Genomic DNA, 125589 nt, shown 5'->3' on the forward strand with positions numbered 1-125589 from the left:
TGAATGAATGAGGGAATGAATGACCTCTCCAGGATGACATTGGCTTCTCTGTCAGATGAGCAGACTCAGACTCCAGGTGGGCACGGACATGGCCAGACCCAGAGCTCAGAAGGTTCTGGTGCGGGATTGGCACCAAACCCCTGGGCTCTGACCATTTGGCTCGCGAGATGCCCAGGACGTGCCCGTCACCCCTCCTCCCCACCCTCGGAGAAGGGTGGCTCCCTCTCGGCCTCTCCCCGCTGGAGGCGTGGGTAGCAGCTGGGAGAACCGGCTGGGAGCAGCCCCTCCCCTTGGGCGCAGAGGTAAGCACCTGGCGGGCTCCCCGGGTGGCAGACGCCAACACCGCCGCACATACCTGGTCCCCGAGCCGAGCCGCCTGCTCCCTGCACGTCCTCCCCTCCCCACCCTCGCCCGGCTGCCATGGACGGGCCCGCCGAGCCCCGGCCCCCGGCCTTGTGGGGCGCCTACGAGAACAACCTGTCGGAAATCAGGTGAGGCCCAAACCTGGGCACAAGCCGCGAGGCCCCCTGGAGCAGGTGGCCTGAGGGAAGAGCCGGGGGCCCCTGCGAAGCCGAGCCCTGGCCTCCTGCAGCCTCGAGCCTGGCTGGCTGGGCTGGCTCGTCCACCCCTGGGTGCAGGCCCCTCCTGGAAGGGAGCGGGGGCATGGGTGTCCCTCCTGGAAGGGAATGAGATGCTTGGGTGTCCCTGTCCCTCTAGGGGCCTCAGTTTCTCTGTCTGTCAAGGGGGCCGACAAGCTTGCTGTCTCCCCGTCACGGGTCTGAGGGAGGGCAGAGAGCTTGGAGGGGATGAGCCGCTCGGGAAACACAGGGCCCTGTTGTACGCTATTCCTTCCCAGACACCCCAGAAACCCTCCCCGTGGAGGGGCTTTGCCTCCCGGGGGCTCAGAACATGCCGCTGGTTCCGTCTGTCTGGAGGAGGGTCGGGGAGCAGAGGTGGGCAGGGTTTGGGATGAAGTTAAGCCCCAGAGCCCCAGCTGTGTCCCAGGGGGGCCGGGGGCCAGCAGGGAGGGACAGAGGACTCCCTACCTCCTGCGTGTGACTCTTTCATTCTGGGCACGAGTCAGACACTCGCTTTCCACATGGGGAAACCAAGGCTGGGAGAGACAGTGATGCTGGTCGCATGGCCAGAAGCAAATCTGAGCCCCAGAGTCTGTGGCTTCTCCCCCTCCTCCATGCCGCCCCCCATTGGCAGCTCCGGCGATGCCCCCACCCATGGCTGTTCTTTGGGGGAGTGAGCAGAACTCAGAGAGGGCAGGCTGCCCTCTCTAGATCACACAGCGAGGCGGAGGCCGATTCTGGCCCTCTCTCGCCCTTCCTCGCCTGGATCGGGGGGCGCAGGCCGACAGGCCTCCCGGGCACCTCGGACCTCAGATGCCGCAGCAGCTGCATTCCGATGGCTGTGACATAGACCGGCTTTGCGGTGTCTCCAGCCAGGCCTCTCGGTCTGAGCATGGCCCCCAGGCTGGTCCCCGCTCTTCTGGAGAAGGGCTGCAGTATTCTCTGCTCTGGGCCCCCTGGCTCCGCGGTTTCTCCAGCTCCTGGCCTGGGTTTCCCGCCTCTAGGAAGCTTCAGCCTCAGTTTCCTCATCTGAGAAACAGAGGTGAACAACCCTCACCTGTAAGACACTGCTAGGCGTGAATGTCTGCGGTCCCCGGGTGGTGCCTGTAGGACCTTGAACTTTCTTCTCCATGAGCTTCTGGCATCCCCTGGATTCAGAAGGATGCCTCTCTTCTGGGCCCCAAAAGCCCTTCTGGGTTCCCCTCCCAGGCCCCTCAGACACACACCATCCTTGCTGAACTCAGTGGCTCCCTCAGACTTGCTCCTCCTCCTGGCTTGCCATCTCAGGGTGGCCCCATCCGTTGCCAGGTCAGACCCCCAGACTTTGTCCTCGTCCGTCCCTTCCCCTGTCTCCCACAGCCTGTCACTCCCCAGCCCCACCCTCCTGAGATTGGACTTTCTCCGTTTCCATGGCTCCAGCTCAGGCCTCCTCTTTGCTCCTAGAGCCTTGCCCCAGCCTCCCGGCCTCCAGGCTGCCCCTCCCCTCCCACGGTGACTCCAGGGCCTGGCACTCTGGCCTCCCGGCTCTTCTCCCCCGCCTGCATTCCGTCCACCCTTTAAATTCCCCGGCCATGCCTCACTCATCCCTGCCTCAGTGCCTTTGCATATTCTGGCCCCTGGCCGGGATTCCCAGAGAAATCTTTTCTAACCTCCAAACCTACCCCCGGCTGTCCCCAGCTCAGGCCCCTTGCGTGGCCCATGGTGACGGTTTCCCAAACCTTTTTAAGACACCGGTACCTTCTGTCCAAGAGAAATAGAACTCCCAAGAGAAACTGCAGCATAGAAACCGAAACGGAACAGCTCTCGTTTAATGAAAGGGGAGAGAGGGGCCGGGGTCCCGCTGAGTGAGGTCCCCGCTCCCTCTCTGGGCAGCCTCGTGCTCCCACATTCCCCATCCTCGCTGCCTGGGCTCCACCTGGCTGCCTCCAGCAGGATGGAGAGCCTTCCTTCGCCTGGGGACCTCTCTCCTCTGTGGCAGACTCCATCTCACACATTTTAAGATTCTCGGCCACCACCAGTACATGCCTCTGGCTTTAAACCTGTCCCGTGATGCCCAAACGCTGACCTGTTCACAGACAGAGACACTGATCCCTGGCTCAGGGGGCCTATGACGTCTCTGAGAAAGACGTCAAAGGATGAACGGGGGTGAGATGAGGCAGCCTTTGGGCCGGAGCTCGTGAAAGGCTGGTTGTGATAAGGAGACATACGAGGGAGGGCAGGGAGTGTAGGGAGAGGGGGTGGGAGGGACAGACGGAAGGACAGCGGCTGTTGGCGGGAAACGAGAGGCCGAATGGATCCGAGGGGATCAAATGGGCCGTGGAAAATTCCCACGGGGACCGTTATTCTATAGTAGTGACATGAGCGACCCTTCATGTCAAGTGCGAAAGGCAATCCTTGGATACCGTCTGCAGTATGGTTTCATCTTTTAAGCCCCATCCTCCGCCAACAAGAAGGGCTAAGCAATGTAGTGTTTTGGGGACACAAGCCTATGTGACAAAACTACCCCCTGAAAAAGTGGTTGCAGGGCGGAGGCCCAGGGGGCCAGGAGGAGCCCAGAGACCCCGGCGAGACACGCCGTGCAGCACGTTCTAGTTCCCGGGGTTTGTTATCAATTACACTTATATGTATACTGCGGACTAAAAAGGGATAATGGGGCCAAAATAAAAACTTTAAGAGGAAAGAGTGAGAAGCAGAGACAGGCAGGAGTTACATGGAGTTGCAGTGGGTTTATAGGCGGTGGAGACAAACGGAGGCGGGCCCAGGGGACAGGCATCCCTATTTCTAGTGCTCGGCTCGGTGTGCGGTGCCTGGCTCGTATGACCTCATTCCATCCTCACAAGGACGACCGTTTGAGATAACTATTATCCTCCCATTTATGACCTTAGCCACCGAGGCCCAGAGAGGTTGGGTGGCTTGCCCAAGGTCACACAGCTGCCAAGTGGGGTGGAGCCGGGATTCCAACCAGGGCAGCCTGACTCTCTCACACCCGCCCTGAATGGGATGGGCAGGTGCGTAAGGAATTAGAGGATGAGCAAGATGAGGGAAGGGCTGGACCCAGGAGGCTCACTGGGCAGCCTCTGCGTTTCCCGGGAACTCCGGGATATTGGTGCATGGGCTGCACCGTTCCCAGCCCCCTCTGCGGAGGGACAAGGGGAGAAGCCACACCGGCCTCTGGATCCACAGTTGCTGCTGCTCCCCTCCTTTGATCTCGGAGGCCACATGCAGGCCCCCTCTGATCTTGGCCCCTGTGTGGCTGAGGTCCTCTGCACCTGGTTTTACAACCAGCCCCTCCTTCCTGGAGGAGGGCCCGAGCCACTCGAATAATTTTATGGCTACAGCCCTGCCGGCCACAGAGCTGCATTTTAGATTTTAAGCAATAAAGAAATAATAAGACTGTTGGCCCTCACAGCCCGCAGCCCGGGTGGAATGTGGGCAGGCAGAGAGTATTCTGGGCCGCCAAGTAAATAAGGCGCCTTGGCCGAGAATTAGAAAAAGATGCTCACGGCCCCCCCGTCCCTCGCCCCGCCACCCCCTGAGAGGGACCTGAGCGGAGGGAAGTGTGTTTCTGTTCCCACTTGCTCTCAGAGGCGTCCTGGGCACCCGAGCCTGAGCCAAGGACCACGGCGGTGGTGCCCACGCTGTCCCCACCTGTGGACAGGTCAGCGGTCGGGCATCACGTGACAGGTTTGAAGCCAGAGGTGCGATGAGGGAACTGCCTGTGATGGCTAAGAATCTTAAAATGTGTGAGAAGGGCTGTGTGTGGGCTGGGGGGCCGTGTGCCTGCTGGTCCTGGGTACCATCCAGGAAGTGGGACCAGCCACTCCCCACCTGGGAAAAACCAAGCTGCCCAGTTTGATGAAGAGAGGCTCTGGGGGAGGGAGACAGGGAGCTGCAGACCGGGACGTGGGCCAGGACCCCCAGGACCCTGCTGCTGCAGGCGAGGAGGCCCAGGTGCCCGGCATGCAAGCAGGCAGCCCTGAGTGCCAGCCCTGCTGAGTCGCACCCATGTCCGAGGTCAGGGACAAGGCCCTGGGAGCTGCGTAGCCGCGCATCCTTGAAGTGGGTGCGGTGGGCGACGCCTGGGGCAGGGCCGGCTGGGCACTGCCGAGTCAGGCGCATACGTCTCTCCCTTCCTCCTCCTCCTCCCCTAATTCCCGTGACTCCTGTGACTCCTCTGGAGCCAGGAGAGCCGGTGTCTGATTGGGAAGGGTGGGGCCAGGGTGAAGGATGGTGGTAATTAGGTCCTTTCTGAGTGCGCGCCAGGCTCCGGCCAGTCCACGGGCTTCGCGAGGGTTTCCCGCCCTCGTGAGGCTGCTGATGACGTAATTCCCAGTTCACAGATGGGAAAACTGAGGTCCAGAGAGAAGCCGCACATCTGAGGTTTGCTCCAAAGACCTTGTTCTTACACGCCACCCTAGAGAAAGGGACCCCTGTGGCCATAACCTCCACAGGAGGCTAAGCCCCCTATACGCAACGCATCGAGGGTCTGCAGTCCACGCTCCAGACCGACACTGACCCATGGATGTGTCACGTGAGCCCTCAAATCAACAGTTACTGGTAGCCAAGTCGCAAAAAAGTAAAAGACGCAGGTGAAATTCATTTCAAGTATACACTTTACTTAACCCAATATCTCTGAAATACTATCATTTCAGCCTGTAATCAATCGACAGCCGAAATGATCAACAATCTATTTTACACTCTGCTTCTCATCCCGAGCCTCCGAAACACTGTGTGTGTTTTTCCCAGCTCTGAGGCTGACCTCCGATCAGGCGACTCTGTCTGTATTCAGACCTTGTGGCCGAGGCCCGAGTTAATCCAAACCGGCCTCGAAGGTTTTCCAATAATCGGCTTCAGCACCGGTGTTTCTGTTGAAACCAGTAATCATTAAACACAATGAAAAGTCGAGGTCCCTGATGGCACTGGTCACATTTTAAGGGCTCAAAGGCCACATGTGGCTCAGAATGGCCGTCATCACCAAGAGTTCTAGGGGATGACAAGGCTCCGGTCACAGCGCCCCAAGGGCAGGAGAGAGGCACACAGTAGGAGCTTCCTACATGTCTGTTGGGAGGGAGAGAGAGAAAGAGAGAGGAAGCCCAGAGAGAAAAGAGAGAGAAAGTTCTAGAAGCGCCTTCAGGCTAAAGGCAGGGCACAAGCAGAGATCCCGGTGTGGTGGAGCAGAGACTGTGTCGGGAACAGGTAGAACCTGGCGGTGGGGACAGAACAGCACTGGCCGTGCTGGCGTGGGGCCCCAGGGGAGGCAGGGCCCAAGGGGGACAATGAGTCGGCTGGGCTTCGAAGGGGCACAGCTGGAGACGCAGGACAGAGCACCCTGAGAATTTGAAGAGAGAGATTCATTTCTTTAGCTAGATTTTTGTCTATTATTATTATCACCATAAAAGTAACACATCGAAGTGATATATCTCAACCGTGTTTTTTTTTTAATCATTTAAAAATCTGTCTAGCTTTTAAATGTGCAAGAATTGTCAGTGGCGGGGGTGGGTAGGAAGGGGAGAGAGAGTTTTACCCTGTAAGACCTTAGAAACTACTGTAAAGTTACTAAAATTCAAACACAGTGGCCCCCATCCGGTGGCTTTAGGCAAACTAGCCCAACCAGGGAGCAGCCACGAACAGGCCAACAGCTAAACACACTGTGATTCACTCAGACGGTAGAATTCTACTCAGCCATGAAAAAGAACAAAGTCTAACATGCACACAAATGGATGAATGTCAAGGATGTTACGCTGAGCAGAAGAAGCCGGATTCCAGAGTACATTCTAGATGACGGTTTGAGAATGCCCGAGACCAGCCAATTCAATGTATGATGAGACAACTCGGAACGGCGCTGGCCTCTGGGACCGGAGAGGGGACCACTCAAGAAAAGGCACGGGGAACCTCTCTGGGGTGGCAGACTGCTCCATATTCAGGTCGTGGTTTGGACGGCAAGGGCATCCTGAGCATTTGTCACCATCCACTTAAGATTAAATGTGTTTCCTCAAAAGGAAAATAATTTTAAGAGGACGGAAGTGGGACATCTTGCAGGTGTTTTTAAAAAGAATGAGATGGTCGAGGTCTGACCTGCAACCATTATCATGACGTAGTAACTGAAAAGTAAGCAGGGCGCAGAGCAAGGCAGGAGGTGTGATATCAGAACTGTTTAGCAGGAAGGGAGGGAGAGGAGGAAGGTGGGGAGGAGGCATCCGAGCCCCCCGGCTGTGAGCACGCGTGCGTGTGCTCCTGCAAGCACCGTTGGATGACACACCACACTGGTGGTGCCGGGTGGTGCCGGCATCCCCTGAGCTGGCATGGCAGCTTTGGTGCGGACCATTAACTCATTAACAAACGCAGATTACGATGTGTGTGTGTGTATATGCATATGTATATAAATATATATAAATTTATTAATAGTCCCAGATGATCAATAGGTATAGAGATAGGGTCCAAGAATTAAGGCAGTTTAGCAGAGGTCACAGACATAGTCCCCCAAATTCCACAGCTTCCCAGCTGCACAGTGGGCTCCCCTGGTTACGCTCTGCCATCCTTCGCCTGTGGTTCCCAAGTCCCCCGTGCCAGCTCCGGTCCCGCCGGCCAAGCAGACAGAGGGCACGCATGCAGAGTTACTGTCGCTCACTGTGTTCACAATTCGGGATTCAGGATTGACAGTGGGAAATTCTAGTTCCCACCCCTCCCTTCTAGCCAGAGTAACCACTTTTAACACGCTTACCTGCCAGAAAATTTCTCTGTATCTGTGTATCTCATATTTACTTATTTTTTAAACGTCAATCAGGTATTACTTCATATGTGGCTCTCTCCTCGCCTTGTCACTGTTTGTGACATCTCAGACATCTGGCCAAATAATTGCCACCTCTTCTCTCCGCTCACCTTTTATTGTGAAAATTTCAAAACATGTAAAATCGTTGGAAGAATTATCCAGTCAACACCACTAACATTTTACTATGTTTTATTATTTTATTATATCTGTGCATCCATTAATCTTTCTTATTTGTGATGCATTTCAAAGGAAGTTGCAGACATGATTAGAACATCTCACCCTAAGCGTTCCAGGCTGCCTATTGGTAAATAGACTTTGATATTTTTTGGTGGGTTTTTCTTTTAATAGACGATGTTTACGTCCAATAGACTGTGCAGATCTGAAGTGTGCCAGTGTTGAGAAATATGTGTGTTACCCAAGTCCCTGTGGAGACATAGCAGCTCCTTCTGCGTGGCCGGGTTCCAATATTTGTGGGGCCCTGATTTATTTACCTTGTTCTGATCTATTGATCCATTCCGCCCATCGTTCCAGTACCTCTTATAAATGATGTGATAATTAACATCCTGGTGTATATTTCACTGGGCATTTTCCTCCAGAACACCTCTCTATTCCATACACTTCTGGGAGTCACGTTCATTTGTGCATCAAAAAAAAAAAAAAAAAAAAAAACCACTGGCGTGTTGCCTGCGTGGCAGATGCCCGTTCTTTGGAGGTGGGACAGAGACGAGGGAGAATTTCTGTTCCCTTTGCTCCTCTGCTTCTCTGCTCCCCTACTAGTGTGGAAGACTGGATGGATTTTAAAAAGTTAATAGACAAAGAAAATAGTTACTAAGTATTAAAAGGGCTGTGCAGGAGGCAAGCAGGATGCTGAGAAGGGCAATCACGCATCCGTCAACGGGAGTCTCCTGCTCTGGTGGAGGTGGTCTGCGATCGAAATGTTGCAGAATGATCTGGAAGAGGTTGCTCTACTCCGGCTCCCACCGCTAAGAGAACAGACAGGTTCTTTCTCTGCTCTCTGGCGGGAGTCGTTTTCCCAGCGAAGGGGCCCAGAGGAGCCAGGGGAGCTCGCCCAGACGGTCCTCCAGTGGGATTTCAGGAGGTGAGGGAGGGCTCTGCTGTCAGGCAGGGCGGCTGGATGCAGCGCAGTGTGTTCTAGAAACGAGGCATGCTGAACCAGCTCGGGTTCCCGGAGTCTTGGCAACGCTCCCCAGAGAAAGGCAAGTTGACTCCAGGAGCCAGGGGTGACTCAGCAGGACATTGGGGCTGCTGACAAAGTCATCATGGGCGTGATGGCATCCACAGGAAGGGGGACGCGGGTCGAGCCCCACGCAGACCCCGGAACCCCAGCAGCCCGCACACTCACGGCCTGTGAGCTCTTGACCCCCACCCCCGCTCCCACGCACCACCCCTTCCTTCGCCCCCTGCAGGGCTGCTGCAATGCCACCTCCTCAGGGGCCCTCCCCCACCTCCATCCTCTTGAAATTGCAACGCCCCTCCTCCCAGACTCTCGCTCTCCCCGACCTGCTTCATGGTTTCCCCATCACCATCTGTTCAATATACTACTGCATTTAAAACATTTTGAGTTAATTTTATTGTTCATTCGAAAGTAAGTCTCAGTAGGGTTTTTTGGGGGGTCAGTAGCGCTCCCTGTTGTATTCCCCAAGCGCCTGGCACATAGTAGGTGCTCAGTAAATATCTGTGGGCTGAATGAATGAATTTGCCCCATGTCAGGCAAAAACAAACAAACAAAAAAAAGGTGAGACGCTCCTGGGAGCTCTCTTCGGACGTCAGACCCGGAGGTCCCTGGAAAAGGGGCCTCCGTCACGCCCTGCCGCTGCTCATTCTTCAGATGAGACCAGAGAGGGGTTGAGGGTGGCCTCAGGTCACGCAGCAAATCCAAGTCAGGCCTATGACCGAAGCGGAACCTGCTTCTGCGCATGTCCGCGCGTAGCCAAGATGGACAATGGCCCACTGGGCGTTTAATTATAATAATAGCTAATGTGCAGTAAGCATTTATACGATGAGGTTCTTTTTAAAAATCATGCAGTAAAATCGATTTTTGTGTGTGGGGGAGGGCATAGTTCTATGATTTTTAACACCCGTACAGATTCGTGTAAGCAGCGCCAGAGTCAGGGGACAGGACGGTCCCGTCACCCCTTCGTACTCGTGTCCTCCCCCATCCCCACCTGCCCCCTCCCCGCGCCCCACCCCTGCCGCTGGTCTACTCTCTGTCCGTACAGTTATGTCTTTTTGAAAATGTCATTGTATTAGTTTCCTATGGCTGCTTCAGCCAACGACCGCAAACGGAGCGGCTTACAACAACACTAATGTGTGCGCGTGCACTTCTGGAGGTCATTAGTCTGAGGTCAATGTCACTGGCCTAAAATCAAGAGTGTCAACGCGGCCGGTTCCCTCCGCCCCCGGAGGCTCTTGGGAGGGATTCCGTGTCCCTCCGCGCCTTTTCCGGCTTCTGAGCCACCTGCACGCCTTGGCCCCTTCTGCCACATCCTGAGCCACCGCGTGGCACCCTCCCGTCTCTGTTCTCTGAACTCTTCTGCTCTTTCTCTCCCTGATTCCAGCCCTGCTGCCTCCCGCTTGATTACGTCTGGCCCCGCCCCCCATCTCGACATCCTTTCTCACAGCTGCTGAACACCCCCCATCCCCCCACCCCCCGTTCACCTTGCCGTGGAGCATACTCCCCACATTTGGGGGTTGGGGACGTGACCTCTTTGGGGTCGCTTTTCGGCCCACCGCAGCCATATAGAGGGGATTAGAGACTGTAACCTTCTGAATCTGCTTCTTTCGCTCAGTGCAATGCCTTTGAGACTGCTTTGTGTGGCCGCAGGTCTCTTTCTTGTCACTGCCTAGTAGGATCGCGTGTGTGCAGGTCCCACTGTTTACCCATTCACCTGCTGAAGGACATTTGGATTGTGCCTAGTTTGGAGAGATTATAAATAGTGTGACTATAAACATGCGAGTATGATGTTGGGTGTGAATGTAAATTTTCATCTCTCTTGGGCGAGACTTTTAAAACCTCTGCTTATGTTATGGTATTTCATTGAGGGCATATAATGTACAATGTGTATATAATACAATGTAACAATAATATACCCCTAGGAGTTAAATACTCATGTGACCACGGGGTGGAGAGAGGTAGAGACCGGAGACTCAGAAAGGTCTTGTGAGTCACCTGGGGTGAAACCTGCGTCTTCTTGACCACCCCCAGCCCCACCCCCCTGCAGCCCCCCGCACAGAATGAGAGCTGTGTGTGTGAGGGCGCCACGGCCCTGGGTGGTTAGGGGTACAAACCGCCAGGGCCACATCGCCTGGGTTCGAACCCTAGCTCTGCCCTCTGCAACTGTGTGACATTAGCCAAGTGACTCTGCCCTCTCTGTGCTTCGATGTCCTTGTTTGTAACACAGAATGGCGATAGCAGTCACCTTCTGGGGTTCTTGAGGAAGTAAACGCGTGGAGGGATGTGATGTCATGGGGATGACTGTGCCAGGGAGTGCTCTCAGTGTTATTTTTATTTTTTCAACAAATTTTTATAGACCCTCTGTATATGCCAATGTTTTGGATACACTGGCAATCAAAACAGACAAAAAAATAAAACACCCGCAAACCTCTGACATCATGGAGTTTGTATGCAACCTGAGAAGCAAGGCAAACAGTCAATTTAACGTGTGAACAGTCAGAGCTTCTCCAAGGTGACCAGTACCATGGGAAAGCAAGCACGCGGGCGAGGTGGGCAGGTTCGCTTGTACACGGAGCTTCATGGGAGGTCTCGGTGACAAGCGGTGACGTGGGAGCGAAGACTCGCAGGAGGCGAGGGGCCCAGTCACAGGCCGGAATGGAAGACGGAGAGGACAGGCCGTGCAAAGGCCCTGAGGCGGGGCCTGGCCCGGAGCAGAGCAGCGAGACCAGTGTGGCCAGCGCTGAGTGGGGGGGTGGAGGAGGCAGCGTGGGGCCGGGGCCGATGGTGCTGGGCCCTGCGGTCATGGCGAGGACTCTACTTTCACTGAGTGAGACGGGAGGCTTTTGGGCACATGAGGGACAGAAGTCCTCTCAGGCTCTACCCTGATGCTCCCAGCAGCCGTGTGGGGAGGACAGACTGTCGGCGGCAGGGACGGAAGCAGAGAGGTCAGCAAGGGGGCGACCGTGATAGTCCGGGACAACGGTGACAGCAGCTTTCAATCCTGACCCAGTCCCTTTGAGGGAGACCTTCCTTCCAATTCTCCGTCTCCAGGCGAGCAAACCGAAGCCCAGAGGGGTTAAGCTGTGTATTCAAGGTCACACAGCTAGTTGGTAGCAGAGCCTGGGTTCAAGTCCAAATCTCCCCTGTGTCGGCTGGGCTGCCTCCAGATGGGTGACAGCCCCCACTCCCAGAAGGTCTTTACTGCACACCTGCCGCATGCCAGGCCCTGGGGATAAGACACTAAATGAGACAGACACAGTGTCTCTCTCAGTGGCAGAGGGAAGGGTGGAAGCTCAGACAGGAATTTGCCGAGCTCGCCTTTGAAGACTGCTGTGTGATCTTGGGGAAATACATTAACCTCTCTGGGCCTGCATTTCTTCTGTCACAAAGCGGTGCTCTCAGCCTCCACCCCATAAGGTTCTGGGAAGAGTCTGCAATAACACATGTCCTTGACATAGAATTTCCTTCCCCTGGGGCCGAAGGAAACTCAGACGGGGTCTTGGAGGTCTGAGGAGGCGGGAGGAGGGGCCTTGAGTTCCAGGCGAGGAGCTACGGCCAGGCAGTGGAGGTCCCAGGGGTGAGGAGGAGACCTGAGCTGGATCAGGGACGTGGGGACAGAATGGGAGGAGCAGGGCTGGTGGACTGTGGGAGGCGGGAGACAGAGGGGTCCACACATTGGACCATTCTGAGAGTCTCGGGTCCTGGGGTCCCTCGGAGCGGGCAGGCCAGGCGCCTTCCAGGAGTCCAGGCAGGTCCTGTTGTGTGGGCCGGTTCCTCCTGTGGCAGCCTCCGACCCAGGTGGAGTGTCATCCTCATTCCTCTGTTCCTTGAGCGGCAGCCACAGGCCGGGCCCCGGATGTGGCCTGGAGACAGAACAGGCTTGTGACCTGGGGAGAGGAAAGGTCCCCTTGGGGCCAGATTGGATTTTTGAGGTAGGGAGAGAAGGCGCACAGCACCTGTTTCAGGACACGCCCGTGCGTGCGTGCCACTCAGCCAGGCGGGGGCCCAGGCGGGGACCTCCCCGGCCTCAGTGCTCAAGCTCAGAGCTGGCAGGGGACTGCGTCCCAGCAGGAGGAGCAGAGGCTGCAAAGGCCTGGGAGTGGGAACAGTGCTCAGGGCCTTGGAGAACTGAGCTGGAGTGTAGGATCCCAGGGGACGGAGGGGCCGGCACGGAAACTGTCCATGGGGCTGAGGTTCCGATCTCACCTCTGCCTGGTACTTACGTGTGGCCTTGGCCCGATCGCTCTGCCTCCCTGAACCCCCATTTTCTCACTGTAGCATTGTAAAATGGAGGGAGACCCCAGCTCACCACATTCGTGCCTTGCGCTTGGTGAATATCAATGCTTGGTTATTTGTTGAGCGACTGGCCGTTCTGGGCTCCTGGGGTCAGTGGTCTGGGCTCTGCTGGCCTGGGGTGAGGCCAGGCTTTGGGTGCTCTGAAGGCTCCACGAGGAACTGTAAAATGCCGGGACTGAGAGCCTTGGAGGCGGGCGGAGAGCATAACCACTGCTCCTTGACATTCCTTCTCTCCCTCCTGGTAAACCCCCTTGTGCATCACACACTCGTGCATCACACGCGCGTGCATCCACACGTTCATTCATCCAAACGCGGCTTGAGTGCCAGTGACGTCCCAGCATTGTGGACCACACCCTGGCCGCCTGGGTTGCAGCTGGGACCTGAGCTGGAGATGACGGGTGCTCACTTACGCATCCAGTGACTATCCATGGACTCCCGAGGGGCCCAGGGTCTTTCCCTAGTCAACGTTTTCCTCTCCTGTAAACCTGGAGGAAACATTTCCCCAGGAACTGTCCTGAGATCAAAGACGGAGATCAAGCCAACACCAACGGCAGCTTTAGTTTCCCGAGCACGTATCAGGAGCCAGGCGCTTTGCATATTTCATCCTTTTAATCCTCGGGTAGGAGTAAAACCCTGAGGCAGATGTTACCGTTATCCTCAAGTGACAGAAGAGGAAACTGAGGCTCGGAGAGGGGCGACTATTGCCCGAGGCACAGAGACAGCCAAGTTCTAGGCACTTACCTGCTATGCTAATCTGCCTGGTAACTAACTGATGACCTCGCAGCTCCCACAGCAGTGACATCACTAAGACCATCACCCACCCTCCGCCATTGGGGTACCCGATGACATCACCAAACAATAATGTAATTACTGTGCGCTGAGGACCTACTGTGTGCCAAATGCTGTGCTAAGCGGCCCCTCCTCTGGGCTCAATGTCCAGTGTTGCCTCTGTCACTGGATTAATAATAATTTAGCCCAGACGTATTAAATGTGGACCATCAGCCAATCATTTTTACTGGTATTGACACATTAAACCCTCCCACTATCCCTACTGTCAAAAATGTGTTTGAATGTCCCATAGTTGGAATCCTGGGATCTGGATGCTCTCGCATCCCTTATCCTCCATCCAACGTTAAGTTTCTGAGTTTCATCTGTGCAGCCGGAGCCCAACCCTCTATATACCAAGGTTGGGAACATCCTTCTCACACCTTGAAATGAAATCCGCAGACGACCTAATCTACCTACATTTTTTCCTCCCAGTTCAATGTATTGTCCCAGGTGAACTACACAGACACACACGGAAGGTCGCGAAGCGCTGGCGGCTAAGCCTGGACTGCTTTGGGTTTTGTGGGACCTGAAGCTCATATCGTTTTGAGGGGATTCTCCTTAAGAAAAAGAATCAAGGCAGGCGGCAACAACCCCAGGTAGAGGAAATGTTTATTTAGAAAGAGAAAAGACATCACAGCAACTCGCTTCATTCAAAGCTGACAAAACGCTTGAAACGTTCCAGAAAAATAATACACCAGCTTCTGGGTTCGCACATTTCAAACCTAAATCTCCTTTTCCACCACATACTTTTGGTGCCCGGAGTCCTTGAAGGCGTGATATTGTGATCCGACTTCTGTCCCCAAGTTTTCATGTTATTACACCCACGTCCTGCAGCCCATTAGCTCGCTGTAACAGACACAGACATGACTTTGAACTTTATCAATATCCCACAAACACCCAATGAAATGTGTCCCCAATTCGATGTTATCTTAGCCAGGTCCCCCAGATACCCAGCCCTCTCCCACACCACAAACAGGAGACCCCAGGGGAGAGGGAGACAGAGAGAGACGGTGGATTAAAAGGATTGCTCTTAAAACCTCTCACTTCAGATCATTGTGTTCCGTGTCTGGCTATGTGAGCACGTGACAGGGGATTTGGAAAGCACCCTGAGCCAGGGCCTTGCACCTTAAGACGGTTCGAGCTTCACAGCGACTCCATGTCCGGTTAGCACGTGGCCTCTGCCTCTCCACTCTGTGGCCGGGGAGGGGCGGGCAGCAACTCTGACTTCTTTGGCCTCATTTTCCTCATCAGTAAAACGGGGTGGTGATTTAGGGTCTTCCTCGAGAGTTGGGGGTAAAGAGTAAATGTGTGAAACATGGTTGGCCCCACTTTGCAGACGTAAAGTGCTCGAAGTCCCGCCAGCCGTGTGGCTTTGGGCGAGTCAACCACCTCTCTGTGCCTTGCTTTCTTCGTCCATAAATTGGGGATAATAATCGTTGTCACCTCAGAGGATTGTTGCAGTAAACCATCTTCACTTTGCAGATGAAAAAAAAAAAGAGGTGCAGAGAACGTTCCTTGCCAGGGTCCCACGGGCGAGTGGGGTGCCCTTCACCTATTTGCCGGACGGCCCGCCCTCCTCTCCTGACATTCCTCTGTCACTTTTTCACCACCATGTGTCCTGGAGGCCTCAGCTGTAAAGCTGGAAGCCGGGCAGGCCCCTGACCTCCCACCCCGACTCCGGGTGACCTGTGTCCTCGCCTCCTCCAACTCCTCATGGTGTCCCCTCGTCCCACAGCCAGAAGCTGTCAGGAGAATACTTCCGGTACAAAGGCATACCCTTCCCAGTCGGCATCTACTCCCCCGAGAGCATCAGTATCACGGAGAACGCCGAGGTGGAGGACGACGACATCTTCATCATCACCTACCCCAAGTCAGGTACTCGCTGCGCGGGGCCAGGGCGCGTGGTGCTGGGGAGAGGGGCGCATACGTGGCACAGAGGCTGGGAATCGGATCCGGGGTGACCCTGGCCTTTGCACTGGAGAGTCCCCTGACCCCCCGCCCCCCAGCATCCTTCCTCAAGATCCCCGTCCTGCCCCGGATCAGCTCTCACGTGTCCAGGGCAAGGTCCCTGACCTCCTTGGCTAAAATAGTGTCCCTCTCTATCCCTTTAACTAATCACGTACTTTTCTTCATGAATCAACTACCGGCCGCTGTACTATATTTATGTGTTGACTTAGTCTCTGGTTTCCCCGCTAGGCCGTGAGCTCCAACGGGGCAAATATTTCAGTTTGTCTTGTTCACTGCTGTGTCCTTCCAGCCTAAAACAATGCCTGGCATGTCATAATTATTCAGTAAATATTTGTGGAAGGGAGGTTGGGAGGATCTGCGGTGACTTTACTCAGAGTCCCTTGGGGAAGTTTTAGTGAGAGAAGGAACGGACTTCGGCTTTTTATTCTTTAAAATGATGGGGTTGACTATTTTTTTTTCCAAAATAGTTTTGAAAATTTTCAAAATATGACTTTCACCCTTTCAGCATGGAGTTCTATGAGTTTTGTGTGTGTGTGTGTGTGTGTGTGTGTGTGAGTGTTTTGTTTTTGGTAAGAGCTTTGACATATAATTCACATAACACACAATTCACCCATTTTAAAGTGGACAATTCTATGGCTGTCGTACATTCACAGAGCTGTACAACCGTCACCACTATCAATTTTAGGATATTTTCATCAGCCCAGCAAGAAATCCCGCCATCACCCATTAGCCATCACCTCCGGATCCCCATATCCGGGTCTCCCAGCCCCTGGCAACCACTAATCTACTTCCTGTCTCTATGGATTTGTCTGTTCTGGGCCTTTCCTGGAAAGGAATCCTACACTACGTGGCCTTCTGTGATCGGCTTCTTTCACTCAGCATAGTATTTTCAAGGTTTGTCTTAACCAGCCCCTTATCGGATTAGCATCTACTAGTTTCCAATCCTTTGCTTTTGTGCACAATATAAACTCCAGACACAGTGACTCCTTTGGTACGTGTATTGTTTACACGCCTACGAGTTTGCACCTGGGTTTATCTATTATGTAGACTAAACCCCTAGGTATGGTCAAATCGTCCGTGCATTTGCAGTTTTGATGGACAGAGTCCAATTTCCCTCCTTCGAAGCTGCAGAAATCCGTTCTGGGAGCAGCAGGCTGCGTTTGAAACAGCTTGGGGCACGGGCGGTGGTGACGGTTGCACAACTTAACGCCACTAAACTAGACACTTAAAAAAGGTTAAAGCGGTCAATTTTATGTTCTCTATCTTTTACCGCACACCTATAAGAAAAAAATTATGAATTAGTAAGCAGGGGTTCAACTACCAAGGGTTAAAGAGACCCCTCAACGGACACAGGAATTGCTGAGACGGGGAGCAGCCACCCTCCTGGGCAGAGCGCCCAGGGGAATTTGCCGCGAAGCTGGTGGGGAGTCAGAGTCACTCGCGTCCGTAGCGCTGGGGCCGCTGTCCATCAAAAGGGGGGGGCGTGGAGAGCAGCGGATCAAAACCGGGAGCAGAAACACCGTCCTCCGGCGGGGCTCCTGCAGCGCCCTCTACTGACAGAGTTTGGCATTGAGCTAGCTGGCAAAAAAAACAAAACAAAACAAAAAAACAAAAAACAAAAAAAAAACCGTGTTGGCAGGGTCCAAGCTCCATCATCACAGAACAGGGCAACCAAGTGTGGCTCTGGAGCCCAGACACAATGCACTGAGAACGGGCACAGGCTGGCTGCTGTCACCCAAGGCAACACGATACTAATATCAGCAGGTCACTAACATGAATATATTATTTCTCGGCCGACTTGCCGGTAGTCTGCTGGAACCAGGTCATCAATGAGGTCCCTCACTTCTACATGTTGTTTGTGGCTCCCCGCAAAATCAGGGCAGCGAAAAGAGCTGAGATTTTAAGTCCAGACGCCTGGACCTAGTGCCAGTTTCCCCATATGTACAACCGCATAAGCCCCAGCAGCTCAGAAGCTGGACCCAAGAGTTTATTTCTCGTCCTATAAACTCCAAACAGTGCGGGATGGGTGGAGGGAAGTGGAGTGAATCCGGCGGTCTCAGGCAGCCCCGGGAGCCCCAGTTTCCACTGACGTCTCTGCATCTAACCAGCAGACAGGAGAGAGACAGAGTGGGGGTCACATGGGGAGCATTTATGGGCCAGGCCTGGAAAGGGCTGCATATCGCTGCCACCTGTACTTCCCCAGCCAGACCTCAGTCACGTGGTCCTGCAGGGCTGCAGGGGAAGCTGGAAGAATGTGGCCCCGTCCTATTCCAGGTAGGAAAGAGAAATGGGGTTGGGTGGACAGCTAGCCAGTGTCTGCCACTCTCCACTTCCCAGCTCTGTCGCCTGGGCCAGCGACCTTGTTTCTCTGGGCCTCAGTTTCCTGCGCTGAAAAATAAAGCCAACCCCACCTCTCCCGCCCGTCGTGAAGAACCCGTGCAATAAAATACCTAGCCAATTGTGCAGTAAACGCAGCCATTTCTAAATCCGATGCTTAAAAAAAAAATTAACTAATAATAAATAAATAAATAAGTCCGATGCTATGCCCCGTTCGCCCTCGCCCACCTCCGATTCATTTGTCTCATTTCTCCCGCCAGGCACCAACTGGATGATCGAGATCCTTAGCTTAATTCTGAAGGACGGGGATCCCTCCTGGATTCACTCCGTGCCCATTTGGAAGCGGGCACCCTGGTGTGAGACCATCATGGGTGCCTTCAGTCTCTCAGACCAGTCCAGCCCCCGCCTCATGAGTTCCCACCTCCCCATCCAGCTCTTCACGAAGGCCTTTTTCAACTCCAAGGCCAAGGTACGGCAGGAGCGCGGGCTGGGGAGGGGGGGCAGGGAGCACGTAACTAACTGATGAACTTGGAGCATATTTATTAAGCACCTGTCAGAGCTCTGGCCCCGATCTAGAACGGCGGTAAATAAACACAACGCGAGCCCACATTCTAAAGGGGGTACAGGCAGAGAGTGCATGGAATAAATAAGGAAGGAATTCAATACATCCAAGGTGATAAATTCACATCCCAAAGGAAGGGGCGTGGTTAGAGTTAGGGCTGGGGGTTGCAATCATGAATAAGGTGGTCAAGGGAAGCCACAGTGAGAACGTCCCATTTGAGGAAAGACCTGGGTGGGAGGCGAGGGAAGAGGTGTGTGTGTGTGGGAGAAGGGGGGTGGTGTCTGGGGGAAGAACATTCCAGACACCCGGTAGAGCAGGTGCAAAGGCTTTCGGGTGGGTGTGATATCCCGGGGTGGCCGGAGCCAAGTGACAGCGGAGAGGCGTGGGGACGAGGTCAGGGAGGTAACAGGGGCCAAAATGTGCAGAGCCGTGTTGGCTGTTGCGGAGACTTGGCGTGTCCCCTGAGCAAGACGAGGTCAGCGGCGGGCCCTGGGCAGGGGAGAGATCGGAGCCGATTTGAGGGTTTCACTGGCGCCCTCTGGTGGCGAGGTGGGGAACGGCGCGGCGCGGCGCGGGCAGAAGCCGGCAGGAGGCGACCATGAGAGGGAGCCCCGGTGGGAGGTGGGGACGGAGGCCACCAGGGTGGTGGCCGTGAGAAGAAGGAAAACGGCCGCTTTGGAGTGTCTTTTGAAGGTGGAATCAGGAGGATTTGTTGACAGATTGTACGTGGGTGTGAGAGAAACTGATGAGTCAAGGGTGTCTCCAGGGCGTTTAGGAAGTGGGAGGATGGGCCTGTCATCAACTGAGATGGGGAGGACAGGGAGGAGAGGTTTGCGGGGGATATGGGGCGCTCTGCTGTGGCCCACCGACATCCAGGTGCTGGTGGGCAGTGAGAGAGACAAATCTGGATTTGACAGGAGAGATCTGGGCTGAGCACATATATTTGCAATTTGTTGCTGGATGCATAGTTGCTGGATGATAGATAGATAGATAGATAGATAGATGATAGATATAGATAGACGATAGACAGATAAATTATAGCTGGGTGGATGGCTGGATGGATGGAAAGATAGATGATAGATAGATGGATAGATAGATGATAGGTAGATACATAGATAGATAGTCATTAAATCCAAGAGGCTGGTGGGGTCACCAAGGAAGTGACCGTAGATAAAGACAAGATGGGGACCTCAACCCAGAAGTCCCCAGGACTCCTCTCAGGCTCCATGGTTCACTAGAAGGCCTCAGAACTCGGCAAAGCCATTAGACTCACGGTTACAGTTTATTACACTGAATAGATACGGATTAAAATCAGCGAAAGGAAGAGGCGAGGCGGGGGTCAGGGAGAGACCAGGCCCCAGCTTCCACGGTCTCCCCCAGTGGGGTCACATGGACAGTGTTTAATCCTCCCAGCAACGGTGTGTGACGACAAGCATGGAGTTTCACCCATCAGGGACGCTCGCCCAAGCCTTGGTGTCCAGGGTTTTCATTGGAGGTTAGCCATGTAGACATGGCTGACTGCCACGTGGCTGACCTCGGTCTTGGGGAAGGAGACGGTTGCCAAGGAAGGACATATCTGAGGGGGCTGGAAAGGGGTTGGTTGCGGAAGAAACCTGTTAAATATATCGGAGCCAGGTACGTGGGGCCTTGAACGCCAGGCCCAGGGCTAGGACTCTATCCTAAGCTGCTAGAGAGCTAAGGCGAGCAGGGTCAGTTATGTGTGGAGGTTGGGAGGCCAGAGAAGAGGCTAGAGTGAGGGTCCAGGAGGGAAGGGATGAAGCTGGCTGCACCCTCGGCTCTGGGAACAGGAAGGAGGGGCGGCTTCTCTTCTGTTTTGGTCAACGCCTCTCGCCCCGATTCCCTGCGTCTTGACCCCCACGCCTTCCTCCTCCCCTCTCTATTCCCTGACCCGAACTGTCCCTCCACCCAATCCAGGAATGCCCCCTCTCTCCTCCCTGTCCTCTGGGATGAGGTGAGATGCTCTGAGCTACCGTTAGCAGGGGAGCCTCTGAGAAGTCTACCCAAGTCCTTCCTGTTGGGGGGCCAGAAGATGGGGCTCGACGCATGCAGCCTCAGGGGCCAGGGTCCCCGGCCGTGTCCGATGTCTTCTCCCCTCCCCTCCACTGACACGCACAGGTGATCTACATGGGCCGGAACCCCAGGGATGTGGCAGTGTCCCTGTATCATTACTCCAAGATCGCCGGGCAGTTGAAGGACCCCGGCACACCTGACCAGTTCCTGCAGAACTTCCTCAAAGGCGAAGGTGAGAACAGCGGCAAAGTGGGGCCCGGGGCAGCCCTGGTGGATCCAGACAGAAGAGAGATGGAGGAAGGATGAGAAGGAGAGAGAGAGAGGCAAAGATAACAGGAGAGCCGTGGAGACAGAGAGGGGACCAAGAGGAACAGTGAGAGAGACAGAGGGAGCGAGAGAGAAATCAAAGAGGCTGAGAGAGAAATCGAAAGACAATGGGAGATACGGGAATGGGGAGAGAGACTGAGACACACAGAGTGAACCAGAGACACAGAGAGAGACAGGCAGACACATAGATAACAGAGAGACAGAGAAAAAGAAAAAGACGAAGAAATAAATGGAGAAAGGGACGGAGACAGAGAGTCAAGGAGACAGAGGGCAAGGAGGCACTGGATGCAAGGGGCTGGGGGTGGGCAGGCCTCTGGCTCAGAGAGGCTGGGCCTGGGGCTGAGCAGGCCGGTGAGACTCCTCTGGGCCCCAGCAGGGGGCCCTGCGCCTGGCCCTCACCCCTCCACCCCTCCGCCCCGCCCGCAGTGCAGTTCGGCTCCTGGTTCGACCACATTAAAGGCTGGATTCGGATGCAGGGCAAAGAGAACTTCCTGTTTATCACCTATGAAGAGTTGCAGGAGGTGAGCCCCCTGCCCCCAGCAGCTCAGCACCCCCACTCCTCCCCTCCTTAGACCTCCCACTGCCCTTCCAGTAAGGCCTGGGACACGCCAGGTACTGGGGCTATGGCAGTGAACGGAACAGGGTCCCCGAGCCCGTGAGTGGGAGATGGACCCTGGACAAATTAAATAGGTGGCCGCTAAGGAGGACAGCCAGGCGGGAGAGGAGAGGGGAGAATGTGTCCTCAGGAGCAGTTTTTAAGTAGGGCGGTCAGGGGAGGCCTCCAGGGGAAGGTGACCCTTGGGGAAAGGCCGCAGGGGAAGCAGGAGACACAGTGGTGTCTGGGGACAGTGCCCAGGCAGAGGGACCAGCCAGTGCAAAGGCCCTGGGGTGAACTGTCGTCCAGGGATTGGAAAGAGGCTTCGTGGCCGCAGCTCGGTGAGTGGGGGTGAGGGAGGGAAATGAGACCCAACAGCGAGGACTTGGGCTTTTCTCTGAGAAGGTGGCAGCCACAGGTGGGCCCCGAGCAGGGGAAGGTAATAGGCTTGATGAGGTCACGTGAAACAGTGGCACATGGGAAGTGAGCGTCAACGATGGTCGTGGCCTGAAGGGCAGAGGGAGGAACCTGGAGTTAGACCTGGATCCCCTCTGGACCCCCATGACGGGTCAGGCATCCAGGAGAGAGATGCTGGCTGGCTGGGGCAATCAAGAAGGCCTTCCTGGAAGAAGAGGCCATGCAGAATGTCTACGACTTTGCCTGGCTATGAGGAAGATGCTGGGCTTGTAGCTGGAGCAATCCACAGTGACTGTGCCCACCTTTCTAGGATCTGTCCCAGGAGTCCAGGGTCCCAGGAGCCTCCCAATATGTGTCCCTTCACCAACGGCCACCCACGCATTCCCACTTCGTGCATTTTTCGTATGCTCCTCTCCATCGGCGCTTTTCCTAGTGAAAAGAGCCTGGATTCTGGTGTCCAACGCAGCCATTAAAATCCTCTTAAAAACCCTTGGGGCCTCGGAGCTCTGATCCATAAAATGGGTGGAAAACACCAGCCCGTGGCCCTGGCATACTGTGACCCCTGACGAGGTCAGACACCGAGGCGTTAGCGCCGTGCATCAGGAAAGAGTGGCCGACCCCAGCCAGGGCTTGTTCCTGTCTGACGAGCAATAACAATAATGGCCGCTGCCGTGTATGAAGCACGGACCGAGGAGCTACGTGTGAGGTCGAACCCCATGAACCTGCCGACACTGGGTAATTTTAAATGGTTCACCCCAATGCTGCTATTCTACCCATTTTAAGAGAAGGAAATTGGAGGTCCATCCCCTAGAGAGAGTTGATAATTTGTCTGGGGCACACAGCTCTTCACCGTGGACTCCATGGGTTGTGTGTGTGTTTTTCTTTTCATCTTTTGATGGAAAGATCCAGAAAAGATCGTGTTGAGACTTGGCATTGCCCCTCCTCCTCCTTTTCCGTCCAGCTTTATGCTCCAACCAGAAACTGGGCCATGCCGCCTGGCAGAGGTTCTGGGCTGCCCTTGGGTGTGAGAAACTGCCGACACGTGACAATTTCTGGGACACGTCGGTGGTTCAAGATGAGAGAAGGATGGATGGTTATGAAACCAGGAATGACCTGGAAAATTGGGGCCGTGGGGTTGGCGGAGCTGACCGGAAGTCTGACTGTCCTGGGCTCCCATCAGAGAAGGCAGCAAGATAGAGGCGGGGACTGTGGGCTTCCGGGACCCAAAGCTGAGCTCCTCCCCAGCTGTGTGACCCTGGACAGGCGTCTTCCCCTCTCTGGGCTTCTGTTTACCGATTGGGGTGCTGATACCTCTGTGCAAAGCTGTCAGCCAGCATTGGCACAGATAGACACGAGGGGTTTGGACCAGAGCTGAGCGCACAGTAGGCGCTCAGTCCACAGTGGTGGAACTGTCACTGTCGTGAGGGAGGAAATACTTGTGCAGTTTCTGATGGGGGAGTTTGACAGGGGGCACAGGACGGTGCAGGGCTTCCCTGGGCAGCCCTGTGCCAAGGCCTGCAAGGAGGAAGGTGCAGGGGATGGACAGTGAGTCTGGAGGGACAGTGTAGGGAGCAGCGGGAACAGGCTGCCACACCTGTCGTCCGGGGACTAGGGTTCGTGTCCCGGGGCACTGGGGAGCCTCCCAGAGGCTGGGAGCAGGCTCGGCTCTAGGCGTGGGGGACAGGAGGCCGGGAGGCCAGGGAAGGGGTTGGAACAAGGGTCCATAAGGAGAGAATGAGGCCTGACCAGTGCTGGGGCTATGGGGCCACAGAGGAAGGGACATAGTGGAGAGTCAAGGACAGAGGGCTGGTGGCGGACAGGGTGTAAGGGGAAGAGATGGAGGAGGGATGAGGCGGGCAGGGGTCTGGCCGGGAGACGGGGTGAGTGATGGGGCCATGCTGGGGTGAGGACCTCAGGGACAGGTTTGGGGCACAGACTGGCTCATGCCCCTGAAGGCAGTGACTGTGCATGAGGTGCTGGACTGACCTCTGCCCCCTGCTGTGACCTCTGACCCAGCCCTGCCCCTTCCTACCTACCCACAGAACCCTCCAAGACCCAATACTGCAAAACGCCCTTGAGGCCATAGTCCAGTCCCTCGGGTGGAGGTGGGGAAACTGAGGCAAAGTGGCAGAATCACCCAGACAAGCCTGGGTTGGGGCCCTTGGCTCCGCCTCCCGCTCCCTCTGCCTGGCTTCCTAAGCCCCGCCCCCTGCCCGCAGGACCTCCGCGGCTCCGTGCAGCGGGTCTGTCAGTTCCTGGGCAGGCAGCTGGGCGAGGAGGCGCTGAGCTCCGTCGTGGCACACTCGGCCTTCGGGGCCATGAAGGCCAACACCATGTCCAACTTCACGCTGCTGCCACCCAGCCTGCTGGACCAGCGCCGTGGCGCCTTCCTCCGGAAAGGTACAGGGGTTCTGGGGTTCCGGGAGCCCCCTCTGCCGCTGCCTAGCTGTGCGGTGGGCGAGGTACTTAACCTCTCTGGGCCTCAGTTTGCCCAGCTCTGAACAGAGCTGCCATCACAGGGTCACTGTGGGTCCGTGGCTGACTCTACCCGCAGGGCTCAGCACCGGGTCTGGACGCAGCAGGTGCTTCAGCCAGGCCTGCACCCCAGGCCCCCCCCCCCCCCAGATAGCTCCAAACCGGAACAGGACGCCTGCGTGCACAGCCATGGCTGCTCTGAATTGCTAGGCGGCCGCTTGGGGTCTCTGTGAATGCTTCTTGACCTTGACGTTCACCCAGAAACACTCCAGTGTTGATCTCGGGGTGAGGGTAGGAGTGTATGAGTCCCCTGTTGCTGCTGTGACAAAATACCGGCAACTGAGTACCTTCAAACAGCACACGAGGACTCTCTCATAATTCTGGAGGTCAGAATCCAAAATCTGTCTCATGCCGGAGGGACCATGAGCCGCAGGGACCACAAGCCAGAGGGACCGTGTCCAGGATCCCCGGGCAGACGCATCCCTGGCCTTTTCGGGTTCCAGACGCACCTGAATTCTCTGGCGTTGGCTTCCCACCCCTTCCTCCCTCTTCAAAGCCGGCAGTACAGTGCCGTCCCTGACTCCCACCCTCCTGCCTCCTCTTATAAGGACCCCTGTGATTAAATGGGGTCCATTTGGGTGATCCAGGATCATCCCCCCACACTCCCATCTCAGGATCTTTTATCTAATTGTATCTGCAAAGTCCCTTTTGCCACGAAAGGTCAGCCATTCATAGGTTCCAAGGATTAGGATGTGGACATCTTGGGGGAGGGGTCGTTATTTGGCCTACCACGGGGAGACCCCCTGACCTCCCCAGGGGTGTCATGTCGTAAGTGGCACGTGCACTTGCTAAAATTCAAAATATGGTGATCCAAGTGCCATTGGCCCCAGGGTGCCAGATAAGGGTGGACCTCCGGGATGAGATAAGCAGCCTCATACTTAGGGGACCCCACGCGGGGGGCACGGGGGACTAGCAGGGTTCCCACCCCTTGCCAGCTAAGTCGCTGTGGGTTTAATCCAAGAGGTTCTGTCCAAACCTCCAGCACATGCCTGGCACAGAGGAAGGCCATTCCCAATGCCATAGCAATAACCGAAGTCGTGTGGGGCGCTGCGGGAGCCCCAGAGGGAGGGGGCCCTGTTCAGTCCTCGAGGTTAGGGATGGGTCACAGAGGAGGTGACACTTTCACAGGGCGGGGGGGGGGTCTTAAAGGTGTGCACAAATGCTACATGGGGAGGCAGATATTCTGGGTAGAGAGATTCAGGAGGTCAGGGGGACAGTGAAGGCAGGGGAGGGGTCTGCCGGCAGGACGAGCAGGGCAGCGGGCAGCTGAGGGACGGAGGGGGCTGGAATGTGCCCAGGGGTCTGGCCAGGTGACTGGTCAGCCTTTGCAGGAGGGAGATGGGGCTGGGGAAGCACGGCGCCTCCGGCACAGGGAACGGCCCCTGGGCCAAGACCCAGAGGTGGGAAAGGGTGCTGAGACGGTGGCCCCTCACCTCGCGCCCTCCCTCCCCACCAGGAGTCTCCGGGGACTGGAAGAACCACTTCACGGTGGCGCAGAGCGAAGCCTTCGACCGCGTCTACCGCGAGCAGATGCGGGGGCTGCCGACCTTCCCCTGGGATGAAGACCCCGAGGATGTCAGTCCGGACCCCGACCCCAGCCCCAGCCCGGACCAGGCTCCCGAACCCCCCCACCCGTGACCCCGAAAATAAACGCATTGCTCCTGCCCGGGCTCCTCCATGCGTTGTGAAGGTGGCGTGTGGCTGGTGGGCAGCAGGGGGCGCGCGAGGGCGGGCGGGGGCCGCGAGGGGACCCGGCGCCCAGGGCCTCGGGAGGGCGCGGTCTTCCTCCCCACCCCGCACACCGTGGGCGCGGTGGCTGACTCAGAAGCCCCGCCCACAGGCAAAGGTGCCGTGGCCCAGAGGCCTGGGTCCTTGGGGAGAAGAGCCGAGGACTCCAGGGTCTGGGGATGGAGGGGACAGGGGCTGGACTCTTGGGTCTCCCCCTAGGCTGTGAAAATTCAAGTTTCGGGCACGAAGCAGCTTTATTCTGAGCGGAGGTAAAAGGGAGCCCCACCAACTCACCCTTAGCAGCCACAAAACAGCCCCAGCCCCTGCCGGGTTCCTCTCCCCCCACCCCACCTGCAGGTGTGTGTCCCCACCCACCTCCGGTCCCTCATTACTCAGCTCCCCTCTCCAGATCCGGTCCCATCCCCGTGGCCAAGCTCAGTTTATCCACACTCTTGAGCAGATGGGTCAGGAAGCTCCCCGTCTTGTCTCAGAGACGCCTCATCTCCGCCCCACACAGTCAGCGTGGGGGCCCCTCAACCAGGCCTCCCCTGAGACAGGTGCAGAGGTGGCGGACACCAGCTGTCTACAGTCCTAGGATCCGGGCTTGCCTGCAGCTCCGCCCACTTTCTAGACTGTGACACTGCAGACTGGACTAGCGTGGGCCTGGGGCTTGCCCAAGTTTTGGAATAAGCGGGGAGAAAAACTTCTGCTTCTCTGCACTGAGGCCAGAGACCCCACGGTGAGGCAGGGACTTCGAGCCCACTGTCGCCCGGATCTCCTCGGTTGGGCCAGCCCAGTCGGCTTTGGCTCCCGTCACGGCTGCTCCGAGTCCCGCCCGGGTGGCCCAGTCTGGCTGCCAGCCACTTCTGGGTTCTGGCGGTTTGGATGCAGCATCCTCGCCAAACCTCTGTCGGTAGCGGAGGCGGAGGGCAGGGGTGAGGGGTAAGGGGCCGGCCTCACCCCTGGGGGCCCCACTAGCACCCCGCTGCCTCATCAGGGCCTTGGCTGGGGTGTCTTTGGAGCCCCAGGACTTCTTGAGCTGTAGAGGGAAAGAGAGGGAGGTGAGGGCAGGTTCCCTGGGGGGCCCAGAGCCAGGGAGAGAGAGGGTGGAAGGGCAGGGGGAGTGGTCAGGGAGGAGGAAGGTAAGGAGGAGGTGGGAAGGGCGGCAGGAAGTAAGGGGTGTAGACAGGGAGCTGAGAACCGGCTCCCAGGGGCTGGGTCCAGAGAACGCAGGAGGGGAGGCGGGTGAAAGCCGGAGGGGGTAAGAGACAGGGAAGCATGAAAGGAGGAAGGAGGTGAGACTGGAAGGAGGCAGGTGAGGCCCCTGAGTTTCCAGAACCAGGAGAGACGTGAGGAGCAAAGCCTGGGATCCCCACGCCTCTAGAGGGGACAAGAAGGCATGTGGCCCCTGCCGCCCTGTGGCTGCGGAGGGCCAGGAAGCAGCTGGCAGAGGAGCAAAGTGTTCCCATCCAGGAAATGGGCTGTGTGAACACTGGATGGGAACTCAGAGGAGCAAATATTTGCCGAGGGAGGTGATGCTGGGTGAGGCGGTTGAGGACCGGGTGGGCAGGAGGACCTTGTCCCCGCCCTGCCCATCCTTCTTTCCTGGAACTGAGGGAGGTGATTCCTGGGAAAGTTCTCTCTCCCTCACCCTTGGGAGAGGCCTCCAGCTCCCACTTAGCAGATGGGGAAACTGAGGCTCAGAGCGGGCACGGCTCACAGATGGACTGTCCCCCTGCCTGTTTCCTCCACGTAGCATGGCTGTCGCCCTCTCCACAGCCCTCTTTACAGCTGAGGACAGGGTCTCCCAGAAAACTGGGACAGGCCATGTTGGAGCCCTACGTCTAAGCTGCGGGGGTTGGGGGAAAGAGGCCCCCTCTGAGTTCATGATACTCCAGCCCAGGAAGGGAGGCGACCAGGGCTGGTTTCCCATCCCCCCCAGTGCCTCAGTTTCCCCACCTGGGCAACGGGTGGATGGAGGTGCTGGAATAACACCCATCTCCTTGGGGTGCGGCTAAGGCTAGACCGAACCCCCTCTGCGAATGCGCGTGGTGTGGGGCCGGGCATGTGACTGTGCCCACAAGAGACTGCCATCCTGACCCTGAGCAAGTCACTTCGCCTCTCTGGGCCTCAGCTTTCCCATCCGTGAAGATGGGCGTGATGAGCGGACAGCCTCCCTGAGCTGGGGGAAGGACGTCAGGAAATAAATACAAATAGATTCCGCGTGAGGAACATATCACGTGAACGATTACTATTCTGGTTCATTCTGTGGAAACCCTCGTCCGAACCAAACCGAGGCTGGGACAACCACACAGCCCATTTCCTGGATGGGAACACTGAGGTTCAGAGAAGACACGTCCCACTCTCTGCTCTCAACGGGCATGTCACTGCCAGATTCGCACGCAGGGCCCTCGGGGACTCTGCCCTGTGCCACCCGGCACACCCTCCTACCCCGCCCAGCACACAGTAGGGGTAGAGGAAACGGATGGCACATTTAGAAGCTCCGGTGAGCAGCTTGGCTCCCCCACCTCCCCAGGGCCAGGCACACAGTAGGACCTCAGAAACCAGAGCAGATGCCCCGGCCCCCTGGCGCGACCTCACGCTCACCTCATTGTCACCGTCACTGGAGCCTGACAGCTGGGATAAGCGGCTCAGGTCCCACAGGGAGCGGCTGGGCCGGGCTGGGGGGCCGCTGGGGGTGGGGGCACGCTGGACGTTCCTCAGGATGTCACTGAGCGCCAGCGCTGGCGTGGCCGGGGGCTCCCGCCGGTCCCCCTGGAAGACCTGGCAGGCAGCCAGGCGTTGGGCCAGCGGTGACGCGTCGGGCAGCGGCGGTGACACGGGGGCCACCGAGCGGCGGCGGGCTACGTGGTGCGGGCTGTGGGCCAGCTGCAGTGCCCCCGGGGTGTTGACCGAGGGGCACGGGGCAGGCGCAGGAGGAAGCGGCCAGGAGGCCGCGTACAGCGTCCGGAACTCACGGCTGAAGGCATCGGCGATCTCCCCGGTCAGCAGGGTCACCAGGCCGCGGTGCAGGCGTGCGTCACTCCATGTAAAGCTGGGTGGCACGGAGACAGGCATCAGGACCTGGCCCGGCCCCTGCCACCAGCCCTCGACCTGGGCTTGGGGCAGGCTGTGTGACCATGGCTTCCGGCAAGTCCTGCCACCCCCGACATCTCCCTCTGGAGGATGGAAGCCACCGAGGTCACCACCCGAGGGTGGATGCGAGCATGACACCTTAAGATGCTGAAATTATCATCTGGAATCAGACTCGGGGGTAAACCTGGCTCTACCCATCCCGACTGAGGGACGCCTCGGTTTTACCCCTCCTGGAAAGAGATGGGGTTCGCCTTCCAACACCTACAGGGGCTGTTTTAAGACTCAGCCACTTCCCGTGATGACAGCCGTTTGTAAGCACGTGCTGTGTGCCAGGGTCCGGCTGTGCCTGCTCTGGGCCTGTGTGCCCGCCTGAAAGGGGGACTGAAATGGGAAGATTCGAACTAGAGAAGGCGGTCGAGTGCCCTGCATGGTGCCCGGCGTGTGCCCAGCTCCGACGGCCTGTGAGTTGTGGCGAGCAGTGCCCTCGGATCCTGTCACCACTGTGGCGGCTGGTTGGAGCGCCTCGCATGGATCTCGCATGCAGCGGGGGCTCAGGAAATGCCCTCTTTGGAATCCAGGGGACCTGGGCTCTAAGCCTAGGATGTGTCACCTTCCCTTCCTGAGCCCTGGTTTGCCACGGACATTGTGCCTCGCAGGGCGCAGCACCCAGCACCCAGCAGAGCGGACGAGTTAGTGCCAGGTTGGCGAGTGTGGGCCACGTGTGCTTCCCTCGGAGGGGTGGCGATGTCCTCACTCCCCGGTCAGCCTGCCCCTCTGATTGTGACACCCCTCCCCCACCTATGACCTCGCCCGCTGGAACAGCCACTGGGAACTCTGAAGGGTCTGTGAGGTCACCCCATTCCACAAAGGCTCTCATCAGGCAGCAGTCACTGGCTCGTCTCCGTCCCACGGAAGCTTCTGGGACCCGAAAACTCAAGAGCCGTGGTCACGACGGAGCTCCTGAGAGGGACGTGGAGCGTTCAGAACCAAGGACGCCCCACGTGCTGACCCCAGGAGGCCAGAACCAGGGGCAAACGTCTCGTGGGCGTGAGGAGTGTCATTCAGCAGTTCCAGGAGGCCCAAGAAGCCCACGGCCTGGCTTGGGCACTGTCACCGCCGCCAGACCACCATGGTCCTCGGCTGGCTGCTGCTTCTGGTGACGGCTCTGCCCCAGGGCACAACAGGCACCAAGGAGTGCATGTTCTGTGAGCTGACCGACTCCTCGAGCTGCCCCGGCACCCCCATGCACTGTGGTGATGATGAGGACTGCTTCACGGGCATGGGGACATCCCCGGGCCTTGGCCCCATCATCAACAAAGGCTGCCTGCAATCCACTCTGTGCGGCCATGAGGAGCCTGTCACCTACCAGGGCGTCACCTACAGCCTCATCTCTACCTGCTGCTCCGGCCACCTGTGTAACAGGGCCCCCAACCCTGCAGGCGGCCGGAGGGCACTGGGCGTTCTGCTGCTGCTGCTCCGTCTGCTGTGACCAACATGGAGGGCAGGGCTTGGAACCCGCCTCGTGGCTCCGCTGCTCCCTGTGCCCCCTGCCTCCACCCTCTTCCCCCATTAAATGGCCAGAGGCTCTGGACAACCTCTTGTGGCCCTGGTTGCCTCTATTCTAGGGCTGTCCACCGGGAGCCCGGGGCTCCGCGAAAACACCCTGAGGTCTGGATTGGTGGCGGGTTTGACTAAAGCTTCTGCATTTCATTGGTTCTAAGATGCGGATCTTTCCACGCTGATGAAGATGCTCCCATCCGTCTGTGGCTCCTAGGGGTGATGAAATGTGGTAATAGTGATAACATTAATAAACAACAGTTGGTGTTTATGGAGCGCTGCTTATGTTACGTGCCAGGCGTCACCATCTGAAGCCTCGCGTGCAGGTGGGAAGGTGGAGTCTCTCTGAAGCATCTCGGGCTCCATGCTGCTCCGCTCATTCTCAAAGTGTGGTCCCCCTGACCGGCGGCATCAGCATCCGCTGAGAACTTCCTAGAAACGCCTCCCCCGGCCCACCCTGGGCCTGGCTGAGTGAGGGTGGCTCGCTTGGAGAGCTGTGTGTTCCCAAGTCCTCTGGTGCTTCTGGGCCATGTTCAAGGCTGAAAACTAAGCCTAGGATGGCAGGCCTCGTGGGGGGCACGGGCGGTGCCTGGCGATGTCTGCAGACGGGTTGGGTTGTCGTAACTCGGGAAGGGGAGGTTCCCAGCAGCTACTGGGCTGCAGTCTGGCGTCCTACGATGCCCAGGAAAGTCCCCACTGCACAGTCATTGGCCCCAACAGGGGTGAAACCTGGCTCTGGAGGCGCCGACCATGTCATTCCATTCCAGAGGTGACATCGTTGCCCAAAGTCACGCGGCTAGTAACTGTCAGAGCTGGATACAAACCCAGGCCGTCTGGGCTGAGTTCACATGCCCCTGCCCGCACCCTGCGCTATGATCTGGTGAGGTACAGGTGCCTGTTATCCACACTTTCCAGATGGGGAAACTGAGGCTCAGAGCAGGGGAGGCCCAGCGTCATAGAGCTAAGAGGTAGTGGAGGCAGGGCCCAGGGCCAGTCAGACCCCAAAGAGAGCAGAGGAGGAACATCAGATGGTCTGAAGACGCGGCCACTTGGCACACCAGGCACTCCGAGAGGCAGTGTCATTCACCTCAGGCAGAACCGGGACTGCAGCCCAGGTCCTCCTGGCTTTGAAACTTTCACAAACTGCGGGCCCACAAACTGCGGGGTCAAAGAGATGAGGACCTGCCCCCGGCCACTAAACAGGCCAGCAGCAGGGGCAGGGCGGGTGCCAGCCGGCCTGGCTCCAGCCCCGAGCCGTTCTGCCGGACGACACCCCTTGGGCAGGGCGCTTAGACTCGTTTCACAGACAGGAAAGAAAGGCTGGGAAAGGGATCTGACTGCTTTCCGAGCACACCAACGGGGAGTCAGGGACAGGGTGCTGGGCACTGTTGAGGGGGCAGTACCTGTAGGACCCTGAGATGACCCTCTCGCCGTCCAGCAGCACAAACTTCTCCTGCACACGGCCGCTCACCTGCCGTCGCCAGCGGCTCTGGAAGCTGCAGCCTCGCACGGTGCGGACGTCCAGGTTCTGGGAGGCAGGGGGCATCCACCCTTGCTCAGGCCAACCCCGCAGACCTCCTTTGGGGGACCCTCCAGGCCTGTCCTACCTGGGGGGCCCATGACTCTGCAGGAGGGTCTGTCCCAGCCTCCCCAGAACCACTGGTCTCAGGCCTCAGGGTTCTCTTCGGGATTCCCCTAACTCAGGGGACCCCAGTGGGAAGGCTCACCCTGGCTTTCCCCAATGCCCTGGGCATCAGATCTCATGGGAGCCTCTCAGCTGCCATCCACCTCAGTGGCCCAAGACCCTGTGGAAGGGTCTGCTTCTGCTGCCCCCCATGCCAGGGGAATGGGAATTCGGGGGTCCCTCTGGCCGGGTCCCCACCTCAGTGGCCCAGGGGTTCACCCCCAGCTGCTGGGCCAGCGTCAGGAAGGCAGGGAGCTGCTGGAGGTCCAGGAGCAGGTAGACGGGCACCCAGCGGCGGGTGGCAGCATCCACCAGGTCCAAAAGCAGGTCCGGGTCAGTGAAGACGTCCATGACCAGGGCCACCAACTAGGGGTGGGGAGAGGGGCTGTGGGTGGAGTCTGGGGCTCAGGGGACACTCAGAGGGTGGGGGCCTGGGGGTGATGGGCCCTGGGGGTGGAGTTTAAGGACCTGGCTTCCGTGGAATGTTCGCACAACTCCTACATGCAAATGGGGAAAAGGTGGCCCTCCCTGGAGTCCCTGGCCTCTGACTGCTGGAAAACTGTCACCATAATCACATGTCTGCAATGGTGAACGGTGTCCCCCGAGCTGTGACACTACATGGCAGCCCTGCTCCCAAGGCTGGTGAGCTGGGTGCTTTTGCAGAGCACTGTGGCTAGCAACACACCAGGGTCATCAGGGGAGTCCTGGGTACTGGGGTGGGAGGCCTGACCTGCTAGGCCACCAAGGCCAGCTCAGGGCTGGGGGGACTGGGGGTGCTGGGTGCCTGGATCTTGTAGGCAGAAAGGTAGGGATGATGAGCCCAGACTCACCAGTGGGATGGTCTTGTTCAAGTCCCTGCTCAGCCACTTACAGGCAAGAGACTTAACCTCCCGTGCCTCGGTTTCCCCATGTCCTCAATGGGCATAGCAAGTCCCAAGCTCACAGGGCCCTGGTGAGGATTACACCTTAACACCCCGCAAGGCTCTCAGCATGGGAGCTGGCAAACAAGGAGCCCATCAGACAAAGAACAGGCTGGCGGGGGCTGCAGGGGAACCATCTGGGCCCTTCCTGGCGACACCTGCCTGGGGTAGGGGTGGGGTGGGGCATAATTAGGTCCAAGGGGCATGGATGTCTAAGGGGGCCCAGATCTTGGGTAAAGGGTACGAACCCTCATATCTAAGAGGACGATGATGTGGCCTGGGGGGGAGGGTGTCGGCTCCCAGCTCCAGGGGGTGAGAATGCTCCCACCCCAGGGGACGCACGCCCCCAGGCCTGGCTCTGGGGAACGGACACCGAGTCCCCCTGGGCCCCACCTTGCCAGCGGCCTGGATTTCCTGGCGCACCAGCTCCTTGAGGGGTGGGTGGCCCTCACCAGGAGGCTGGGTGTACAGCTGCGCCCGCGTGATGCCCTTCCACCCCGAGTCCTCTGGCCAGCCCAGTCGCAGCGTGGGCACTGACTCCTCGGACTGTCCCGGCCAGTAAGTCAGGCTGCCGGAGTCTCTAGCGGTGGCGGCGGCTCCCCCTGCTGCCCCGTCGGGCTCCTGCTCCCGCGGGGCTGCCGTCCAGTCTTCTGCCGCCGCCGCCAGGCCCCGCAGCTCATCCGCGCTCAGGAAGGGCCGCAGCCGCTCGCGCTGCACGCACGCCCCGAACGCCGCTGCGCCCCTGCTCAGCAGGGCCTCGAGCGCCAGCCGCTGGCCCTCGGAGTACAGGAAGCCCGGGCTGCTCTCGGTCAGAGGCAGGCCCCCGGCCCCCGGCTCCGCCCCTTCCAGTGCTGCCAGCTGGGAGGCCGCCATCGGGCCCCCCAGAGGGGAGGGCCTTGAAGCTGGGTGTCTGGGGTTTGACCACGTCCAGGGCACTGACCATCTGGGGGGGGGTCTCCTGACAGGCCAAATCTATGCCACCATGCAAGGCTTCTAGGGCCCTGAGAAAGCCCAAATGATTCAAACGCTGTCCCTGACTGCCCTGACAAGGGACCCAAATGACTGACCGACCGCCCGATGTGTGGGCTCCTCAGGCCGACTTCACGCCAACCTCCATCCACTGCTGTGACTGTCTGGTCATTTCACCTTCCCACCAGGTGTCTCTGATGTGCTGCTTGACCCACGACTGGCCTTGCGTGTGGGCTACACTGACCACCTGTCTCCAAACTCTGTGACCTGTTAGCTGCCCATCTCTGCTCCAGCACATGACAAGCTCTGGCCTACTGGCCACACAGTGCCCCAGCTGACCCTTCCGCGGGCTCAGGACCCTTCAGGTCTGGCCGGCTGCCTGACCGTCTCCAAGGAACAGACTATCTGCCTGTCTGCAACCACTCGAACGTCCTTGACCCAAATGAGCGGGCCGTTTGCCCCTGGCCAACAACACGTCTAACTGATCCTCTCCCGCTGTCTCTCCAATTGCCTGGAACACATGGGTTGCTTTAGCTGAGTCTCAATATCTGACCGCCCGGCAGAGCTCCCAGCTGTCTCCTGACAGCTGGCCAGCCCAGGTGCCACCTCTTTGGCCCTCCTCTCAGCTTGAAACACACCAACTCAGCGTCGATACCGCCCCACCTAGCTCAGGGACGGGGTGAATCTCCTCTGTGGATGGAGAACCTTGCCCCTGGGCCTGCACCCCCGCTAAGGCTGCTACGGCAGAGGCTGTGCTCTATGGGGGGGGGGGGTCATTTCCATGGAACCAGCTGGTCAACTCCACAGCCCATCTAGGACGAGTGCCTGACTCAATGGCCACTGGGAACTCACCAGCCTCAGGACCGGCTGCCCCACGGCTGCTCTGGTCTGTACTGATCCCTGGCTGAGTTGATCTCGGTCTGGGTTTTGGCCTGAATCCCACTATCTCCTGCTGACTGTCTAATTCCTCCTAATGGCCTAAGCTCAAGGACCACTCCCCCTTTGAGGCTCCTGACCCAAGCTCTGGACCCAGCAGCCCCTCCTCCCAATCCCGGGACCCAGGTTGTCCCTTCCTCCAGGGCCCTGCAAAGAGAAGGAAGAGGAGTAAGGCCCGGTCCCCATCCCCTCCTGGCCACCCAGCTCTCCGACCCCCTTCCCTCTTCTTGCCTTTACGGAAGTCTGGTCAGGCTGGTTAGGCGGTTGGCGACCTCCTCTTATCTGTGGTTCTTCCGGTAGTCTGGCCTCATTCATCAGGTTTCAGACTGGGATCCGGGGAACCCAGCCCCTTGTGTAAACACAGGGGAGGCCCTGTGCAGGTCGCTCGTGGTCTGGGGTACAGGGCCCCCGGCACGAGAAGCTCCTAACCCTGGAGCACACGCTCATAGGGCTCCTTGCCCAAGAGGCCAGCAGCCCACCAGACCTGGGCTCCACGGGAGAGGGAGAGCTTCACCTGTTCCCACACCCCCATCCACCCATCTAAGTGGCCCTGTCCAAGCCCCGCCCAGTACAAAGCTGGCCTGGGAAGGACAGGGAATTTGGTCCTTTAACAGGTGCAGAAATCACCTGACACCTGGTTCTTGTGAAAGAGGCGGGGCTTCTGCACTAGGGGACTGTGGGGAGGGAGGGTCCCAACAGGTACATCCAGGTCCAGATGCAGAACCGAGCACACACCTAGACCATCAGAGGGCGCCCGCAGGTTGAGGAAGGATTGGCAGGCACCTGAAATCAGAAGCCTCTGCCCGCCCCTCTGCTGCTGGAAGGGCTGGTCTCCATGGAGATGGGCGCTTGATGTGCAGTTCTCCAAGCCAAATGCATTCTGGCCCACAGGCTGTAATTCCCTCCCATTTCTGTGCCCCAATAATACACAAACAGGACTGTCAACATCCAAAATCTTTTTAATAACAAGGCGGGATCCAGGGTTAGTTTCTGTAGTTATGGCTGGCCTCACGGCCTCTGGCTCACTCAAATGTCCTGCCCTTGGAGCGCACAGGTTTAGTTTTTGTAGCCACGGCTGGCCCTACGGCCTCTGGCTCGCTCAAACTTCCGGCCCTTGGAGCGCACATAAGGTCTGTGAAGGGAGAGGAGGGAGCGTGAGTGTGCCCCAGTCAGGGCCTGCTTGAAGACTAGGACTCAGAGTAGTAGCATGATGCTGGCTCTAACAGAGTAGCACAGAGACACCAAAACATGTCAGTGGTGACACTGAGTGGGCTGCTGTAAAAGCCTGGCTGTACAGGAAGCAAAGACGCCAAGAACCCAGGCCCTGGGGGTTGTCACCCTGAATGCCCTGGGGCTGGATACAACACACGCCCCACCTAGGAGCTGCCAAGCCGACCTTAAACAGAGCCTGCACCTGTAATGCCGGCTGCATAGGGAGCTCAATGCCTTGAGAAGCACAGCTTTAAGCCGAGTCTTGAAAAAAGTAGGTATGATGGGGCAGGGGCGGGTTAAGGAGGCCTGAGGCTAAACTAGTGAGAAAGAGAGCAGGTGGAAGCCAGGCAAAGGCTAGCCAGGAAGGGCAGGGCACGGTCTCCCACAGGAGCCAGGCCTGGGTATACTCACTTGGTGTGGCTGTGTGGGGTTCCAGGAGCCTTGCCGAAATGCCTGTACACTTCTCGGCCCTTGCGAGGACCTGGGGAAGGCAGGGATGGGGAAGGCAGTTGCTCAGTACCCACGCCGCCTACAAGGAGCCCCTTTCTAGGGCTCAGGCTGCTTGTAACGGTGGGGTGGGATAAGTCCCTGGGGGGAAGGAGAGGCTGACTCGCATGGGGTACCCGCCACTAAGTGTCGCTCACCGGAGAGTAGGACGGTGCCACAGCCCTTAGGGGAGTCCAGAGCCAGCTGGTCAAAGGTAAGGATCTTGCCTCCTGCCTTAAGGATGCGGCTCCGGGCGCGGCTGCTCACACGAAGTGCACACACCTGCCGGACATGGGGAACAAATGTGGTCAAAGCCCCCTTGCACATCCCCCAGGAGCTCGGCCTGGTAACCCCCACCAACTAGGAGAGCTTCCTGAGCTGACCACAGCTGTTTTTACCACTTCTAGAACCCGTGGCCATTACACGTAAGAAAACTGAGGCATAAAGAGATCCTGGACTGTGTCCAGAGGCGACAAAGTGACACAGAAATCTAGATTTGAACCCAGGTTGTCTGGCTCAAGAGCCAGCGCCGTCAACAAGGCCCCAGAAGAAGCTCGCCCAGGGATACGACCTTCAGCAATGCGGTGACAAGCCTGCAGCCCCCAGGGAAGCGAGACTGAGGGCGCAGCACCCAAGGACGAGCCGGGTCAGCTCAACTCCACCCTTGTCCTGTGCTGGGCCCCTGCCCACTCACCTTCAGCTTGGGGACCTCCTGGACGCGAACGTCGTCGGTGATCGTCCCTACGACCACAGCAGTCTTGCCCTCCCGGCCAGGAAGCTTCATCTTCCGGATCTTTGGGGGAGAGGCACGTCTGCTGTTTAAAGCCGACCCCACTGCTCCGGCATCTCCAGGGCTAACGGTGGTGCCTGAGCCAACTCGACCCCCCACCTACCCCCCGCAACCCTCAAGTTCAGCCCAGGGAACCTCCAGAGAAGAGGTAAGCACAGAGCTGCCAGCAGGCCGCTCCTGTAGTGCCCCTCACTCGTAAGACTTTAGGACTTGAAGCCTCATAAAGTGCTCACGACACCACTGGGACCACCCCCCACCCCCCACAACAGGAAGGAAAACCAAGCAGATAGCCAAGCCAGGTGGACACCCCCACTATTAGGGCTATAGCTCAAGGGTCGGAGCTCCAAGGCCACCCATCCTCCTGGCACCCAGCTTCACACCTGACCCAGTTGCCCCCCAGGTTGGCCAAGCCCTCAATAGCCCCCCTCACCATCCGAGAAAGGGACAGAGGTGGCCGGTTGGTGCGACTCATGAACAACCGCTTCAGCACGACCTGGTTGAAGGTGGAGTTGGTCCGTCTGGCTAGAAACCTGTACAACTGGGGGGTGGGGCAGGGGAGGAATGAGAACCCGGGGCGGCCCACTCCCCCCTCCCAACTTTCTAAGGACATGGCAAACAAATGACTCCTGGCTGTCCCCCATCCCACTGAGCTCTAGGGAGAGAGCTGGCCCAGGTCCCTCCAGGTCAGGGTCGCTCCCGGAGCCTCGCTGTACACAGCCCAAAGGCCGCAAACATGGAACCGCCACACCCTCTGAGGCAGACCCCACCCTGTGAGCCCCCGGGAACTGCGGCGCTGGGGTGGCCCTGCCCAAGGGTCTCAGGCCCCCTCCTCACCTTGACCAACAACCTTAGGTAGATGTCCTGGCTCTTGGGCTCCTTGCGCCGAACCTTTCGGTCTTTGTTGTGGCGGATGTCGACCCCCTGCAGGGTGAAGGGGACACTGTGGCTGGGTACGATCTGTCAGGTCACTCATCCCCGACCATTCTCAAGTATCACTTGTCTCCCAGACAGAGCTAGAGCTCCAGGCTCCAAGTCCACCACCAGGAGGCCTCTAGAAGTCACTTAAATACTCTGTGCCTCAACTGACCCCTCTGCAAAAAAAGAGGCTAACTCTATACGCAAAAAAAAGAGGCTAATTCTTCAGCGCATGAGAAAACGGCACCTCGAAACGATTTAAGGCAGCCGTCAAATGATTTCCATAAAAAATGTTAACTCCAGAAGTTGTATTTTTCAACAATCTAAGTGTTTTATTTCCCAGTGCTTGCTCCCACACACGGTGGGTGATGAAAAACATTTACACCAAGCGCAGACACTAAGCAATAACAAACCTTTATTTAGAAAGTAGCCTCAGAATGATCTTTTATGCACGCCTTGAAACCAACAACCTGATGAGGTAGTTTCCCACTTTAGCGCTAAGAAAACTCTAGGAAGCCCACCATTTCCACTCCCTCCCTGCCTGCTTTCCTGAGGCTTTTCAGACTACGCTGTACATTGTAAAGAACTACTTAATTATTAACAGCTCCCATTTAACTAACACTTAACATTTGCAAAGATCTATGGCGAACATTTCTCACAACTTATTTCTTCCGAAATTTAAATATACGAGACAGAATTACTGTCCCCAAGGAACACATAGAGGAACAGCTGGGAAAGCAAGATCGCCGGGTGGGCAAGGAGCTAAGGCTCCAGGGAGGCCTGTCTGGCCCCTAAACCCGGGCACTGGACGCTCGACACCCCCCAGACCCCAACTTTCCAGTGTGCAGAGTGATAGCTCTGGGTAGAGGCAGCAAAGGTAAGAGATAAAAATGGCTGTGGGACCAGCGCCGCGGTCCGAATCCCGGTTCCGCCACTTCTCGGAATTTTGACCCCAGTCGTTATCACTCAGCCACCTGGTACCTTAATTAGGGCACGTATTCAATGGCACTATAATGGAAATACAGGAGGGGCTGAAGACTGATATGACTGACCCATGCTGGTCTTCGGGTCCCCCAGGTAGCCCCCCACCACGGGAATCGCCTCCTTCAGATACCCCCGGAGCCCCTGCCTCCCTCTGGCGCGCCACGAGCACGAGACCGCAGCGGATGGCGGCGGATGACGCGTCCCACAAGTTTTGCTAGTGTACTCACCATAATGGTGCTGTTCTACCAGGTTCCGGAAAGAGAGAAAGGAGCCGGTGTGGGCGGGGAAAACCTCCCGCGAGCGGCGCCTCCGTGACGTCACACGGCCGCGACGCGACGATCTAGCGCGATGCGGGCCTCTCCATGGTGAATCGCACCGCCAGCTAGATATGCTTTTCCCCGAATAAGGTGTTGAGGAACCACCAAAGAGGAAAAGGGGCTATGTCAAGGAGGGAAAGGCCAGCTACGTCCGGGGCCTCTCTGGTCCGACCCAGTCCTTGTTCTCGGTACTCTTCCGGAAGAAAGAGATCTGGGAGCAAGAGAGATGTCGCGCGGATCTAGGAAGCCTCGTGGCGCGGTGACGCTCTGGCCCGAAGCGACGGCCTCTCTGTGGCTCTTGGAGGACCGAACGGGCCGGGTATTAGAGGTGAGGAGGCGGGGCAAGCGGGACCAATCCAGACCTTTGGAAAACCTCTGACCGCAAGCTTTGGGCATTCCTTTATATTAGGCTGATCTCGACCTTACCTTGTGCTGCGCTTTCCGGGCGCGGGGACTGGCCGGGGAGTCCTACTTGAGGTCTAACCCAGTCTGTAGCAGCCAGGATTTCAGCCTTTTAGGTCACGCTTCTCCCTCTGCCCCAAGATGGCCCTGCCTTGACCCCTTCTCAGCCTCTGTCACCTAGGGGCTGCTTTCCCCAGTCACAGAGAATCAAGTGGCCCAGCGGTTTCGTTGTGGTAGATGTCCACGGTCCTGGAATGCACGGGAGGCACGCTGAGGTCCCAGGCTTGGGGAGTGAAGTAGAGAGGGGATGGGTAAAAACCGAAGGAGAGGAGTTGGAGAGACTTAGAAAGAGGGAGAGATTCAGAGAAGAGGAGGAATGAAGACACAGAGGGGGAGTGGACAGAGACCGAGCGTGGGGGGATGGAGACCCCGGGAGTGAGGAGACCTACAAAGAAGAAGATGAGAGCAGGGAGGAGCGGAAACATAGGAAGATGGCAATGCCATCTGTAACCAAATGCAAATCTTGGCTCTGCTACTTAATAACAGTGTGACCTTGAGCAAGTCATTTAACCTCTCTTTGCTTTATTTTCCTTATCTACAAAAGGGATGACTATAGGCCTGGCACATAAGGTGTTTTTCAGCATTACATAGGTTACTAAAAATCCTTAGGACAGCATCTTGCACATAGTAAGTGCTCATTAAAAATTAGGGCCCACCCCTATTTATTGGCACTGGCTGGGGCAGTGACAAAGCTGACATCTCTTCTTTCCTCTTTTCCCAGGGAGGCCTTACCCTTTGGGCCTCCAGCACATCCAGCCTGGTCTCCTATAGTCTGCCCTTGAAATTCTGACTTATTCACCTTGCCCCCACAGAGCCAAAGGCCAGGCCTGAACAGTGAAGCTTGACTCCTTGTCCACACCACCCTCCCATGGCCTCCAGCATAGGGCCAGGGTCTTGCTGATATAACACAGCAGAGGGCCAGCAGATGAATGGACACTTTGAAGCACAGGAGCAGTAAAACCAGGTAAGAGTCCATCTGAAAGTTAAGATCACAGTACCATGGGACAATTTACTCATCTTCCTTGTCCCTGTTCCCCTCGTCTCTTGTGACTTGGTCTCTTTCTTGTGTCTCAGCCTCTTTGATTGGTGCATCTGCCCTTCCGTCTCCCAGAGTCCCAAGTTCAGGTCCCATGTTTCCCTGTTTTTGTTCCCCTCTCTCTCTGGGTCTTTCTTTGGCATGTACCTGGTGCTGTTGCTACTCTGAGTTAAACACAAGGTACGTTATTTGGCAATAAATGAACTTCCATTTAACTGTTTCTAGCAAGCTCTGTCCTTATCTCCTTATGCGTGTGCTTCTTCCTACGATTCTGCCTGCTTCTAGGTCTGATATCATTCTTGTCTTGATTTCTTTCGGTTTCACCATGTCTTTGGCTCTTTCTATGTCTATCTGTAAACATCTTTGCTTTCTGTCTCTTGGTCTTGGTTCCTCTCAGTCTCTGGGCCTCCAACATTCTCTCCTTACCTCACTCCTGATTTAGAGGTCTCTCTCAGATACTGTCTCTCCCACCCGTCTTTGTATCTCTCTGTCTTGCCATGTAACTGAGTCACGCACTAGGCAGATGTGTATGTCATCCTGCCTCTGCTCTAGTTTGAGCCCAAGGTGAATTGTTTGACATTTGAAAAAATTTGACATACAATATTATATCAATTTCAAGTGTACAACGTGATTCGACTTTGTATACATTACAAAATGATCAAAAGTTGAGATACCATCTGTCACTACCATGCAGAGTTAATACAACATTATTGACTATGTTCTCCATGCTGTACATTAAATTCTTACAGCTTATTGATAATTTGTGAATTAATGAGCCTCTTCTCCCTGGTTTTCATTTTAGTGTCTGTCCCCATCTCTCTCTGTATGTCTTTAATTTTCTGGGTTTTCTTGCATCCTTACCTAGCGCATTCTTAATTCTACTTTGTCTGTATCATTGCTTTTCTCTGCGTCTTTCTCTCTGACGCTATCTGAATAAGAGACAATACTCTCCAAGCCTCTTTTTGCCTCTGACTACTTCTCTGGGCCTCTTTTATTAAGTCCCTTTGCATAACTTTGGGTTTTTGTTACCTGCATTAGGGTCATTCTATCTGCAGCTAAAGACCTCTATCGTGCTCCCTCTTATAAATCCAATGGTTGGGACTGGCTCACGTGCCCTCAACAAGGATGGCGATATAACGGCTGGTTGTGAGGCTATGGTGCCTCCCCTGCTGCGCGTGTGCCCTGACTTACAATGGCAACCGATCTCGCGACATTGATGCCCCGCCCAGTTCTTCGGCTCTCCCGCCGCGGGCCCGTGCGCCAGACTCGCGAGTTGTCTGGGTCCGTCCCCCGTGCGCACTCATTGGCGCGGCTCAGGCTGCCCGCGCGGCCATTGGCTGAGCGGATGCACACTCCTCCACACACCCCTGGGTCAGATGGGGGCGGTTGGTGGTGACTTGAGGGGCAGCCTGGAGGAGGACCCGGCGTGTGAGGAGGGTTCGGGGGATGGGCAGGGACCCGAGTCTGGGGAACCGGGGGACCAAGAGGAACGGAGAGACGCAGGCCCAGGACTGGGGTATCAGGGGTGTGGGTTGGAAATGGAGAACCAGGACCGGGACTGAGGGATCCGGGAATGGAAACCCAGGTCTGGGACTGGGTTGTGGAAATCGGAGCTGGTGGGTAACGGCCCGAGACCGGGGAAACCCGAGACGAATACTCAGGGTTATGGATTGAGGGGACCTATGGATAAAGACCCAGTCCAGCTCTAGGGTATCTGGGAAGTGGAGAGAATGGAGACCAGGCCAGAGGCTCGGGCCCAGGACTGGGGGAGATCTAGGGTTCTGTGTCTAAGCCTGATATGAGACAAGCAGTGGGGCATGAGGGTGGTGCATCCACTTATGGGGGTATATCTGGGGTAGCTCCCCTCCTGGTAGAGGTGAAGAGCAGGACTGGCAGGTGGCTAAGTGGGTGGGGCATTGGGGAACAAAGGTGAGCAGGAAGGAGGAGGCAGAAGCAGGGCAGAGGAACTTGGGAGGGCCTTTGGGGAGGGAACCTCTGGCGCGGCTCCCATCCCCTCCCTGGAGAGCAGGCGGCCAGACAGATGCCCAGGTCAGTCCTCAGAGTCCAGCTCTTGGCCCCTGACCCTTGCAGGTGCCTGCATGTAGCTCTTCTAGCTCTGACCACTTAGTCCCTGTGTCACATCCGTTCTTTAGTCTTTCTTGGTGTTTACATCTCCTGCCTCTCCTATCTGCTGTCTTTTTTTCCCTTGTCTTTTTGATCCTCAGAGGGCCTCCTGGAGCACTAAACTCTTACTCTCCTGAGTATCTTTCATCATCCTAGGTCTCTTTTCATTGAAGCCGTTTGTCTCCTTCTCTGAGTTTCTCTGGCTCTTAGGCCTTATCCCCCTTTTCCTTTGTGTCTGAGCGTCTCTCTCGTTACTTTGGGGACATGTGTTGTTTTTCTGTGTCTCTGCATGTCTCTTTCTTCCTATTATCTGCACCATCCTGATCTCTCTGCTCTGCCTCATTTCCCCCAAAAGCCCTTATCATCCAACACATGGTATTTTATTTTCTTTATCTTGTTTTTCTGTCTTCTGATTAGACTATAAACTCCGTGAAAGCAGGGATTTTTGTCTGATTTGTTCCGTGCTGTGTTTGCTGGGCCTGGCACTGACTGGCACGTAGAGGGTACTGGGTAACTATTTGGAGAATTAATGAATGAATGAATGTTTGCATGGCTGGGTGCAGACCCTCCAAGATTCTGGCCTTCCTGTGCAACTGGTCTCGTATCTTCAAGGTCTCCCCACACCTGTCCGGGCCTGTCTGTCTCTGGTGCACCTGTGATCCCCTTCATTGTCTCCTGTCCACAGGCCTTGCCCCTGCTTCTCTCCAGCTGCCATGGAGGTCCCAGACTTTGACTCCTGCCCTCCTTCCTCCCTACAGAGGCTGGACCAGGAGCTGACCTGGAGCTGGGGCCACAAGCCTAGGAGTGCCCTGGACAGGGCCGAGGCCATGGCCCCACTACCACCCCCACCATTGGCTGCCAGCACCCCAGTCCTGCATGGCGAATTTGGCTCCTACCCAGCCCGAGGCCCACGCTTCGCCCTCACTCTCACACCACAGGCCCTGCACGTGCAGCGGCTGCGCCCAAAGCCTGAAGCCAGGCCCCGGGGTGGCCTGGTCCTGCTGGCCGAGGTCTCGGGCTGCTGCACTCTCCGGAGCCGCAGCGCCTCTGACTCGGCGGCCTACCTCTGCATCTACACCTACCCGAGGGGCCGGCGTAGGGGCCGCCACAGAGCCACGCGCACCTTCCGTGTGGATGGCGCAGCCAACTATGAAGGGAACCGTGCCGAGGCCCAGCGCTGGGCCACTGCCCTCACGTGCCTACTGCGGGGACTGCCGCTGCCTGAGGACGGTGGTGAGACCCTGGGCCGCCTTCGGGTCTCCGCAGAGCTCCCTCTTTGGGCATCTCTGCCTCTACTGTTCGGCGTGTGTGTGGCATGTCTGTCAGAGGAGTGGGACCAGACAGGGTTGGGCTGCAGAAGGAAGTCACAGGCTGAGAAAATGATGTGTGTCTGCTGCCCCCTTCCATGGGTCCTGACCACAGATGAGTCACAGGCACCCAGGTTGATGAGAGCAGCAGACTGAGACGTGATCAGTCACCACCCGGGGCACTTAGAGGTGACATCTAAAACATTAGCCTATGGGGGTTTGGAGAAGGCTCTCAGGCAGAGGCCTACACAGAGGCTTCTTGGTTGGCAGGCAGGTAGATTTAGGTGTCCTTATCTGGTGGGACTTCCTAAGTCCTCCAGGATCCCGCCGGCTGCTGGGGGCCGGCCCTTAGAGGTGGTGACAGAGGGAGTGTGCACAGCAAAGCAACCTGATCTTGGCATTCAGGTGTTCAAGGTGAGGAAAGTGGAAACCACTGGTCACCTTCCTCCTCCCACACATAGGTCCAGAGGGAACAGGGATTAGACACCCAAACCCTTTTTCTCAGCACCTGGGAGAAAGGGGTGGCCTGGGCAGGTGGGGCCTGGGAGAAATACAACTTTGAACTCCCACGAGGCTCCAGTGCCAGCCCTCGTGCTGTTTGCAGTTACTGTTTCTGGGGTGAGGAGCCTGGGCCCCTGGCCTTTGTGGACTCCTTCTCTTCTCTCTGCAGAAATCACCACCCAGCTTTTGCCAAGGCCGCCCCGATTGCTCCTATTGATCAATCCCTTTGGGGGGGCGGGGCCTGGCCTGGCAGTGGTGTAAGAACCATGTGCTGCCGATGATCTCTGAGGCTGGGCTGTCCTTCAACCTCATCCAGACAGGTAAGGGTGGCATCAGGGTGGACGGCGATGGGCTGGGGGGAGGGTGTGGAACAGGCTGCCTCACTTCCTGGTTCCCCACATTAGAACGACAGAACCATGCCCGGGAGCTTGTCCAGGGGCTGAGCCTGAGCGAGTGGGATGGCATCGTCACAGTCTCAGGAGATGGGCTGCTATATGAGGTAGGGCAGGAGACCCCTGGCCCTGGGGGGACTTCAGAGACCAGGACCAGCACCCAGGTGTCTGGTCTCCGGCCCTCCAGGTGCTGAACGGACTCCTAGAACGCCCCGACTGGGAAGAGGCTGTGAAGACGCCCGTGGGCATCCTCCCCTGTGGCTCGGGCAACGCATTGGCTGGAGCCGTGAACCAGCACGGGGGGTAAGTGGACTGCTCCTTCTGCACGCGAGCCTGAGGGTGGGCCAGCCGGGACCCGGCACCTCTCCACCTCCTCTCCCCATCTGCCAATCTACCATTGGGTCGACCCGTCTGGCATTCTTGCTGGCCTTGCTCCCAGCTGTATCTCTAGTGCCTAGAAAGCTGTGCCTGGAACATAGGTGACACTCAGTGAATGCTTGTGGAGTGGAAGAATTGAAAGGGAACTTGGCCCAGTAAGGAGAGTCCACCTGGAAGTGGCCAGGTGGCTATAGGCGGGCTCAGGGACATGGTCTTCCTGGTCCCTCGGCCATGTGTCTCCTCCCTTCCCCGCGCTGTCTCTCACCCAGGTCTGTTTACTTTCTCACTGTGTCAACCCTCTCTGGCTCTGAAGGTTTGAGCCGGCCCTAGGCATTGACCTGCTGCTCAACTGCTCGCTGTTGCTCTGCCGGGGTGGCGGCTGCCCGCTAGACCTGCTGTCTGTGACGCTGGCCTCCGGGTCCCGCTGTTTCTCCTTCCTGTCTGTGGCCTGGGGCTTTGTGTCAGATGTGGACATCCAGAGCGAGCGCTTCAGGGCCTTGGGCAGTGCCCGCTTCACGCTGGGCACGGTCCTGGGCCTCGCCACACTGCATACCTACTGCGGACGCCTCTCCTACCTCCCTGCCACTGTGGAACCCGTCTCGCCCACCCCTGCCCATGGCCTGCCCCGGGCCAAGTCAGAGCTGACCCTGGTCCCAGCTCCAGTCCCACCCATGGCGCACTCACCCCTGCATCGCTCTGTGTCTGACCTGCCCCTGCCCCTGCCCCTGCCTCAGCCTGCCCTGACCTCCCCTGGCTCACCTGAACCACTGCCCATCCTGTCCCTCAACGGTGGGGGCCCAGAGCTGGCTGTGGACTGGGGTGGGGCTGGGGATGTTCCACTCTCCCCAGACCCACTGCTGCCCTCGCCCCCTGGCTCTCCCAAGGCCGCTGTACTGGCACCCATCACCGAGGGGTCCCCGGAAATGCCAGCATCCTCTGGGCTCCTGCCTCCCACCCCTGACGGTGACCCGGTAGCCATCTCTACTGGGGGCCCACCAGACCACCTGCTGCCTCCTCTGGGCACCCCACTACCCCCAGGCTGGGTGACCCTGGAGGGGGACTTTGTGCTCATATTGGCCATCTCACCCAGCCATCTGGGGGCTGACCTGGTGGCAGCTCCCCACGCACGCTTTGACGATGGACTGGTACACCTGTGCTGGGTGCGCGGTGGCATCTCGCGGGCTGCACTGCTACGCCTTTTCCTGGCCATGGAACGGGGTAGCCACTTCAGCCTGGGCTGCCCGCAACTTGGGTATGCCGCGGCTCGTGCCTTCCGCCTCGAGCCGCTCACTCCTCGCGGAGTGCTCACGGTGGACGGGGAGCAGGTGGAGTACGGGCCGCTGCAGGCGCAGGTGCATCCGGGCCTTGGAACCTTAATCACGGGGCCTCCGGGCTGCCCTGGGCGGAAGCCCTGAACCTAACAAAGCTTGGAGCCCGCCAGGGGCGGGGCCTACATTCCAAGGGGCGGGGCATGGCTGCTAGAGTTAGGGGGCAGTCCTCATGTGCAGGGACGTTAGCCCTGTTTCGGGATTACCCCCACCCCCAGTGGGTCAGAGGTGATGCTGGAGGGTGTCCCGACTTCCAGAGGATGCAGACCGTCAGGGTTCCAGATAAGTGGGCTTCCCTGGAAGGTAGAGTGCCTGACCAATGAGGAGGAACCTCGGTCCAGACCCTCAATGAAGGCCGGGTCGGCTGAGGGCGGAGCCTGCATTAACGCGTCGTCCAGTGACGGGACCTGGAACGTACGGGCTGGGAGAGGACTTAGTGGGCCAGTCAGAGCCCTGCGCTCGCCCTGCCCATTCCAGTGCCTCCACTTAACTGGCCAGTCGGCCCAGGCGGGGCAGGTTTCCCCAGCCGACGCTCGGATTTGCACTAAAGTTCCCTTCCCCTCGCCCCGCGGGTGTGGGCGGGGAAATTCATTTCCGTCCTCCGTTTCCAGTGCGTCCCCCAACCCCGATCTTCGAAGCAATTGAAAAGGTCTATGCAATAAAGGCAGTCGCTTCTTTCCTCAGACCTCGCTACCACCTCCATCCGGTAAACGTGGGGAGTGATCTGCGCTGACAGCAGCTCTTGGCTTTGGTTGCGGGAAACCCAGACCTGCCCACGGACTGTAGCCAGTGTGACCCGCTGGCCTTGAACTGGGTCCAGGGGGCTGCCTCCTCCCCCACGACAGCTGGCTCTGGGGTTATTAAGATTTATTCAGGATCGTGTTGACGGAGGCGGTGGGAAGGTGGGGTCCCCGACGTGCCGGGGGCACACACAGAGGCTCCTCCCCGCTCCCTCGAGGGAGGGGGGAGGCTCGCTTTTTCTTAAAAATATAAATGTATTTATCTGCATCATCACGTCCCTGGGGTACCCAGCTGGCCGGCCCGTGGGCCACAGGGCGGGGAGGGAAGAGGGCGTCAGGGCACAAGTCTGAGCGAGGCAGAGGCAAACGCCGCCGCGAGGGGGTGTGGGGCAGCCTCACAGGGCTCCGTGCTGGGCCTGGTAGCGGGACAGCACGGCGCGGTAGTGGGACAGCTCCTGGCGGACGGCCACCACCTCCTGCCGCAGAAGAGCGTTCTCCTTCTCCAGGAAGGCCGCCCGCACGGATATCTGGTTCTCTTTGAGACGCCGGGCGTCGCGGGACCGCTTCGCTGCCTCGTTATTCTTGTACCGTCGGCTCCAATACTTCTCGTCCTGCGGATGCGGAGGTGGGAAAGCAATGAGGTCCGGCGGGGCCCCGGGCCACAGCGAGAGAAAAAGGAAGGAGCTGCTTCGCTTGTGCTTTCAAGGGCCAGGGAAATCTAAAAGGCTTTCAGGGCGGCTTCTTGCCCAGCACTGGGGCCTAAAGGATACCAGGTCTCCCCTGGGATGGGTACCCCGAGGATCTGCCCTTCTAGGGCCCTGGTTGCTAAGGAGAGCAGGCCCCTAGCAATAGCTAACACATGAGATAGCCTCCTACCCCAAGTAACTGGGCTTCAAGCAGACCCCACTGTGCAAAGCAGACCCTACCCTCCTCACTTGAAAAAGGTCCGCAGTTAGCTCCTGGTTGCTAAGGCTGATTGTATCCTAGCAACAGGACCCTCAGGATGTGAGGGCTCCCAGTCAAAAGCACTGTCCTATACATCACCTTTCCAGGTCCTGGTTGCTAAGGAAAGCCTAGCCTCCCCAGTGATGGGGCTTGCTGTTCTATAAAATCCTACCAGAGCTGGTCCCTTTGGACTTGGTTGCCAAGGCAACCTCAATCCTCCTCAGCAAACAAAAGTAAGGTCTAAGTAGTCCCAATACCTGCAGCTGGCTTCAGACTCACTGGCCTTAAATAGAGGTCAAAGAGCTGCCTCCAGCCCAACATCCTGGTTCCTAAAAGAGCTGTCCCCTAGCAGAGGGGCTGTCCTGAGAGCTCCCCACATGATTATGTCTAGGGTGCTTTAGTTCTGGAATTTGGTTGCATGGGAATACTACGCCTTAGTACAGAGCTCTGAAAGATGCCATTTGACCCCCATCTAATTAAAGCCTTATTCCAGCTTGCTGGGGCAAATCCAGTCCCTGGCAATAAGGCCCTGTGTCAGAAGAAACCACTGGTCAAGATTTGGTTTGTAGGCCAGCCCTCGCTGCTTCGAGTAGTTGTGTCTTATACGAAGGCATGGCAAAGTCCTGTGAGGGAAATCCAGGCACTTCTTGTTGGGAGAGCACCCAGAACTTGGAAAGGCAAAATGCCAAAAAGATGCAGCCACGGCCCCAAGCACCTCAGATCAGATTGTGGCCCTGGTTGCTAATGGGAACCCAAGCCCTGTTGCCAATGAGGCAGTCCAGACCCAGGAAACAAGCCTACAGGGCTGGCAAAGTCTGCACCCTAGGCAGATGCAATCGCCACGAAGGATGTCCTAAATCAGAGATCAAAGGACCAGCCTCAGCCTGGTTGGCTGCTAAGAAGAGACAGACTGACACCCCGTTGTTAAGAAATGCTGTCCTTAGCAACCATGCCCAGCAGAGCCTGAAGCCCGCCCCACAGAGGGTTTTCGGTCCAGCTGACAGGAGAAGCTCCAAGTCTGTACAACCTGGTCCAGCAGGGCTGGCCGAGTCTCCATCTCACAATAATAATGCTATCTTCAAAAATCAAACTCAACATTTTGTCCCCTCGAGCTCCACAGTCAAGGAGGGCTGATCCTTGGCTGTAGGTGAACCTGAGCACTAAGCCAAGTGAGAACCAAGGCCTTCCTGTGAGGAAGGGGCCGTCCCTGGCTGTGGGGCTTGTGCAAGCCAAGCCCGTGTCCTACATCCAGCAGCGCTCACCTTCTGCTCCTCTGGCACCTGGATCTTCCTCGCCTTCTTCATGATGGGCTGGGGCTTAAGTTCCTCCTCTGAGAAGCGATGTCTCCGAGGGTCAAAGGTCTCATGGCCAGGAATGCTTGACAGAGCTAAATCAGCAGGGTCAGGTTCAAAGGTCATCAGCACCTCCACAGTATCTGGGTCCACAGGGCTGGGTGTGTCCCGAGAGGTCAGGCCTTGGGGAAATAAAATGTATCACCTGTGTGTATTTATTTTGAAGAGGAGGTTCCCGGAGGCTACCCCCTGCTCAGGTACTGTATGCACCATAAGAAAGGTCCTTATGTGGTCTAACATAAAGCTCGCCAGGGATCGACCTCCTTAATATAAAATAGGAAGACTACCCAACCCACAAAGATGCTTAGAAATCATGGAACCAACTCCACTTTTACAAACGGGGAAACTAAAGCCCAAGCATTACCTGCTCTTCGTAGTCTGGGCTATTACTTGTAAAACCTCAGGCCTTCAGAATCACAGTGCTCGCTTCTTTCCTATAGCTTAGCCTGAATCCTTACGGAATGCCTGACCAAAGCCTAGGCCCCTGGCTGCTCAGGGAAAGGAATTTGATGCACTGAAAAGTTAGCCTCTTAAGAACAATTAGCTCTCAAGAGTCAGGGAAGAGAAATGAAAACGGCTGAGGTTCCAGGTTGGTTCAAGAGGAAAGGCAGGCGGCCTGTGCCTTTAAGATCAAGCAAGCCGGGGCCAGCTGAGGACACAGGTTCAGGGCCGAGTCACGTGCCTGCGCCTGCTTTCCCGCCCCGCCCCCCCGCCGCCACAGGAGCCCTCACGTTCCCTAGGCCCCGCCCCCTCCCGCGTGACCGCGCGTGCGCGAAGCACGGAGGAGGTTAGGAGAGGACTCACGTGGCGCGGGAATGTGCGGCTGGGAAGGGGAGGGCCCTGGTTCTGCCCGGAGGTCGGACCAGTGGCAGGTGTGTCCAGGAATCCCCGATCTGCAGCCCGACCCCAAGGTGCCCGAGGGAGCACACCTTTCCTCTCGATCCCTCGGGTCTCTCAGCTCGAACCTCTCAACCTCCAAAGATTCAGTACCCCCTGCTCTCTGGGGAACACAGGAGAACCGGCTCCCTCGATCTTCTCCCCAGGGCTCCAATCCCCTCACCACTGGGGTACACACAATTCTGGGATCCCGGGCCCCTCCTCTCCCAGGAATACAGGAAGCTCGGCCCTCGCCCCAATGGAAGACCTAGGGTGAAGATCCTCGACCTTTTCCCTCTGGTGGACTCCAGGACCCGGGGGCCTAGCCCCTCTCCAGTGAAGGACCCAGGAACGAGAGCTGACAACCCTTATGTGTGGGGAAACATTAGTCTGTGCCCAGCCCTCCCCCTAAGCCCATAGAGGGCATAGGAGTTCCGGTCTTATCCCAGTTCCACCAACTCCGGGCCCAGAACAAGGGGCGCAGTCCACTCCCCAGTAAACAACTCCGGTGTTCGGGGCTCCCAGTCCCGATTCCACGAGTCCCCACACCCTACAAAAAGTCCACACTACCTCCCCGCTGAGCAAGCTTTCTGCAATTTGGGGTCCTAAGTCCCTCCTTTCCTATGGACCCAGTACTTGACCTAGTAAGGGACACAAAATTCGATCTCCTCTCCTGAGATCTCTCAACTACGGGGTCCAGAATTCAGGCGCGCAGCCCCAAAGCCACCTACCCGCCCCGGGTGTCTCACAGCCCCGCCCCTCGTAGCCTAAGCCCCGCCCACCCATGGCCTGGCACCGCCCCCGCCGCACCTGCGCGGTGGCCGCCGGCGGCCCCGAGGGCAGCCCGGGCGGGGGCGTGCCCGGGCGAGGAGCGAGGGGAAGCCGAGCCGCAGGAGCCGGGCCCCGGGGAGGGCGCGGGCGTGCGCACGGGCGAGGGCGCCGGTGACGGGCCGCCGGGGGGCGGCGGGCTGGGCGGGAGCCCGTGCTCCAGCAGGAAGGCGTCCAGGTCTACGTACTCCACGTCGCCGAACGGCAGCGTCCGCTCCCACAGCAGCGGCGCCAGCAGACTTGGGCCAGGCGCGGTCGCCGGGCGCCCCCGCGGGGACCCGCCGCCCACCACCGCCCCAGATGGGGCATCAGCCGGACCCGCCGTCTCCAGGCCCGGCCCGGGGACCGTTGCTGCCGGCAGAGCCGCCTTGCGCTCCTTTTCCTTCAAGAGACCTGGGGGCCAGGGAAAGACCAGGCAGGGTGGAAGGGAGAGGAATATAAAGAAGAGACCCCAAGTCAGAGACAAGAGAAAAGGGGGTATAGAGATCCAAAGAAAGAGGAGACGGACGGGGGAGACCGGAGAGGGAGGGAAAGGACCCAGAGAGTGGAGGGAATAGAGACTCAGGGAGAGACCCATAGAGAAAGGACAGAGACGGAGGCAGTATAGACAGAGATAAGGGGACAGAAACCGAGAGGGGGATAGAAACTCAGAAGGGAGGACAGGGACCCAGAGATGCAGAGAGAAATGGGGACAGAGACCCGTTAAGGGGTACAGACATAGAAGGAGGACGGAAGTTCAGATAGAGGTTAGGTGGAGGGTTGGGCAGGTGAGAGAAAAAAATGACAGCTCTGTGATTCCTCTATAACCCACCCCCCACAGTCCCTGTGGCACTGTACCCCTTTCTCCCCGCCCCCACACTCTGTAAGGGGCAGGAAGGGGCTTTATTCCTGGGGCACATTCCTCATCCCTAGACTCCATGTGACCCCAGGAGGCCCCGCCCAAGCCCGTGTCACTACCGTGTGAGCATCCGACACACCCCATCCCTCCGCCCTGGACCCCAAGGGTGCAGACACTCGTAACCAAAAACAAGAGGGGGCTGGGGCCTAGACTTTGGGTCCTCGGGGTAGATGGGCTTGAGAGCTGGTACTTTCCGGTACTGGGTACTGAGAGATCTGGAGGCCTAAACACCTCAGTAAATGATTAGATTAAGGTGGGAAGATGGACTCTCGGCCCAGAGAGGGTAGCTGTGGACCACCCTCCCTTAGCGCTGGAGTCCCTATGGGAGTAGGGTGTCTGAGCTGGGCGAGGTCGGGGCTAGAACTCACAGCTGGCTGGTTCTTTGGGCTTGCTGGTCCCCTGCAGAAGGCTCCGCAAACCAAGCAGCGCTCCCCCGCCAGGGGGGGCCCCGGCCGGGCCGCCCAGCAGCAGGGGAACCGGGGTCCTGTCGCTCACGGGCCGCGACATCGCCGGGCACCTGCCCGCAGGCTCACGAGCTCATGGAGAGGCGAAGAGTTGGCCTGCCAGTCGGCGATACACTCCTGTGGTTTGGGCCAGCCAGTGTCTGCCCAGGACCGGGCGAGCGTAGCTTGCAAGATTCCAGTATCCAGAAGAGTAAATCCTAGGAGCGACGGGGATTTGCAGTCCTCGGTGCTGAAACGTGCAACTCTAGAGGGTCCCAGGAGACCATGCAGTCTGGGCGAGGGGCGGTGATCAAACCAGGCGGTCAGCTCTTCGCAACCGAGGGTTTAAGGGGACTCAAGAAGCTCCTTCTACAAGGTGGGCGAGGCTGGCTCTTGCAAATTCTGCAGCTCTCTCAACGGAAGGCGCTCTGCAATCTGCACCAAGAGGTGTGCACGGAGGGGCGGGGGAGGGGGCAGGAGGAGGCGGCCGCCTTGAGGCGTGGCCAAAGCAAACTTCTTTCGCGGAAAGAAAAAAAAAAAAAAAAGCCAAACCAAAACACCCGACGCCACTGTGAGCAACCCTCCTCTCGGCCCCCGCCCGCCCTGCCCCTCCCGCCTCTTGAGCCATGCACCCCAGCCGCGTGCCTCCCTCGGGCTGAAAGTGCCGGCCAATCGCGTCCGGACCCCTAGAGACGCACAGCCAATGGGACCCCTGGATCCGCCAAGGCCCAGGAGGGCGCAGGAGGGACTCTACGCGTGAAGTTGCCTTGCCTTTTGGTGGGAGGCGGGACCCTGACCTACATTTGCCCAATGGGAGACGGTGTTGGGGGCGGGACCGTGACCCAGTTGGAGCCAATGAGGCAGGCAGGAGGGGGAAGCACATGGCTCTGCGCGTGCTGCCTGACCCCGGGACTGGGTGAGGGGGGGGGGGCGCGGCAAGAGGTTCCTCTTAAAGGAGCCGCATATCCAGATGACTGTTTTGGGTACCAGGAAGCCAAAAACAGTGATGGGCTTTAGGAAGCCGGAGATTGGTTTCTAGAATAAGGCTACTATTCTGTAACACCCAAATGTTTCCCCTCCGCGCCTAAAATCAGACCACTTAGAAACAGGAAGTATTCTGTCCCTTTAATAGCTTTGTTTCAGGGGTGACTCCCCTCTCCTCGTGGGGAGGGTCTGGACGGCAGGCGCAATCCTCGATAGGTAGTCTCAGCGACCGTGGGGGGCACCATCCACTGTAAGACAGACGACACCGGTGGGACGCGTTAGTTTAGGGCACCACGTGCCGGGGACGGGGGGCTGGGCCACGGAGGGCTCTGCCACTGGGAGGCTGAGAAGGGGGAACCGGAGTGTAGTAGGTTGAGAAGCTGGGGAAAATGGTCTGGCAGTGGGCTGAACCGCAGGGAGGCAGCAGGAGTGGAATAGGGACGTCCAGTTTCAGCATTAGGCTGAGCTACATGAAGGTATTCTTGGAGGGGTCAGGACTGTACCATGTTGAGAAACCAGAAAGGTGGCCGTTTAGCTCACTGGGCTGAACCATGAGGAAGCAGTAGGAAGGGAAGGGGGCTGTACCATGTTGATTCTCAGCAAAGGGGGGATGATCAGATTATGGAACAGCCCAAATGTAGGGTATCCCACAAGGAAACAGGGAATGAATCCGGACTGTACCAATTCTGGAAAGCCATCGTACTAGGAACCACGGACCAACGGTTAATTGTACCATCAGGAAGCCAGGGGGCTCGCGTTATAGGCTAAATTACAAGTTACAAGCAGTGAAGAGGGAAGACAAATCATGGACCAGCAATGGTCTCCGGCGGGGAGGTGGATCCCACATAGAAGCGGCAAAGGGTGATAGGACTGTACCATACTGCGCCATGGGGAAAGACATAGGCGGGTTGGACCAAGACGTGGAGGAGGGGTGCAGACTGGACCATACCATGCAGGCGGTAGTTGGGGCCTCGGCAGCGCCTCTCCGGGTGCCGGGGGTCCCTGTTGCCCCTCAAGGCCCTATGGGCCAAGGGCTGCAGGGGCCGGCCGTTACCGCTGAGACTCTGGAAGATCTGGGATGGAGGATTCTGGCTCAGGAGTCTCAGGGAGTGCATCTGCCGCAGGAGGACAGTGGGAAACTGGGAGTGAATATGAATGGTCCTGGTGACGTCACGCAGGAAGTCCGCCTCTGGGAGCGGGTAGTAAGGGCCTTGTTCAGCCCCACCGCACCCACCCACCCTCCAGAGTTATCTGACCTTCTAACCCCCTCCGGCTCCCAGTGAACTTGGGGAAGGAGGGCACATGAGGCAACAGGTGGTGGGGACAGAGGGAAGGCAGACCGAGGGTCACCTGGAGGGAGGTGATATTGAGGGCCCGGTCCACGAGGATCCAGGTGACAGTCTCTGAGCAGGGCGGGGTGCTAAGAGAGCCCTGATAGGTGATGAAGCCGAAGGATTCCGGGAACAGGAGCTCCAGGCTCAGGTCTTGAAGAAAGTAGGCGTCATCTGCAGGTGTACAAGCCAGAGTGAAGCAGTGCACCTCTCTTCGGCTCCCCTCCTGTGCACGCCCCCACGAGCGAGCGCGCCGGGGACTCACTCTTATAGGAGATGCGGGTGATGGTGTCGCGGTTCAGGAGGCGGCTGAGAAATGAGTTTGAGTTGCCAGCCACCTGTGTGGGGCTTGGAGGTGAGTAAGTAGGAACCCAGAAGTCCAAACCTCCCATCCTTTCCTCACCCAGGACCCAGGAGTCTGGGCCTCCCAGCCTCCCCCTTACTCAGACCCTGGATTTTTCCAGGTACCCAGCCCCTCCCTCCCTCTGAATCCCACTTGGGCTCACATTGACAAAGAGGCTGAGAATGGCCAGGCCATTGGGGCCTCGGGAGGCGGCACTGAGGTTCCCATAGAGCTCTTGGTTGAAGTGGATAAGTTGTACCTGGGAAGGGAGCACAGAGAGTGGGGTCCCCTAGCAGAAGGGGAGGAGAGAATGGGTGCAACTCTGGGGTTCCCAAATCAGGTTAAGGATTAAGGCTCGGGGTGGGGGCGCAATTACATAGGGAGGATTTGGTGAGGCATTAAGAGGAGGGTGAGCTGGGAGGAGTCGGGTCTACTCAGGGCAGGGGTCAAGTGTCAGAGGTCAGGTGCCCCCACCTCAGCAGAGAAGCCCTGGTGATTGATCTGGTGTTCAGAGCCGGCCCCATCGCGTGCTCCAAAGAGCAGCCGCAGCTCACTGAGTCGATGGCTATAAAGGAGGGGACCCCCAGACACGTTGACCACGGGCCGGGGCGCGGGCAGAAACGAGACGTGGCGACCAGTGTTGTACAGGGTGCCCCGGAGCTGTGGGAGAGGTGGAAGCCGTCACAGAGACGCAGAGAAGTCCTCTTTCCTCCCATTTCCACTCCATTTCCGGCTTCCGACAATCATTGAATCATTCAACGCATTTTGAGCACCGACGTTCCAGGGTCTGTGCTGGTCCAACAGTCAGTGCTCGATATTGACGAATTTACTTAATTAAATATTTAGCGAGCTGTTACTACATGCCATGGATGCCAGGAAGAGAACAGTGAACGAGGAGACAAAAATCCTAGGGCTCATGGAGCATATGTTCTAATTGGGGAGAGACACAACAAATACTGAATCACATAAGTAACTGCTTAATTAATCACATCCTGCACTCATGCTGGGAAGAACTGGGAGCTCTAAGAAAGAGTAATGGGAAATCTGGCCTAGATGGGAGTGGAGGGGGAGGTCAGGAAAGACTTCCACGAGGAGGTGACATTTGAATGGAGACCTGAAGGATAAGTAGGGGTTAGTTGCAAAGAACAAGAAGGGCATTCCAGGAATAAAGAACAGCAAATGCTAAGGCCCTGAGGTGGTCTGTTTTAATGACAGCAAAAAGGCGAGTGGGACTAGAACCCAGTTGGCGAAGGAGAAGACGGTGATGGGAGCCAGATGGGCAATGATGGGGTGTTTTGTATTTTCATTTAAATAGCTGAATATATATAACACACTTGGCACAGTGCCAGGTACATGGTACATCCTATTAAATGTTTGCTATTAGTACCTATCCTGAGAGAAGGATTTTGAGCAGGAGAGTGGTATGATCTGGTTTGTGTTTTTAAACATCTCTCCAGCTGGGTTGCAGGAGGCAGAGAGGCAAGCCAGGGAGGAAGCTATGGCATCAGTCCAGGTGCAAGACAACGATGGGGGCAGTGGAAGCGACGAGAAGTGAAACAATTCAAATGGTGTGTAGCAGGGAGACTAGAAAGGACAGAGACCGGAAATGGGGATAAAGGAGAGAACAGGCTGGGGAACGGCTCTGAGGCTTTTAGCTGGGACAGCTGAGTGAAGAAGGATGGCGTGGGCTCTTATGAGAAATGGCATTGCAAAGTGGGCAAGAGCATGGAAGCTGGGACCACTCTGTCCAGGTTCGAATCCCAGCGCAGGCACTCTAGCTGTGTGACCTCGGGCAAGTAACTTAACCTCTCTGTGCCTCAGATTCTGCATCCATAAAATAAGGGTAATAGTAACACCTATTCGTAGGGTTACTGTGAGGATCAGAGGGCTTAGCAAGCTTTTAAGACAGTTCCTGACACAGGAAATGGTCTGCTTTAACCATGGCTTCTATGGAGACAGGGAGACAGGGAGCCATTTGTGATAAGGGCAATCCATTTTAGAGTGGCAGGAGTCTCCTCTCCTCCAGCATGTATTCCTTCTTTCCCAAGGCTGGCCTCCCACCTGAGCACCCCACCCAGCCTCCACTCATGCTCACCCCAGTGGATTTGGTAAGCCCTCCCGCCAGACCCCTTACCTTCTCTCCCCCAGTGCTGAGCCTCAGCGGGGGCAGGAAGGGGTCATAAAGAACCCTCTTCAGCTCCACATCTACGGGGCTCTGCCTCTTCCCCACCGCACACAGACTCCAGGCTGCATTCACCAGCCCCCAGAAGGGAGGCCCTGGGGTGGGGGCAAGGCAGGGAGAGAAGAGTCAGAAGTCAGGATCCCAATCTTGTCATATGGTGGGGAGGCTGTGGTCTGGACTTCTGGATTCTAGGACAGGAAGGGCTGGGGACCTGGACTCCTGGGAATGAGGGAGAAGGGAGCTGGGATCCAGAATCCTGGGTCCTAGAAGAATCTTGGAGGAGTTTCCTAAGACCCCCAACACTCCAAGCGTCTCCTCGATCAAAGCCATCTTAAATGAAGTCATTGGGGGAAGAAACTACAACCCCCAGCAGGCCCTAGGGCTGCCGGCCACCCACTGCCCCAGAGCCCATGGGAATTGTAGTTCTTTCTGTCTCCCCTGTAGCTCAGCTGGATAATGAATGTACGGGGGAGAGGAGTTGCAACAGCGCTGGACGAGGCGGGGAACGTGGCCACCGAAGCTCTGGTTCCCAGCAGAGCAAGGACCTGCCTGCCTCCTTCCCTGCAAACACGCCCGCACACACACAGCCTTCCACCCCCACACTCGCTTTCCACCCACTCACTCCCACTCCCTTCTTGAAATGCGCATGTATAATGTCCCATGGTGAGCCGCTGGGGTTCAGAGGCTGAGCCGAACTCCTGAGGCAGGGAGGGAGGGGCTGGAACTCCCGGCGTGGAGAGGATCCCCGGGACCCAGGAAGGAGCCACCCAGGGGCCCGGACGCCTGGATCCCCGCCCCGGCTGCACCTGGCACGAAGTTTCCCTGGAGATTCTCCTTGTAGCTCCACCAGTCCTCGGGGTCAGGTGCGGGTCCGATGTGAACTGGGCAGAGAGCAGCCTGAGTCCCTTTCCTCGGTACCGCGCCCCTCCCCGCCCCCAGGGGCTCCTGCCCCGACGCCAAGCCTTACCTGCCGCCCCCAGCGCAGCCCAGAGAACCAGCACGCGAGGGGCGCTCAGACGAGCTGCACCCCCCATGCCCGGGAGGCCTCTGGGCGACCCCTTCCCAGTGCCCGGCCCCCCTGTCTCTGCTGTCCCCTCTCCTGTCTGCGGGACCCTGTCCCTCCAGGACTTCCAGCCCCTCCCCTCTCCTCCCCACGGGGAGTCCCGGTTCCCAAATACCAAGGCAGCGGGGGACAGAACACCCCAACCCACTCTTCTCTCCCCACTCTGTGCCTCTCCTTCTCCCCGCCCAGCCCTCCAGTCTCCCTCTGCCTCCCGATCTCTCTACTCCTCTCTCTGCCTTCTGCTTCTCCCAGGGTCACCTCTTGGTTCCTAATCCACACCCCCTTTGGGCTCTCTTTTCATTAAGCTTTCCCAAGCCACCTAACTCCATGTCTCCATTCTGCTCCCCTCACCTCCTCCTCCTCCCTCTCTCCCTTCTCTGCTCCTGCTTCTTTCTCTCCCTTCTCTCCCTCTTCACCTCCTCTCTCTCTACCTCTCTAAGCTTCTCTCTCTCTCTCTCCTTTATCTCTCTCCACCTCCTCCTCTCCTGCCTCTTCTGTTTCCGTCTCTCTCATCCCTTCCTCCCTCCTCCCTCTCCTCTCTCTCTGTTATTTAATTTTTTTGTGGATGTTGGGGGGGGAGGCGGGTGCTCTCACAGCAGGGAACATTCCTAGGGCTAGTGTGTGTGTGTGTGTGTGTGGCGCCCGAAGGGAAGGATGGAGGGGTCATTGGGGGGCTGGTCACCAGCTCCCTGCTGCACTAGGGCCAGGGGGGCGAGAGTGGCCCGGACACCTGGGGCTGGAGCTGGCACTTCCCATCCTCCGCAGAAGGGGGGAGGGGGACGCTTAAGGTGGAGCTGGGAGAGGCCTCACAAGTCTGAGTGCTCAAGGCCCTGCTCCGGAGGATCCGGGGTCCCCCAGCTCTCAAAGACCCAAGCTGGAGCCTGTACCAGCGTCTGCAGCCCCCGCCCAATGCTCCCCTCCAGCCTCCGCCCGGGGCTGCCTTAACCTGGCTGGGGGATCCCCTGGGAGATTGGGATGCGGTGTAGGCCGCTGACCAGGAGGGGGAGGCAGAGACCTGGAGAGAGGGAGAGTGGAGCAGGGGAGGAGGAGCCAGGAAGGCCCCAGCGAGAGAGCGGGAGGTGAGTTTGGAAGACGCAGAGGCTCCCTGAAGAGAAGGAGAGCCTGAGATGGATGCGGAGAGACGTCTCTCCACAGGCTAGGGACCGGAGGATAGGCTGTTGGGCGGGAGAGAGAGACACACATTGCGTGAGACAGATATGGAGAGAGAGAGACCGAGAGAGAGAGAGAGAGAGAGAGAGAGAGAGAGAGAGAGAGAGAGAGAGAGAGAGAGACCGAGACCCAGAATGAGGGGAAGAGATACAAAATGAGAGAGCTACAGATGGAGGCAGAGAAAAGATACAGAGGTGCACAGAGAGACAAACATAGAGACACACACTTAGGGACAGAAGCAGAGAGAGACCCACCCGGCAGGTGGGAGATGGAAGAACAAGATGCCAGGTGGGGGCAGTGGGGAGAGACAGAAATAGAAGAGAGATCCAAAAACAGAGAGACATAGAAACAGACACCTAGAGCTAGGGACAGACCTGGAGAGGAGAAACAGGCAGACCCACGTGCATGTCTGTAAATAGAGATGCTCATGCAGAGAAATAGATCTCGACAGGGAGGACCAGATGGCAGAGACAGAGGGACCTGGGTAGAAGGAGAGAGACCTGGAAACAGACCAACTGACCTAAGAGAAGAGACTGTAGAGTCAGAAGGACAGAGGCATCCCAGGACCTAGAGGTGGAGGGAGACAGAGGCACCAGAGGGAGGCAGAACGCACAAGAAAGAATGTTTTAATTATCCATTGCCACATACTGACCCTAACACCTAGTGGCTTAACACAACAAATTTATTGTCCCGCAGTTTCTGAGGGGCAGGAATTTTGGAACAGTCTGGCTGGGCGGTTCTGGCTCAGAGTCCCTCAGGCTCTGGGCAAAGGCTGCACTCATCTGAAGGCATGACCGGGGCTTGCAAGACCCACTTCCAAGCTTCACTGCGGGGTGGTGGGCAGGAGGCCTCAGCTCCTTGCTACAGGGGCCTCTCTATAGGGCACTGGAGTGTTCTCACCACATGGCCACCGGCTTCTCCCACAGTGAGCAATTGGAGAGAGAGAGAGACAGAGAGACAGACAAAGAGAAAGAGGTGTCTTACATGGCCAAAGTGACACATCATCACTTCTATATCCTTTTCGTTGGAAGCCAGTCGCTAAGTCCAGTCCACACTCAAAGTGAGAGATTAGGCTCCTCTCTTGCAGGGAAGAGTATTAAAGAATTTGTGGGCTCATTTTGAAACCATCACAGTTTGGGGGAGGGAAGAGACAGAGCGATGGAGAGAGACAGACCCTTCAATACCGGTGAGGCTTTGAGGTTGGTGGGACACATTCAGAAACACAGAAAGGTGTGGGAGAGACACTGGAAGACACGAATCTATGGAGACAGGGAAAAGAGGCAAGACAGAGGAAACAACAGTAGTGATGATGATGACGACGACGATGACGACAACGATGACAATGACAGTAATAACAGCCAGCACATAAAACATCTATTACCTGCCAGGCAAAGTTTTGAGCATAACTATGAACTAACTCACTCATGTAATCCTCATAGCTGCCCTGTGAAGCAGAAACTATTATTATCCCATTTTACAGATGAAGACACCAAGTCAGAGGGTATAAGTGACTTGCCCAGAGTTACAGTTAAAAAGTGTAGACACAGGGAAGAGAAGCAAAGGAAAGATGGATGGAGAAACGTGGAGGCTTCATTTCAACCCTCAAAGCTGCACCAAGGTGAGATGAGCTCATCCTCTGTTATCCGGGTGGGCCCTCGATTCAGTGACAAAAGTCCTCACAAGAGAAAGACAGAAAGGAGAGTCTAGACGGAGGAGATGGCAATGGGGGATGGAGGCAGAGAGAGTTTGAGTGATGCAACCTTAAGGCGCGGAGCGCCTGGAGCCCCGAGAAGCTAGAAGGGGCACGGAGGGCCCCAGGAGCCTTCGGACGCACCGTGGCCCCTCCGACCTTGATTTTGAACGTCTGGCGTCCAGAACTGTAAGAGAATAAATGTCTGTTGTTTTAAGCCATGTAATTTATGGTAATTTTTTTTTTATGGCGGCCAACCCCGGAAGTGTGTGGAAATAAGAAAAACGTGGAATTCATCAAGGGCAGAGACAGTGAAGGAAGCAGAGCTACATGGGGAGGGAAGGACAAGAGCAGGAAGGGCAGGCTCGACCTGCAGTTCAGCTCTCTTTCTTCAGGAAGCCCTCCCTGACGCCCCGGGCTGGGTCAGCGCCTGCCTTGGACATTCCCAATGCCTGTGCTACCTCTAGGAGAGCACAGGTCTCACCAGAGGGGGACTGGATGTCCCTGTGTGTCCTCCCTCAGGGGCCCAGGCCTGAACTCCCCAGCATCACTCCACATAGGGCACACAGGGATCCTCAAGAGATAAACTGGGCATGAAGATGCTCCTGATGTCTCTCCCTAGAGATTCTATCCCCCTCCCAACTGCCTGGGAGACTTGAATTTTCTGCAAGGCCCAGGGAGGACCTCACTTCCTCCAGGAAGTCTTCCTTGATCTTCCAGCCTGGCCCCCATGCTGTCTCCCATCTCACACAGCGCACCAGATGTGACTGGACCTAGCTGGCTCCCCTACCCAACCCTCCCAGATTGGGACCCCCTCGGGGGCAAGTCTCGGCTCTGGCTCAGGTCTCGGTCCTGGCATTTCCCAGGAAGACCTCAGGACAATACGTTGAGCGAATGAATAAGCGAGTGACTGAAGTAAAATATAGGGACTGTCGCACTCAGAAATGGATTAAAACAATTATTTTTTTTGCATGAGGCTTAAGAGGAAGGCGTCCTGGTGTAGGTGATATTTTCCTGACTCTGTCTCCATACCTCTAGCCTCGGCTCAGACCTCGTCTTTTCTACCAGTGTTCTCTCCCCAGAGTTATAGTTAGGAAGTGGCCGAGCAGGGAAGTGGCACAGGGCCCGGTCTGGGAGTTCAGGGAAGACTTCCTGGAGGTGAGGCTCTCGCTGCCCCAGTCTCCCTCTCCCTCCAGTCCACCCTCCACAGACTCCAGGGGTCCTATCTCAAAGCTCTTAGCACCCTTGGACAAAAGTCCCCACCCCTCAGCCTTTCTTGTCATGGCCAAATCTTCCATCTGTCCTTCAAGACCTACCTCAGACATCACCTCCTCTGAGAGAAGTTGCCCGACTCTGACCTCTAGCCTGGGTTCAAGACCTTCTCTGGATTCTCTCGGTGAACTGAGCCACCTCAACGATTGTCCATATAACTGTCGGCCACACAGGGCTAACTCTGCCCCTCCCTCGCTCCGAGACCTCCCATGCCACTCCAGTGGGAAACATACCCCAGCCCTCAGCCTGGTCTGAGAGGGCCCCGTGCCCTGGCCACCACCAACCTCCAGCCTCGCCTCTGCTTTCCCACCACACCAGACCCTCTGGCCTCTGGACCTTTGCACAAATGGTCGCCTCTAACTGGGGTTCCCTTTCCCTGTTCTCTGCTGGACACGTTCCTACTTGGATTCAGATACAGTTCAGGAATTTGCCCTCTCAGGAAGCCGTCAGCAGCGCTGAGGTGGACAGGGGCCTCCTCTGAGATCCGAAGCCACCTGCGCTGCCTCCGGAACAGCGCACAGACTGGGCTCAGCGCCTGGCGGCGGCAGGAATGGCGGGGCCGGAAGTGGCTCCCAGATGTGGATTTCACGCTTATTCGTCGCGGGCACTGGGAACAAAGTTTGGGTCATGAGGAACATATGGGGCTTGCCCACTTCTCGCTTTCATCTCTCACCTCCCTGGCCCCCTGTGGGAGGCAGTGGGGATGGGACTCTACAGGCTCGGGTGGTTCCCACAGCCCCTCTTGGCCTCTTCACCCCTCTTTCTTTCTTCTCAACTCCCACTCCCTCCGGGAGCCCAGCCAAGTCCTCTTGATCTGTGTTCTAGCCTCTTCTGGGGAAGGCAGGGCCACTGGGCATTTAAAGAAAGAGGACAAACCAAATGGTCCTCACTCTGTGCCGGGCACTGTTCTAAACCCATGACATACACACATTAACTCATTTAATCCTGACAATATGTCCTGTGGGCTCCTTCCTGTTATTGCCATCGTCATCCACATTTTACAGGTGAAAAATATCGAAGGACAAGGAGGGATTTGAACCCAGGTGGTCTGGCTCCAGAGTCTGTGTTCTTCACAAAGATGGTGTCTGGAGGTGAGCCATCCAGTAGGACTTCCCACGGTGGTGCAAATGTTCTGCTTTGTCCAATATACTAGTCGACAGCCACTTGAAATGTTGTTAAGGTGACTGAGAAACTGAAAGTTAAATTTTATTTGATTTTAATTAATTTAAATTTAAATGTGGCTACTGTATTGGACAGCTCGGCTCTAGAGAACTCCGAATGCCAGCTACTTGCTGTGTGATGGTCGCTTAGATTCCTTGCTTCTCTGAGCTGGTTTCTTCATTGAAGAGGTGGTTAAGAATTCTGGGTTGGAATCGCTGCCCTCATCGTAAGGTGTAACCCCACAGGAACCTTGATTTCTTTATCTGTATATGTGAATAGTCATAGGAATCACTTATTTAGTCAACAAATATTTGTCGAGTATTATATTCTGGGAGCTACAATAATAGCATGCAACAAAACAAACACAAATCCAAGGTCAGAGCAGCAGGAGGTGGGGTGAATGCCATGGCCACACATCAACTACTTCCAATTTTAGCCTCTATTTCCCAGAAATGACAAAAAGCTGCTCTGCCTAACACCTCGTGCTGTCGTAGCATATTCTGGGTTCTGATTGGCTGAGGGTCTGACATAAAGCCAGGTAAGCTAGTTTTCCCAAATATCCTTTCTCTTCCCTTTCCTGGATAGTAAAACATCCTATTTAGCTGGGTCCAAGAGAGCCCAAAATTAAAGGCTGTACTCCCATCGTCTCTTGCAGCTAAATGTGGACATGTGACTAACTTCTTGCCAATGAAAACAAAGGGATTGTGCAGCAGCTTTTGGAAAACATCCTTAGGTCACCTGCATGGACCTTTTGGCCTTTTTTCTTTGCCTTCCTTCATTCTGCTGCATGGCTTGAGCACTAGCTGCCATGTTGGACCACGACTACAAGGACCAGTCTGAAGATGCCGTAGAGGAAAGATAGAAGGTTCCTGGTGGCTTGACTACCTCTAGATCTCTTTTATGCAAGAGATAAATACATTTCTATTTTCTTGTTTGGGGGTTTACTCTGACTCCTAATAATACAGATGTTTGAGAAATCAGTTCAGGGTCAGTTGGGCTGAAAGATCATTCATTGATCAGCTTTTCAATAAGTATTTACTGAAATACTTATTGAAAAAAAATATATATATATGCTATATGTCATGAATCTTTCTATATAGAGAGATTAGAGCCACCAACAAAACAAAACCCCTCCTCCCACGGAGCTCACGTTCTGGTGGAAGAGACAGAGAAATGGCAAACAAAAAGACAGATATTTAATATCTCGAGTGGCAATAAGTGCTAAAAAGAAAAATAAAGCAGGACAAAGGAATGAGAATGATCGGAAGGAACTGCTATTTAGTTAAAGGGTGGTCAGGGTAAGTCTTTCTAATGCTGTGAAATTTGAGCAGAGCCACGTGATGGAAAATTCTAGTGCTCACCCATATCCGGCTTTGGGAGGTGGAATAATGGCCCCCAAAGATGTTCACACACTAACTCTTGGAACAGGTGAATGTGTTACCTGACATGGCAAAAGATACTTTGCGGAGGTGATTAAGATCAAGGATCTTGAGCTGATGGGGAGATTATTCTGGATTATCTAGGTGGGTCCCTTATAATCACATGGGGCTTTAAAAGTAGACAATCTTTCCCAGCTGTGGTCAGAAGAAAAAATGTGAGGACAAAGAAGAGCCAAGATAAATTTAAAGTGCGAAAGGGACTCCACATGCCATGGCTGGCTTTGAAGATGGAAAAAGGGGCCAAGAGCCAAGAAATGCGGGTGGCCTTTAGAAGCTGGGAATGAAAAAGAAACGTTCTCCCCTAGAGGTTCCACAATGAATACAGCCTTGTTGACACCTTGATTTTATCCTGGAAAATCTGTGTTAGGCTTTTGACCTATAGAACAGCAAGATAATAAATTTGTTTTGCTTCAGCCACTGACTGTGGTAATTTGTTATGGCAGCAATAGAAAACTAATACACTGGTTCTTCTCTCTTTCCGGGCACATAAGGGAATTATACTTCCCTACCTTCATGCAATTAAATGAAACCATGTGAGCAGTGAGTGGAAGGGCTGGAGTCATCCTTGGGCCAAGGTATTTATTTCTTGTGTGGGATGGTTCAGTGCGCTCATGAGCACGCTCTCTCTCTCTTTCTTGTGCTTTCTCTCTCTCTCTCTCTCTCTCTCTCTCTCGGTCACAGTAATCAGAGATGCCATGGATTATAGTTGGTGTAGTGACGAGATGATAGTTATTCTCAGCCTGGGTTCTTGAATGACTGTGTGGAAAACTGCCCCTCACTCACTTGCCTGGGACATCTACATGAGCAAGAAATCCACTTTCATTATGTCAAGCCAATAGAGCTAGCCTAACCTGACTAATGGAGGACTTAAATGAAGTACGGGAACTAGCTGATCATACGAGAAAGTATGTCCTAGGAAGAGAGAACAGCAAGTGCAAAGGCCCTGGGGCGAAGTGTGCTTTGCTTTTAAAGGAACAAGAAAGAGGTCAGTGAGGCTGCAGAGATGTGAATGAGGGGAGCGTAGAAGGTGCGCTCAGTGATGTGGTGGAAGTAGGCCACATAGGGCCTCGTAGGGCAGGGCGAGGACTCTGGGCTATTCGAGGGTTTTGAGCATATAGTAGCGCAACCTGACTTGGGTTTTAAAGCCATTATCCTGGCTTCTGTATGAAGCAGACTCTCAGGGGGTAGAGAGGAGAGACTACTGTAATATTCCAGGTGAACAGAGCAGGGGCGGGGCGGGGAGCTTGGACCATTGTGGTAACAGCAGAGATGATAAAAATGGTTGAATTATGAATATATTTAGTAGGTAGTTTGCACAGGATTTGCTGATGAGCTGGACATTGAATCGGCTTTAAGAAAGGATGAAAAGAAGAAAGATAAGGAACATAGGGCTTTTGTGGAACAGAGACCTCTTCTTAGAAACTTCCCAAGACTCCTAATCCTAACTCTTGTTTCGAAGATGTGCCCACCTTGAATCCAGAGGCAAGCTTCTCCAGGTACAGCGTATTATTTGTAGCTTGGGGGTCAGTCACCTCCTGGAGGCTATTTTCTGCCTTTTCAGTCTTGTCAGGAGCTTACCCAGAGCATTGATTTGCCGAGGGCCCCTTTTCTCTTCCTTGTATCCTATGATGTCATGGCTCATCCTGACTCCCTACTGGCCAAGAGGCCCACTTTTCTCTCAAGGAAGGAACAGCATTGTTCCCTAGGCTCAAATAAACCTTAAGTCATATCCCTTCCTCTGAGGCTCCCTCACAGTACCCCTTCAGTGACTCTACTGAAAAGGTGACTCAAAATTGAACTTGTGTTGTTGATTGTGAGAGCAGGGGGCAAAGGTCAGGGTGGCAAGGACGGTCCTAGGCCATGAAAACCGTCCATGCCATAGTGGTCACTGTTTCCCGCCTTTTAAGCCCCACCCCTCTGGCTCGCAGGTCCCCAGCTGCTGGGTAGGACAGGATCCTCTTTAGCATCGAGTGACGTCATACTACTCTGTGACTCGCAACTGGCTATTCTCTCAGGAAAGAGTTTAGGCTATGCTTCAAGACTATGTGAACCCCATTCAGAACCTTGTCAGCTACTTATTCAAAGTCCCTATTTACTCCCTCCTCAGAGACCATCCTGAGGCCCTTCAGGAACTGAAAGTTTCTGAATCTGGAACTTTCTAGAAATCTGGCACTGCTATTCCGAAAAGGCATATTTCCCGCCTTCTCCGGCCACTGTCCCCGCCCACTGGCTTTTGGCTAATCATCAGGCAACACCGTCTAACCGGTGCTTAGTGACATTTGGATTGGCCGTTTTGTCAGGGAGCAGTAGCCATACGCGGGCTTCACAGACTTCCCCAAGGCCTTTGTCGTTGGCATTTCAGGACCCAACCGGCACAGATCACAGGTCCGTAGCCAAAATTCCTCAAGATTTAAGACTTTATTGAGGGGACTCGCTGCATCAGTCTCGGGCCGAACGTCCTGCTCGCAGTTTGCCAACGCCAGTTAAATGGCCCTCGTGCCCGGCACGTGCCAGTGACGTCTGAGGCCCGGCGCTGTCTGATTGGCTGGCCCGGGGACGCGCCGTCTGATGGGCTCACCCGGGTGGCGCCCTTGACATCGACGCACACACCTCCCCTCATGGTCTCTTCCCAGCGCCTGGGCTGGCGTGCGAGGCCGCCCGGGATCGGCCGCAGCGCTCAGGCCTGGGGCTCGGGATCCCGCGTCGGAGTCCACAGGCCGTCACAGCCCCCGGCGCGCTCCTCTCGTTGCAGCCGCCGCAGCGGCCGTGCCCAGTGCGGCCTCCAGGGCAGCGCGAGGCCGTGGCGATCAAGAACGAGGCGCGCGGGGTCGGAGTTGCCGGCCGCGCTGCCCAGCAGCAGGTAGTCCGTGCCGGGGTGCAGGCGCAGGCAGCCGCAGGCCAGGTCGGCACCGGGCACCCAGGCCTCCCGGCCGCCGCGGCTCACGGGCTGCGCTTGCTGCTTGTACACAGCCAGCACGTGCAAGGCCAGCCGCCACCACGCCGGGCCCACCACCTCAGACGCCAGCACCTGCGCGCGGAGAACTGTGGGAAGGGGAGATGTCAGGCGTGGGTGGCAGGGAGTCGGCAGGGTCCCTTGGGTCAGTCCTGATGGAGAGGGCCCCAGGACCCAAGGGTGTGAGTTTTTGTAGGAATGGGGCTGGGGCTCAGATCTGAGGTAGGCAAGCCAAGCAAAGGCCGTTCGACCAGCTCCCCTTTCTCCTTCTACCCCCACGAGGGCACGCGCTTCCCTCACACATGTCAGGCAGAAGGTGGCAAGACGGAGAATACAGGGCGAAAGGAGACAGGAGGGTAGGAGACACCGGCCTCCACTGCCCCTTCCTCCCATTTGTCTTCTGCCCAGATAAGATCAAGAAGGGCCCTAGGAGTCTAACACCCTTCCCATTTAAGACGAAAACACGAAGGCCAGCAAAGGTGCTGTTATGGGGGCAGTCGCCAGAGCACCTGTGCAGCCACGGGTACTTTTTCTCCCCAGCACTCACCGTAATCCTGCTGGCAGTACCTCCGAAGGTTCATGTGTACCCTGGTGCCCGAGACGTTGCAGTAGTTGTGACACTCAGGGTCTGGGGAGGGTCAGGCTGTCTGCAGCGGGCTCCTGAGGCCTGGGCCACAGCATTCTGCCCCTGCCCATCCTGATGAACAGCTGGGGTGCCTGAGTCCTGGGACTGGACCACCCCTGTATCCCCACCGGGGTGGACAGTCAGCCCATCCCCAGTCCCTCTTGCGGCCTGGGATCTCCCACCAGCCTGTCTTACCGGAGCTGTAAGCACTAGGGGTCGTAGCAAGGGTGGTGGTTGCCTCTGGGATTCCTATGAGAAACCAAAGGAGAAATTTGACCTTATTCCCTGCCCCTGGCCCCTAGGAATCCAGACATCCATCTCTCCCCTTGAGGCCCAAGACGGGAAGCACCCTTTGCCCTTCTCCCCCAGGGTCCCTCCCTCCCTTGCCTCTTTTTTTTTTTCATACCCAGGAATCTGGACCAGCCCCCCACCTACCGCCCCGCCAGCCTCCTTCTTCCTCAAACCCAGAAGTCCAGGCTTCCAGCCTCTTTCTCCTCGAGACTGAGGAGACTGGAATTTCTGTTCCCACTTCTTCAGAGACCCAGAGTCCAGCCTCCAGCTCCCAAACCCCAGGGACCCAGCCCTTGCCACACTTGTCCACTGGAGACCTGGGATATCTTCTTCCCACCCCACTTAGGACTCGTGGCCCCTGAGGACTCACGCTGACAGGGCATCCGGGGGGAGCGGCTCTGCTGGTAACCAGGACCACAGTGGTTGCACGTCAGGCCAGTGACCCCTAACTTGCAGGAGCACTGCCCACTGGTCTGGTTACAGGTGCCACCTGTCGCCCCAATAGGGTGGCACTGGCAGGCTACATGAAGAGAGGATCGGGGATGTGGGTGTCTGGGCTTTAGATGCTCCTTCCCAAATCCCCAGCGCCTCTTCCCTCAGATCCAGGAGTCTGGTCCTGACCCCTCTCCCCTGAGACTGGGCTTCCGACTGCACTCACCCCTGCAGGCCTTGCGGCTGGTGATAGGCTGGTTAGGGTCCCTCCAGAACCCCGGCTGGCAGTAGTGGCAGTGCCGCCCAGCCGTGTGGTGGCGGCACCGCTCGCAAACTCCCCCACTCCGGCCGCCTGACAGCCGGAACAGCTCGGCGTTGAACCTGCAGCGGCGGGCGTGCTGGTTGCAGGAGCAGGCTAGGAGTGAGATGGAGCCAGGGAGCATCAGAGCAGACTTTCTGGTCCTGGTCCCCAGCTCTCCACCCTTGCCTTTGGAAAATAGAGCGTGAGTACAGTGTAAGAGAGACTGCCTGGGGTCCCTCGTTCAGCCTGGGTTGCAGAACCTCTTCATTCTTATCTTTAAAATGAGGGCAGTGGACAGGAGCTGGGTGAGCCTGAGGGGCCTGATGAGCCCCCTGATTGTGTGGAACCGGGGTTGGGGGCGGCGGCTTAGAGAACGGTGGTGGCTTCAGGCCCCGGGCCATGGAGTCAGACCCCGAGCGTTCACGTCCCACTGTTCCTTGGGCATGTGACTTCTCCTTAGCTTTGGTTCCTTTGCTGTAAAATTACACTTGTTACTATGTCTACTTCATGAGGTTTAAAGGAAATCCTCCCTCCTTTTTTTTTTTTTTTAAAGCCTGCAGCACTTGGTCTTCCTAGGTGGTCTCCCATCCTAACCAGGCCTGACCCTGCTTAGCTTCCAAGGTCAGATGAGATCGGACCCGTTCAAGGAGGCATTTAAACGAAACCTAATGGTACCTGCCCTTTCAGAGCTTCTGGTGCCAGGCGCTGTGCCCTGAGGGCCTGGGTGTTGCAGCTCTGTGAGGCTGGTGCTGTCATTACCTCTGTTTTACACATGTGAAAACAGGCACAGAGAGGTGAAGTCGCCTGCCCAAGATAAGCACCTAAGGGCTGGACAGAGGCAGGACTGGAACCCAGGCCGCAGAGGTCCAAAGTCAGGGCTCTGAGCCACCACACTGTGGCGCTTCTCCCAGCTCGCAGGATGCCGGGAGGGTTTCGTGTGCATTTTCCTGGGAGCGCCGGTCAGCTTTTCTAAGGCGGCGGCTCTGAAACCTTACTGATCAGAATTACTGGGGAAACACTTATAAGGAACAATGCCGAATCCAGTGTGGGAGGTGGAGAGAGAGGGAGACAGAGACAGGGGGAGAGGGACTCTGTTGGGGGAGTGGAGTTACATCCCGGGGCCTGCGGGCTGGAGGGGGTGGGGGTATGTCTCCGAGAGGGGCTGCTGGAAGCGTGGGAAGGGCCCAGACTCTGGAAGTACCAGTCTGGGAGCACTGTGGAATGGGAAGGGCGTTGTGCGGGATCTGGGGAGCACTCGTCCGGCCAAATGGCCTGGGGGGTTGCCCCAGCATCTAGAAAGGCCTGTCTCCCGGAGCCCAGTCCCAGTGCTGCTCCTTGCTGGCAGTAAGGCTTAGGGCACGTGGCTGTCCCCTCCGGCCTCACCTTCCTCATCTGGGTGATGGTAACATTGACAGACTCTCAAGCTCTTTTTCATGCCGTACCGGCTGAGGCTTTCCTCTAAGGACTTTGTGTATATTAATTAGCTCATTGACTTCACTGCCACCTACAGAGGAAGCGCTGTTACTGCCCCGTTTAACACGTGAGGAAACAGAGGCACAGAGGCCAGACCTTGACCGGGATCGCACAGTCAGTACAGAGGAACTGGAATTCGAGCCCAGGCAGTCTGACTCCCGTCTTCTGACCTAGATCATCCAAAGTGACGGTACCTGAAAGGAAGTTGGCAGGGACAAGCCAAGACCCTGGAGCTCAGCTTGTGGCCCTGCCACTTAGACTGTCTGCGTGTCCTCGTGCGAGGTACTTTCCAACACTAGCCTCAGTCTCCTCATCTGTAAGACGGGCCTGATGACAGCGCCCGCCTGGCACACAGCAGGCGATCGACGGCAGATGTGTATTTAATGGATAAACCCTTCCCCCACCTGGCTGACCTGACGAGTGAGGAAAAGCCCAGCTGCCTGTTTCTTGCAACCACCTGGCCCATGTCACCGGAGCACCTGCAACGAGCCGGGCCCCAGGCTGGGTGCTCGGGAAGTGTTGCTCATGTCATCATCGTGATCAAGTGTGGGGAGAAGCCGGAGCCCCCTAATGGGTAGGTACGAGGCTGGAAGTCTGGGGCAGCAGAGGAGTGAGGCAGGCAGGTCGGGGGTGGGGGTGCTCTAGGGGGAGGCGAAGAGGAGACCTGGTTGGAGAACGGGGTGGGGGGGTGGGGAAGCAAGGAGCAGGTGGCTCTGGGGAGGGAGAGAACATCCTGCTCCTTAGGGACAAGGGACCAGCTGCAGGCGTGGCATGGGGCCTGGCGGGGGGGCGAGGCGGGTGAGGGGGGAGCGGGTCCAGGACTCACGCAGGCAGGGGCGGGGGTGCTGGGGCGTGGCGGGCCGCCAGGGCCCGTCGCGGTGGGATGGGCGGCAGCTCTCGCAGCCCGGGCCGGCGGTGTGGTGGCGGCAGCGGCAGCGGGGGGGCTGGGCGCGGGCCGCGCAGTGGGCGGCGTGGCCGTGGCACTGGCAGCGGCCCCTCACGCCAGCTGCCGCCAGCCCTGCCCGGCCCCCCAACTCCATGCGGAGGTGGCTGGCCACCACACTGGCCTTAGAGCCAGGTGGGGCACGGAAGGTCACCTTTTCGGGGCCCCCCAAGGCCCCAGGCCAGGCAGGCCTGCGCCACAGTGATCGCCAAGGGCCTCCGGCTGTCCAGGCGGCCGACAGGACCAGGGCTGGGGGTCCTGGAGTGCAGAAGCGCAGGCTGACAGACGTCAGGAGGAAGGCGCCACCCAGTGCCAGAGTCAGGCTGCCATTACAGGTAGCCCGGGGGCCGACTTCAGCCCCCGCAGACAAGGTGCAGGCCTGGGGACAGGAGGCCACGATGCCAGCCAGCTGGGTCACTGGTGGGAGGCAGAAGCGGGGGCGGCCCCCTGGATAGTAGCATGGGTCCGAGGTGGCCTGGCTCAGGAGAAGCAAGAGGGCGAAGGTCACGGGCATGGTCCCAGCAGGGGCAAGTACCTGGACAGGAGAGGAGTGGCCAGGCTGAGGACCTCAGGTCGCCCCTCAAGTGTCAGTCTCCACCCCACTCCCCCAGGCCTCCTGAGGACCCCAGCATTCCATCTCCAGCCCAGCCTGAGCCCCCTCTCCATGGCTTCTAAGCGAGGAAAATAGTTCCATCTGGGGAGAATTACTGTTTACACAACCCAAAGGGGAAAGAACGCAAGCAAAATTGAGAATTTTGCCTGAACTAATCCGTAGCTTAACACCCCAGAGCGATCTGTCAGTGTGAGGGCCAGGGGCCTTGGGGAGAGGGCGAGGGGGGCAGACAGGGAAACCGAGGGAGGGCACCAGGGGGCGTGGGGTCAGGGCTCTGCAGGAGAGGGAGATTTAGAAATGGATGAAGCTCAAAGATAAAGGAATAGAGAAAGGGACAGTGGCTCAGCCAGCAGATGACAGGAGAGACAACGGACACCAGGAGAGGCCAGGGGGCCCCAGATAAACGGTGGCCAAGCACCCAGAGGCCACAAGGAGTAGGAGGAACTGGGGAGCAGGGCCACGGCCAAGGCAGCCAGGATAGGCAGGCAGGCGGGTGGGCTCACAGGCACCAGGAGAGAAAACAGACAGCCTGGCCCATGGGAAGGGGCAGCGGGGAGAGGCCGGCGTGTCCAGCGGGCAAGCAGGAGCAGGAGGCCAGGCCCTGGCCCACGGGGATCAGAGGGGAGCCCGTTCCCACGTTCCCACGTGGGGCTCTAACCTCGTTCTCCACACGGAGGGGATTATCACCAAACCACCCCCAGCCTCTACCGTCCTTAACCCCTTCCTACCCAGGTGCAAAGACCGGAGAAGCTTGCTAAGGAACAGGACCAGGACACCTGGGGCTGCAGGCCTGGGTTGTCCTGGGGCTGGGAGTGGGGACAGAAGCCCTGTGGGGTCGCGAAGGTAGCTGCCTACGTTCCCTAAGGACTCTAGGTGGGGTGACACTGCACTTGGACTTCTGCGGACTTCTGATGGCCGCAGCCCCTCCCTCCCAGCCTACCATCCTGAGCCTCGGGGTCCGTGGATCTGAGACCCCACATTCTCACATCTCCACTCTTCCTAAGGTCCCAAGAGCAGATGGGGGAACAGATGATGGGGGTGGTGGGTCCTAAAGAAGGGGAGAGAGAAAGGCAGGACAGGGCATGGCTGGAGGCCGGGGTGTCCGAGGGGGCCGGAAGTCCAGACCCTTGGGATGGCAGGAGCCAGGAAGGACTTGGTGCTGAGCTGCTCCCCGCTTTTCCCTTCCAGGGCCAGCAGCCCCTAAAGAGGCACTCGCTCAAGTCTAGGGGCTCGGAGCCTTCCCGGGCCCCACCGCCCAGTCCCCTGGCTCTGAATCTGGACTCAGCCGGGAGTCTGAGACACCCGGGGCCACAGGTGGGGCCATACCCTCCCTCAGTCTGATTTCACAGCTCCCAGTGTCCCCACTGCTGTCGCCATGTGCAGTGCCACCCCCCCACGGCCTCCGGTGACGGGCGTCCCACTCCGCCCCTCCCAAGGAGCCTGGCGCCATTTTGCACTCTGGAGGCGGCATCTGCCCGGAGCCCCTCGGCACCAGCCCTGATGAGGACTTAGCCCCGTCTCCCACCTGTCTTCTCTTGCTTGGGTGGTTCAGTGGGTGCCACTTTCTGGCCCTTAGTATCTTGGACAACGAGACCGTGAGTCCCCAGTACTCCTGGGGGACCCAGAAGCCAGCCCCTGGCCACTGGGGAACCCAGATGATGGGCCCTCCTCAGCTCCTACTCCTTCTGGAAGCTGGAGCCCACCCCTAGCCCCTTTAAGGAACAGAGTCGAGCTGTGCTCCCACCGGACCCATGGCCGGGGCCCCACGCCTGAGCAGCGTGGGGTCCATCTGGAAGCCAGGCTCCTTTTCTTCGGCGTTTTTGCAAGCACCCCACCCGCCCTTCACCCCTGATGCTGGCCAAACCTGCACCCAAGAAGACAGCGTCCTTTGCAGTGAGATCCTCACGTGTTCTTCCTTCCGCGGGAGCCCGGCGGCCAGCGTGGGCTCTGGGGAGCGAGCGCTGAGTGGCTGTTCTCAGGCCCCAGGCTAGTGGGGGTTCTGGGCGGGCGCTCAGAGCAGAGCCCGCAGAATCCAACACCGCCACCGCCCCCCCTGGTCCCCCGCCGGCCCCAATCCCCTCACCAACGCCAACCGTAGCCACGCTCTCCCGCAGGGCCCCTGCCAGCAACACCACCCGGGACCGCGTGGGACCCCAGAGCTGTTGTCCCCCGGAGGCTAAAAGGCTGGCATCCGGAGCAGACTGGTCAGCCGGAGCAGACTGGTCGAGGAGGCTCAGGCAGGTAGAACAGGATGGGACAGCGGCCGGGGGAGGGGGAGGGGTTGCCGGGTCAGTGTCCCCACCGCACTCACACTCACCACCTGAAACCGGGCTCAGCTCGGCCCCACCGCGCAGTGGCGGCAGTCAGGGTCCCTCACCCCGAGGTGGAACGTTGGCCTCTGACTCTGCAACCCCAGCCAGCCCCTCCTCCCCTCTGGAACCTTCTGTCCGCTGTGAGTTAACTGAGCGTTAAGGTCAGTTGCTTCCAAGACCTAAAAACTAGTGTTCTCAGAAGAGTCAGACCAGCCCCCGGAAGCAGAGACGCGGGCTGCTGTCTAGGATGGGGGGCGGAGTGAGGTGGACAGCCTCGGCCTCAGTGCTTCTAGTGTCTGGAGGGAGAAGGTGGGGAAACCAAGGCACACAGAGGTCAAGGGCAGCCTCCCCGACAGCCAGGTGCTTGTGAGGCCTTACCACTTCCGTTGTGAAATTGCCACGGAAATGTGGCCGGCAACTCTGACACACGCCGCATGGTGTGGACTAGAAAAAATGGCATTTTCCATCACTTTCTGCTGAGAAAAGCAAGGGCCTCGGGAAGATGGGGCACAGTATGTGCTGCTGGGGCCTCAAGTACCCCTCCCCCCGCATCGACTGTGGTACAGAATGGGCCCCACCCAAACAGGGGGACCCACTGTCTGGACCCTGTCCTGGGGACGGGAGGGCACAGCCAAGGCATCCAGGTGACCTCACAAGCCAGGACAGGTACATCGGATTTGAAAGTAAGCTGTGAGGAGTTAGCTGCAAGAGAAAGGGATTGGGGGCAGAGACACCCCTAAGTCAGAGGGGGGCACATCAGATCTCAGGGCAGGGGGCATGAGAGAGGGTAATGTAGTCCTGTGTCCATTGCACTCATCCGTTCAGCAAGCATCTTCTGTGTGTCACACTGCAGGGCACACGTGGACACACGTGAAACACGCACCTCTCCCCTCGTCAGCCTCACAGTCTAGAGCGAGGAGAGATTGCCACGGAAAAGTGCTAAGCAGTTACATCCTAGAACACAGTGGAAGAAGCAAGTGCTTTGCCGCAGAAGCAAGTAGGGAAGTGGATGGGGGTGGGGGCGGCCTGGAGGGGACGTTGGCGCCACGGGCTGCGACCCGAAGCCCTCAAGCCGTGTGTGCATGTCGGGCAGGACCGGCAGGAGCGACCTGGCGAGGGCCGGCGCGGCAAAGGCTGCTTTTGCTGCTGGAGAGAGTTCAGAAGGAAGGTTGAGCTCTTACCTGTCCTTCCCACCTGGGGACAAGAGGTTTCTTAAGCTAACTTCACCTGGGGGGAGGCCATCCCGCCCTTTTGTTCTTAAAAGCTTGAGCGATTAGCACCCCTGAAGGTGCCCGGGAGAGGGGGAGGGGTGCGAGAGGCCGGAGCGGAGGAAACAACTCCCTAAGTTTGAAAGGACACTGGGGGGGTTCCTCCACTACTGGGCACCCTCACAGCGCCCCAGCGGGGAGCGAGGACGTCTCAGCTCTGAGGTGGGCTCAGCGGGGTGGGACCCACAGCCCTTCTCTCCCTACCTTGGTGACCCAGAAGTAGCAGAGACCCCAGAGGCAGGGCCGCCACACCGCACGCGGAGCTGATGGATCATGCGGCGGGGGCTTGTCCTTGGCCGGACTCGGAAAGCCCAGGACGGTACCGAGAGCACAGATTCCTCGGCAGCCCGGGGCGGGCTCCATTCCGGTTCCAGCTCTCCCAGCTGGGTGCCCGAAAGCAAGTCTTGTCGCTTTAGTTTCCTCACCTGTTAAATGGGCGCAGAAATGTACCTTCCCCATGGGACGTCATGAGACTGAGCAGGGACAGGCCTGCAGTCTCAGATCTGAATCTCCTCAGACCAGACGTGTTTTGGGACCTGCCGTTGGCGTGGTCGCGGTGTGTGGACTGTCCCTCACATGGCAGCTCGGGCTGGCCCGGGCAGCGCCCTGTGCTGAAGCCTTATGACTTCTGCGGCAAAACCACCGGCATTCCCTCTAAGTAAAGTCTACGAACAGCTGCACGTCGGTTCAGGTCAGATTTCGTCCCCAAGTAAGTTCACTTCGGGTTGGGGTTTGCCACCAGTCTTAGGACAATGGCTGACGAGGAACCGCGACCCCAGGAGTAAGCGCTGAGACCAGGGCCTGGCCTGCAGCAGGAGCCACAGAGGCGTCAGTGACTCGCTCCGTTGTGCAGCTTTTTAGTTGTTAGGCTGGCGAAGAGCCAGGAGAGGGCGCTCTTGAGACTCAGGGACAGAGGGTGCAGCAGGCACGGTTTCAGGATTTGCAGAACCCGCTACAAAACAAAAACATTGAAAACATGGGCGCCTGGTTCAGAGGCACTGAGGATGTCTGGATGGCGAGAGCAGAGCGTTGAGCTAACACAGGGCCCTTTTGAATGCCGGGCCTTGTGTGACCACCTGGGGTCGCACCATGGAGATGGCCCTAGGTGGCGGGGCCTTTGTCCTGAGCTGGTCTCTCCTCCCCAGGGTCCCAGATTCCAGTCCTGCTCAGCTCTGGCTGGAGGCTGAGTCCTTGGTTGGCCGCGTGTAGGACCCCAGGCAGGAGCTGAGCTGAGCAGGTGGTGTGATGAGGATTGGGACAGAACTGTCATCAGACCAGTGAGGAGAGAGGGCCAGGGGCTGATGTAATTCATTTTTTGGAAGCGAAAACAGTGAGCAAGGCCTTTCTCGTACAGATGCCCCTTGGCTTATGCTGGTGTTACGTAAGTCATGATAAAATTCAAAACTCCGCAAGTCGAAAATGCAGCGAACCTACCAAATGTCAGGGCTTAGCCCGGCCCACCTCACGCTGTTCGGCACACGCTCTGGCCCACAGTTGGGCAAATCATCCCGCGGCCACTGGCCCGCGTCACGGGGGAGCAGCGTACCACGTATCGCCAGCCCAGGAAAAGACCAAAATTCAAAACTGGAAGTATGGTTTCTACTGAATGCATTTTGCTTTTGCACCATTGGAAAGTCAAAAATCGTAATTCAGGGACCGTTATGTATACATACCTCAGTGTTATACACGGTCCTCACCTGGTAAGAGCCAGCTGACCTCGCCGGGGACTCATGTCGAATGTGAGACATTCAAGGGCAGTCCAGGGGTGTTCGAATTTCCCCAAGGGGTCAGATTAATAAAGTGAGAAGCCTTGGAATATAGGAGGAGAGCTGAGGCAAAGCCCACAGAACCCCAGCATTTCAGGGGGCCAGTGGAAGGAGAGAAGGGAATCTTGGATGGGGGCAAAATGGAAGCGGGGTGAGGGAGAGCAGGGGCCACGCAACCCCGCGCTTCTGCAGGGGCCAGGGGACCCCGGGCTGGAGCCACAGGGATGAGAAAGCCTGTCAGGACTCGCTGGGGACCCGGGGTGAAAGGACCATCGCGGGGAGCCCAGATGAGAGCTGGAGGAGAGACTGGCCACAGGGACAGGCGGCAGCCGGTGTCGGCGGAGACGTGGAGACATCGGAGCCCGCGCACGCCGCTGGTGGTGGTGGCATGGCAGACGCTGTGAGCAGTCTGGAACCGCGAAACAGTTACCATGCAACCCCGCAGTTCCACTCCTAGGTGAATACCCAAGGGAAAGGGACACCAAGGTCCACACGGAGACCTGTCTGTGCAGGACCTGGTCTGTGACCAGTCCCCATGACAGGGCTGTGGGGTCGCTGTCACCGGCTCCCAGTAAGGGCCAACCTCCTGGTGCCCTCCCACAGTGCCTCCCGCTTACCCACAGGGACCTTGTGAAGCAGGCAGTGGCTGTTTGACAGGCTGGGGAAGGTCGGCCTCTCCCCCGGGGCCCCTCTGCTTACATGTGTCACAGCTGGGATTCAAATTTGGTTGGTGACACCTAGGGTGCCCCATTCTGTCCTGCCGCCTACTTCTCCGCAGCTAGCTCTGTGCGGATGATGGCCACTTTCACGTCTGTTAAGTACAGATTGGGGTGAAGGATGAGAAGGAGCTGAGAGGCTCATTATGAGCAAGGGCCCCCACGCAGGGTGTCCCCTGCTCAGCTGAGAATCCTAGCTCTGCTCACTGTGGCCATAGCTCCGGGGAAGGGCGTGACTTCATGACTTCTCTGCCTTGGTTCCTCACCTTTAAGAATCTTGCGGGCCAGGTGCCCTCCTCCCTGACCTCTGCTCCAGCCCCCAGGCCAGCACCCTCCACAGTCACACCCCATCCTTCCTTGCAGATTGATTACAGGAGTCCCCAACCTTCTGTCACCACTACTCTCCTTCCCCCAACCCCGGGCCACCTGCCCCCCCTTCCACCCTCTCTTCATCAGTTTCCTGGTACCAACTTGGGAGCGAATGTGCAGATGGAAAGACCAGGGCAGGGCCGCAGGAGCTGGAGCTTCCTGCTTCCCTCTTGGGGGGCTGCTCCCCCACCTCTGGGGACTGGTGGCAGGACCCACCGTTGTACCCAGGGGGCCTCAGAGATCCTGGGTTGCAACCCCCACATCCAGGCCTGCTCTGCGCCCCCACCCCACCCCAGGTGACTCGATCCCGCCATCCCTAATCCTTCTGTCCTAGGCCTTCATTTCTTCCCACCATCTTCTGCCTTCTCACAATTTTGCTCGGGCCCCCATTATCCCATGTCCTGTACTTGGCAAATTGGGGACCAAACGGAGGAGCCAGGTTTAGTCCTGGCCCTTCACGGGTTCACAGTCTAGTTGGGGGAAGGGAGAGAGAAGCACCTAGGAGGAAGGCCCAAAGCCGCCCCACAGGAAGCTTCCTTCCTCCCACCTGGGTGCTCCCTCCTCATTCTGGTGGCTTCCCCTTGCTCCCCAGTCCCCAGAGAGTTCGCTTGGACCCAGAGTCAGAGGCAGGGTCCCTAGGAACTTGTGGCGGTCTGGACGGGAATGAAAATGCAGGAACCAGGAAGCCACAAGGGGCACGACGGGACCTCCCACGCCTCCCTGCTAGGATCTTACTTTTTGTTTTCGGAGCTGGAGTCACTCTGCTCACGGATTTCTCTGGTTCCTCTTAGATATGGCTTAACATGGTTGCACTGCCTGGGCCCTGAAAACTCTTTGGCTGCCTAGCCTACGACTTTGCCGGCCACCCTGCCTGCGCTTGTAACTCCAAATTTCCAAGGGAGAGAGTCCACTTGGTAGAGAGCATCCTCCCCAGCCAGCACCGACCCGCGCAGCTCCGTCTGCCCCCAACCCATTCGTGTGCCAACACTCCCAGTTCTAGGATCTGTGTGGTCTGAGAACCACACTTGACCATGACCAGTACACCCAATGTGAAAAGTAGAGACGCCCCCGCCCCAGGCCCAGCCCAGAGCCCTTACGGACCAGGACCCTTTCATTTTACGTGGTAATGTCAGTAACCGACGGCATGTTACGTGCTGAGCTCTGTGTCGCTGCTCGGGGAGATGACATCTCTTGCCCAGCATGGCACAGCTGATGAGCGCTGAGCGCAGGAGCCTTAAGTCGCACTCAGGACGCGTGCGTGCGCACGACCTCACTGGTCGGGCATCCTCTCCGAGTCACGAGGGGAAGCTTCGGTTACCTGGACCTTGTGGGCCATGCAACAAATCTCCTGAGCATCCGCTGAGCCGAGAAACCTTCATCAGCACCTCCGGCCTGTCGGGCTCCATACAGTCACGTCCCAGAGGGTGTGTGGGGGGGCATGGAGCCCCCAGGCGAGTTGACAGGCCCAAGTATCTTCTGGAAAGAAAACGCTCACATAATCTCAGCCTCAGGTGGCTACTACGAATAGCCCGCGGCGATGCTGGTAAATCAGGTCCTGTGCCTACTTCTATTGGCCACGGTTAACCCTGAAGGACCCCGGCTGCTCTGCTTCCAGCAGCATCTCTGGGTCAGCCCGGTCACACTCGGCTTCATCTGGTCCCAGTGTCTTCCTCATGATGGCTGCTGGGTTCCGAGCCCAGAGCATAGGCCCCGGGCCCCGGCAGCCGGAGACCTGGTGTCTCCAAACTAACCGCGCGCTCAGCCCTGCCCGGGCTCCTTTATCAAATGTTCCATCTATTTACTTGGTACATGTGCTTTATAGGCTATTCATTTCCTAGGGCTGCTGTAACGACGTATTGCAAACTGGGGGCTTTAAAATAATAGAAAATCATTCTCTCACTGTCCTGAAGGCTCAAAGCCAGTCTCCACCTCTCTCGTCACATGGCGTCCTCCCCTCGCAGGTCCCCGTGTCACCCATCGTGTTGGAGTAAGGGTCCATCCTACCCCAGTGGGACCTCATCTTTACCAAGTATGTCTGCAAAGACCCTGTTCCCAATGACGTCACACCCTGAGGTACCGGGCGGGGGCTAGGATTTCAGCATAACTTTTTTGGGGACACAATTCAAGCCTCCACAAATGCATATCGCATGCACGACACTGTCTGGAGGGCTGGGCTGTGTGTGAGGTCTGTCTTCAGACTTGTCTTCTCGAGCCAGTCTACACCCGTCATAGGCCACAGCCCGTGAATGGAGAGCCCCAGGCAAGCCAGCCAGGGGTTGTCTCCCTCTAGTTAGTGCACTGCAGCTGGGACAGCCGGTGGGTCAGGTGGTTGAGCTCTTGATGGGCCAGCAATTTCCCGTCAATGGGGACAGGCATGGACGGGACACGAAAGGATGGATGTCTCTAGAAACTGGACCCTCAGTAAATAGTAGGTTCATACACTTGTACAGTCCACATACAACTGTATGTATACTCACGGTTTATAAGCGCACACAACTAAGCATGCACTGTATAAGCACATGATGTGTACACACTCACATAAACATCCACACTCATATACACACAAGCCATGTGCCAGGTGTCCCCAAACACCTCCACACCGTCTGTAGTATGCACATATATGTACACAATACACACACTCATACAACTTAATGTACACATGACCATTTGCATGCACACGATCTCACACACACGATACATATACATATACCCATTTGATGCACTCATTCGACGCACATACCACACGCACACCCACCACGCACACATATCCACAGGTGTGAACACACCTATGTGGACCCAGTGTGAACACACCTGCATAACACAGTCTAAAGACAAAGCTGCGTACATGTGCCTGAGTATTATACTCATTCACACGCACACACAGAGTAAATCCCCCCATATGCACGCACCCGATGTCTGCACGCATGACCGTGAGCTGTTCACGCTCCATGTGTTCACCCGCCACCCCAGGGCCTCCATGCCCCGCGCTGACGTTCGTTTGCTTCTCTCCGACCCCCGACAGCCATGCCTTCCCTCTTCCCCATGGCTCACTTCAACCTCTCAGTCTTCATACCTTCATCGCTGTAACAGCGGCTGGTGGAGATTCGGCCCACGTGGGAGTTACAGACGCTGGAACCAGTAATCGCGAAGGATGCCACAAGCCCCCCACCCAGGGGTCTGTGGACGATCACTGCAATAGGCCCCCTGGGGAGCCAGATGGGCGAGTCCACCACCCTGCCCGTCATGGCTGGGGCGAATGGGCAGCCAGACGCACAGCGCACCAGCCCCGTCTCCAGGGTCAGCCTCCCTGTCCTGCACGGTGCCACAGCCACCAGGGTCCTGTTGTGGACCCATCACCGGACGACTGGATGCAGGAGCAGTACCGCCACATCCCCAGGGAGTTGGTGCGCCTCACCAGCCACCCCTGCTCCTGGACCTTCTGCCACCACCTCCACGACAAGATTCTGCGAGAGTTCACCCTGCATGACCACGTGCGGGAGGAGGCCCGGCAGTCCCTCCGGGCTCTGCAGGTGAGTGAGAGCCTGCCGGGCACTGAGGGGCTACCTCAGGTCACACCTGCGTGTGGAAAGCCTGGTGGCTGAGCAGCAATCCCTACAGCAGACCCTGGACTGGTCCTGGGCTTGCTCCAGCGCCCTCATCTTTGTGGTCTCTAACAATGGCATGGCCTGGTGTAGGCAGGACAGTGACGCCTCCGGGGCCGATGGGGTGTTTGCCAGCAATGGCATTGAAGGCTCACCTGCCAAGGACTCTGCGTTACTCACAGTGTAACCACACCATCACGACCACTGAGACGTTCAGGACCTGGGCCTAAAGACAAAGCTGCGTGGGTGGACAGACCGTCTACCTGGCCAATCGCACCCTCCCAGACTGTCCCATCCTCAAAGTCTCAGAGCCAGAGACGCCCTTCCTGCTAGAATGAGTTGGGATCACTGCAGATCCGCCCTCATTACTCAAGTGCTGATGCTAGCCCTTCCTCGGCACCCTCTCCTCCCTTTCTGGCTCCCCCAAAATCAGTCCCGAGGCATGAGGAGCACATTACTAAGTGGACCTGGACACTTCCCTTGTGTATCAGAATGCTTCCGGCTGCAAGAAACAGGAGTCTCAACTAATTAGTTTAATTCACATATTCACGTGTCTCGTATCACGAGACCAGAGGCGGCACATCTCCAGGGTTAGTTCACTTGGCAGCTCGACAGTATCATCGGTGACCCCAGCTCCATCCATCTTGTCTAACTGCCATTATCTCCTCTTAGATCGATTCCCTTATGGTCCCAAGAGGGCTGCCACATACCCAGCTGTCACATGAGGACGACCTCTCTCCGAGGCTACGACAAGAGATTCATTCTTCTCTTAGGTCTCTTTTGAAGAGTGAGGGAAAGAAAGCTTCTGAAGCTTTCCAGCGTTGTCGTACACCACAAGCCAGCAGGGGCCTGAGCTGGGACAGGTAATATTCTATATAGGATCTGAGTCTGGCTCGTCTGGTTAAAATGGCAGCTGTTACGGATTGGATTGTGTTCCCCAAAAAGATACATTGAAATCCTAACTCCCAGTACCTCTGAATGTGGCCTCATTTAAAATCAGGGTCTTTGAAGATATAGTCAAGATACAGTCACTAGGGCGGGCCCTAATCCAACATGTCTGTGTCCTTACTACAAAAAAGGGAGATTCAGGCACAGAGACAAGTATGCCCACGAGGAGAGCGCTGTGTGAAGATGAAGGCAGACCTCAGGGTGATGCACCCACATGCCCAGGAATCCCAGCATCGCCAGCAAAGCCCCGGAAGCTGGGAGAGAAGCGGGGAACAGATGTACCGTCCACAGCCCTCAGAAGGAACCAGCTCTGCCAACACCTTGATCTTGGCATCTTGGCCTTCTGGCCTCCAGGACCGTGAGCCCATCAACACCTGTGGTTTAAGCTACTCGGTCTCGGGCACTTTGCCACAGCAGTCCTAGGAGACTGATTCAGTACCTAGGAAAGTGGGGAGGGCAGAGGGTCGTTTCTGATGGTCCCGGGGACTTTCTTCACTTAAGCAAGCGTCAGTACAATGGTGGCTGTTGCCTGCTGGCTTGTTTTCATTTAACTAAGTCACGTTCATGGTTACGGCCTGTTCCTTCTAAGGACTGGCGCTCCCTAGGGTTCTATCCGCCGCTCATTGCTCTCCAGGACGACATTGTGGTTTTACAGAATGTGTAGTGATGCTTGCATTTTTAGTTGGGGGCCAGAAGCTTCCCTTTAGACCAAAAAAAAAAAAAAAAGGAGTTAAACAATAGAATAACTTAAACAATTCCAAAAATAGAGAGTACTGAGCAGGGCAGGCTCTACCAGATGTTAACAAAGAATGTCAGGCCTCAATAAATAAAATAGTGTGTTGGTCCCAGCTCGTGAAGGCACTGCCTAGAAAAGTCATAAATGAACAGAAAGCCACCAGCGACTTTAATGTATTTTGAGGGTGGCATTATGATCTGTCATGAAAAGACGGATTCTTAACACATAACGTTTGGCCATCTAGGAAAAAAAAAATAAAGCCCATGAAAAGAGAAATAAAAGAAATTAAAACTTTAAAAATATAAAATTAAATGAAGAAGTGTAAAAAGATCACATGTCATTTACGTGTTTTGTTTTGCAGATACGGAATGCCACAAATGTTGGCAGCTTGCTTTTCTCTCTTCATCTGCTGTGCAGGAAACATCTTTCTCATCCCTCTGGTGCTTGCAAAGCATTCCATCTGTTGATCAGCTGTGTCATATCCATTCTCCAACCGAAGGTTTTTATTTTTAGGTTGTTTGCTGGTTCTCATTACTATAAATAATGGCAAGGAGAATGTCCTCGTCATTGGCGACTATTGGCTGTCGTGTGGGGAAGCCTTATGCATGCGTGCATACTGATATCGCTTTTTTAGATTATATTATTAGAAGTGAAATTTCTGGGTCATGGCGTATGCATTTAAACACAATACTGCTGGGTAACTTGTGAAAATTTCATGTTTTGTCTAACCGTGTATAAATGTCCATTCTTGCACAGTCTTGTGATCATGGGATGGCAGCATGGTGCAGGGGGGTCCCCTGGGGGCTGCTCAGGGCTATGCAGCTGACCTGGGCTTTGCCTGCCACCTTGGGTTGGCACAGCCTTTTCTCAGGGGCAGGAGGGAGCCCCTGAAATCTCTGGAGAAGAGCTAGGTGACAGGTCTTATGCAGAAAGCAGGATGCAAACCTCAGGGTCTGGGTTCAAATTCAAACACTCCACTCACGCCTTCCTTCGGATCTCTACCTTCCAGAGAGTTCCTCAGCCACCCCATCCCTAACTTGCTCTGGGCCTGCCCACAGTCCCCACAGGCTCTTAGCCCAAGGCTGCCCTCCACTGGATACAGGCAAGATAGAGACAGAGAGTGACAAGGGTACGAATTCAGGTAGAGATGGGGACAGACAGATATGGAGATCCAGGCACAGGAGTGTCTGAAGGGAAATGAAGACAGACAGAGGAAGCCCGCCACATCCCTTCCTGGTGTCCCCAGGGCCTGACCGCACTGCTTTCCCACCAGGCTGACATGAGGGTCCCACAAGACCCGGCCGTTGCCCACCCTTTCCTCTGACCTCACACAGTCCCCACGGTGGCTACACCCTTCACACCTTCAGCCCTTGGTTATTCTTCTGCCTCCAGGAGGGGGCTGTTTTCCCGGCCGTTCCTCTGACCAGCTCCTCTCTGCCCTTTAAGTCTCTGGGAAAAAATCCTTTCTCTGACCACCCTGTTCATTCTCCCACAGCTTCCGGCTCAGAGTCACAGCCCTGTGTACCACTGCCACAAAAATACCTATCACCCTGCACCGGACTCTCTCTCTATGAATCTCTGAGCTTCATCAGAGCAGAGATGGAGGCTCTTGGTTGTTGTTTTTTTTCCAACTCTGAGAACACACACTGTGGTCTCATTCTTCTGATTTAAAACCCCACCCTAACGCCTCCCAGCTGTGTGACACTGGGTATATCATTCCCCTTCTCTGATCTTCAGTTATTTCATCTGGAAAATAAGGATGACAAATCCTACCAGATGGGTTCAGAAAATACCGAAGCCCGCCTCTGAGTCACGTAACAAGCATTCGTTCCATTGCCTTTTTGATTGTGGATCTCTGAAGTCCTCAGAGTTTACACACGTTGAGGCACTGGAATTGCCAATCAGAAGCTAATAATGGTGATTAATATTTATCGGCACATCTCACATGCCAGGTCCAGTTCATGGACAAGTGCAGTGAACACTGTCATCCACACTGGGCTGGAGGTACAGATGAGGAAACTGACACCAAGACAAGGGGATGTCACTGGCTCTAGGTCCTGTTGCATGTAATTGATCTGCTGTCCTTTTCCGCCTGTGGCGGATACTGTCGGTGGTTGGCCCGGGTCCCCCCTGATTCCTCTTACCAGGTCTGTTCGTCCAGCCCCAGCTACTGTGTGCTTTGTACATTAATCATGCCTTTTCTTCCCCTTGTATCCATGGTGCATAGATACCTGCGGCCTTGCTGACATTGGACGGACTGTCAGCCAATCCCTAGAGGTAATAAAGATCTCACCTGAGTGTGCCTTTCACATGCGAACCAACCAATCCAGAACCCGGACTCACAACCACTTCCTTTTCCAAGCTTTAATACTGAAGACTTTTCCTCTGCTTGACCACCCAAGGGCCGCGTTCCAGAAAAGTAGGGCCACCCCAGAGCCTGCCGAAACTATTCAAACTAGCCAACCCGAAGTCAACTTACCCTGCCTCATCTGTTCCTTCCTGAGGCGACCACAATACTCTTGCCCAGGGATCCCCTCTCTCCTGCCTCCCAGCTGACCCTGTGCTTCCCCATGTGGCTCTGCATGGCTCAGAGTATTTCTTTCTTTCGGGATTTGTGAGAATAACAAACTGTCTTTTCAATGGTCAGCAACTGCTCATCTGTCAGCCTCACCATACCTGAATAATAATAAAATCTACATTTTAAAACACTTTGCTGCTGACGAATTACCTGTGACCTTCTTCCCAGGACTGCCCCTGGGGTCAAAGTGCCTGAGAGTTTGTGCCCCAGCCCCATCTTATGACCCATGGCCCATAACTGACTTGAGGGGTATAGTAGCAAGTCCTCAAATATGGCCCCCAATGACCATGGCCCCCAATATTCACACATTTGTGTAGCCCCCTCCCATATTTAGTCTGGGTGCCCTAACTTGCATTAACCAATGTGGTGGCAGTGACATTGTGTCAGTTCCAAGTTTAGTCTTTAAGAGACTGGCAGCTTCTGCTTCTTCCCCTACGGATGCTCGCTTGCAGTAGCCCCGAGCTACCACGTAAGGAGTCTATCACCCTGCCAGAGAGACCACATAAAGAGGGAGAGCACTGAGACTATACAGAAAACAGGAGAAGTCCAGATGTCCACAGCCCTGCTGGGTCCAGAAACGTCCGAGTGTGTCGTCTTGGATGCTGTGGCCCATTTGGGCCCTATGATGACTACAGCCCTGTTTGACATTGTGTGGTGCTGAAGAATCGCCTTGCTGAACCCAGTCAAACGTGGACTTGTGAACGATCGCAGGTAGTTACTATTTGAAAACTGTAAGTTTTGGGGGGCTTTGTTATTCAGCAATAAAAACCCAAACAGGGTTCTCCCTTTGCCTCAGAGGCTAAGCTCCCTCGGCCTCAAGGTGGGAAAGACTCTGTAACTTAATTTACCCTGAGGGTTCAGGCTGAGGTTGAGACTTCACCTGACATCAATCACACTCTTATCGGTCCTCTTCTTCTTCGCTCCTGTTTCATCCACTCCTTTTTGGTTTCTCCAGGGCGCATTTCTTTAATAAATCACGGACACATGAATCTTGTCTCAGGCCCTGCTTCCGAGAGAATCTGACCTCAGACACGCGCTTCTGGTTTTCTCATCTCCAACCAGAAGGCAAGCGTCCGGCTCCCGATTCTCCCTCCTGTCTTCCCTGCCCCTCTCCCGCATTCAAAAATAAATAAATAAATAACCACAGATCACCTTCCTTCCACACACACCAGCGACGGGCTGCCACGTGGTCAGTGGGATGAGAGAAGAAGACATCCAAGAAGTCTCCGAAGGAAGCAGCAAGCAGCTTGTTTGCCATGGTGAGCAGCAAATGAGACCTCCCACCCCCAACCACACAACCGTGCAGGGAGACGTATGGCCATTGGGCAGGCATAAGGCAGGCGGCTGGCACGTCGGCGGCAGCAGGTCGGGGCGAGGTGGAGATGAGGGTTGTTTCTGACTCTGCTGGTTGTTCCAACCCCTCCCTCAGGGGTCTGTCTCTGTGACCTCCCCATCCCCATCAGTCCTCAGGCCCTGGAAAGCCCAGAATCCGTCACCACGGATCTTCCAGCAGGTCCCACAGCCTGGTGCCACTGGAGTCAGATAAGTCAGCAGAGAAGATGCTGGGGGCCGGGGGGCCACAGCCAAGTGGGGGACCCCCACTCAGAGCCTCCAGCCAGTCCAAGGAGTCCATGGGAGAGGGGGAAGGGGAGTTCGTAGGGGACGGCAGCGAGGAAGAGAAGACGGATGAAAGGCCTTCGGAGTCAGGGGAGGGCGACAGCACGTCGAAGGAGCCAGGGAAGTCCAGGGGGATGGGGGGCGCTGTGTCTGTGGGGGGGGGGGGAGAATGGAGTGTGAGCTTAGGAAGGCGGGGCTGGGACCCCAGCTCCCTAGGGGTTCCCCCTTTCCAGGAGTCCAGAAGCTCAGCCTCCTGCACCCTCCCCCAGCACCCCCCCCCCCGCCACTCTAGGAGTTCGGGACTTACCGGCGGGCTCCACCTGTCCCTTCAGGATGTCATCGATGCCCCGGTCCCGGTTGGGAAGCAGCTGTGTGAGGGCAGAAGCGGAGTGAACCTGGGACTCGGCCCCGGGCCCGGACGCGAGACCACCGGCCCGCTCCTGCTCACCTGCGCCCGCCGGATCGCTTCCTGTAGCTCCTCTTCCAAGGTCAAGGTCACCGAGGCTGGTGCGGAGGAAGGGCTGGACGCTGGAGCCGCAGTGGGACAGGGAGCCGCCGGGGCCGTCGTGAGGGTCTCCGCAGCACGTGGAGGCGGCGGTGGCCGGGTCGCAGGGCTCGGCTTGGGCTGGAACCCAGAAAAGGGGGCTTCTATAAAGGGACCCCCGCAACCCGACCCGCGCACGACCTGTGGCTCCCGCGGCCCGACCCTTCCAGGCTCGGCCCCGCCCCCGGCCCCGCCCCCGGCCCCGCCCCTCGCTTTCATAGGCTCCTCGTCCCCCCCTTTCCTCCTAGCTACGCCCCCGACGTCATTGCCTACTCTTTTTCCGACTCTTCGCCCCGTTCCGCTGTGGCTTCTCCTCGCCGGTCCGCACGTGCACCGCCCCGCCCTCACTGAGGCGCCCCCCGGGGCCTCAGGCCTGCGGCGTGGCCAAGAGGCGCCTCCTGGGCATCCCTGGCGCCGCGGCTGCGGGGGCTCGCGGGGCGGGGCGCCGCCGCGCATGCGCTGCAGGAGCATCGACTTGGTGCCCGACACCGGGAGGCCCTGCAGGCGCAGCTGCTGCCGGAGCTCCGAGACCTGGGGTGGGGGGTGGGGACAGGCAGTGCTGGGTGGGCTCCTGGGCACAAGCAGGGGCCAGGGCTGGACGACTGGAAACCGAGAGAGGAGGGACTGGGGACCCGGGCTACTGGACCTCCGATGGGGCACTTATGCGGGGTTAGAGTTCTGAGTCCCTCCACCAAGAGAGGGCCAGCCTGGCGGGGGGAGGGTGCGGGGGGGGTTGCTCCCCGCACTCACCGTCAGCTCCTCCAGTTTAAGGGTCTGAAGTTCCAACTTGTGCGGAGGAGGCGTGGGGCTGGGGACTCCTGGGAGGGAGGGGCCGAGGGGAGTGGGCTTCATCCTGGTGAGAGAGAGAGAGTCGTAAGGAGGGAACTGATTAGTTAGGGCAGAGAGAAAAGGTTCCTGGGGTCCTCAGAGACAGGCAATTATAGAGAGTCAGGATAATGCGGGCCTGGAATTCTGAGTGGGAGGGTGCAAGCTCAGAGGGTTAGTTCCTGTGCCTGGGAGAGGGCCTGGGGCTCAGACTCTAGGGTGTGAGGCTGGGACTCCTGGGAACTGAAGGTCTTCCTGGGGACACGGACCCTTGAGATCTGGGAGAGTAGAGGACTAAGGGCCAGACTCCCCTGATCTTGGACTCTGGGTTTGACAGAGGAGGATTCTGGGGGCTCAGACTTCCAGGAGAACAGAAACGGAGGCCATACCCAGGAGGTGGCTGCTGGGAGTCTGTTTCTTCCCACAGAAGTGGCCCAGGGGGACCCAGGGCTGACCCTTTGGCCTGGGGGTCAGCCCTGGACCCTTGTCTCGGCTCTGGGGGCATGTACTGGTGGTATGTCAAGGTCCCCTTGGGCTCGGACTCCCTCCAATGTTGGGGGATCTTGAGAGACTCCTGAAAAAGTGGATGTGACATCATATGCTTCGGCTCCATCCCCACATCCCTGCCCCAGAGCCCCGTGCAAGGTATGGGGTCAGCTCAGCACCAAAAAAGAGGAGCAAGAAGGCAGCAGCAAGGAGGACCAGGGCTAACCTCTCAGGGGGACTTTCCTTCATTCTGGGGCAGACTCACCTTTTTCAGGGACCTCCAAGGACAGCGTTCTGGCCCAGGGAGCAGGACCCCAGAGCTGAAGAGGAAAGGGACAGGACCGGAGGACAAGGCTGGGGCCGGGACCAGAGCTGAGCTTGCAGCTGAGATCCACGGATCTAGACTCGAGACTGGAGGGGTAGTGAGGAGCCCCAAGAGGCCTGCAGGCAGCAAGCCAGGCAGGGAGGATCCAGGCTGTGTGGGAAGGAGGGCCTAGAGGCCCTAGTCCCCGGAGCTGAACAACAGGACAAGGGAGTGAAACCCAAGCGGTAGGAGCCTGGGGCCAGGACTTCTGGACCTATAGGTGGCAATTCTGGAAACCCAGACTCTTGTTCTCCAGAAAGGCAGGAATCCTGTGCTTGGTCACCAAGGGGTGTGGCGGCTGAGGATCACGGATTTCTGGGGTTTTGCTGGGGCAGGGGTGGGGCCAGCACTCCTGGTTCTTGGGGGAGAGAGAGAAGCCAAAAGCCACATCCTGAGATTCATATGTGTGCCAAAGGTGGAGTCGGGGACGTTTTCTTCTGGTTCATGCATTTCGCTGGAGTGGGAGACACCGAAGAGCAGGACGCAGAGCTCCTAAGGGCGGGGTGGCGGGGGACCTGTATTCCTGGGACCTCTGGAGGGGACAGGATGGGATTTCAGTGTATCCTGAGGCATGGGGACTGAGGCTCGGAACCTGCGAGGAATCTGCAGCTGCACTCCAGGGTGCCCCAAGGGAGTTTGTTTCTTCCCTCAGAAGTGGCCCAGGGGGACCTAGGGCCAACCCTTTGGCCTGAGGGTCAGCCCTGGACCCTTGGTGGCCTGGGGGGGTCATCATCCCCTCCCTTTCGGGGCCCACACTTACTTGGGTCCTGATACTGTCTGTGGATCCGAAGCTGGAGGACTGGAAGCAAGAAGGGGTGGGAGGAGAAGGCGGGAAGGGAGTGTCCAGGAGCCTGGCCTGGCAGGCGGTACAGGCTGCAGTCGCTGGCGGGACGTGCGTGCCCAGCCCCCTTACACACACCCCGTGCAAGCGGGTGGGCGGGCAGCCTGCTCCCTCTCCAGGGCCTCCCGCCTGCTGCCTGCCAGCAGGCGCTGAGGGCCGAGCTGTTCCAGGGCCAGGTGCCAGCCAGCATGCAGGCAGGAGGCACCCCTGCCCCCGTTTCACCTGCCCCTTTTCCTAGCGTGCGCCCACCCCAGTCTCGGCACAATCGCCATCTTGGCAGCCTGACCCACTTGTACCTCGCCTGCTTTTACCCTTGCGCTCCACTTTGCATAGACTTACTCCTTTCTGTGCTGCCTCTGGGCGGCCCGCGGTCATCTCTCCACACCCAACCTTAAATGGGCGTGTCCCTGCGCTCGAGTTAAGCCCACACGCCACTTTTGCACACTTGTACCCTTCGACGCTCTTCACCCACTGAGCCTCATTAACACATTTATTTGCACATTCAGGATTTGGCCCCCAGTTTTGAAGCAAGGAAATGCCTTTGCACCTTTCTGCCCTTTGTACACATGCACTCTTTTGCACACTCCTTGCTCTTTGGTTGCTGGTGCCTTTGCACTCACATGTAAGTACAGTCATTTGCACACTCAAGTATTCTTTGCACACTCAGGAATTGACCTCCAGTTCCACCCCCTTGCACACTTTGCACCTGCACCGGAATCTAAAATACAACCTTTGACACTTTCAGGTCTTGATAGTTTATTGTCCCCTCACCAACGCTCCAAAACTGATTACTCCAAAAACCCCATTCTGTCCCCTCCTCCGGTTTGCACACATTTCATTTTGAGCCCCTGTTTTTGTTCTGTTTTGGTTTGGTTTTTTGCAGTTCCTAACCCTCTGCACACCCATTGCTAGTCGCCCACTCCCCACTGTTCATGTGAGCAGTGATCTCTTTGTTGGGGCCCCCTTTTATGCACAAGTGCTCTCTTGCACAGAAAACACATGCCTCGTGGGTCCCACCACCCCCTCCCACCTCACCCCGCCAAGCACCCTCCCAGAGTTAGAGTGTCCCCCGACCCCGCCCCGACCTGGAGGACCCCTTCCCTCTGTGCACAGACTGAAGCCTCTCACCGGATCAGAACCTGGAGCGAATGATTTGGGACCACTGGGAGGAAGCAGCCAGTGTCATCGCCAAGGCTGGGATGGGGACCTGGGCTGGGGGGAGGGCAGGACCCCCACAGGAGGCAGGGTCAATATTGAGGTCAGGAGGCTGCCCCTGCTTGTGGATGCAACAGGGAAATGAGCCTGAAGGACTTAGGGACTGGAGAAGCCTTGGGCCATAACTCCAGGATTCAGTGGGAGGAGGGGGTTTGGGACCCCAATTCCTGGAGCCTGAGGGAGGAAGGGCCTGGGATCTGGGATTCCTGGGTCCTAAGAAGGAGGGCACTGGAGGCCTGGACTCTTGGGTCTATGAAAGTGAAGAAAGGGGGTGAAGGGCTGGACCTCAATACTCTGAGAGGATGAGAATCGAACATCCTGGATTGTCAAAAGGGGAAAAGGATCCGGTAGGTCCCTGGAAAAAGCAAGGGTCTCGGTCATCTGCACTCCGGAATGGAATGTGTGAGTGTCAGCCACACTGGTCTGTGGGGAAGGGACTGAGATCAGAGAGAGGACAGAAGAGTTAAAGTGGGTCTCCCCATCTCCACCCCAGGAGCTCCTCACCAGGGGGCCTCCGCGCAGCTGTGCTCCGAAGTAGGTCGAGTCCCACATTCTAGGCTGTAGGCGGTAGGCCCTGCCCCACCAGCCTGGGACTGCCTGAGATCCCCCTTTTTGGGGAGTGCCGGGAGCCCGTCAAGCGGGACGGAGGTGGAGGGGGAGAGGAGCCCTGCCTGGGACCCTGAGAAGGGAAGAGATCGTGGGCTAGGAGGGCCCTGGGCGGGGCGGACGTCGGGGTTCCCTGGCCCGCCCCTCCTCAGCGGCCCGGGGCTGCGGGGTCGGGCGGGGCTGTGGCGAGGACTGACAGAAGCAGGTGTCGGGAGAGTGGCCCCGGGTGAGCAGCAGGGGCAGGTGGTCGAATATCGACCCTACAGGCGGGTGCCACCTGTCGTTTACTTTTTCCCTGACGCAGCAGCAGGAGCCGGATTCGGGGGAGTGCAAAGTTCAAACTGGAGCCCGGACTCCTGGGTCTGAGGAAGGAGGGGGCTCGAGACCTGGATTCCGGGGTTTGAAGGAAAGGGGGCGGGGTCCGGACTCCTGGGTCTGAGGGAGAAGCGGGTCGGGGACCCAGGCTCCGGATGCTGGGAATAGGGACCAGAGGCGTTGGGACTCCGCAGTGTTTCCGACAGGCAGAAAGGTCCAGAAGAGGGGCGGGGAACCCAGACTCCTGGGTCAGAGGGAGGAGGGGCTGGAGTATGAACTTAGGGGATCAAAACGAGAAGATGGCTGGCTCCCACTGGCAGGACTGAGGGCCGGGTATTCGGCCCAGCGAGCTTAGAGCTCTGGCCTGAGATTCGTGGGACACTCTCGTGCTCCTGGGTTGGATTACGTGCAAAAGGGAAAGCTGAGGCCGTGGCTATATATACCTCCTCGGACTCGGCAAGAGCCCAAGGCTCCAGGCAAATATTCCGCAGAAAACCATCATCACTAGCGCTCCCGGGTCTCAACAAGAGAGGCGTCGCCAATACCACAGATACGTTTATTGCTCCTGGCACTCAAACCCCAAGCCCGTCTTCCCACTGTCCCATCCTCACCGACCAGAAAACGCAAACTCCCAGCATTCCACGCGGGGCAAGAACTACAATTCCCGGAAGGCTCCGCGCTGGTTAGAACCCGAGGAACCGTTAAGGTTCGCGCGCTGGTCTGCTATTGGCTTTCACGGCGACGTGGCCACGGGATGCCCGTGGCGGTGATTGGCCGGCAGTTCCTGTTGCTCAAGATCCCAGAGGAGGTGGCGGAGCCTGCGCAGTTCACGATGTAGGGCGTCGTCCGTCACGGGACCCGTGAGGCGCAGGCGCGAGCTGCCCAAAGGCAGGATGAGGGGAGGATGGGAGGAGAAGCTTTCAAAGATGTCCCCTATAAGGGCGAAGAAGACGGAGTTAAATTCTGAAAATGGGCATCAGGCAGCAGTGTCGGAAAAAGCCGAGGCTACATCACGCACGAAGGAAAGAGAAACTTCAACCCTCAATAACTCCTAGAGCGGGATCCACGCGAATCCAACTCTTGGAGTCCGCAAGCATTATGGGAGTTGTAGTTCAGACTATGAAAGGCCCCGTTGCCTGGGAAACGGCCGATGGCGTATGGTTCTTGGGCCCACGAGGACGGAAGTCCAAGGTTTTACTTGGTTTTACGGATTGTTTCGAGTGAAGGGGCCTGGAGCCGGGACTTCTAGATAATGGGGAGGGTAGTTTGTGGGAGGAAGCAGCTTGGGGGCGCTGAAACCCCTAGGAAAAAAGGAGCTGGGGGCTTGAACTCCTGTACCCTGGCAGAGAAAAGGGTTGAGGTCCAGTACTGAGGTCCTGCAGGAGGAGAGGGCTAGAGGTCCAAAATCCTGGGTCAGAAAGAGGAAAGGGCTGGGGCTATGGATTCCTAGGGCCTGAGGACAGAGTAAAGCTGATAGTCCCAATGCCTCTGTCCCCATTTCTCCTCACCTGTTTCCACAGCATCTCGCTCTGTAGGCAGAGGGTCCCAAACAGGTGGTGGCCCTTGGCCAGGACCCAGCTGGTAGTGGCTGAGCAGATGGTGGAGCTGAGCAGGGGTCAGTGTGGGGTGGTCAGTTCGTAGGCTGCTCCACGAAGCCTGGTGGGGAGATGAGGTGGGAAATCTTTGGTCTGAGAAACCCTACATAGGAGGCCTCCATGAAGGGGGTGGGTGCAAAAAAAAAAAAATGTGACTTGCTTTGGAATAAATAAAGATAGGAGTAGGCAGGGGTGGAGAGGAGGCAAAAATCGGCCATTCATTTATGTTATTGAAGCTGGTGACGTGCTTGGGGAGTTACTATTCCACCGTGGCCACTTTTTGTATCTGAAAATATTTACACCTACCCTTGCTGCCATCAGAATCATCAGTGTGGTTAAAAGCAGAGATTCTGGACCCGGATTGCTTGGGTTCAAAAACTCCAGCCTGGTGACTTACTACTTTCTAGCAAGTCACTGTGCCTCAATTTCCTTATCTTTAAATTGAGGAGATCAGGGGCTACCTTCTAGGGTGGTTAAAGATTGAATATGCAAGATTATAAAGTTCTTAGAACACTGCCCGGTGCTTATTAAATGCTCTGTAAAAGTTCGACAAGTAAAAATAAATAAATGAAATCAAGTGAACTATCCTAATTTTCAGTTTCCTTGCCTGAAAAAAAATTGTCAATAACCTACTTCACGGGGCTTAGTCAGCATTCCGCTAGAAGTGCTAAACAGTATCTGGCAGTTTATGTTTTAACCATCACATGCCTTGGTCTCATACCAGACCTCTTCAATCAGCATGTCTGAGGGAGGGGACCCTGGGAACCACTCTTAATAAGTCCCATTGGGATTCAGATGTAACCCAGGTTGGACATTCTTGCTGCTGGTTTCTTTCATCCACACTGTCTGAGCTGGGACTGAGAACAACCTGGAGTCCATGGGAAGATCTAAGGGTAAACTGAATAGAGGATGACTGAGGAGTCAGAGGTCAGGGGTCAAAAATCACCTTGACCAGGGAGGTGCGGGGCACACAGAGCAGGTTCACAGCCATGGAGAGTTTCCGGAAGAACTCAGTGGCAATGTCACCCAGCCCAGCCCCCTGTAGCCAGTCCAAGACAAGGTCCAAGTTGGTTCGGATTTGGACGGCTCGAGACCATTGATAGAAAGGTCGGCCTTGACCTGTGGGAAAATGATAGCAGGGCCAATGGGTGCCTGCATTCCGCACTCCTGCCTGCCAGGCTCGGGAGCTGGTTCTCCAGAGTCCCAGAAGGTGAGACCTGAGCCAGTGGTGTGTCCGACTTGACGTGTCTCAGTGGCTCCTGTCTGCCTCCCCACTCCCTCCCGGTCCCACCGTCACCTCGTTCCATCAGCGAGTTGAGAAGGGATGCATTGGAGAAGAAGAACAAGTAACCGAAAGTCTGAGACACAAGGTCCGGGTGCAGTTCACACTGGCTGGTCAGCTCCAGGGCTGCCTGGAACACGCCCAGGGTGGGTCTCAAGCCTGGAGGCATGGCCTCCAGTTCTGCTCCGGGCCCCGGCAGCTCCGCCCCAGCGGTGAAAGGGTTACTATCCAGAAGAGCAGGCAGCGTTGAATACAGAGTCTGAGGAGATAAAAAGATGCCAGTGATAAGACTCAAATCTCTGGAAGTTTCAGGGTGGTAGGCCATGAAGACACTGGGGAGCGCCACCAAAGTTTTCTGGGAATTGTAGTCCATTTTATCTTCAACACCCTAGAGGTCTCCATGAGCAAATTCCTACTTTCCAGTTGGGTTTCTAGCATTCATGAGGCCTGGAATACCTCAAGTCTTAAGAAAGGCTTTCCAGAAATTTCTTGGGTATTTTAAGACCACCTCTGGTGCCTTACCGGATTTAAAGTTTCTCAACAAAGAAAGTTCATGGAGGACAAAGGATGCTGAACAAAGAGGCCCCCTTCAGTCAAAGAATTATTTATCCAGAATTCCCGAAGGAAAAAAAAAAGAATAGAGAGCCAGGAAGTGGGAGTGGGGTGGCAGTTAGCCAGTGGAAAGTGAGATCAGGCCACGGACAGGAAATGAGGTCAGAGCCAGAAATGAAATAAAACCACACTAGGCAGAGATGTACCGGAAGTAAGGGTTTGGAGGAAAGGGCTCCCCAAATCAAGGCTCCTCAAGGAACGCACACTATCTGTCCCAAAAGATCTTTCACTTTACAGAGAGGGACTCAGGCCCATTATCAGCCACAAACCCTGAGAATTCCAAGAAACAATATTAAGGTCAAAGATGGTGGTGGGGCAGCAAGTAGGTCCTGTAGGATGGACATTCCCAGGTGAAAAACACCTGTGGCTCCCAAAAGGGAGTGAATTCAGAGCGATAGGAAGTGAAGTCAGCAAACACAGGAAGTGAGACCTGATTAAATAGGACGTTTAAATGACAGTGCCCAACATTATTTGATCTATATATACCATCTATTCCTCTGTCTATCATCAGTCATCTGACTTATCAGCGATTGAATAGTGGATTTAGAAAAAGGATGTTTGAGAAAATATTAATGGCAATATAACCAGTTAGTGAGGCCAGACTATTAAGAGCAGACTATTAAGAGAAGCAAGAAAGGCAGGAAGTGATGTAGGCTCAAACAGGAAGTGGTGTCAGAACAGCAAAATGGGAAGTGATGTCAGAGAAACAGGAAATATTGTGAGGTCAAATAGGAAGCGACATCAGAGCAATGTGACGTGGTTCAAATGGGAAGTGAGGTTATGCCAAACAGGAAGCAAGGGTCAAGGCCAACCTTGGTGAGGTAGTAGACAGACTGCTGGAAGGTACACATGATGACCTCATCCAGGAGGGCCATGGCTTCGTCACATAATTCCAAGTCATTGCAGAGCTGTGGGTCTGAGGATAGGCCTGGGGGTGAGAGGGAGAGCTAGAGGCTGGCGGGGCTAGAGGCTGGCAGGAGGAGCCCAGGTCCCCAGGTGCAGGGAACAACGAGGGGCTTGGACAGGCCTGGGTTTGGGCCCGAGCTCACCCTCCTGGTCCGCTTCCTTCTCCATCTCTAGCACCTTCTCCTGCACAAAGCTCAGCAGCTCTGTGGTGTTGGCCATCCACAGCATGAGTGGCCGCAACTCCACAGACACAGCCTCGGGAGTCAAAGGCACCTCAGGGACCCCCTCAGGGTGGCTGTGGAAGGAGAAAAGGACCCGTGATCCTTGCACTACCCACCATAGTGTCCAAACCCCGAGATGTAGGTCTAATTGGGGATTGAATCTAACCCCCATTTCACAGCTGTAAAAGTCGAGTCCCAAGGAAGAAAGAGCAGGAACTTGCACTAAGACACACGTGGCATGAACACGGAACTGACTGCACATCCCAACCCCTGCACCCCACTAGGCCCTTCTCCCCAGAATTTCTCTTACTTCTCTGGCTGACGGTCTCCAATTTCTTTAATCTTTTCCTGTAGAACGATAAGATCAGAATGAAGGTAAGCGGGGTGGGGCGGAAGGCCTGCCAGGTAATGCCCTGGTTTTTCCGGAAGCACCTTTTTTGACAAGAGACTCTCCCCACTTTTCAAATGGTCTCTACTCTCAAGTGTCAGAATGGTCTCTTCTCTTCTCTTTTAAAACACATGATTATGAGTGGTTTATCTCCCTCAGGTCCAGTTCTGCTCACATAGAGTTACTTCTCACCCCCAGGAAACTTTCTAAATCTTCTAATAGTCCTGAGCCTATTAGTATGTAACCTTCTCCCCGCTTCCCGCCCTACCCAGGACTTCTTCCTGGAGCTTCTCTCCGTAGGTCTAGCGGGTTCATTCTACCTCTCCTCTGAGAATGGTCTCGCCCACCACCGCTCCAGGCTTCAGACCCAATGGGCTGCCGCTGGGGCCACCTCTCACTATTGTCTCTTGCAACTTTTCATCCAATGGGATCTCTTCTTCCCTCACTCCCCCAACTCCCAAAATGGATTCTGCCATTATTCGACACTGCAAAAGCAGGTACTGCCTTCTCTTCAAGCACAGAGGATTAATCCACAACTCCCACCGGCCCAGGGGACCCCTTTCTTAACAGTCCAAGCTCTTCCTGAGGCATCACGGGAGAGGTAGTTTCGCCTCACCCAACTACAGTACTGGGGTGGAAGGTGGTGAGGGGAGGCTGGGAAAAGGACCTGGGGCATAAAAGGGGCTGGACAGTGGTTAGGGGTGCTCACCCAGACGGCCTCCTTGATGAGACGCGCAAGACGGCCCAGCAGTCGTGGCAGGTGGCCCAGCTCCAGCTCCCGGGCCGAATGCTGCACACACAGAGCTAGCAGCGTGGCTGGCCCGAGCGGTGGCAGATCCCCAGAGCCCGCGGCCGCAGCACGCACAATCTCGCCCAGAAGGGCCTCTTCCTCGCGCGGCCGGAAGCGCAGCACAGGCTCGCGTCCATCCAGGTAGGCAGCCAGCGCCTCGCTGCGCTCCTGCAGGCCACGGCCGCACAGGCGGCAGGAGAAGGCCCAGCCAGGGCCCGGGGGCGCGGCCCTGGGGCGCGAGGGCAGCCATGGCGGCCGCGCAGGCCCCGAGCCCCCGGTGCGGGGGTCTTTGTACATGAACAGGAAGTGTTCTCCCAGCCCCAGCAGGTCGCCCGGGTGTAGCTCCGCCTCCCGCAGTAGGAGGCACCCGTTGTGCGTGACCAGGGCTCCCCGGGATGGGCGCACCATGGCCGGGGACTCGGGGCCCGCACGCACGGTGCAGTGCCGCGGCAGGATGTCTGGAGCGTTGAGAAAGGTGTCCACATACGGGGCCGGGGACCCACCACGGGTAGAGGCGTTCCCACCCCGGCCGAACACGTGCTGCTCGCGCGTCATCACATATACCACGAAGTCCTGGAGGGAAAGTGACGATGATGCGCCTGAGATCGTGCGCTCCGCCGTGAACCGGACGCTTCCAAAGAGATCCCTTTCCCACAATCCACTCTCCCATCAACCACCTCCCTGGCGTGAACACTTCCAAGGAGATCTCCTGGGATCCCACGGGACTCGCCGGTTTCCCCATTTTCCAGGAATGGACTCTTCCAAGGCATTTCCGGTGGCGGCCTGTCCCATGACACCCAGCCCGAAGACCGGATACCGACAAGGAAACCCTTCCATGAGGTCTACTACTATCCTCCCTCAGAGAATGGACACTTCCCACATCTTTTTCCAACTGACTCTTTCAAGGCGATCCCTTCCAACAGTGGACTCTCCCATAACGTCTAGTCCAGAGAATGGGCGCTTCCAAGGATGATGCACATCATTCCTAAAATGGACTGCTCCCCTCCCTTCCCTCCCCCAGGAATCCTTTCTCCAGGCCACACTACCATTTCTCTACCCCGGGCCCTGCGTGCCCGTTTTTCCACCCCCAGAACGGAGGCTTCCAAAGACACTCTCCCTTCCCTTACTAGTTCCATCCCAGAAAAGGACGTCTCCAAGGAGATCTCTATAGAGTGGCACTTCTGGTAATCCCACCTATAAACAGATGTGTTCAAGGAGACCCTCCTCTTACAATGGAGTGTCCCGTTTCACCCACCAAAAGAAGAGGTGCATTCCAGAAGACCCCTTCCTATAAATGACTCCCCCATCTCCATCCTTTAAAAATGGAAGAACTAAGCCTAACCCTCTTCTTGAACTGTTTTCCATTCACGCCTGAGAGAAGAGTCATCCTGATAGTCATAATCCTCTTCCTACACTGAACTCTCTTGTCACCTTTATCCCACAGATAGGGATGTTTCCAAGGAAACCTCTTCTACTATGGCTTAGCTCATCTGCCTTCTAGAAAAATGGACCTTTCCAGGCCGACTACCTAATGAAGATAGACACTCTCGTTTTTCATCCCAGTCTAAAGGAATGGAATGATCCAAGATACACGGACCCCCTTTCTAACACAGGTTCTCCTGTTCTATAACATGAGAGATGCTTCCATGGCACATACAATGAACTCTCGGGCTACAGCCACCCATAAATAGAGAAGTGCAAATAAGTTCCTTTCTATAAAAGAGTAACCTCTTACTCCTGTTCCCAAGGAATGAGCACTTCCAAGAAAGCCTCTTTCTCACAAAGAAATTTCTCATGAATGGATGTTTCCGGCATTTTCCCCTCTTCCCCAAACAGACTGGGAAGGTGAGGCAGAGGAAAGGCCAAAGGGAGCAGTGGGGGTACCTCCCATAGGTCCTTCCAATTTGACCACCTTCCAGAATAGACCGTCCTTTCTCCAACCTTGTCCGCAGGGCTGGGCTGCTATAGTATATGCAGACCCTTTCCTCCAATGAACTTGCCCAATCCTGTTGCCCCACCGAAGGAGTGAATTCTTCCATGCGAGCTCTTCTCCAGATGGTCTTAACCTCTCATCCATACACACAGCTAAGCTGCCTAACCCAATTGGATCCCTCTGACACTAAAAGCGGGATGGTTCGGTGAGCCCCACCTCTGTCTAGAGTGGGCTTTCCCTTAGACTGCAACAGCACCTGTCAAGCTTGGCTGTACCACTGTTACCCAAAGGCAGACACCGCCATAAGGAGAAGTCTTATAAATCGCCACACAAGTGGAATGTATTTCCAAGAAAACATTACATTTCCGTGAATGAAATAAATCCCTGCTGGCCCCCAACTGTTAATCCTTCCTCCCTCTCTACTCCCTAACACTCAAACAAGTTCAATTGCCACTCAAAGATGTCAGAAGTATCAGCATTACCTGCCCCCAACAGCAATGGTCAAATAGTTCCAGTGTCAAACATCACCTTTAAAAAATGGATTAGTCCACTCCTCCCCACAAAACATAGGCTTCCCCAGACGATTCCAGGCATCAAATTATCTATCTCCAACCCCCAGAACATAGACCCTTCCATTACTCCCCCTCAAGAAATAGATGCTTTTAAGGCGATCTCCTTTTTACTCTCTCTTGAGGAAGTCAGCGCTTTTCCCCGACTTTGTCCCACCAGCGAAATCTTTATCAGCCATCTATCCATCATCTCTACTCTCCTCTTTGACAACGATAGCTCCTACCTGGCTGGGACTACGGTTTGCAGCATGCCTGAGACTACCATTACTTGAGTTCTGGGAGTTGTAGTTTTTTCGCCCTTTAACCGGAGGGTGGAGCATAGGACTCTCCTACCTGGGCGTCCTGGTAGCCCTGGAGCAGCAGGAAGTAGGGGCGGTTGCTGGGGGCCTGAATGAGGCACTGGGTCAACTGATCGAAGTCGCCGGGGTCTGCAGGTCCGATTGGGGCGTCGGCTGCCCCTGGAGCCATGCTAAGTGCCTGCTGCCTGCGCTCCTGCTGCCGCCGCCGCCGCCCCTGCAGGCTGAGCTCCGACACACTGCGCCGCAGGGACAAGTTTTCCGAGCGCTCCTTGCCCCCCGACCCAGTCGAGGCCCCTGACCCCGACCCCGGGCCGGGGCTGGCCAGCGCTGCCCCACCGGATGCCGCTCGCGAGCGGTTCTTCTGTGGCCGCCACAAGGTGGGGCCCGAGCCTGCGGAGAGAGATGGAGAGCGATCAGGCAGGCAGAGACTGCAGAGAGACTCAGAGAGCTGGAGGTTTTCAAGAGACCACGAATTGGCCACAGAGAGGTGAGGCTGCTTCTCACGCTTAGGTTTTTGCATATATTGTGCCCTGTGCCTGGAACACACTTTCCGCCCCGACTCCTACCCGTCTTGCTCAGAAACTCATTCATTCTTTCAACTACTAGCTTTTGAACACCTACTATGTGCCAGGCATTGTTCAAGGCACTAGAGACTTCGCAGTGAACAGAAAAGACCCTGCCCCCAGGGAAGGAGAAACCACCCCAGAGAACGGCCCCACTGGGCGCTCTGGGCTTTGTCTGGCCCAGCACAGCCCTGGCACAAAGTAGGCGCCTAGTGGAAATGAACCCAAGGAGTGAACTGGTGTGTTTCTCACTAAGCTGTGACATCTAGGAGGGAGGAGCTTCACCTGTTAATGTCCCCACTGTATTCCCCCAGTGCCCTAAATAAAGTGTGGCCAAGAGTAGTCACCATTGAATGCTTTTCGAAGGAAAAAAAAAAAAAAGGACGATGATGGTCATTTTTGTCATTCTTTATTAAGCAACTACTGCGTGCCAAGTACTGTACTAAAACGCTTTAATACATTATCAATGAATCTTCACCTAGGATTTTGCTGAGTTCGACTGGATAAGAAAGGATTGGAATCCTAGCCCGAGTTCAAAGCCACAGCACTCTGTCTCCCAAAAGGAAACTCGGAAACAGAAAGGCAGTTACAGGAATCCCGGAGCGGCCCCCAGCCCTGTGAGCCAGGCCCCACCCAGGCTTGCTGTATCACCGTTGGCGCCACCTCCTGCTGCAGGTGCAGTCTTTGCAAGGACCAGGACAAAAAGTAAGCGTAACCTTCCCTGGCCTCTACCAAGAACCTCTTCATTTCCCAGACGCCACCCTCAAGCACCCTTCCTCCCACTTCGCAGCCAGCTGGGCTTAAGGCCACCAGCCCCAAGACTCGCCCCTCTCGGGCCGCGCCCATTTTTCGGCTCTGACCTAGTGGCCCAATTCTCTGCTCTCCAGGTCCCTCCCCGTTCTTCTCTCCATCCGCAGAACTCCGCCCCTTACGGACGACTTCAACCTATTGCTCTGAAGACCTTCCGCCATGGGGACTCCCGCCACCTTTCGGCCGCTGGGCCCAACACCTCTCGCTCCAGGCTACTCTATTCTGCAGGCCCCGCCCCAGCCCATTAGGTCCCGCCCATCGGCTCTGCAAGTACCCCAAGGAGCATAGTCTTCAGGCCCAGCCAATCGGGTTGACCAAGGTCCGGCCCTAGCTCCGCCCCCTACTTGACCGAGCGCTATAGGTACCTCCCAGTCCTCTTCCGACGAGCCCCGCCCCATGCCCCAGCCTATCCCCCCATTGGCCCCACCCCATCCAGCAGGTTCCGCCCCCCAGATCGCGCCGTCTCACCTTCGCTGTCGGAAGACCCGAAAGCCTCCTGCTCCAGGCGGCGCGCTTCCTCGCGGTCGCGCAGCTCGAAACGCCGCGCCCAGCCGGGCCGCGCCCGCCACAGCTCCTGCACCAGCAGTGGGCGCTCCGAGTCGGCCAGCACGCGCAGGTGCTCCGCCCGCCACTCGCCGTTGCCCACGCCGCCTGCCGCTGGCCGGCCCAGCGCGTCGCACAGCGCGAAGGCGTCTACGCAGCTGCTCTCGCCCGGGCCGCTGCCGGGGCTGCCAGCCAGCCCATAGCGCTCCAGCGCCTCGGCCACCAATTCGCGTGCGGTGGAGCGCGCCGTGGCCAGCACGCTCTTGTAGTTGGCGCCCGAAGCCAGTCCCGCGCCAAAGATCTTGAGGACTCCCGGGGGCGTCGTGGCACGGGCGGCCAGTGGGGGCTCGGGGACCACGCACGGCGCCAGGTCAGGAAGCTTCTTCTCGCTAGCCCAGCGCTGCGCGGCCCCCGGAGTCCCAGGACCTCCCGCGCCGCCAGATCCCGTGGCCCCTGTCCCTGAGCCCCGAAACAGCTGGGAGATGCGCTTGGCGCGGCTCCCGGATGCTCCCCCGGCCGCCTTGACCGCGCCCACTCGTCGCAGCTCCACGTGCGGCGGCGGCGGGGGCAGCGGCTCGCTGCTGCGGCTCCCCGTGTCTGAAGACGAAGACCTGGGAGCCCACCGGGGAGCGGAGACGTGGGCGGGAGACCCGAAAAGACACGCAGAGGCGGGCGAGGGGGGTAGAGAAGGAGGGAGGCGGGCAAAGCCCCAGATGGGGGAGGGGGCAGAGACCCATTGAGAGAGGAAACAGACCCGAAAGAGGGTGAAAGACACAGGGTGTACAGAGATGGGGGGGAGGGGTTAGGCAGAGGCCGGAGGCAAGGAGAGAGATAAAATAAATGCATAAATTAATAAATAAAGGCGAGTCCCACGGAAGGGAGTTCCCAGAAGTGAGCAAGGAGGGGAGGAAGGAAAGTGAATCAAACTCCTGCTCCTTCTGGGTCCCCATTCCCGTGTCCACGGGCTTCGGCCCATCCCCAGGCCCAGCGCTTCCCCTGCCCGGCTTTACATCACTGTGGCCCACTGTGTCCTCCCCGCTACCAGTCCTCTTGACCATTCAGGGGGCCTGGCATTACCCAGTGCAGGGACTGGGACAAACAGGGACGCATGGGAGGCAGGTGGGGCCGGGGCAGGAGTAAGAGGAGGCGGGCACTCACTTGACAGAGGCGGCACTGGGCCAGCGCCGCCCCAGCTTGGCCAGCTGCTTCCTGGGAGAATTGATCCACAGGCCCACGGGGAGATGGAGCTTCCCGAAGCGGGGGCTTCCGCCCTCCTTCCGTTCTCCAGATAGCATGGCCCTGAGGGAGGGTGGGCAAGGCCCCAACTCCTGAGGCTCTGAGGGGTGGGGATGGGCTGGAAGGGGGCCTGGACTCGGGTCAGAGGGAAGAGGGGTCTGGGGCTGAGATTCCTGGGTCTGGGTAGAGGAGAAGGACAGGGGCCTGGACTCTTGAGTGCTGGGTGGGAGGTGGCTGGGTTCTGACTCCTGAGTCTGAGGGAGGAGGGGGTCTAGCTTCCTGGGTCCTGGACTCTTACCCTGCTTCGGGTCCCAGCAGCACCCGGGGGCCCTGGCTCCGTTGGCCTGGGTTGGTTCCTGACCCCACTGCTCCCGTTCAGCCTTTCCTCTGCCCCAGCTCCCAGCACTGGGTGGGGGACAGGAAAAGGCAAGAGGAAACACGGCAGGAAGAGCGGGGAGGGGGCGTCCTGTGAGGGGATGGGGCCTGGGGGAGGAGATCTGGGCAGGGCTGGCCCTGCCCCGCTCCTGGATTCTACAATTACAGAGCAGCCATCGGCCTCTGCTAGGACCCAGGAGGCCGGTTTCCCAGCCCCTCCTCCCTCCGATGGCTGACCATCCCCAGATCTCTTCTCTTGGAGAAACAACAAGTTTCTGGAGGAGTGAGTCAAATACTTAGACAACCAGATAAATCTTTATTCCCTCCTTGATTTTATGGCCTCTTTCTCTGTGTCCGAGGAGTCCTCGTCAGCGGCATGGCCATTGCCGAACCAGGACTTTATGGACTCCACGACCTTTCCGGACCGATAGTACAGTGTTCTGCGGGAGGGTGGGGTGCAAACAGCGGGAAAGGATCAGGTCCCGGCCTCCCTGTATTTGACCTTGGTCTAGCAGTTATCCAAGCTTCGCCCTCCTAGGGAAGCCCCTCCCTGTTTTCTAGCGGGGTCCAGAAGCTCCCGCCCCGAGCTCCGAGCTCCGCCCCGAGCTCCGAGCTCCGCGTTCTCCAGTGGACAGCTCACACAGTGGCGATGCCGGCCAGCAGCACCACAAAGCCCCAGATCATCATCCCGACCAGTCGGCCTTTCAGCATATTCTCAGTGGTCGGAGGCTGTGACGGAGACTCGAAGGTTGTGGTCGACGGGGTGGGACCCCAGTTCACTTCGTCTGGGGCCACCTCACCATCATTTGGAATGTCTGATGATGGTACCTCCTCCACGATTCTTTTGGGCAACACTGATGGAGGAAGGCAAGAAGGCCAAGACTTCAGCACACTAACCAGCCCCAGGACCCCAGCGGGGACACACCCAGAGGGGACTCCTGCCACTGTGGCCAGAGGCCACACGCGGGGCAGGAAGCTCCACCCTCGTGGCCTGAAACCACACCCCGATAGGAAGTTCTGCTCTTATAGGCCACGCCCCTGGAGCCCACGGTCCGGAACCCCAGGACGCTGGATCCCAGACTTCTTTCGGCTCCCCAGCACGGACCTGAGACGTGAAAGTGGATGATCGTGGCTGGGCTGGACTGCACGGTGTCCAGCTGGCAGCGATAGGTGCCGGCATCATTTGAATCCACCATGGTCTTTGTCAGGGTGGGCTGTTTCCCCTTGGACACCAAGGTCTCAGACTTGTTCTTCCAAACCTAGACCCAAGCTCAAGGGGTCACAGAGGCCTGGGGAATTCAGGGGTTGGGGGAGCACAGGGGTAAGAAGATCACGGGGCCTCGGTGGGGGACATGGGAGTCCTGGATGTACTGGCCAGGGCACGGGGTCCCCAGGGGTCACTGGCAGCCAGACCTGGTAGGTCATGGGTCACGGGGATCGTAGGTGAAGGCCCGTGCCTACGGGGTTCATTAAGACTTGACGGACGTGGGAGTTCAAGGGGTACGAGTGTTGGAGGGCCCCACCCTGAAAAAGCTGTAGTCGGTCAGGCCCTCGGAGGCATGATGCCAGTTGAGCTCGCAGTCCAGGATCATGTCTTCCATTTCGTGGACCTTGACTTCGCGCTCTGGAGATAGGGAGTTACAGTGGAATGCTCCTTTATCGTCCTTGGCCCTACCCCAACCCGCTTCCAGTAGGTGGACCCCGCCTTTTCTCGTAGCCGGCTCTAGTCTCCGCCCCCTTCAGATTTGGTCACTATTCTCGCTCCGCCCCTCTTGCGCCAAGCCCTCCTCCTGGGCACAGCTCTCACCCCCGCAATCCCTGGACTTCCGACAAGCGTGAATCTGCTTCTTGCAGTTACTGCACCAGATCAGAGACTGCAACATCATACCTGAAGGGGCAGGGTCAAGGACGTATTCATCCACTAAGAGGCGTGGCTAAAAATAGAGGGTAGGACCAGGGGCAGGGTGGGGCGGGGCTAGAGCGCAGCCTTATAGGAACTGGGTTTAACTGGGCTCAGGAAAATGCACATAGAATGGGCCGCGCTCTACAAAAAGACCCTGGTGCAGAAGAAATACTAGAGACCCAGACACGGAGAAAAAAATAAATGAGACCCAAAGTGAAGAGGAAAGAGGCTAGGTATTCACGGGGCAGGGATGAAGGAGAGAGGACCAGCTCCCAAAATCCAGACTCACCACATTTGTTGGGACAAAAGGCTGCCTCGGCAGAAAGGAAAAAAAAAAAAAATGGGAATCAGATTTTTACGTTAAAGCGGATTGGGGGAGAAGAGGCAAAGGGAGAGGCTGGGGCTGGAACTCCTGGCTCTGAGAGAGGACAGACATAGGTGCCTGGACGAGGGGGTTGAGAGAACTGAGGGAGCAGACTGGGAGAAGCAGGGGGCTGGGGACAGGGACTCTCGGACTGTGGAAGGAGGGTGCTGGGGTCCAGGACTCTCATCTTCCCTCACCCTCTTTTTGGAACTCAGCAACGTATTTGACAAAGATCTCCTTTTGCAGGCTCAGCATCCAGAACAGCTCCTTCACCAAGAGCTCACCTGGGAGGAAGGATGAGGCAGAATGGTCCCCCCACCCCACCCCAGGTGTGAGGTACAGGAAGTTCACCTGGCATTCTGGGGTTTTGGGCCTTCTCAGGGAAGGATAGTGAAATCCAATGACCACTTAACGTACTGGCTCAGCGACAACTGGGGCCAGGGCACTGTTATGGTCCATTTCATAGGTAATGAAGCTGCAAAATCCCTCGCCCAGGGCCACACAGCTAGGAAGTGGCGAATTTGAACCGAGGCCGTCTGACTCCAGGACCCTAGTCTACCTAACTGCTGGACTAGGCATCACCAGTAGCAAATCGCCTTCCCCAGATTTTCTGGAGCTCCTCCCACATCCCCTTCATGCATGTACCTTTCACGTCACTGTCCGTGATGCGTTTCAGATCCTTCAGCAAACTCCAAGATGCCTTTTCCAGTGTGGACTCATCTGTGGGAGAGGTAGAACCCCAGATCCCAGTGTTCCTAACCCATCCACTCACCTAGTCAGAAACTACAACACCTGTGGGGCCACTAGGCCAGGGGAGGCCTGGTTAAGGAATTATTCACTCACTGCTTTCTGGCAATTGTAGTTTTATGACTTAAAATTTCAGGATAACGGGGTAGGGAAGCAGTATTTGCTAGTCCTAGGGAACCACAAAATCTGGACCGCAGCCTGCTCCATTCCTGAACCCCGGAGACTCTGCCCCTTACACCCAGCAATCCTAGCCCCAGACCCCTTCTTTCCCAGGACCCAGTTGTCTGGGATCCATCCTGCCCTCACCGACGACCCCCAGAAAGGCATCCTCGTCAAACGGCAGTTCCTTGAAATCCTGCACGGCCTGCTTTACCCTTTGCATCACGTTTTCGTGATGCTCGGCCTCCAGGTGGCCAGGCAGGTAGTCCTTCTCCAAGGAGTCTAGCGCCTCCATGACCTTTACATCACACTGGACGCAACCGCGGGCAGGAAGCAGGCAGCCGGCCAGCGCCACCACCAAGAGAGGAAGTCGCGGCCCCATCTCGGCCAAGTGCGCAGAGCTCTGCGCAGACCGCAGGGGAAAGTCCTCTCACCCTCAGCGGAGAGGGCGTGCGCGCTAAACGGAGAGACTAACGGACCCTCGATTTGCAGGGCACACCCTTCGGGAAACCGAGAAGTCCCGATGCACCCTGAACGGCCGCTGCCCGGCCTTGACCCCAGAGTGCTGTACCCTCAAAACACTGGGATTCGACCAAGAGCCAGAGTCCAGGTTCCGACGGCTCTGGGAGAAGGGCCGGGCCACGTCCTTCCACTCTAATATTTTCCCACTACTGAAATTAAGGATTTTGTTGGGGGCGAGAGTACGGTTGGTTGCGTGGTATAGAGAGCATTGGACTTGGGTCAGAGTCACAGTTCGCCACTGTCTAACAAGGAAGTCCCACAGCCTCCGCCTTCTGGCTTCCGTAGCGGAATCCCGAATTCCCAAAGGATATTCCCTGGGGGCTCCCTCGGCCCCGCCCAGAAGCCCGACTCTGAGTCCGATTGGACGGCAACAGAGGCCCCGCCTATCGCTCCTTGAGGTCACAGAGGGGGCCTCCTGTCAAGATCCGACCTTTCCCAGCATCTCCCGAAGGGGGGACTTCTCTGTCCGCTTTGGCTTTGCAGAGACAAGGGACGGAATTCTCGCCTTCGGCTTCCTCCCCTCCCTGGGCCCCAGCGCCCATCCCTTCTGGCTCGATGCCCACGACCTTTGGGAAACCCGGGCGTCGAGCCAAGGAGACGCGAGAAGGGGCCGTTCCCAGCCCTAGGACTATGACTCCCAGAAGGCCCCGGGATCTCTCCCTAGCCGATGACCGCCGCCAACCCCATAGCTTTATGGGAAATGTAGTTCAAGATTTACCCTCGGTGCTCACTTCCTTCTCTACCCACTCTCCCAGGCTCTGGGGCTGGAGGCCAAGGTTCCACAGGAAAGAGAGGTCTGGGGGCCAATACTGAGAGTCCGGAAAAAGGATCTGGGGCTTAGGGACAGCAAGTCTGGCAACAAGAGTCTGCCAGATCTCAGCAGGGACAATACCCCAAGACATGAGTCATGAGAATCCCTGGAAGTTCTGTACTTTTCTCCTACACACACACACACACACACACACACACACACACACACACACACTTATGTACATGAGACTCCAAAAAACCTACAGAGATGAGTTGGTGATGTGGACTTTAAATTTGTCTCTCTCCCTCCTACCTGTGGCAGACAAGTAGGGAAATTCCCCCCAGAGATCCCTAAGAGGACTAGTAAGGGGGGTTAGATTCTTAGACGACTGTGTAGTAAAGGTGTCTATCTTCACCCCCTTCGAAAAGCATCAAGGGTCTCCTGAAATCTGAGTCAGGAATCCCATCGTCCTTGGCCGGTGCCTGGCCAAGGGTGCTCCCGCTTGGGTTGGAGGCCAGTCTAAGGTCTACGTACCTTTGGGTCTTTCTGTTCTTCACTTGCCCAAAGCCAGATTTAGTGGTTCTGTGACTCTAGGGGCAGACAGACTACGAACGGTGGGCAAGAGGCCCAATGCCAGGAGCTTTCTGCAAGCCCAGAAGGCACGTTGATGCCACCTGACTTCCAGAAAGATCCATCCCATCACCCCTAGCAGCCCGGCTGCAGAGGAGGAAAGATCCTTGTTAGGGAGAGGCAAACCGAAGTTGGAGCTAACATGGGCAGCACCTGTTTGGGGCAGTTTTTAAGCTTAAAAAATAAAAGAGGAAAGCCTCACTCCAGAACTGCAGCATCTCAGCAATCATCCTCCCCCACTTCCCACGTTTTATCTGCTCAAAAAAGAGTCTTTGCTTTTTTTTTTCCCTCAGGGGCTAAGAGGTCGGATAAAGTTCTACTCTTCTGACAATGTGGCCCAGCTACAGGTGTCATTGTTTGTCTTCCATCATTCTGGCAGCAGTGAGGTGCTGAGCTTCTACTCGTACCTTCATTCGATTCTTCACTAAAGTGATCTGGAATCCCAGAAAGAAGGGCCTTAGAACTGGCCCTCTCTTGAGCAAACCCCCTTCTAGAACACTCCAGAAACACAGAAGGGGAGTTGGTGAGTGCTTGCCCTAGAACGCCCATGAGTTCCTTCAGTCCTGAGGACCCAGAAGAAAAGAAATGTCTCTTCTAGAAAAGACCGGAATGGGTAACTCTAGAGGGATGAATTCCCAGTTCCATCTAGAAAGACTCTGGATAGGGGCTGCAAGCCTCAAGTAGGCTCTGTGCCTTGTAGAATTGTCATGAGCCTCCCCGGACATTGCCAGTCATCAGGGAAATATCTTTTGCTGCTTCTAGAATGTTCAGGCAGTTGCAGGAAGCCCGTCTCTCAAAGTCTGGCCAACTAGAATTGCTCTAGAAATGGGTGTTCAGTTGCTGTGGGGCCACCACAAGCTTCTCCAGAAGCTGCGAGGCCTCTGGAGATGCAGAATGCTGGCCCTAGATTGATTGGGCTATTTCAGAAAGGCTCGGTGGCCACTTCTGAAGTGGAGACAAGTCTGCGTTAATGACTGCCCACTCCGGCAAGAAGGCAGCCTCGGGCTTAAAGATCTCGAGAAAGCTGGAGTTGGGCTGAGTGAAGTTGGCCAGGTTGATGGCGTCTCCACCAGCCAGGTAGACAGCCCAGAAGCCGGAAGTGCCACGGGTCACGATGTCATGGTTGACTTTGTGTGAGCAGCACAAAGTCAGTCCCTCCCCGGGGATTTCTCCTGCCTCTCGCCAGCGAAGACCACATCCCCTTGGGAGGTGTCAATTTTCCCAACACCACGCCATGCACCTGATGGTGACCACAAACACTGGGTCTTCGTGCCTCGCCTGGAATCAGCCTATGACCTGCTGGGGGTGGGTGCGATCGCCCAGCATGCCCTTCCAGCATTGGGGCGTAGCCTCCAGGTAGGTAGTCCCCACGGCACCCATGGAGACCCACGGATGTGCACAGGGTCCTCAGTGCGGGGCAGGTAGAGCTGTCTCAGGAAACCTTGGGCCTTGTCCTGAAGATGGTCATGCAGGGCGAACCTGCTCCAGATCCCTTTCTGGAGATGGTGGAAGAAGGTCGAGGAGCAGGGGAGGCTGGCGAGCTTTGGCAAAGGGGCATTCAAGCAGGTGTGCGCCTGCGACATCTGGTCGTGCAGGTGCAGCTCCCGCCCAGGCATGTGGCTGTCCACCCCGGGCACCAGTGTGGGCAGGGCGATGCAGAACCCGGGCCCGGGGCAGCAGGCATAGATGGCAGGATGAAGGCCTGGCAGCCACCGAGCTACACCAGGGTCAGCAGAGTGGCATACCGCCCCACCTGGGGAGGTAGTCCAGGTTCCTGGGAGAGAGGAAGGGTGCTTGGGGCAGGAAGAGGAGGTGTCGGGGGTCATCGGTATGCCCGACAGGCAGAAGATGGCCACAGGGGACATCACCAGCTGTCTGTTCTGCAAACAGAACAGACAGGTCCAGGCCACCATGGGAGAGATCTTGACAGATGCAGAGGAAGAAGGCTGCTGAAGAACACAGACTAGGCGGAAGATCAGACAGAGATGACGTAGGGGGCCGAGGCACCGCCCCCATGGCTGCTGGCAGGAAAAAGTGAATTAGCAGAAGCCCAGAGTTGGGGGAGGAATGTCAGCAAGGAGAGGCCTAAAGGAATGAGGGGATTGAGGGTTTTGACTCCTAGGTCTGAGGGAAAGGGGATCAGGACCCAGGACTCCCAGATCTGAGGGAGATGAAGCTAGAGGCTTGGAATTCACACAACGGGCATGGGAGGTGGTGAGAACTGGTGGATTCCATGATAGCAGTGGTCCAGGACCCAGTGCCTTGACCCCACATCTTGCAATCTGCCTCTCCCCAAATGTAAGGCCTCCTGGAGTTGGCCCGTGTTCCACCAACTCCTTTCCCGGGTACCTGGGTGTGAGAGACAGTTTACCATGGAGGTGACAGGGAGCCGCAGGCCAAGTAGAACCTGAGAGGCGGGAGTCCCAGGACTGATAAGGGACTTTGATTCCTGCAGGAGCAGGAGTTGGGGGTGGGGCTGGAGACTCCTGGGACTGAAGACCACCATTCCTAGGTTTTGGGGTATCTGCACTTTCTGCTATCCTGAGCTCCTGGTGCGCGGCAGGTACCCATTATGGCCAGGGCACGCCGTACCCAAGAGCAACCCACATCCAGCCACCCGGAACCGCGAACTCCCTGTTTCCAGGACCCAGCGGCCCTCCGCTCTACGCCGCCTCTCAGGACAGGGGGCGAGGGCTCTGGGGGAAGGAGAGGGGTGCTGTCCGCTGGTTCACAGCCTCCGCCCCTCCCGGCACAAGCAGGGCACAAGCAGGTAGGCCCGGGGTGGAGTCCCTCCGCCCCCTTCCCAGGGCTGCGCCTAGCTGTCCGGAACTAGGGTGGTAGCCCTGGCTGGCCACACTGCCCCCTCCCCCACCAGGCCCTCCTGGCCCACGAGAGGGCTCTGCCCCGGGCAGCCTACCTGGCCATCTGCCAGCGGATCCTTCTGCGGACGTGGGGGTCTAGCGCCAGCTGCCATGCTGGACCCCGGCGATCAGTTCCCACGACCTCGGTGTCTGACCTACGGTCTACCTGCCGAGCCTGGCTATGCCCCACACGCTGCGGTGCAGCCCGGACCCTCGGTCTGGGGGTTGGGGGGCGCTCCCCCACCCAGGAATCCGCCCTCCGCGTTGACATACAGAGCCTGGTTGCCAGGCTGCTCCAGCGGTTGGTGGAAAGCCTCCTCCAGCCCTCAGGGTCTGCCAGAGGGTGCTGACCCGCCCATTCCGGCCCATCCACCCGCAGATTCCAGTCGAGGCCCCCAGCCTCTCCTTTGGGAAGATTCTAGACAGCACAGCCCGGAGGCGGCCTCTGCCAAGGACGGGAACCCAGACAACCGGAGCGGACATGTCCACCACGTCCCTTGCCTCTCGCGGAGGCCGGAGTTTGGCTAGGGAACCAAGACCTTGGCTCTTCTGCAGATCGGCAGCTCTGTCCATTCTCCAAGGCTCCTCCTCACCTCGCCCACCTAGGGAGCAGTCTGACCTTGTCATTCAATGAATCAGAATTTGACCAGACGGTGATTCTTCCAGGCCCAGGGCTGGGGGCTGAGAGTCGTCAGACCCAGAAGTCCAGGCCTCCAGCGCCTTCCTCCATCAGAACTGGGTGTCCCATCTCTGCATGCTCAGGATCCAGAAAACTGCCCACCCTTCACTTCCTTTGGGTGTTAGGTCTCACTTCCCCCTCCTGAGCTTGGCTCACTTAGAGTCACCTGTCAGAGACGCCCCCCAATTCCACCCCCACAGCTGCCAGGCTATGCTGGGAGCACGCTCTGGGACTGGAGTAGCTTATTTTGTGAAAGAAACCCGAAGATTGCATCAGAAAGGGGGAGGGGCCTGGACATTTGGTATAAAAGTGGGCCAGGGAGGTCAAGACCGGAGGTTGGCTCCCGGCCAGGGGAGAGGCTCCTGGGCCAACACCCCTGTGCCCCTGTGGAGGACATTTTGGTCATGTGGTATTTGCTGCTTTCATGGTGATCCAGGAATCTCGGTGTCTGAGCCTCCCAGAAACCTAGAGAATCAGGTGGGGCGCAGAAGTTCCCCACAGTCGTGGGACACAATCCACATCAATTGGTGAGGAGGAAGGTGGTTTTACAGACCCCCGGCCCCTACGTCCTCAGACCCAGGGATCCAGGTCCCCAGACCCTACAACCTCAGACGCAGGGTTCCAGGCTCCCAGTCTCTTTGTCCTCTGACCCAGGAGTCCAGGCCCCCAGCTCTGCTCCCTCAAACCTAGGAGTCCAGACCCGCAGCTGGAAGAGCCCTCTGATTGCATCATTCGTTCAGCCTGACCCGGCCACAGTGGAATCCTAGCTCCTGCCAAATAAGTCAAATATTAAGAGTCAGGTGTCAGGAAGGTGATTGGGCGAGTCCGTCTGGATATAAATTCTGCAGCTTCTGCATCTCTCCCAAGAGACTTGGGTGTTCTGTCAGCCCATAACCCACACACGGGAGGACCCAGCCATCCGGGCCACCTGAGCAAACGTCTGTGACTCTGCTCTCCCCGCCCGCCAGGCTCTGGAATAGAATCTAGACTGTTCAGCACTTCAGACCCCAGACCCCAGACCTCACCTGAGGACGTGAGCCATTGATGGGATGGGCCAAGGCCAGGTTCCAGCACCCAGGACTGTGGGGCCCTGTGCTGGCCATCCTGCTGGGGGCCTGCCAGGCACACCCCGTCCCGGACTCCAGCCCTCTCTTCCAGTTTGGGAGTCAAGTCCGGCAGCGCTACCTCTACACAGATGATGCCCAGGACACGGAGGCCCACTTGGAGATCAGGGCTGATGGCACGGTGGCAGGGGCTGCTCGCTGGAGCCCCGAAAGTGAGTGTGGTGCAGGACCTGGGCCAGAGGGAGGAGGCGCTGGGGGTGGGGATCCCCGGGTCTGAGGGAGAAGAGGCTGAGAAAAGGCCATCTGAGCCCCTGACCATATTCTCTCCTCAGGTCTCTTGGAGCTCAAGGCCCTGAAGCCAGGTGTAATTCAAATCTTGGGAGTCAAGACGTCCAGGTTCCTGTGCCAGAGGCCAGATGGGACGCTGTACGGATCGGTGGGTTTCCAGGACACCCCTTTCTCACGCCCCGTCCTTCCTCCTGGTGTCTTCACCATTCAGGTCCCACGTCTGGCACCCGGGGCCCCGGCTGGGCTGGGCTCCGTGTTCTCCGCACGGCCCACCCTCACCGCAAACCGTGGAGGTGGGGGCTGCTGTCATCAGTGTTTGCAAGAAGAGGACCCTGAGGCTCAGGCAGAGACATCACCGGCCTGGGGTCGCAAGGACCACGAATGACAGAGTGGCCTGAGAGACGGAGTCTTGTGTCTTGTGACTGCTGCTGACCTCACGGGCTTCTCTGTGTCTGGCTCGTGCTGGGCACAGGGTCGCTCAGGGAGCCCATGGCCCATCCAGTGACCATGACCCCGGGGGGATGTGGGGGGTAGCCAGACTCCCCCGCTTGGCCCTGGAGAGCTGTGACTGGTCCTTGGGTTGGGATGCTCCTCATTGTGAAGTGGGGACAGGGAGGCAGGACTCCCCTGAGGTGAAGGAGGCGCTGGCTTTGGTGGTTCTGTGTCCCAGAGGACGGGGTGGGGGCCTGGACCCAGAACCCTGGGTGCTGGAGGAAGAAGGCGAGGAAGCGTCTCTGATCTCCGCTCTTGCCCCCTCAGCTGCACTTCGACCCCGCAGCCTGCAGCTTCCGGGAGCTGCTGCTCGCGGATGGGTACAACGTCTACCAGTCCGAGGCCCTGGCACTCCCGCTTCGCCTGCCCCCCCACGGCGCCCGGTCCTCGGACCCGGCCCACCGAGGACCGGCACGCTTCCTGCCACTGCCGGGCCCGCCCCCAGACCCCCCGCAGCCTCCAGGGCACCTGGCCCTTGAGCCTCCCGACGTGGGCTCCTCGGACCCCCTGAGCATGGTGTGGCCTTCCCGGGGCCGAAGCCCCAGCTACACTTCGTGAAGCCCCGGGCTGTTGATTATAGGGTCACCTCTCTATTTATTGGGTTATTTATCTTATTTATTTTTTTATTTTTCTTACTCGGAATAATAAAGAGACTGAGGGGAGGATGAGAGTGAGCACGTGTGTCTGAGGGAGGAAGTGGGATCTGCCTCCCTGCCTCCCAGTGACCCCGAAGCACCCCCGCCCCCAGTGCCGTAAGGCTGTAGGAAGGTCCCAGCTTCCCCCTGGTCCTGTTTTCTGCTCTGATAAGGTGTCTCCAGGGACCCTGAACTAGCCCTGCACTTTGATGGGACAGGTCTTATCCCCACCCCCTCCACCCCGAACCTCGTGTTAGTGTTGTGGAACTATCTCTCAGTTATCTCGATGATGAGGCATTATTTTTAATCGCGCTGCAGGCCCACAGCCTTAAGGGAGATGTAGTTTTCCGGGTTCGTTGAGCTCTAGGAATGGGTAGACATCTCGGTCCTTGGGGCTGGGCAAGGACTCTTGGATCCGTGGGTGGTTTCTGGCACTAGGATGGCACTCCTGGGTTCTGAGGGATCAGAGGGCTGGACATCTGGACATCTGGACACGTGGGTCCCAGGAGGACAGGGAAGTGGAAACTTGGACACCCTGGATGGAGAGAGAGAGCGCTGGGGACCCAGATTTCTGGTCTGCGGGTGGAGGGGTTGGAGATTGGAAGCCCTGGGTCTCGCGAAGAGAACGCGAAGATCTGGACACTTCCATCCAGGTGCCCGTGGACTTTGGTCAAGCACATTCTTTCACAAGAGAGGAGCTTTGTCCAACCATGAAAAGGAAAAAATAATCAAGTAACATGAGATAACATCGCTGCCAGCACACTGCAGTATACAATGTAACAGATTAACAGGGTCTATACCTGAAGGTTACGCAATGCTGTATGTCAAAGGGGTTTCAACAATGATTTTTTCAAGTATGGAGTTTTGTCCTTCACAAAGAGACACTACTGAGTAATTCTGAGATATCTGAGGACTCCGACCGTTCCAGCATCTTCTAACTGCCCATAGCATCCTACTCTCACCTAGAGCCTGTGATGTCTCTCTTTCTCTCTCTCTCTCTCTCAACACACACACACACACACACACACACACACGCACGCACGCGCACATACACACACACAATTTGACTGCCGCTGTTCTCAGAGTCTCTCACCAAGTCCTGGGCTGTGGGAACAACCTCTCCCCGGGGGATTTGGACTGGTGGGGAATTCCACCCTTCACAGCACTTTCTCCAGCTTTCTCTTCTTCCCATACTGGTAGCAGTTTGGCCCCGCCCAGCGTATTTTGGGGATCATGGTGCTCCATTGTCAGCCAGTTTTGTGGAAGATGTTCTTTGTAAACTCTTGCTATCTATCCTTCTTCTGCATAGGATTATGGTAGCAGTTGGGATTGGGGAAAGTTAAGAGACTCTGCTGCCTGACCTGAATCTAATAGCGAGGAAGCATCAAGTAAATTCCAACAAAGGGACCTGCTGCAAAATAACCAGCCTTGACTCTTCGGAAGTTTCAAGGTCAAAAAGGACAAAGGCAGAAGAACCGTTTAGATGAATGGAGAACAGAGACAGCATAACAAAATGCAGTTTGTTGAGCAAATCCATTTCCTATCCTGGACATTCATAAGACACTTGGTAACATTTGAATGTGTCTTGGACATTGGATAGTAGTAATTTATCTATGTTAAATTTCCTGATTGTGATCATCGTATCATGATTATTAAAAAAAAAAAAAAAGAATATCCTTGTTCATAGCAAATACAAGCTGCAGTATTTAGGGACAAAGGGACATGGTGTTGATAGCTAATGTTTTCTCGAATGTGTCTGGAAATGTAAATATATAATAATATATAGAGACAGAGTGACAGTAGAGCACATGGGAGGCGGGAATAGTTGGGTAAGCTGAGTAAAACATGTATACAGGGTTCTTTGTGCAAGGCTCGAAACTTTTCTATAAGTTCTGAATTATGTTAGCTAAAAGTTACTCCTGCCACCCCCCCAAAAAAAAATTCATGCTGTAGATTCTTCTAAATGCATGGATGAGCTTATAAGAAGAAAAAGAAAGCTCCAGATCCCCAAAAAGAGAAGAAAGAAAGGAAAAGGAAAAGAAGGGGGAGAGAAAAGGTCAGGGAAGGGGAGAGGATGGGAGGGGAAAAGAAGGCATAGGAAAGAAGGGAAACTCAGAGTGCAAAGTGTAACTGTTATTTCTATGTGTCGCCGCGTGAAGCTCAAAGGGTCACCGCTTCAGTGGAAATCTGCTGTTTAAAATCCCACGAATATGATTCCGCCTTAGAAAGGAAGGAGATTCTGACACACGCTACGTAAATCTCGAAAACATTTTGCTAAGTGAAATAAAGCAGACACACAAGAACAGAGACCATATGATTCCACTTATAAGTACCTAGAATAGACAAATCCGTAGGAACAGGAAGTGGATTGGTGGATGCTGGGGGCGGGGGAAGAGGGGAGAATCAGAAGGTGCTTAATGGGTGCAGAGTTTCAATTTGGGACGATGATACAGTTCTGGAGATGGATGAAGGTACTGGGTGAACAACAACGTAAATGTATTAAATGCCACCAATATGTACCCTCAAAAGTGGTTAAAGAGTAAACTTTCTGTTGTTTGTATCTCATCACAATTAAAGAAAAAAAAAAACTTTACAAAACTGCACTGAGAAAACGTCAAGGAGATCTTCCTGTTTCCGTTTGGGCTCTGGTTGGAAGTAGAATGATCCTCTATTGACAGTTGTGTAACCACCAGACCCGTCTCATGTGGAATGGGTATGAAATCGAAGTGGGTGGCCAAGGCATGCCCCAGAGGAGACCTCGATGGACTGGCTGTTGGACTAGTGATATCCCAGGGCTTCTGTCCAAAGCAAAGCTCTCCCTCTCTGGAGAGGCACGCCATTCAACTCAGATACCACAGAGAAAGTCTCAAATGAGCTCGTACTCCAAAGTCACAAAATTTACAAGGGAACAAGGCATGTGGCAAATACCTCCAGATATAAAGCTGGACTAGACTGGACAGCCCCATCCCACCCCGACCCACAGTAACTTTTGTATAGAACTGTCAGAGAAAAATGATCGTTCGAAATCTTTTTTTAAAAGTATGATCAAATGCACACAACGTAAAGTGCACTATCTTAACTATTGTAAGTGTACAGTTCCGTAGTTTTGAGTATATTCATGTATTGTGCATCCAACCCCCAAACGTTTTCATCTTGCAAAGCCAAACCTCTTTACCCATTAAACAGTAACTCCCCATTCCCCTCTCTTCCCGGCCCCCGGCCACCACATTCTACTTCCCATTTCCACGGACTGTGTGTGTAGTGCTTTAAAAACCTCACACATACATCCTGTTGGTTCTGTTTCTCTGGAAAACCCTAGATAGCAATACACTGTGCTGTTTTCCACGGTAGACACATCACCTCCTCCAGCAGTGCCTGAGGCTTCCGATTTCTCCAAATCCTTGCAGACACTATTTCCTGGGCGTTTGGGTGGTCTGTCTGTCTTTCTTTCTTTCTTTCTTTCTTTCTTTCTTTCTTTCTTTCTTTCTTTCTTTCTTTCTTTCTTTCTTTCTTTCTTTCTTTCTTTGTATAGCAGTCATCCTGGTGGGTGTGAGGTGCTATCTCGTGGTAGATTTGATTCATATTTCCCCAATGATTAGTGACATTGAGCATCTTTCCAAACATGTAACATGTAGATGTATATCTTCTATGGAGAAATGTCTACTCAGGTCCTTTACCCATATTTTAATCGGTGTATTTGTTTTCCGTTGTTGTTAAACTGTAGAAGTTCTTTATATATTCTGGCTATTAATCCCTTATCAGATTTACGGTTTGCCCCATAGGTTGACTCTGTCGATTACATTCTTTGATGTACAGAAGTTTTAAATTTTGATGTGGTCCAAATTACCTATTTTTACTTTTATTACTTGAGCTTTTGCTGTCACCTCCAAGAAAGCATTCCCAAATCCAATGTCATGAAGCATTTCCCCTAAGAGCTTTATGGGTTTAGGTCCATGATTTAATTCGAGTTAGTTTTTGCATCATGCGTAAGGTCAGGGTCCAACCTCATTCTTTCGCATGTGACTTTCTTGTTCTCACAGCTGTTTGTTGAAAATATTGTGGTGAAATACTTATGTCAGAAGAGCTTTTGTGTATAAACACAACTATTTACAACTGTTTGAATTTTGGTAATGATTAATTACTTTTTAAGCAATGATTAATTGCTTTTTACCGGCTTTCATCTAAACATTCACTGACTACTTCCACAGCTAAAAATAGCAAGCTGTGAATTTCACAATTTTAGAATTTCTCAAACATTTAAACATAGATTGCAAATGTAATCAATGGACTTTTTTCACAAAGTCTGGTAACTCTGATTCCTTTAAATGTTCCTTGAGTGAAGGGATTAAGAAGTACAAATATTCAGTTGTATGATTGTAAATTATAGCATAGGGAATATAATCAGTAATATTGTAATAACTATGTTTGGTATCATACGGGTACTACACTTATTGGGTCTAGATCACTTTGTAAGTTATATAAATGTCTACTCACTATGTTGTACATCTGAAACTAATAAAGAGTGTAGGTCAACTATAATTGGAAAAAAAAAACTTAAAAAAATATTGGTGCCTGGAGGGGGAAAAATGCCTCGAATAAAAGAAAACCAATAATACAATCTTGATATTTTTCACGAGTCTAATATAATGGATTCTCACAATTGCTTTAAATATCATCAAGGATAGACAAATAGGGATACAGTGATTATCACATCTATCAGTTTCCTTACATTAAACTGGTTACAAAGTGCCGGCATCATGGATATAAATGTATTTCTTCTATACTTGTATTCCGATGAAGATTTTGATTTAACGATCCTGATGCTTCCTCTTACCTGTGGTTGTTCTTACCTAGAAGAGAGTTAGGGTTCGCTCATCCACCAGGTGAGGTTGAGTTAGCAGTCTAAGTGTTGATGGTCGATGGCCCTGGAGTCCCTTCCAAGTTGATTCTCACCAGGCCCAGTAAAAGACCATTTTGTTTTGTTTTTCATTAGATGGTGTTATAATCACATGACTTAGGGAGTCGATGACAGTGATCTTGAGTTATCTCCCATAGCTGTTTGCTCAGAGTGTCATGTCTTTATAGTAGCCTGGAATCGATGTTCAAAGAGTCATATCATTTTAACGGGCTAGGAGGTGAGATTGTTGAGCAGCTGTTTGTCCTGGGGCCTCTCCGTAAAACGTGTGGAATATTGATCCTTCATTACGCACCCAGGGTGAGCCTGTGCTTGGTCCTCTTGTCCTGGGGAGGCTGTGCTGCTGTCTCCTTAGCATGAAGCTCAACTTCCAACTCTCTGACCGCCTTTGCCAACTGATGAGAGTAGGTCGGGGAGAGGCCCTGGCAGGAAGCTAGGAGGCAGGCAGTGGGACAAGAGACTTTTTTCCCACCTCCAGCTCTAGTCTGCATCTCGTCAGCAGTCACGGGGCACTTTCAGCATCGGTGAGCTGCACAGCTTTGCCAGAGAGATTTCCAGCCCCTTTGGACAGAGGTACGATCTGTCGATGCTCTCTTGGAAGTCAGAGCACCAGCTGCCTGCAGCCCCTTCCTGAGTGGTCTGTGTTCTACCCCACAGGGGCCATTCTTCTGAGTCCTACAGTCCCTGGGGGTTTGAGCTGCTTCTGGTAACTAACACCTCTACTATCTCGGGGATCACATTTTGCTCTTCTAGCCTCATGGTATTTGTGTAACCAATTTCCTTTAATAAATTCCAGCTGGAGTGGCTTCTCTTCTCTTCAGCAGATGCAGACACCGGATCTCTTTCAGTTCGATCGAAAGCTTTTGGTCAATTTTGAACTCGAAACTTATCTTTCTAATAAAGCTTAAGACCTACAATATTGACAACTATAAAAGGCACATCAAGTATCTAAAGACATTTTTTTAAAGGATGAGAAATAAGAAAAACCAACCTGGTCTTTTAATAAAAAGACCGGGCAAGTTTGGAAAAGAATAAAATAGAACCTGTAGAAGGAATGAAACACACATGAGAATCAAATAATGATTGAAATGAAAAACTTGTCAGAAGAGTCAAACAGCAGATTAGAAACAGCCAAAGGGAGAATTCATGAACTGGAAGACATACCTCAGTATAGTACCAGAAGGCACCACAGAGAGACCAACTGATGAAAAATTGAAGGAGAAATGAAAAGACATGGAATGTAGAATTAAAAATTCCAATGAACTTCTAGAAGAAAATGTAGAGATGGGGGAGAAGTAACCCTCAAGAAGATAACAGCTGAACACTTTCAGAACTGATGAAAGACATGAAGTCTTAGATATAAAAAGCGCAACGTGTCCTGGGTGGGATAAAAGCAAACACACACCCAGACATATTTGAGTGTTTTTTAGGGCACTCTCAGCACCAGCCAGCTGCACAGCCTTGTCAGAGAGACTTCCAGCCCCCCTGGACAGAGGAACAACCCCCTATTAACCATGCTCTCTTGGAAGTCAGAACACCAGCTTCCTGGAGCCCCTTTCCTTAGGTCTTGGTTCTGCAGAACACTAAAGACCATGAGAAGCCTTTTTTTTTAAAGCCAAGGAGTGGAAAACTTGCTGACGACGGAAAGACAATTAGACTGACCCCTCCCTTGTCGACAACGACAGTGCAAGCCAGAAATCAGAAGCCTCCAACGAGCAGAGGAAATAACTGCGAACTCAGACTCAGATATAAGCCCATGCCACCTCTAAAGACTGAGGACAAAATAAAGACATTTTCAGACAAATAAAACCAAAAAATGTACTATCAGTACTACCCTGGAAGAATTACTGAAGAATGGGATGGACAAAGAAGCACACTGAAGCTGGAAGGAAAAGATGAGTAGCCAGGAGGGATGAAAAACAAAGAAACTGGGAAATAGGTGGGCAAACGGAAGTAAATATTAACCATAAAGAACAATAGCAAGAGAATAAGTCATTTGAAGGCGTAAAAATAGGTGCGGGCAGGGAGGAATGGGCAAAGGGAGTCAAAAGGCACCAACTTCCAGTTATAAGATGAATAAGTCCTGGGAATGAACAGTTAACGAACTGGACCGCCCATTTGAAAGTTACCAAGAAGGCGTATCTTAAAATTTCTCATCACATGGAATCAGACTGTAACTATGCGAAGTGATGGCTGCTAACTAAACATCGTGGTAATCATTCTGCAGTATATACATCTATCAAATCATTTTGTTGTTCACCTTAAACTAATTCAAAGTTATGTGTTGATTATACCGCAATAAAAGTAGAGTAGGGGGCGGATAGGTGGGAGTACAAGATCAAGTATTGGCAAGGATGTAGAGCGACGGGAACTCTCACACACCACTGGTGGGAAAATCAAATGGGGCAGCCACTTCGAAAAAGAATTTGGCAATATTTCAA

The 125589-nt window shown here is 56.2% G+C and overlaps 14 protein-coding genes and 1 long non-coding RNA gene across 22 annotated transcripts; 6 read left to right on the plus strand and 9 right to left on the minus strand.

The window, feature by feature from the left end:
- The first annotated feature begins 349 nt into the window (after nt 1-349).
- On the plus strand, nt 350-26076 carry SULT2B1 (sulfotransferase family 2B member 1). The gene is made up of 7 exons (XM_016122336.2): nt 350-491; nt 15402-15541; nt 18232-18440; nt 20670-20796; nt 21318-21412; nt 24123-24303; nt 25895-26076. The coding sequence occupies exons 1-7, from the start codon at nt 421-423 to the stop codon at nt 26074-26076; spliced, it is 1005 nt and encodes a 334-aa protein (XP_015977822.1). The 5' UTR covers nt 350-420.
- A 524-nt stretch (nt 26077-26600) lies between these two features.
- Nucleotides 26601-36159, minus strand: FAM83E (family with sequence similarity 83 member E). Its single transcript, XM_016122329.2, has 5 exons — nt 33817-36159; nt 32702-32869; nt 32223-32347; nt 28774-29221; nt 26601-27205 (listed from the first exon to the last, which is right to left on the minus strand). The coding sequence occupies exons 1-5, from the start codon at nt 34294-34296 to the stop codon at nt 26819-26821; spliced, it is 1608 nt and encodes a 535-aa protein (XP_015977815.2). The 5' UTR covers nt 34297-36159; the 3' UTR covers nt 26601-26818.
- On the plus strand, nt 30392-30751 carry SPACA4 (sperm acrosome associated 4). Its single transcript, XM_016122430.2, has one exon. It carries the CDS (start codon nt 30392-30394, stop codon nt 30749-30751), a length of 360 nt encoding a protein of 119 aa, XP_015977916.2.
- A 108-nt stretch (nt 36160-36267) lies between the features above and the next one.
- RPL18 (ribosomal protein L18) lies at nt 36268-40160 on the minus strand. The gene is made up of 7 exons (XM_016122429.2): nt 39943-40160; nt 38651-38737; nt 38247-38354; nt 37721-37819; nt 37185-37308; nt 36952-37021; nt 36268-36460 (listed from the first exon to the last, which is right to left on the minus strand). The coding sequence occupies exons 1-7, from the start codon at nt 39943-39945 to the stop codon at nt 36385-36387; spliced, it is 567 nt and encodes a 188-aa protein (XP_015977915.1). The 5' UTR covers nt 39946-40160; the 3' UTR covers nt 36268-36384.
- Nucleotides 40161-40558: 398 nt separating this feature from the next.
- On the plus strand, nt 40559-48245 carry SPHK2 (sphingosine kinase 2). Its single transcript, XM_036231766.1, is given in 8 exon segments — nt 40559-40709; nt 41307-41458; nt 44413-44887; nt 45632-45690; nt 45692-45782; nt 45867-45961; nt 46042-46157; nt 46546-48245. Coding segments are annotated over 7 exon segments (1977 nt in total). The 5' UTR covers nt 40559-40709; nt 41307-41419; the 3' UTR covers nt 47648-48245.
- Nucleotides 48246-48412: 167 nt separating this feature from the next.
- On the minus strand, nt 48413-54170 carry LOC107498847 (D-box binding PAR bZIP transcription factor). The gene is made up of 4 exons (XM_016122428.2): nt 53568-54170; nt 52284-52694; nt 50508-50719; nt 48413-48911 (listed from the first exon to the last, which is right to left on the minus strand). The coding sequence occupies exons 1-4, from the start codon at nt 53704-53706 to the stop codon at nt 48696-48698; spliced, it is 978 nt and encodes a 325-aa protein (XP_015977914.1). The 5' UTR covers nt 53707-54170; the 3' UTR covers nt 48413-48695.
- Nucleotides 54171-54745: 575 nt separating this feature from the next.
- On the minus strand, nt 54746-60065 carry CA11 (carbonic anhydrase 11). Its single transcript, XM_016122422.2, has 9 exons — nt 59450-60065; nt 59289-59363; nt 58435-58577; nt 56775-56960; nt 56464-56559; nt 56223-56295; nt 55977-56131; nt 55576-55741; nt 54746-54874 (listed from the first exon to the last, which is right to left on the minus strand). Exons 1-9 carry the CDS (start codon nt 59514-59516, stop codon nt 54849-54851), a joined length of 987 nt encoding a protein of 328 aa, XP_015977908.1. The 5' UTR covers nt 59517-60065; the 3' UTR covers nt 54746-54848.
- On the plus strand, nt 56131-59268 carry LOC118611383. The gene is made up of 2 exons (XR_004954296.1): nt 56131-56312; nt 58927-59268. It is a non-coding gene; the product is annotated as an uncharacterized LOC118611383 (long non-coding RNA).
- Nucleotides 60066-68954: 8889 nt separating the features above from the next.
- On the minus strand, nt 68955-73809 carry NTN5 (netrin 5). The gene is made up of 6 exons (XM_036232701.1): nt 73179-73809; nt 70805-70993; nt 70517-70666; nt 70051-70104; nt 69778-69858; nt 68955-69319 (listed from the first exon to the last, which is right to left on the minus strand). Exons 1-6 carry the CDS (start codon nt 73807-73809, stop codon nt 68955-68957), a joined length of 1470 nt encoding a protein of 489 aa, XP_036088594.1.
- A 1850-nt stretch (nt 73810-75659) lies between these two features.
- FUT2 (fucosyltransferase 2) lies at nt 75660-84279 on the plus strand. The gene is given in 5 exon segments (XM_036232702.1): nt 75660-75848; nt 83430-83694; nt 83697-83893; nt 83895-84118; nt 84120-84279. Coding segments are annotated over 5 exon segments (1035 nt in total).
- Nucleotides 84280-87974: 3695 nt separating this feature from the next.
- On the minus strand, nt 87975-94060 carry MAMSTR (MEF2 activating motif and SAP domain containing transcriptional regulator). Of its 5 annotated transcripts, none has more exons than XM_036231771.1 (8): nt 94009-94060; nt 91941-91995; nt 91579-91763; nt 91115-91217; nt 90638-90895; nt 90269-90445; nt 90128-90188; nt 87975-89970 (listed from the first exon to the last, which is right to left on the minus strand). In XM_036231771.1, exons 3-8 carry the CDS (start codon nt 91692-91694, stop codon nt 89696-89698), a joined length of 990 nt encoding a protein of 329 aa, XP_036087664.1. In that variant the 5' UTR covers nt 91695-91763; nt 91941-91995; nt 94009-94060; the 3' UTR covers nt 87975-89695. The 5 variants fall into 5 exon arrangements, 4 of the variants coding, with proteins under 4 accessions (XP_036087664.1, XP_015977921.1, XP_036087663.1 ...); XM_016122435.2 differs by lacking the exon at nt 94009-94060 and adding an exon at nt 92800-92979; XR_001594142.2 differs by lacking the exon at nt 94009-94060 and having other exon boundaries at nt 87975-89206; nt 89373-89970; nt 91579-92043.
- Nucleotides 94061-95551: 1491 nt separating this feature from the next.
- Nucleotides 95552-107181, minus strand: RASIP1 (Ras interacting protein 1). 2 transcript variants are annotated; one of them, XM_016122431.2, is made up of 12 exons: nt 107062-107181; nt 106686-106826; nt 105453-106138; nt 103646-104001; nt 100730-101383; nt 99943-99980; nt 99555-99706; nt 99318-99421; nt 97909-98152; nt 97558-97730; nt 96525-96672; nt 95552-95949 (listed from the first exon to the last, which is right to left on the minus strand). In XM_016122431.2, the coding sequence occupies exons 2-12, from the start codon at nt 106820-106822 to the stop codon at nt 95750-95752; spliced, it is 2892 nt and encodes a 963-aa protein (XP_015977917.2). In that variant the 5' UTR covers nt 106823-106826; nt 107062-107181; the 3' UTR covers nt 95552-95749. The 2 variants fall into 2 exon arrangements, with proteins under 2 accessions (XP_015977917.2, XP_036087661.1); XM_036231768.1 differs by having other exon boundaries at nt 95555-95949; nt 99318-99433; nt 107062-107180.
- Nucleotides 107182-107301: 120 nt separating this feature from the next.
- Nucleotides 107302-115979, minus strand: IZUMO1 (izumo sperm-egg fusion 1). Of its 3 annotated transcripts, none has more exons than XM_016122437.2 (9): nt 110459-110703; nt 110051-110125; nt 109603-109689; nt 109331-109351; nt 108946-109026; nt 108662-108762; nt 108244-108397; nt 107779-107992; nt 107302-107578 (listed from the first exon to the last, which is right to left on the minus strand). In XM_016122437.2, exons 1-9 carry the CDS (start codon nt 110691-110693, stop codon nt 107455-107457), a joined length of 1092 nt encoding a protein of 363 aa, XP_015977923.2. In that variant the 5' UTR covers nt 110694-110703; the 3' UTR covers nt 107302-107454. The 3 variants fall into 3 exon arrangements, with proteins under 3 accessions (XP_015977923.2, XP_015977926.2, XP_015977924.2); XM_016122440.2 differs by lacking the exon at nt 110459-110703 and adding an exon at nt 115669-115979 and having other exon boundaries at nt 107326-107578; XM_016122438.2 differs by lacking the exon at nt 110459-110703 and adding an exon at nt 115615-115979 and having other exon boundaries at nt 107326-107578.
- Nucleotides 113087-114232, minus strand: FUT1 (fucosyltransferase 1 (H blood group)). The gene is given in 8 exon segments (XM_016122433.2): nt 113087-113365; nt 113368-113429; nt 113431-113573; nt 113575-113611; nt 113613-113886; nt 113889-113968; nt 113970-114100; nt 114102-114232. Coding segments are annotated over 8 exon segments (1104 nt in total). The 5' UTR covers nt 114231-114232; the 3' UTR covers nt 113087-113117.
- Nucleotides 115980-116249: 270 nt separating the features above from the next.
- FGF21 (fibroblast growth factor 21) lies at nt 116250-118263 on the plus strand. The gene is made up of 3 exons (XM_016122442.2): nt 116250-117030; nt 117151-117254; nt 117866-118263. The coding sequence occupies exons 1-3, from the start codon at nt 116799-116801 to the stop codon at nt 118154-118156; spliced, it is 627 nt and encodes a 208-aa protein (XP_015977928.2). The 5' UTR covers nt 116250-116798; the 3' UTR covers nt 118157-118263.
- The last annotated feature ends 7326 nt before the right edge of the window (nt 118264-125589 follow it).

The sequence above is a fragment of the Rousettus aegyptiacus genome, unplaced genomic scaffold (assembly GCF_014176215.1).
Source record: "Rousettus aegyptiacus isolate mRouAeg1 unplaced genomic scaffold, mRouAeg1.p scaffold_m13_p_14, whole genome shotgun sequence".
In the NCBI taxonomy this organism is placed as follows: Eukaryota; Metazoa; Chordata; class Mammalia; order Chiroptera; family Pteropodidae; genus Rousettus; species Rousettus aegyptiacus.

Coding starts and splice junctions, on each gene's coding strand:
- FAM83E (XM_016122329.2), bottom strand. CDS start 34,296: ATGGCGGCCTCCCAGCTGGCAGCACTGGAAGGGGCGGAGCCGGGGGCC. Junction 32,348..32,701: donor TGAACCCCTGGGCCACTGAG/GTGGGGACCCGG, acceptor CCTGCCTCCCAG/AACCTGGACGTCCGCACCGT. Junction 29,222..32,222: donor GTCATCTCAGGGTCCTACAG/GTACTGCCCCCT, acceptor CGTGCCACCCAG/CTTTACATGGAGTGACGCAC.
- MAMSTR (XM_036231770.1), bottom strand. CDS start 91,802: ATGGAGCCGAAGCATATGATGTCACATCCACTTTTTCAGGAGTCTCTC. Junction 90,896..91,114: donor TTAAACTGGAGGAGCTGACG/GTGAGTGCGGGG, acceptor CCCCCACCCCAG/GTCTCGGAGCTCCGGCAGCA. Junction 89,971..90,127: donor GGGACAGGTGGAGCCCGCCG/GTAAGTCCCGAA, acceptor CCCCCCCCACAG/ACACAGCGCCCCCCATCCCC.
- CA11 (XM_016122422.2), bottom strand. CDS start 59,516: ATGGGGGGTGCAGCTCGTCTGAGCGCCCCTCGCGTGCTGGTTCTCTGG. Junction 56,296..56,463: donor TTCTCAGCCTCTTTGTCAAT/GTGAGCCCAAGT, acceptor AGCCCCACACAG/GTGGCTGGCAACTCAAACTC. Junction 55,742..55,976: donor TCAATATCACCTCCCTCCAG/GTGACCCTCGGT, acceptor CTCCTGCGGCAG/ATGCACTCCCTGAGACTCCT.
- SULT2B1 (XM_016122336.2), top strand. CDS start 421: ATGGACGGGCCCGCCGAGCCCCGGCCCCCGGCCTTGTGGGGCGCCTAC. Junction 492..15,401: donor AACAACCTGTCGGAAATCAG/GTGAGGCCCAAA, acceptor CTCGTCCCACAG/CCAGAAGCTGTCAGGAGAAT. Junction 15,542..18,231: donor CATCACCTACCCCAAGTCAG/GTACTCGCTGCG, acceptor TTCTCCCGCCAG/GCACCAACTGGATGATCGAG.
- NTN5 (XM_036232701.1), bottom strand. CDS start 73,809: ATGCCCGTGACCTTCGCCCTCTTGCTTCTCCTGAGCCAGGCCACCTCG. Junction 70,667..70,804: donor CAGCCGCAAGGCCTGCAGGG/GTGAGTGCAGTC, acceptor CTCTTCATGTAG/CCTGCCAGTGCCACCCTATT. Junction 70,105..70,516: donor CCCCCGGATGCCCTGTCAGC/GTGAGTCCTCAG, acceptor GGTTTCTCATAG/GAATCCCAGAGGCAACCACC.
- LOC107498847 (XM_016122428.2), bottom strand. CDS start 53,706: ATGTCGCGGCCCGTGAGCGACAGGACCCCGGTTCCCCTGCTGCTGGGC. Junction 52,695..53,567: donor GCCCAAAGAACCAGCCAGCT/GTGAGTTCTAGC, acceptor CCTGGCCCCCAG/GTCTCTTGAAGGAAAAGGAG. Junction 48,912..50,507: donor AGGTGCCAGAGGAGCAGAAG/GTGAGCGCTGCT, acceptor CCGCATCCGCAG/GACGAGAAGTATTGGAGCCG.
- IZUMO1 (XM_016122437.2), bottom strand. CDS start 110,693: ATGGGGCCGCGACTTCCTCTCTTGGTGGTGGCGCTGGCCGGCTGCCTG. Junction 110,126..110,458: donor TGCCTTTCTGGGGGTCGTCG/GTGAGGGCAGGA, acceptor CCTCTCCCACAG/ATGAGTCCACACTGGAAAAG. Junction 108,398..108,661: donor CCGACTACAGCTTTTTCAGG/GTGGGGCCCTCC, acceptor GCTTGGGTCTAG/GTTTGGAAGAACAAGTCTGA.
- FGF21 (XM_016122442.2), top strand. CDS start 116,799: ATGGGATGGGCCAAGGCCAGGTTCCAGCACCCAGGACTGTGGGGCCCT. Junction 117,031..117,150: donor TGCTCGCTGGAGCCCCGAAA/GTGAGTGTGGTG, acceptor TTCTCTCCTCAG/GTCTCTTGGAGCTCAAGGCC. Junction 117,255..117,865: donor ATGGGACGCTGTACGGATCG/GTGGGTTTCCAG, acceptor TTGCCCCCTCAG/CTGCACTTCGACCCCGCAGC.
- RASIP1 (XM_036231768.1), bottom strand. CDS start 106,822: ATGCTATCTGGAGAACGGAAGGAGGGCGGAAGCCCCCGCTTCGGGAAG. Junction 99,981..100,729: donor TCATCAAGGAGGCCGTCTGG/GTGAGCACCCCT, acceptor ATCGTTCTACAG/GAAAAGATTAAAGAAATTGG. Junction 95,950..96,524: donor GCGAGATGCTGTGGAAACAG/GTGAGGAGAAAT, acceptor TCGCCCTTATAG/GGGACATCTTTGAAAGCTTC.
- SPACA4 (XM_016122430.2), top strand. CDS start 30,392: ATGGTCCTCGGCTGGCTGCTGCTTCTGGTGACGGCTCTGCCCCAGGGC.
- RPL18 (XM_016122429.2), bottom strand. Junction 37,309..37,720: donor AGGAGGTCCCCAAGCTGAAG/GTGAGTGGGCAG, acceptor CATGTCCGGCAG/GTGTGTGCACTTCGTGTGAG. Junction 37,022..37,184: donor TGGCACCGTCCTACTCTCCG/GTGAGCGACACT, acceptor TGCCTTCCCCAG/GTCCTCGCAAGGGCCGAGAA.